General features: G+C 46.0%; 2 protein-coding genes across 2 annotated transcripts; one reads left to right on the top strand and one right to left on the bottom strand.

Annotated features, from left to right (window-relative positions):
- The first annotated feature begins 60,636 nt into the window (after positions 1–60,636).
- On the top strand, positions 60,637–62,854 carry FZD9 (frizzled class receptor 9). The gene is given in 2 exon segments (XM_044000073.1): positions 60,637–62,139; positions 62,141–62,854. Coding segments are annotated over 2 exon segments (1,815 nt in total). The 3' UTR covers positions 62,453–62,854.
- Positions 62,855–66,333: 3,479 nt separating this feature from the next.
- On the bottom strand, positions 66,334–134,935 carry BAZ1B (bromodomain adjacent to zinc finger domain 1B). The gene is given in 32 exon segments (XM_044000516.1): positions 66,334–68,486; positions 68,644–68,747; positions 69,738–69,883; positions 71,983–72,098; positions 72,724–72,871; positions 74,279–74,426; positions 78,458–78,640; positions 80,997–81,168; positions 82,043–82,076; positions 82,079–82,127; positions 82,129–82,141; positions 82,551–82,656; positions 84,492–84,513; positions 84,515–84,580; positions 84,582–84,626; positions 84,887–85,029; positions 87,040–87,126; positions 87,129–87,267; positions 87,269–87,321; positions 87,324–87,944; positions 87,947–88,178; positions 88,180–88,214; positions 88,217–88,249; positions 88,252–88,293; positions 88,296–88,332; positions 88,334–88,741; positions 106,780–106,977; positions 113,608–113,729; positions 115,836–116,037; positions 116,309–116,453; positions 126,689–126,805; positions 134,303–134,935. Coding segments are annotated over 32 exon segments (4,434 nt in total). The 5' UTR covers positions 134,410–134,935; the 3' UTR covers positions 66,334–68,125.
- Positions 134,936–141,925: the final 6,990 nt, after the last annotated feature.

The raw sequence follows: 141,925 nt of genomic DNA, 5'->3' as shown, positions 1-141,925 counted from the left end.
GATGCCAAGATCATCCCCTGCATCCCAGGCCTACCACCAGGTGTCCTGACTTTTGTCCTGCCACTGGACCGTGATGACTCTGGAAGAGAGTGAAGCTGGAGACTGTGCAGCTCACCCTCGCTGAAATCCAATTCACTGACAAGTCAAGACATCAGCCTGTGATCAGAAACGAAGGACAAACAGCAGCACTTTTGGAGGGCCTTCATGTGACCCAGACTATATAGCTGCCCCTAAGCTGAGAAGGGCAGTGATGTTTATTGGATGCTTATAAAGGACCTTGTCCATCTGGACTCATGCAGCCTCGGTCTTAAAGTTTGCTTTCCTTTGGATAAACAAGTTAATTTCCTGTGAAGAAGCTCTGTGCCATCGAGATCACACCCTAGGGCAGCTAGGTGGCACAGTGGATAGAGCACTGGCCCTGGAGTCAGGAGGACCTGAGTTTAAATATGACCTCAGACACTTAATACTTACTAGCTGTGTGACCCTGGGCAAGTCACTTAACCCCAATTGCCACACACACACACACACACACACAAAAGAGATCACACCCTTGCCTTAGACCACCTGTCATGCAGATGCGGACCACGATTCATAATGGAAACTCATCAACAAGCGTTTATTAAGTACCTACTGTGTGCCAGGCACTGGGCTTGGTGCAAAGAATCAGGCCATCCCTACCCTCAAGGAGTTTGCCTTCTAGTGAATTCTTTTAGTGAGGCAATTGGGGTTAAGTGACTTGCCCAGGGTCACACAGCTAGTAAGTGTTAAGTGTCTGAGGTCATATTTAAACTCAGGTCCTCCTGACTCCAGGGCCGGTGCTCTATCCACCATGCCACCTAGCTGCCCCTCTAGTGAATTCTTACTATGGTGAATCAGTGTAGCATCAGCTCCTCATGTGAAGGATCTGACCAACCACTGTCAGGTAGAATAATGGAATGGAAAGAACTCTAGACCGGGAATTGAAGAACCCTGCTTTGATGTCTTTCTCTGCTGTCCATTACCTGGTGACCTTGACAAAGTCACTGCCCTCCTTTGGGTCTTGGTTTCCTCATCTTTAAATTAAGGGATTGGACTAAATGGTCTCTAAGCTTTCTCATAGCTCTGTATCTTCTAAAACCACGAAGATGTAATAGTAACAAAGTGGTGATAAAGATTAGATGAGATAATGTGTTTTGCCACCAAAAATTCAAGTCAATTCAACAAATATTTATTGAGCACCTGCTATATCAAAGGTGAGAATGTTTGTAATAATGTGATTGGGATGTCCACTTATTGGTCAGTGACAAGGATCTCAGGTTAAGGTACCAACAACTAAGTTATTTTATTTTTTTTTTTTGGTGAGGCAATTGGGGTTAAGTGACTTGCCCAGGGTCACAAGGCCAGTAAGTGTTAAGTGTCTGAGGCAGGATCTGAACTCAGGTCCTCCTGACTCCAGGGCCAGTGCTTTATCCACTGTGCCACCTAGCTGCCCTTACATAGGTATTTTTAAAAGGAAAATTGGTGGGGGCAGCTAGGTGGCGCAGTGGATAAAGCACCAGCCCTGAATTCAGGAAGACCTGAGTTAAAATGTGACCTCAGACAGTTGATCCGTACTAGCTGTGTGACCTTGGGCAAGTCACTTAGCCCTCATTGCTCCGCCCCCCCCCAAAGTAATAAACATTTTTTTTTTCAGTTTTGGGTTTCAATTTTTATCCATCCTTCCCCTCCCCCCTCCCCCAGGCCACAAGCAGATATAACTTATACATGCTCATTTATGTAAAACATTACCATATTAGTCATTTTGTATAAGAAAACTTGAATAAAAGAAAAAAATGAAAGAAAATGAAAAATAGCATGCTCCCATCTATGTTCAATCCTATCAGTTCTTTCTTTGGAGGTGGATAGTATGTTTCATCAATAGTCCTTTGGGATTGCCTTGGATAATTGTATTGTTGAGAATAGTTAAGTCTTTCACAGTTCTTCATCAAACAATATCACTGTCTCTGTGCACAATGTTCTCTCAGTTCTGCTCTCTTCACTATACATCCGTTCATACAAGTCTTTCCAGGCCTTTCTGAAATCATCCTGCTTGTCATTTCTTCTAGCACAATAATATTCCATCACATACCACAGCTTGTTTAGCCATTCCCCAATGAATAGACATTCCTTTGATTTCCAATTCTTAGCCACCACAAAAAAGAGCCGCTAGAGATATGTTTGTACAAATAGGTCTTTTTCTCTTTTGGGGATGTCTAAGTTCTTCTTGCTGTAGCCCACCACCCACCTAAGTAGGCATCCCATCCACAGCACCCTCCACAAGTGCTTGAAGATGAGCTCACTTACTCTCAAGCTCTGTCATTTCTACTTTTGGGTAGTTCTCATTATCCAATTGAAAACCTTTCTCCCTCTCACTTAATCTCCTTCTCCTTGGAAGCTAAGCAAAACTAACCTGATCCACTTCCAACCACTAGGCCTTAACTCTTGTGTCTTCCATCTTCAGGCCAGATGTTCATAAGAACTTCTTTAACATTCCTGTTTTCTGTCCCTTCTCCCTCCTTTGGATTTGCTCTATCAGTGTTGTTCCTCAAAGTGGTGCCTGGACATGAATATGCTAACTCACTTGTTACACAGTGTAATGACCTCCCTCATTGTGGATGCTTCAGGTCCACTACTACCACTTTTTGCACATGAACTGCTCTTCAGCTACCTCTTACATCCTGTGTTTGTCTTACTGATTTCCATTAGACCCAACTATAGATTTTATGCTTATCTCTACTCTAATTTTATTAATAGCAGCCCATTATTTTAGCAGGTTAAGATCATCTTTTTTAATTTCTTTTTTTTTTGGTTTGGTTTTTTTTGTTTGTTTTTTGTTTTGTTTTTGTTTTTGCAGCACAGTGAGGGTTAAGTGACTTGCCTAGGGAAGTGTCTGAGGCTGGATTTGAACTCAGGTCCTCCTGAATCCAAGGCCAGTGTTTTATCCACTGCATCACCTAGCTGCCCTTTTTTTTTTTAATTTCAATATTTCATTTTTCCTCAATTACATGTAAAAACAATTTTGACCTTCATTTTTAAAAATTGGATTTCTAAATTCTCTCCTAGCCTCCTTCCCCTCTCCCATCCTGCAGAAGGCAAGCAATTTGAATGTATTTCCCTACTAGTTATGTTGTTAAAGAAAACGGAAACAAAAAGACAACAAGAAAAATAAAGTTAAAAACCATCATGCTTTGATCTGCATTCTGGATGGCATTTCCCATCAAAGGTCCATCAGAATTGTCTTGGATGTTTGTATTGCTGGAAATGGCTAAATCATTCATAATTGATCATTGTATAATATTGCTATTATTATGTACAATGTTGTATTTCTGGGCACATCCTTTTGCATCAGTTCATATAAGTTTTTCCAGGTTTTTTCTGAAAGCATCCTGCTCAGAATTTCTTATAGCTCTATAGTATTCCATCACAATCATATACCACAACCTGGTCAGCCATTCCTTAGTTGATGGGCAGCCCCTCCATTTCCAATTCTTTGCTACTAGAAAAAAAAAAGCTGCTATAAACATTCTTCTACATATAGGTCTTTTTCCTTTTTGTTTTTTACCTCTTTAGGATACAGACCCAGTAGTGGTATTGCTGGGTCAAAGGAAATGCATGGTTTATAACCCTTTGGCCATGGTTCCAAATTGCTCTCCAGAAGGGTTAAATCAGTTCACAATTCCACCAACAGGGCATTAGTGTTTCATTTTTTCCACATGCCCTCCCTCCAACATTTGTCGTTTCCCTGTTCTGACATATTAGCCAGTCTGATAAATATAAGGTGATACCCCAGAGTTGTTTTAGTTTGTATTTTTCTAATCGATACTGATTTAAAACATTTTATATGACTATAGATAGCTTTGATTTCTTCATCTGAAAACTGCCTATTTAAAGCCTTTGGCCATTCATCAATTGGGGAATTACTTCTGTTATTATAAATTTGACTCAATTCTCTATGTATTTGGGAGATGAGGTCTGAGAGTCTCCAAGTATGCCATCATATCATCTGCAAAGAATGATAGTTTGCTTTCCTCATTGCCTATTCCTTCTCTTTTTTTTCTTCTCATTGCTATAGCTAGCATTTCTAGTACAGTATTAAATAATAGTGGTGATAATAGGCATCCTTGCTTTATACTCTGATCAGTCCTGTTATAGATAATACTTGCAAGTGGTTTTAGATAAATACTACTTATCATTTTAAGACAAACTCTATTTATTCCTATACTTTCTAGAGTTTTTAATAGGAATGAATGTTGTATTTTGTCAAAAGCTTTTTCTACATCTAATGAGATAATCATGATTTTTGCTGGTATTATTATTGATATGGTCAATTATGCTGATACTTTTCCTAATATTGAATAAACCCTGCATTCCTGGGATAAATCTCACCTGTTCATAGTGTGTGATATTTGTGATAGATTGTTTCAGTCTTCTTGCTAGTATGTCATTTAAAATTTTTGCATCATTATTCATTATGGAAATTGGTCTATTCTATCTCTGTTTTTGCTCTTCCTAGTTTAGGACTCAGCACCATATTTGTGTCATAAAAGAAATTTGGTAGGACACACTTGCCCGTTTTTCCAAATAATTTACATAGCATTGGAATGAATTTTTCTTTAACTGTTAAGTAGAATTTACTTTTGAATCCATCTGGTCCTAGGGTTTTTTTCTTAGCTCATTGATGACTTGTTCAATTTCTTTTTCAAAAATAAGGCTAACAGGGGCAGCTAGGTGGCACAGTGGATAAAGCACCGGCCCTGGATTCAGGAGTTCCTAAGTTCAAATCCGGCCTCAGACACTTGACACTTACTAACTGTGTGGCCCTGAGCAAGTCACTTAACCCCCATTGCCCCGCCAAAAAAAATAATTAATTAATTAAAAATAAGGCTAAGTATTCTGCTTCCTCTTCTCCTAAATAATTGCCTTAATTTTCTCTTCATTAATAAATACATCAGGGGGCAGCTAGGTGGCACAGTGGATAGAGCACCAGCCCTGGAGTCAGGAGGACCTGAGTTCAAATCCAGCCTCAGACACTTAATACTTACTAGCTGTGTGACCCTGGGCAAGTCACTTAACTCCAATTGCCTCACCCCCCAAAAATAAATAAATACATACATACATACATTAGGGGCAGCTAAGTGGCATAGTAGATAGAGAACCGGCCCTGGAGTCAGGAGGACCTGAGTTCAAATCTGGCCTCAGACACTTAACACTTACTAGCTGTGTAACCCTGGGCAAGTCATTTAACCCCAATTGCCTCACCAAAAAAAAAAAAAAGAAAGAAAAATTTTAAATATATAAATGCATAATTTTCATTTTTATAGTGGTAATTTGGTTTTTTGAAATTCATTTTAATCACTAGCTTATCTATTTTTTGTTGAGGATTTTTTCCCCATAAAACTGGCTCCTAGTTTTATTTATTGGTTTAATGGCTTTCTTACTTTCTTTTTCTTTCTTTCTTTCTTTTTGTTTTTTGGTGGGACAATGAGGGTTAAGTGACTTGCTCAGGGTCACACAGCTAATAAGTGTCAAGTGTCTGAGATTGGATTTGAACTCAGGTCCTCCTGAATCCAAGACTGGTGCTTTATCCACTGTGCCACATAGCTGCCCCTTGGCTTTCTTACTTTCAGTTTTATTGATCTCTGCTTTGGTTTTAAGAATTTCCAATTTGGTGTTTAATTGGGGATTTTTCTCTTAGGTTTTGTTAGTTGTGTACCCAGTTTATTGATCTGTTCAGTTCTAAATGTAAACACTTAGAAATAGAAATTCTCCTCTAAGTACTTTGACTACATCCCAAAATTTTGGTATGTTTCTCATTGTTTTCATTCTCTAATGGAATTATTGATTATTTCTATTTGATTCTAATTATTTTGATTGTTCTTTGACCTATTCATTCTTCAAAATTAGATTATTTAGTTTCCAGTTGATTTATGATCTGTGTTTCCACAGCTCTTGGTTAAGTGTTATTTTTATTACATTATGATTTGAAAAATTTGAAAAGGATGCATTTAATATTTCTACTTTTCTGCATTCGGTTGCAAGGTTTTTATACCTAATACATGGTCAGTTTTTGTGTAGGTGTCATGTACTGCTGAGGAAAAGGTATATTCCTTTCTATTCCCATTCAATTTCCTCCAGAGGTCTCTCATATCTAACTTTTCTAAAATTCTATTCATCTCCTTTAACATTTTAAAAATTATTTTTAGGTAGATTTATCTAGTTCTGAGAAGGAAAAGTTGCTGTGTGACCCTGGGCAAGTCACTTAACCACCATTGCCTCACCAAAAAAAACCAAACCAAACTGTTTAGTACTGATGTTATTTCATTGTCTGTGGTACCTTTTAGCAAGATGTAGTTTCCTTGCTTATTTATCTCTTTTAATTAGATCTATTTTTGCTTTTGCTTTCTCTGAGATCACGATTGATGCCCCCGCTTTAAAAAAAAAACCACAAACTTTAGCTAAAGCGTAATAGATTCTACTCTGCCCCCTCCCCTTACTTTTACTCTGTGTGTCTCTATGATTCGCTTGTTTCATGTAAATAACATATTGTAGGATTCTGGTTTTTAATCTACTCTGCTGTCCATTTCTGTTTTATGGGTAAGTTCATCCCATTCACATTCAGAGTTCTGATTACTAACTTGTATTTCCATCCATCCCATTTTCTCCTGTTTATCTCTCTCCCTCTCCCCACTTTGACCCTGTTCCTCCTCAAAACTGTTTTCCTTCTGGCCATCACTTCACCAAATCTGCCCTTCCTTCTTTTATCCTCCTCCTCTCCTACTTCCCTGTAGGGTAAACATTTCTCTACCCAACCAACTGTCTGTTATTCCCTCTTTCAGCCAACTCCAATGAGAGTTAGGTTCAATCTTTGCTCACCCACCTCCACTTCCTCACCAAGGTAAAAGCTCCTTCACGCCTCTTTTATGTAAGATAATTTACCCCATTCTAACTTTCCCTTCCCCTTTCTCCTACTGCATCCCTCTTAGGAGTTACATGTATCATCTTCTCATGTAGGAATGTAAACATTTTAACCTTATTGAACCCCGTATGATTTCTCTTTCTTCTTTACCTTTTTATTCTTTTCTTCAGTCTTGTATTTGAAAATCATATTTTTTATTCAGCCCTGGTATTTTCATTAGGAATGCCCTTTTTTTTTTTTTTTAAGTGAGGCAATTGGGGTTAAGTGACTTGCCCAGGGTCACACAGCTAGTAAGTGTTAAGTGCCTGAGGTCGGATTTGAACTCAGGTATTCCTGAATCCAGGGCCGGTGCTCTATCCACTGCACCACCTCGCTGCCCCTTTAAATGCCCTTTTTTATTCCTATGAAGGATTATACTGAGTTTTTCTGGGTAGGTAATTCTTAGTTGTAATACTAGCTCCTTTACCCTCCAGAATATCCCATTCCAAGCTGCTAAATCTTGTGTTATCCTGACTGTGGCTCCACAATATTTGAATTGTTCCTTTCTGGCGGCTTGTCGTGTTTTTTCCTGACCTGGTAGCTCTGGAATTTGGCTGTAATATTCTGAGAGTTTTCATTTGGGGATCTCTTTCAGGAGGTGATTGGTGGATTCTTTCTATTTCTTCTTTGTCCTCTGGTTCTTTCTAGGATATTAGGGCAGTTTTCCTTGATAATTTCTTGAAATATGACGTCTAGGCTCTTTTTTTTTTGTCATGGCTTTCAGGAAATTCAATAATTCTTCAATTTTCTTTCCTCAATCTCCACATAGGTTGTGATATAATAAAAAACTGAATGCATGTTTGAAAAAGTAGTTTGTGAACCAAATGTTGGAAACTGAGACATTTTTCACATAGAAATAGCCCACAGAACATAAAACCCATGATGTCTATCAGCCTGGTAGTGCTGTTTTTCAGCTCGGAGCCTGGCACTGTGCCTCTTACATGGAAGCTGCTACACAAATATTTGTTGGATAGAGCTGAATGTTTCCCATCAGCTCTTTCAGAGAACAGGGAGTGGAGACTTGTTTGCCTGGAATAGATCGGGGTCCTCCTGTGCCCTGCTATGAGGCTCCCAGCAAGAAGAGAACAGTGATACCAGGAGCATGTCTTCTCTCCTCTTGGCCACATGGTGAGAGGGGGAACCAGGCTCAAGAAGAAGCCTGGCCCTGGCCTCTGCCTCCCTGGCTGTGCATGTGGTGAGGAAAGACACCCCACGGCAGGCACTGGGACAAGCACCGGGGGCCCTCAGGAATCTGGACGGTCGCAGTGACAGTGCGGCAGAGTGGGTGGAGTGCTGGACTTGGAGATGGGAGACACACTCACCTTGGACTCTTGCTGAGTGAACAGGGGGCACTCTCAGAGCCTGAGTTTCCTTCTATAAAACTGGGGTGATGATAATTGTGAAACCCAAGCAGACTCTGAGGATCCCTGCCCTAACTCCCACTGGGATCAAGGGACATGCCTGAGGTTTGGGTTGTCTTTCTATCGCCATCGGTTTGTTCCCAATATCAATTCAAAAGTATTGTTTGTATCTCCCCGTGTTACTGAAAACTAATCGACATCAGCTACTCTTAGAAAGGAAAGTTTACTGAAAGGGTAGGGCGAGAACCAGAGTACAAAAGCGCCCCCCTTCCCCATACTAGAGATACACTTTCCCCTAGATCCCTCAGGCTTTGGAGAGGTGGGGCTCAGAGCTACATTCCTGCAACGCACCTATCTCACTGCGATCACCCCAAATGGGAGGAGTCACGCCTCAACTCGACATGTGCCATCTCAGCTCTCAGGTTGATGGCCTGGGTCTGGCTCAAGCAGACCACTCCCTGGGGCTCTGCTGGCATACCAGGCTCCAGCTGTGGCATGAACCCCCATCACTGCCCGCCTTGGGCCTCTGGCCTAGGGAAGAACCTGAAAAGGGGCAGCCCTGGCCCAGAGCCAGGCTGGCCTGAGAGGCTTTGCTCTCATGGGGAGAAGGGGAAGAGTCTGCCTTTCACCTAGGGCCAGCACAGGATCAAGGAGCAGATTTCTCCTCTGTCATTTTCTGGGCACTCTTAGTTCCAGCCCATCGGCCAACCAAAGGGCCTTTTCTTCACCCTGAAATGAGCAAACAGAAGACACTATACATGCTCTGGAGTCGAGAGCCAGGCCTCCCTGCCCCTCCTAATTGTAGCCTCTGAGAAACCGGCCCACCGTGAGAGTGCTCCCAGGGTGGGGCCCTCGTGCCCAGTCCCCACCAGTGTCAGGTCCTTCATTCCCCATGAGGTGTATGTGGCACATTGTGCTCATAGTGGCTGAGGGCACTGAGCCCACATTGACTCTGCTCATGTGTCTCCAAGGTGAGACTCAAACCCAGGTCTTGGCCTGACTCTGCCCTCTCTGTCCTGTTCTTGGGTGCTGGTGGTGTTCATTAATTAGCTGCCTCTCTGGGGGACACCCATCACCAGAATTTCCCTTCCCCACATCTAAGGGGAACGTCACAGCATTCAGAGCTCACAGAGGCCAACCTCCCTGTTAACAGAGGACACAGGAGCTAGAGTTGGAATTCAGGTTCTCAACACTCCAAGTCCAGTCCATCAGCAAGCATTTATTAAGCACCTACTGTATATGCAGTATAATACTCCAGGGAGCCTTGGCCTTGTAAAGATACCAATGAAACTTTCTGTCTTCAAGGAGGTGTACACGTTGGAGATGGACACGTAGGAGTACACATAGAACATTTGTCTGAACTCAGGGTCCTTTATTTTCCATGTGCTTATTTCTATCAGAAAAGTCTGTGTGTGGGAAACAGCATTTTCTGCTGGATTTGGAAGGAGACAAGAGCTTAGCGCCGAAGGCGAGGAGGAGTGTGCAGTTGTGACAAGGGGAGACAAAAGGCCACAGGAGGGACAGTGAGAAATCTTGTTTTGCCGGACCTTAGCACTCACAATGGAGAGTCCACTGCCCTAAGACCTTTGGGACACCCTAGGTCCTAGGCCCAGGATGGCTGTTGGGCAGGCACAGGCTGGGAAGAGCTTGGTAAACCCACTGGAGGCCTTGGTGTTTGACCTCAGAGGGAATGGGTGGGTGGGGTGACACGACACTGTCAGTGCTTAGCACAAGAAGTCTGTTTAATTGGGCTTAGTCACTCATACCAAAGGGTGGTCTAAAAGTATGTTAGGTCCAGGATGTCAGAATAAGGTCAGTGAGCCAAGCCCCAGTCGTACTTAGCAATCAGCAATATTTTCCTCTCTACCTGAGTCTCCCCAGGTGTAAAATTGGGTGCATCTGTACCTCACACTGACTGTCCCTCTCTTTCCCCCACGGCATATCCAGGCTTCATTGTGCCCAGCCTGGTCAGGGTTGGCAGAGGACCAGACTCTCCAAGATGGCACCACAAGGGTGGAGGAGGGCAAAGAGAGCCCATGTCCCCTGGTAGAGAAGGAAGGAGGCCGTGCCCAGGTTTCTCTGAGCTCAAAGCACCTACAGTTTCACACCCGACTCCTCCCGGGGTTTAAGGCCGGGAACATTCCTGGTGGCCGCTCTGGTTTCCAGCTTGGTACAGAGCCGGCCAGGGCTAGGCAGCCTGAGTGTTCAGGGGCTTCAGGGAGCCAGGGCAGGCTCCCCAGTCTGTGTGACCACTGCCTGACGTTGTGACCAGGCCTGTCTGTGCAGGTGCTGTCGCTGTCCTGGCTTTTGAGGGGCTGGGGTGGCACCCTAACCTCTGCCACTGCCCAGCGAAGCACTTTCCCTATTTCTACCCCTGGGAGGCAAAAGGGGGAGGGTTGTTGTTATTTGGGGGGGGGGTTTCTTTAATGGAAATTGTTCTTGGCCTTTCTCTCAACACCCTCCCCCAGCCCCTGAAGCACTTGTGTAAATAGTTAGACATGGAGTTGGCTGTGTGTGCTTACAGAGATTTTGCTGTTTTAAAGGAGAGAATTAAGTTCAGAATGTTGTTGTTGTGAAGAAATTTTTTAAAAAATTTCCTGTCCTTGGGAATCAGTCCCAGCAAAACCTGGTGCCAGTTCGTTGTGCAAGGAAGATTAAGCTTACCAAGTGAGTGGGCGGGATGAAGGGGCAGCCCTTTGCCAAGGCGGATTAGCTCACCGGGGCAAGAGCCGGGCCCAGTTTTAAACCTAACAGCAGCTCCTTTCTCTTAATAATGGAAGGGAGTGGGTTAAAGCCAAGGCAGAATGGGCCGTCCTTTGTGGCCAGAACTTTCCAGCCCACCCTCATCAGTGGCCAGTCTCAGCCCACTCGATGGGTGGTGCTCAGGCCTCTGTTTCAGGGGTGCCAGGTCACTGAGGCCTCTGTCCCTAAGGTGTAGATGTCCCTGGCAGGCTCAAAGCAAGGGGTGGGGGGAGTTCATCTGTAAAGGGAGATGAGTAAGATCTGAATAGGAAGAAGGCACCACTGGGCAACGGGGAGAGCCCCAGGCCAGCCAGAGCTGAGGGTGCTTGGAGGGCCAACCAGAAGAAAGAATGACCCAAGTACATGTCATGGGGCTGGGGGGTGGGGGCTCGTGCAGTTGCTGCATTCCCACAGTCCTCCCCTGAGAGCAGTGGGATGTACACAGAGCCCCGTGGGCTGTGCTTGGCTAACCTAGAAAAGGTTTTCCATGGGAAGGGAGAATAACGTCCGTCACAAAAATAGCCAAAGGCGTCTCCTCTGCCCACCCGCCTGATTCGGGACCGCAGCAACAAGAAATGGCCCTCGCGGCTGTGCCCCCTTCGCACTGGACGTCGGGGTGCCAGGCTGATAAGGGAACAGTGGGCCCCATTGTGTCCGTCTCGGCCCCAGGTCCCCTTTCAGTGATCCCTCTTTTCTCACCCGGCCAGCCTCATCCCATGACCAATGCCAACACTGAGTGTGTGGTAGAAGGGCCGAAGATAGCGATCGGACATTGGAGCCCAGCCTAGGCGAGGCTGCAGAGACCTGGGACGGCTCTTTTCAGCCTTCCTTTCACAGCCCGGCAGCAGAAAGGGAGGCTGAGGCTTTGTTGGCCATCCCCAGGGAGAGGCTGGCTCTGAGGGCCTCCAGTGAGTGCCTTGAGGGTGCTTCTGGCTGTGACTGGCCAGAAACATCCTGTTTCTAGAGCCCCAGAGCCTTTGCTGTTTCCCTCCTCTCAGGCCACAGCTTTCCACAGTGGAAGTAAAATGGCCCACCAAGGCCCAAGCTTCCTGATCGGTTACATAGAGGTCATGGGAAAGCGAGCTGCCCAGGCCTGCCCACGTGGCCACGGTATTTGTGGGCCATGCATCCTTGCCATTGACAGCCAATGAGCCCTTTCCTCAACTCTCCCGTCTCTGCAGGCCAGGGGTATCGGTGGAAACTGGCTCACTACTTGTGCGTTTTCCAAGGAAAGCCCGTGAGCGGTTTGGCCAAAGACCCTCCGATTGAGACGATGCCGTTAGTTTCTCAACCCACTTCTATCCTCGTAGATGTGAGGAAGGCTAAAGAGCAATTACTGGCCCTCTCTGACCCACAGAGAAACTCAAGACGTGAGGACGATGGGGTGACAGCCAAGCAGAAAGCGTGAAGACAGCCATGTCGTGGCTGGACTTCATCTCTCCTCCACAGCACCACAGTGCTCAGCACACAATCGGAGCCCTTGCAGCTGGCCACGGGCTAAAAAGTGGCACAGCTCTGGCCGGGCTTGGTGAAACGAGTGGACACTAGATGGCGACAGCTTCCCAGTTGGTCCCAGATTGGGGTGGAACTGTCCCCCACGTTGGCTGGGTCTCCTGTGCTACGTGCCTGGATCGAACCCTGGCATGGTTTTCTCTGCTGGGCTGGTGACCGTCTTGGGACGAGGCTGCCACCAGAGAGCTACTGTCAGTCAGCAGATCCAAGAAGCCAACCGTGTCCCAGGCCCTTGAGAGGTGACGGGGATGCAGGGGCAAAAGTGAAATACCGACTGTAGGGAGCAAACAGAAATAAAGGCAAAGTGTGTACAGTGTAAACTTGGGGGGGTGGGGTCAGGGAAGGCCTCCTGATGTTCAAGGACACCAGGGCTCTCAGGAGGTACTGTTGAGGAGGGAGGCTTCATTCACTCCATGCATTCCTCCTCACAGTAAGAGCTTGCATTCATGTAGCATTGTGAGGTTTGTAAAGCACCTCACAGGACAGCCCTGGCAGCAAGGGACTGTTATCCCCATTTCACAGACAAGGAAGTGAGACAAACAGGTGAAGTGACTTGCCCTGGGTCACACAGCCAGTATCTTAGGACTTGAACTCGGGTCTTCCTGATTCCAGGTCTGTTGCCCTATCCACTGTGCCACCCAGCTGCCTCCTTGTGTTCAGTTAAGGTTTGGAGCTCAAAGGGATCTTCAGTGTTACCCTTTTACAGAGGCATAGACAAGCCCAGAGGCTTATCCCACAGACTGTGAGGAGCCAGGCTGGGACCTCATAAAGGGCCTCTGACTTCTACACCAGCCTTCAGCATATTGGGCACACCAGCCATAATTCCCATTTGGCTCCTGCATTCTAGTGGAAGTGTGTTCTCAGAGTTCTTAACTCTTCCAACCAAATGATGAAGTTGCATTTCAAAGATGTCAGGGTCAGGAAATCACTAGGTCCTCAGCTTGCTGTCTCTGGTCAGCTTCTTCCCATCCCCCGATGCCCAGGGCTGATGAGAGTTCTCTGAGTTCTCCATCCCCCGACCTGCCCACAAGACCTGCGAGGGCAGAGTCTAATAAAATCAACTCCAAGCTCCACCCATCGCCAGCGAGCTGCTGGGGACCTGCTGCTGCTCTTTCCAGAAAGAGAGTTTTTTTAAAAATAAGATATTCTTTCATTGAAGTCTGACAGGCCAGGCATCATGATTTAATTACTTAATCCGATGGAGTGTGGGGAGGGAACACCACAGGACCAGGAGAAAATGGCCTGTGGAGCAGCCAGTAGGAAGAGAGGAGATCCTGGGCCAATACAGAAGGGTGCTGCAGGGGGACCCCGCCCTAGAAGTTCTGGTTTGGAGTCTGGGTTCCCTACAAATGCCTCCTTTGGACAGTCCCCCTGCCCCGCCCCTCCACGTGTGCCCAGAGGTGCCAGGGGCTCTACTTGGGAGAGTGATTAGGGGTGTCTTGAGCTGTAGCTCCCTGGCTCTCAGCCCCTGGGGTATTCAGTGTGGGGCCCTGCCGAGGATTTACTGCAAGCCATTTCCGAAAATCAGTCTTTGCCCCCACCTGTGAGGGGCTCCTGCTCTGTTCTCTGCATCTGTGAAACTTCTCTTAAATTTTCCCTCACTGATCAGTTGGTCGGTGGCTGTTTTGAACTCAGGTCCTCCTGAATCCAGGGCTGGTGCTCTATCCACCGCGCCACCTAGCTGCCCCAAAAGAGGGTTTTCTGAAGTAGATGGTCCCCAGCAGGGCTTTCTGCTCTACGTTGACCTTACCCATGGTCTAGCTGACCCCTGCGGCACTTTGGACTGGGCCGGACCTTTCAGGGAGCCGTTGTCTCCTTATCTCAGAGCAGTCAAGAACACTGCCCATCACTTCCCGAGGAGTTGGAGGGAGGGCTTTATATCCGTAGGACATTCTTCAGTCTGAGAGGGAATTGACCAGTGGACAGACCAGGGCAAGGATGGATTCCCGCACCTGACAAGCGAGTGAGGTGTCGGTGATCAGGGGAGTAAGGAATGCCCAGGTGCCGCCATCAGCAGGCTGGTGACCTCTCTTCTCCTTCACACAGACCACCTCAGCCCCTGGTGCCAGGCTGAGGTAGCAATTAAAAAACCTCGGGCGTTCGTTTGCCCTGTGTGAGACCCTACTACAGATGCCATGGTGGAGCCCATGCAGAATGATTAATAGGCATTTACTGTCGAGTAGGGAAGATAAGACTCACAGGTGTGACACGGGAAAGAGCAGTTTTAGGAAGTGTGCCAAGTAAGCCAAAGAAGACAACAGAGAGAGAGCTGTGAGCGCAGGATGAGGGAGAGCCTGAGGGGGCCGCCCCCTGCCCTTGCCACGTCTGTGAATCCCTGGCCTGGCCCCTATTTCATGAGTCACTCAGGCCTTCACTCCCACCCCAGCCCTCCTCCACCCTCCCAGAGATCTTCCTCCCTGCTTCCCACCGGAATAAGAGCTCCCTGAGAGGCGGACTCTCTTTGGTTTGTATTTGTATACCAGCAGCTGATGCGTCAAAGCTCACTCTATATAGTGAAGTGGGTGCAGCATATGAAGGAAGGCCTGTGCATGAGGAAGACCAGTGGCTTAGATGGGAGGGATTAGGGGTGAGCCACGGATGATGATTTGGGAGGAATTGTGTCCTGGCATCTGGACCTGAGGAGGAGAGAGAGAGGTGTCCAAGAGCCCAAGGCCACACGAGGGGCAAGCAACAGAGGAGGGATTTAAACCCAACTCTCTATCCGTAGTGGCACCACTTAGCGGACCCGAGTTCAAATCCTACTTCAGGCACTTACTAGCTTTCTGACCAATGTATAATTGAGGTCATGTTGCTTACCTTCTCCATGGAGAAAGGGAGTGAGAGAACTTAGCACTCAAAAAAAAATTTTAAATAATAAATTTTTGATTAAAAAAAATTGCTGTGGGACCCTGGGCAGGTCACTTAACTTGTCTGCCTCAGTTTCCTCATGTCTAAAATGGGGATAATAATATCACCTATCTCATTAAGATAATATTTGTAAAGGGCTTAGTACAGAGCCTAGCACATAGTAGGTACTTTAAAAATGCTTATTTCTTTCCATCTGACTCCAAATCCAAAGCTTTTAAAATATATATATATTATCTTGGAGCAGCTACGTGGTGCAGTGGATAAAGCACCTCCTGGAGTCAGGAGGACCTGAGTTCAAATCCTACCTCAGACACTGGACACTTACTAGCTGTGTGACCTGGGGCAAGTCACTTAATCCTCATTGCCCCAAACCAAAAAACAACAACAAAAACAACAAGAAGGTATGTGGAAGATGAATCTACTCTGGTTAAACTAGAGTGTCTCCCTGGAGGCAGGAAGACCAGCTCCTATAGTAAGTGGTCTGGGCCCCAAGTAACCAGGATGATGGTTGTCAGGTTGGAAAGGAGGGTGACAGGCCCCCTCCACCCTGCCCTGTTCAGCCCCCATCTGGAGCACTGTATTCAGTTCTGGATGGCATGTTTTAGGGAAGCATGAGCAAGAGGTGGGGGGCCAGGCGGGTAACGCCGGAGCAAGTGTGTCTGCTGACCAGTGGAAGCTGCGAAGAGGTCAACATCAGGAGCAAAAGCCAAGCAGCCTCGAGGGGGCAGCTGGCTCCCCTGTGGGGGGCCTGCACACCCAGTCTGGCCAGCACCCTGTCTGGTGGAGCGTCCAATGGCTCTTGTCTAGCTGAGGGTTTTCCTAGGAGACCCTTGAAGGCCCTTCCAGATTCTGAAATCTGCCTGGGAAGGATGGGATTTGAGATCTGGGCCTTTAAGCAACAGGCCAGGCCCCAGGCCGGGTGTGCATGGACATTCTGAAGCACTTTCCCCTGTATTCTCTTCCATTAACAGCCCCGTGTGATGGGTTATATTTGTATACCAGCAGCTGATGCGTCAAAGCTCACTCTATATAGTGAAGTGGGTGCAGCATATGAAGGAAGGCCTGTACATGACAGATGACAAGGGGGTGCAGGAGGGTGAAATCCTTTGCTTGGGATTCGTGCCAGACAGCTGAGGAAATGGAGGGAATTGAGCCTGGCTTTTGATACCCCGGGACCCTATACTGGCTGTCAGAGGTGGCTCGTGCCTGGAATCAAACAGAGCTAGGGGAGGTTTGGCTTTTTTCTCCCTACTGTGGTCTACATCAGGTCAGTCTGTGCCCTTGAGGGGACAAGTCCTGACACCTTTAGAACTATGTCCCTCAAGGGGGCAGCTAGATGGCACAGTAGATAAAGCACCAGCCCTGGATTCAGGAAGACCTGAGTTCAAATCTGGCCTCAGATACTTGACACTTACTAGCTGTGTGACGCTGGGCAAGTCACTTAACCCCTGTTGCCCCACAAAAAAAAACAACCAAAAACTATGTCCCTCTTTTCCTTTCATAACAAATGTCTATAATCAGGGCAGGTGAGCAGTAGAAGTTTTATGAGTACAATTCTCAATTTACTTTAGCAACTCTGAGTTGCTATAATAAGATGCAAGTTTGAAAAATCCTTGGTCAAATTATAATACAGTGATGATATCTTCCTGACTATTTTCTTTTCTTTCTTTTTTTTTTCAGGGCAATGAGGGTTAAGTGACTTGCCCAGGGTCACACAGCTAGTAAGTGTCAAGTGTCTGAGATCAGATTTGAACTCAGGTCCTCCTGAATCCAAGGCCAATACTCTATCCACTGTGCCACCTAGCTGCCCCTTGATATCTTCCTAAAGAGGGAATCAGAAAAAGTAATAAGATAAAGATAAAATATAAAAGATTTCTAGTTAAATGGAATAGCAAATTTTGAGAAAGCCCCGGGATTAGACTACTTTCTCTAAGAATATATACACACATGTATGTGTGTATACATATATATGCACGTCCGTATCTATGCATATGTGTATACATGTGTATACACATGTATACACATATACGTACATGTGTGTACGTGTGTGTGCGTGTGTGTATGTGGTTGGCTTCCAAATGTACGGAAATTCAGGCTTTTAATAAATTCTCAAAATTGGATTAAGGATTTTACATATAAAATTATATTGGTAATTATTTTAAAAGTGAAATTATTTTCCCATTGTTAAAGTATGTAATGATTGGAATGACGCCACCTGCTGGAGATTTACTGTAGGAAAGTTCCACCATGAGAAGAAGGCCTCTGAGGGCAAGGCCATGCAGCTTTTCTTTGGTGTCAGGAAGTAACATTTGCTTGTGGGAGGAAGAGGGGGCGAGGCTGGCTCTCTCGCTCTTTTCCTCAGGACTCAGGTGGAGAAGGGGGCTAGAAATGCGCTCTCCCTTTAATAGATAGATGAATCTAGGCCTTTCTCTCTCTCTTCACCAAATTCCTATTCTCCTTAATAAATGCTTAAAGTCTAACTCTTGCTAAAGCTTATAATTTATTGGCGACCCCTCATTAGATATTTTAGACAGACTAGCTAGAATTTTAGCCCCTTACAAGTATCTGATAATTTTAAAAGACAGAAGAGGTCATTTTACCGATAGACCCTCAGGAAATTTTTTTAAAGATTCTTTTATCGGGTACAAGGTTTAGATAAAGATAAACACAGCAAGTGATAGATAAAAATTGAAATTCTTTGGTTTCAAGATTGGAGAACCAAATTTAAGAGATTGTACTAAATTGCATTAAATCTTATTACTAGCAGATTTTATCAGAATTATTTAGGAACCTCTACAAGTGATGTAGAAGCAGAGAAACAGCCCCTGGCCAGGCTGTCCCAAGAACGAGGCCTATTCCAGAACATGCAAGAGAAGCTATCCAGGACCCAGCTGATTATAAGAGACATCTGGGACTCAAGATGTGCTTGATTAAATGGACATTGGTGGGCAGCTAGGTGGTGCAGTGGATAAAGCACTGGCCCTGGATTTAGGAGGACCTGAGTTCAAATGTGACCTAAGACACTTGACACTAGCTGTGTGGCCCTGGACAAGTCACTTAACCCTCATTGCCCGCCAAAAAAAAAAAAAATTTAAATGGACATTGGGAGTGGGTTATGAGGTTACAAGGAGACTTAGTTACTCTTGATCATTATTGTCTTGTTTTGGTCTTTTGTTTCATGATGTTTAGGGTTTCTTGGTTGCCTTGATGACATGTAAATCTGCCTTTTCAAAATTAATCCATTGTGAGCCCTCCAAGTAGTTTGATTTGTAATCTGACACATAATTCTGATTAGGAATATATGAAGAAAAACTTACAGGTTTGGCTTATGGCTGAGTGATTCATGGGGGATTGGGCTTCCAACTCAGAAATCAAAAGGGGGCATTGAGAGAACTGATGGATTGGAGCAGCAAGTGGCTAATTGTAGGGATTGAGTGAACCACACTGTGACTCAGTTCTGGAGCTAGCTTAGTTTCTATTCAATTGTGGGTCTGGTCCAATTTCTGTCTTCTGAGGAAATTGTATTAAATTATAGGAATTGGGAGAAAAAACCTTGTTGCGTTGTTCGAACCGAGCCCTTTGTGGCTGGACCACCTCTGCCTGCTACTTAGAGACCCTTAACTAAGGACCCTGGTTATGCTGAGCAGAAACGGTCAGATCTGAAGATTGATGCGAGCAGTTTTCTTCATTATACATCTCAAGTTACCTGTTTGACTTACCTGAAAACTAGCCTGTGTCCCCTTGATTACCCACAGACACTTGTGGGGCATTGGATGCCTCTTCTTCTGAATTCAGGGAATTGCATCTGTTTTTTCTCCCCCTTGCAACTTGTAAAGTCCCTAACTTTCATCCAATCGGATTGCCTAATGTTGTATTATTTCCTTTTCATTAATTGGCCTTCTTTGATTAATTGTTGTTTTTTGTTTTTTGTTTTTTGGGGTTAAGTGACTTGCCCAGGGTCACACAGCTAGTAAATTGTCAAGTGTCTGAGGCTGGATTTGAACTCAGGTCTTCCTGACTCCAGGGCTGGTGCTCTATCCACTGCGCCACCTAGCTGCCCCTGATTAATTGTTTTTAACGTATAAACATCTGTCCCCACCTGTATTTGAGGTGCAGGCCAACGCTGAGCCGCTCTGGTTCTGGTTTGTTGGACAATTACCATGCATTGTTTAATAAATAGATCTGCTCAGACCTTTATTTCCTGAGTCGTTTTCTCTTTCACCCACCCCAAATCTAAGCCTGGAACTCAATTATCCCACCTCCCAAAGACTTTGTTCTATTTTATTTTATTTATTTATTCATTCATTCATTCATTTATTTTTGTGAGGCAATTGAGGTTAAGTGACTTGCCCAGGGTCACACAACTATTAAGTGTTAAGTGTCTGAGACTGGATTTGAACTCAGGTCCTCCTGAATCCAGGGCTAGTACTATATCCACTGCGCCACCTAGCTGCCCCCACCCCCCAAAGACTTTGAACCAGAAATGATCTCTGGGGCCATCCAGTCCAACCTCTTCCTTTTACAAATGAGGAAACTGAGGCGCAGAGGTAGGCCTGATGCAAGGTCACACAGGCAGATGGGGGCAGAGGGATTCTACACTGAACCCGCATCTTCTGATGCCAAATACAACCCTGTTTTCACCAGATGGAAAGGGCAGGGCAGACTTTCCCAGAAAGGAATGGAATCATGGCCTGGGGTGGGGGCAACCTGTCCCACGGGAAAGGGGGGAGCAGGGAGAGAAAAGACAGCCACAGCGGCCTGGTCCTTAAGCCCTCCCTCTGGGGGCCTTTGGCCACAGTGAAGGCAGCAGAAGGCGCCCCCATCTGGGGTTCCACCCATCTCCCCCCATCTTTCACCACCCCGAGGCTGCTGGTGGGGAAGCGGGTGGGAGCGAGCCTCGGCCTCTGGATTTCCGTTGCCATTTTCGGGGAGTCAGCAGAGCGGAAACAGCATCCAGGCGCCAGGACCAGGGCTGCCGTGAAGCCCAGGCCTGGCACCTCCAGGTCTGCTGTTTGCTTCCCATGTTCTGACCTCCCCCCCACGTTTGTGTTGGCAGCAGCCCGCGGAGGAGAGCAGAGCCAAGCTGAGCTGAGCAGGCCAGATTTAATTGGCCGCTGCCTCTGTGGCCTGGGTGTTATGAAAGGCTTTCTGTGTGTCTCGCAGAGCTAGCCTGACTCTGTTTTCATACCGAATATAATATTCACTTCATTTTTAACAGAATAGAGGTTCTTTGGTCTTTTTTCGAAACCCTCCTTCCAAATATACACACATATTACACACGCACATTTTTAAAGGCCCTTCATGCGGCTGCATTATGAAGGTTGGAATTGTCCTGGTGAAGGCAAGTAAGAAACCTGATGCTGGATGTGATTTAGACAGAAATTCCTTTCTTTGCCTGTGTCCGGGCACCAGGCTGAGGTGCAGAGAGTGGGGCCACAGGCAGGGAAAGGTCTCCCCACATTGTCACTGGGCTGGGGTTTTCTGGGGGTTCTTTGTTTTTAACCTGAGCCCCCACAGAGCAGGATTTGGAATGGGGGAGGAACGCGCAGCTTGTGAAGGGCAGCCTGGGATAGGTCGGGCTGGGCTGGGGGTCCCCATGGGAGCGCCACCAGCTCCGGCTTCACTTCTCAGCTCCCAGGGCTCTCTGGGGCTGCTGCTAGTTAACAAGTGAGCAAGTGGGTCCCTTCACAGAGCCCAAGCTATGCTCCATCTTGTGCTTGTTGCAGTGGAAGAGCCTGGACCAAGATCTCTGATTTCGTTGGCGTATGGGAATTCTTGAGGTGGACATTCCCGGTAGGGACCTTAGAGTTCAACTCCAAAGGCTGGGAAAAGTCAAACAGCTTCCTCAGGGTCTCTCGGGGCTGGAATTGGAACAAAGGTGGGACCGGCCGCCTTGACTGGGGCAGGCTCCCCTGCCCTAGAGGCTGAATGGGAATGCATTGGGAAGCTGGCAGCTTTGCCCCTTACTCCCTGGGTGACCCCTGGCAAGTTCTGTCCCTTTGCTGGGTCCTTTTCCTTCTCAGGACGACTAGGGATGACCTCTGAGGTCTCCTCCCGGTCTGTGATTCTAGGATTCAGACTCTGCTGAGCTCCCCTGAGGAGGCAAATTTTGCAGGGGGTGTCACCCAGGCTCACTGCCTCCACTTCCTCTCCTCACCCCTCTGCCCTGTGCAGTCCAGCTTCCAGCTTTACCCCTCAGCCAAAACTGCCAAATCTGAAGACCATCTCCCAGCCCTCATCCTTCTAAACTGATCCAGAGACTCCCCCTTTCTTCTGGGACACTCATTTCCATGACCCCTCTGGGGTCATTTCCTACCATTCTGAACACTCCTGTGGTCTCCTTTGCTGACTCATTATCCAGCTCAAGTCCCCGTTCTAAGCTTCTGCCCTGCCCTGCCCTACCTGAACTCTCTTGCTTAATTCAGCAGTAACATGGGTTTAATTATCACTGCCTCTGGGGGCAGCTCGGTGGCACAGTGGATAAAGCATCGGCCCTGGATTCAGGAGGACCTGAGTTCAAATGCAGCCTTAGATACTTGACACTTTCTTGCTATGTGACCCTGGGCAAGTCACTTAACCCTCATTGCTCTGAGGAAAGAAAAGAAAAGAAATTATCACTGCCTCTATGTCAGTGACTCCTCGATATGTATCCAGCCCCAGACTTTTCCCCAGACTTTCATCACCAATTATCTATTGGACATCTCAAGCTGGCTGCTGTCCCAGAGACATCTCAAGCTCAATGTGACCAAAACCAGACTCATCTTACTTCCCCTCATGCAAACTTCCCCATTTCAGTCAAAGATGTGCACGTCCTCAACCTTGGCCTCATCCTGGGTTCCTTACAGTTCCTGCATCTATCCGGTCAGTTGTCCAGTCTGGCCATTTCTACCTCCACATCTCTCACGTCCAGCCCCTTTCTAGTGACACGACCTCATCAGTCCTTGGACACCCCCAGTCACTGCTCTGTCTGCCCTGTCCTACATGCCCAACATGGACCTGAACAGGCATCCCTTCTGTGACATTCCATGCACGTGGACACCTTGGCTAGAAAGCCCCCAATGACAGGGACCCCATCGCCTCTCAAGGCAAGTTGCTCCACTTTGGACAGCTCTAGTTGTTCACTGGGTCTTCTTTACATCGAGGCTGATTTGCATCCTGGTTTTCATCATTGCTACTTAGCTCTGTCCGCTGGGGCTAAGCAGAGCACGCCTGGGCCTTCCTCTAAATGATGACCTACCACCCCCATGAAGACCATTGCCTGTTCCCTTTGGGCCCCTTGGCCAAGCATCCCCACAAGTATGGTCTTCTGTCTCCTTCCCATCTTGTCATCTCTCCTCTGGTTGTCTTCCGGCTGACTGACATGCTTCCTAAAATAACAGCAGTGAACAGGACTGAACAAAACGCCCCAGATGTCATCTTCTTGACATGATACTTCAGTGGGTCTCAATGTGATCTCGGTGATGTAGTTACTCCCTTCATGGGTGCAGGTAGCGACCCATTCACACCTTCTCATCCTGTGTGACTCTTGGATGCCCTCCCATCATCCTCTAAATGTCATCTAGCAAAGGCACTGGGTTTTCTTCTACGTCCCGTGATATTTCATGGGGTTCAATCAAGCACTCGGTCTGTTGACTGGCTCTGAGAGCTATTGAACCTAGGTGACTCATCTTCCAATCAAATACCCACAGAAAATGCTGTTCCTGGCATGGATGCCGTCATGGCCAATGTGCGTGACTCTGCACCGCCCTCTGGCATGCCCACAGCAGTGGCTGTTGATGGGAGATGAGGCGACTTCTCAGACCGCCATGCCTCACTCTGACTCGCACTGAGCAGCCACTCTAAGGCCTTGGCATAGCTTGATGGGAGTTGTGGAACCCAGCTCCCCTACCTTGTACTGCTGTAGGGTTTAATCCCCGCTCCATTTCACCCTAATTATACCTGGTGCATGGTTCTAATTTCTGGAGAGATTGTTGGACCCTGTGTCAACCCATGCATCAGCTCTCTCTCCTGACCCCATGTCCTCTTCACATTTGAGAAGCACGCTTTCTGGGCCTTCAGTCAGGGGCCAGGAAACAGCACAAAAGTCCTCAGAGTACACTCGTATAAGAAGAGGCGGCTTTCCTAGACATGCAATTCTGTTGTTCAGTCGTTTTCAGTAGTGTCCTATCTCTGGGATCACATTTGGGGTTTTCTTGGCAAAGATATTAGAGTGTTTTGAAATTTCCTTCTCCAGCTCATTTTACAGATGAGGAAATTGAGGCAAATGAGGTTAAGTGACTCGCCCAGGGTCACCCAGCGAATAAGTGTCTGAGGCCAGATTTGAACTCAAGAAGAGGAGTCTTCATGATTCCAGGACCAGCGCTGTATCCACTTCATCACCCAGCTGTCTCCACAATGCACTTTAATGCCTATTTATTATGAGGAAGAGAAAGGGGAGTTTTCTAAGGAGACCAGTGGGGATGCACAGAGAACTCACTGAGCAGCTTAGACTTCCAAAAGAACCAGACAGCAGATGGAAGCAAAAGCAGGCCACAGAGGAGGAATACAAAAGCTTGAGGAAGTCCTGTGTTGAGAGCCAGTAGGGTCAAAGCTCAGAGTGAGCCGCATCTGGTAAGAGAAGCCAAGGAAAACCAGATGCAGGGGCTGTTGTTTTTTCAAACTCCAAAGGAGAAAGGGGAAGGGTCCAAGAAGGGACGGGGCCCTGGCTTAGAGTAGACAGGGCAATGACAATCAGTAACAGAGAGAAGGTGGGACTGCTCAACTCTGACTCTGCATTGCTTTTCTCTGCCAAAGAGGAAAATCCTCAACCTTTGTACTGGAAACGATGGAACCAAAATGGCTACCCTGAAATTGATAACCAAGATAAAAAAAAAAACACGTGCCCTTTGACCCAGGTCAACTCCATCCTGGACTGCTCCAATGACTGGCCAACGTGATTGGCTGAACCACTGTCAGTGAGCTCTGAAAGAAGCAGAAGTTCAAGAGAGGGACCGCAGGATTGGAGAAGGGATAATGCTGCCCTACTTTTCGGAGAATTAGAAGGATTGAGTCTGTAAAGATGAGTCAGTGTACTTGACTTCCATTGCTGGACAAATTCAAAAACATGCTCTTAAAGGGGTGGTGAGTGAACATCTAGAAAAGGAAGCAGTGATGAAGAGTGAGTCATGCTGCCCAGTCTTCTTTCCTTTTATAGACTGACAGCTAGGTGATTCAGTAGTTAATCTATCGTGAGCAAGGTTTTGGACAATATATTTCATGTTCTTCTGGTGGACGAGATGGCGAGAAGCCTACATTCGTTTAGCTGGATTTAAATCTAGTTCCATGATCAGACCTTAGAAGTAGTTATTAATGAATGGCTCATTGTCAGCTTAGAAGGAGGTCATAGCTGTGTGACTCTGGACAAGTCACTTAACCCTCACTGCCCCACACACAAAAAAAGGAGGTCATATGAGGAGTCCCCCAAGGATTTGTATTTGTCCTTGAGCTGGACAACATTTTCATCAATTAATTGAATATCAAATAAATGACATAAAATGAGGAGAAATAACAAAGACATTGGATGACAGTAGAATTCAGAAATCTTAAGCTATAAAAGTGAGTTGACTAATAAGATGAAATTTAATATTTAAATATAAATGTGTGATACATATAATATTGAATGTATAATAACATTGAATTATACATATATAATTTAATAGGAATCCTTCTAAAGTCTTACTGTTGGATTAAAAGAATCAAATTCCTAACTACTAAATGCAAGCAAAACTAGACAATAATAGGTTTGAAGGCAATGTGGGGGTTTTAATGGGCTAACCCTGTGATGTCACATCCAGGAAAGTTAATGCAATCTTACACTACCTTAAGAAAGACGCGATGTCTAGGAATAAAGAGTTGATGATCCTGCTGTGCTTTGCACTGATCAGACCACATGTAAAGTATTGGGTTCAGTGCTGGGCACTCACCCAAGGATTTTTGGAGGGGGGGCGGCAATGAGGGCTAAGTGACTTGCCCACGGTCACACAGCTAGTAAGTGTCAAGTGTCTGAGGCCAGATTTGAATTCAGGTCCTCTTGAATCCAGGGCCGGTGCTTTATCCACTGTCCCACCTAGCTGCCCCTCACCCAAGGATCACTGACCTTGCTAAACAGTGTCCGGAGAAGGGTAGCTAGAGCGGGGAAGAGTCTTAAAACCATGTCATGGGGATGGGTCAAAGGAAATAAGATTGTTTAACTTGAGGGGAAGACTCAAGAAAGCCCATGACAGCCATTTTCAAGTAATGGCGGTACTGTCCCATGGAAGAAGAAGTGTTAGGAAGTAGAATGGGCTGAAGATGGCAGGACCCTCCTCCAGGCCCAAGGTTCTCGACGGGAGCCTTAGCCTGGCCCGAGGGGTAGTGGGACCCACCTACCTTTGGGCCGTTGGAATCCCAAGCTCGCTAGCGGCCACTTGCTAGATCACCTGACAGTTCCTCACCTGTTAGCGGGCCCAGGTTACCACTGAATGGCTGACACAGGGTCATTTGGAAATGGAGGAGATCGGGGAAGTCACGCTGCTTTAGTGTGGTGTGCCCAGGACGACACGATCTCCATAACTGAGGATGAAGCAGCTCGTCCTGATGCCAATCGAAACCTCCGCTCCTGAAGGACCAGTATGTCATCACCCTCCGTCACTTGGCACCCAGCTGCCGAATCTAGCACATTAGTCTCCTTCCGCCATCTTAGGCCAAGAGGTTTACCCTTACCTGCAGTTGGTACTAATCCAGGCTATAGCACTGCTGTGTCTGTTGAGACCTCTGCCACAGCAGCCACCATCAAAGCTGCCCTTTGTGGGCCCCTCACTGCCTCTTGTGCAGGCACCAGCTTCACCAAGATCTGCCACTGAGCCCACTGCCATCCCATCTGTCAGGTTTTCCATCTTCCATGGGTGCCATCTTCAGGCTGTTGGCACGACTGAGTGCTGAAATGGGATCCTGAAACAACAGCTTTGCCATCGTGCCCCTTGGCCCTTGTGGTTGGATAATGCCCCGCCTCCCAGAAGCTGTGTCTTTGACAAACAATGCCATCTAATCATGGAGAATGTACAGATTAACTATTAGTACTAACAGCTGGGCAATCAGGAATGGCTTCCAGGAGGAGGTGACACTTTAACTGAGCTTTGCAGGGGTTCAAAGATAATGTGAAATCAGCCTGAAGAAGTAGGCTGCAGTTGGGTGATGAAGGGCTTTGAATGCCAAATTAACGGGGCCGCATCTTATCCTGGAGACAGTGGGGGACCACTGGCACTTCCTGAGGGACACGGACGTCCCTGTGCTTTAGGGGTATCCCTTCAGCCCAACCCTCTTTACCAAGGGAACAGCGGAGCCAATGTGGCCAAGGTCGCACAGGTGCTAAGTAGCCCGGCAGGCCTTGGACAGCAAGGCCTCTGCCTTGGAACCCAGGGTTCTGTCCCCATGCTGCTCTCCATGGGAACCAAAGGGAGGTGCCCTGACACTGTCCCTGGAATCTCTCCCAGCGCTGGCTTCATGGTCATGGCCGAGAATGCCGGGTGCCGGGAGACCCCTCCCAGCTGGCTTCCAGAAAGCACCGAGAGGGCCCAGAGAGGAGTGGGGGAGGGAAGCCGGTGGACCGCAGCTGGGAGAGGAAGATGTCATCATGCCCCAAACAGGCCACTTTCTCACCAAGTCATTTTTTCCAGGGACAGCTGGAAATCTGGCTGGACTGAAGGGAGAGGGAGGAGAATATGTGGAGGATGCTTTGACCCCACCCTGCCTTCTAAACAGCAGCACCCCTGGCCTTTCCGCTATCAGTGTCAGGGAAGGGAGAGGTCCTAGGGTCTCCTGGGAGGCGCTAGATGCGGAGCTGTGGCTGAGGCCACGTCTAGGCTTCTGTCCTGTGATATCTGATCTCTCCAAGGTTGTCTTTCCAGGCTCGACTGTTTTCATGTGAAGCGGCCCTCATGATCCCCTTCCCCCCTCCAAAATCCACAGACTTGTGCCTTCCATTCCCCAGCTGTCAGACACAATCAGATGATCACAGGATCCTGCCATGGATCTATGAAACTAGGCTAGGACTTCCCTGCCCTGACCCGTACCCCACGCCTCCCCTGTTCCCCTCCACCCCTGGGTGTTTGTGGAAAAGCCTGAGGTCAGGAGACATGGTCAGCCATCTCTCAGCCCCGCCCCCCCCCCCCCGTCTGCATTTCCCAGCTGCACCTTGGGGAGCAAAGGTTGGTACTGGCTGCCCAGGACATGGGGTGGAGGTGGGGTGGGGGGGTGTTGTGAGCAATCCCCTCTGCATGCGTCAAGCTGCCCAGGGTGGGGAGAGGGAGATGGAAACTATTCTCCCTCGGTCTTAGGGGGGAGGGGAGGGGAAGGAACATGGAGAAGTGGCCATGATGGATGGGGAGGTGGGGGGAAGCGTGAGTTCAAACTGCTCCATACATAAGCGGGCACGGGATGCCACAAGGCTATTTTTACCCCTGCCAAGGAAATAATGTGATTTATGTGAGGCCCTATCTGCTCCCCGGCCCCTCCTCACAGCCCACCCCAAAGGCTGTGTTATAAATATAGCCGGGCCATTGGCCTGGAGAGAAATGCACATGGCGGCCTGAGGGAGGGGCTTCAGAAGCTTTCCTTATCCTCTGGAACCTTCCCAGTGTTCCCCCTCCCTCTTCTATCTCAGGGCTGCAAGGCAGGGGGTAGAACAGGGGAGCTAATGAGCCAGGAAAAAGGGAATCCCACGGATTTTCCTATGAAACAATGGGTCCAAGGGCTGTGTGTGTGTGTATATGAGGGTGCATGAATGTGTATGTGTGAGTGTGTGAGTGTGTGTGAATGTGTATGAATATGTGTGTGAGAGAGAGTATGTATGTGTGTGCACATGTGTGTGAATGTATATGTATGAGTGTGTGTGCATGTGGGGGTAGGTGTGTATTGTATGAGTGTGTGTATGAGTGTATGTGAGTGTGTATGAATGTGTGAATGTGTATGTATACATATGTGTATGTATATGTGTGTGAATGTGTAAGTGTGAGAGTGTACATGTATGTGTGTACATGTGTATGTAGGAGTATATGTGTGTGAGTGTGAGAGAGTGTATGTGTATGTATGTACATGTGTGTGAATGTGTATGTGTGTGTATATGTGTATGCATGTGTGTGTGTGTGTGTGTGTGTGTGTGTGTGTGCAAAGGAGGAGAGGAGGCTGCTGGGAAGACGGGCCAGCAGGAAGAGAGGCAGGGTGGGGATGAGGAATGTGAACCGGCGGCAAGAGATGAAAGCAGCAGCTGCTACTGGTCAAGGGGCAGTGGGTTCTTGATCCTTGCCAGGGCTTCAGTCGGAAATGTGGAATCCCTGGGACTCCCAGCCTGCAATGCTGGGCCCCCTAACCTGGCTGGGGGCATCTGGAGAATGTGCTCAGTTGAAGCTCTCTTTGCCCTCCCTCCTCCACCCTGCCCCCCACTAGACTGTCTCCTTCTGGAGGGCAAAAACGAGGTCTTTTTCCACTTGGATTTTTCTGCGTGTCCAGCCCAGGGCCGGACTCACAGGAGGCATTTGGGAAATGGTTAAGTAAGAGTTGAGATAACGAAGGCTCAGGAGAAATCCCCACCAATTGAACTGTGTCCTCATTGTAGTGCCCCAGATTCAGAGCTGAAGGGACAGGTGGGGTCCTCTCATCTACTCCCACCCCTACCCTGAGACCCAGAGAAGGGAAATGGACCAGCCCAGGGTCACTCAGGTAGTAAATGGCTTGGGATCCAGCCCTGTCCCCTGCCCTGGTAGTGCCCCATTGGCATGGAACCTGTGGCTCTGACCACACCAGGCTTGGCCCAGACCAAGCCAGCATCTCTAGGGAGCATCTTTAGTCTTCAAGGACTCCCTCCAGGTGTGGATGACTCCTTTCCCAGAAGCTCTCCCTCCTAGGAAGACGCCCACAGGTACGCTGGACTTCGGAGCTACCTTCATGACCACCACCACGGATGTTTCTCCAAGGGGCTTTCCCTCGTGTTCTTCCTTCTCTAGCTTTTGCAAACATTGGCCCAGACCAAGCCAGCATCTCTAGGGAGCATCTTTAGTCTTCAAGGACTCCCTCCAGGTGTGGATGACTCCTTTCCCAGAAGCTCTCCCTCCTAGGAAGACGCCCACAGGTACGCTGGACTTCGGAGCTACCTTCATGACCACCACCACGGATGTTTCTCCAAGGGGCTTTCCCTCGTGTTCTTCCTTCTCTAGCTTTTGCAAACATTTGGCGCTCTGATGCTGCATCCATTGCCTGCTCTCTTTGCAGCAGCAGAGATCACCAGGGATCCAGCCCCTTCCTCCTCTTACAGGTGAAGAAACTGAGACCCAGAGAGGGGAAGGTGAAGCCCACAAGGTCACAAAGGCAGACCCCAAGTCTGGCGGGTTTCCCACTGTGGCGCCAACCTCAAACACTACTTGATTCAGATTCATTTCAACAAGACACTTTTTGTTTTGGTTTTTTGTTTTGCAGGGCAATGAGGGTTAAGTGACTTGCCCAGGGTCACACAGCTAGTAAGTGTCAAGTGTCTGAGGTCGGATTTGAACTCAGGTACTCCTGAATCCAGGGCCAGTGCTTTATCCACTGCTCCACCTAGCTGTCCCCAATAGATGCTTTTTCAAAAGAAAGAACAAACTTAAATAGATTTATCTCATCTGATCCTCATAACAGCCCTATGAGGTAAACAATTTGTAAAGAATTCAGCACAACGCCTGGATCACAGTAGTTACCTAATCAATGCTTGTTCTCGCCTTCCTTCTCCCCTTCCCTGTGAAATAGGTACTATTCTTATTTCACTGATGAGAAAACTGAGGCAGACAGAGAGAAAATGACTTGATCCCTCTCACACAGCTAGTAAGTGTGTGAAGCCAGATTTGAACTCGGGTCTTTTTGGTTCTATGTCCTCCATACCACAGAGGGGCCTTAGAGGTCATCTAATCCAACCTCCCTCATTTTACGGATGAGGAAACTGAGGCCCAAAGAATCTCAGTGACTCGATGTAGGCCGCACAAGTAGCACGAGTCAGAGCTCCAGCTTGTTTCTCCTCACCCTCAGAACCTTAGGGGCTGAGTGTTGGCAATAGATGGCAGAGATGGAAGCCCATTGAGTGGGAGCTTAGTGTCCTGGGGAAGGGCCCAGTGCAGATAGCAGGACCAGAGCTCACCGCAGGGGCTCCGTAGGGGAAGGGGAATTCTAAGAATGGAAACCTCCAAAGGCCTTCTGCTGCCCCGTGTTCTGGGCAGGGACCCAGAGTTCAGTACAAGGTGTTATTCTTTTGATCGTGGGAAATGCCATCTCAGCACGACCACTCTTTCCTCCTTCAGGGTCTCCAGGGCTTTGGTTGGAAAAGGATCCCTCTTTTGCAACTGATCCTCTTCCTGAATAACAAGACTGCCGGTGCTTCCTATTATCCCAGGCTGGCGTGGGCCTCCTCCCCTCCCTGGGAGCTCAGGGCTTCCCTCAGCACCTCGTCTTGCCTGCTCAGGACCTGTAAGGTGGCCCAGGCTTGTGGGTTGAAGTCAGCCGAATTCTCTAGAGGCCCCCCTCTTCCCCACTCCATTGTACCCTAGGACTGATACCACAGGGCAGAGAAAGAGTAAAGAAGACATAGCCCCTACTCTCAGGGGACTTCCAGGTCAAACATCTAGTGTTGGGAGGGACTTCGGTCGATATTCAGGACAACCTCATTCTTATTTACAAGTGAGGAAACTGAGGCTCAGGGAGAGGGTGACTGGCCTAGAGAGAGCACAATAGACTGAAGGAAGGCAGGGACAGAGCTGAAGAGGCATCTCCCAGGATGATTTCATGAAGGGGAACATGGGAAATAAGGCCCCCCAAAAGTACGTCATAACCGGACAATGGAGAGTCTTGAGTGTCGGGCTAAGGGATTCAGAGTTGATGTGTTCTCTTCCCACCTCGGATTTTCCTAGTTTACTCCTCAGCCCCTCTGCTTGGCTCCATCTCATTTTGTCTCAGATTAGCTGTGCCTGTGTAAATATAACTGGAGACATGCATAATTCTACCAATGACCCACATGCAAGAAGGAGGGAGCATATTTGGAAGGTATAATTGGGAAAGAAGGTGGGTTTGGTTGTGTATCGAGAGTGAGGGCTAGCAAGCAAATGGACAGCCAGCAGGCTCTGCCCTGCAGCGCGCTGAAGGATTTATGGGAGGAGATGGACAAGAACTTCACAGGTGGAGAAGGTATTATTGGGCTCTGGCATGTACCAAGAGAGAGAATTCCCACCCCCAGCCCTGGAGCGCTGGGTTTATGTGAACTGGGCTTGATCTTGGGATACCACCCAATAATCCCTTTAGCATTTGACCCCACCTCGGGTTTCTCCTGGGAAAATCAGAATTTGCTTTTGTCTAGGTCTCCACAAAACAGAAACAAACAGAGACAGAATTCATGAACCCCTTGGCAAGCCAGGTGAAGTACATGGACTGCTTCTCAAGAAATAATGCATAAAATAAAATACACAGAATTCCAAAGGAAACCAATTACATTGAAATGTAGTTATCAAAATATTGAAAAAAACAAATTCATCACCCCCAATTTAAGAACCCTTGGAATACAGGGGTGGGCTTTACTTCAGCCAACAGAAAGTCCAAAGGACACACACGTGAACTCATCAACAGTCATGACAACATGCTAACTCTTCTTCCCTCCCAAGCAGATCTCTGTCTGCCACAGGAGCACACAGAGTTCTTTAGACTTGTAATAGCCCTGGAAAGAAAAATAACTCCGGACCTACAAAGAACTGACCCCTCCCCAAACCCAAACCCAAACCTGCGCATTCCATACAACTCACAGTATCTGCTGGGGAGGGCAAGGTCTGAGTTTACTCCTCCCTGCTCCATACCTCTGCCTCCTATTTGTCCAAGATCTCCCTCCCTGTTTTGGCTCTGTAGCTGACTGCTGCTATCATTGTGGCCACGAGCTTTGGGGTGGGAATGAAGGTGAGGGAGGGTGTCCACCACCTTAGGACCTGAATCCACTCTCCATAATTAGCCCCTCTCACCCCTGCATTCTCGCTAGCAGCTATACTTTCTTTGATTCTAACTCTTTATTTCTCTTTCTTTCTTTCTTTTTTTTTTTTTTGCATTTCAATATTTTACCAGTAACAACTCCCCCATCTTGTAACTCATTCAGATAGATAGATAGATGATGGATGGATGGATGGATGGATTGATATGAATATGGAAATGGATATGGATATGGATATATGTGTGTATGTGTATGTATATATATGAGTCACAAAGTGGAGGAGTTGTTACTGTTTTATATAATACATGTATATATGTATTGTGTATGTGTATATCTGTATATATGTACACATATAAATTATGTGTCTATATATACACATATGTGTGTATATTAGATATGAACGACATATCATGTATATAAAACAAAGAAAATAGTTGAGCAAAATCAATGTGCCTTCACTATATGCAACATCCCACACCCATAATCCATCAATTCTCTGCCATGAGAGAAAGAAAATAAGCTTCATCAACTTCCAGCCTTCCATTAAAAGACCAAGTCTAAGGGAATATATAGCTCAGCTGTTAACTTCATTGGCAATGAGGTGTCAGCTAAGCAATAAGAGACCTTGGACTTCCTCATCAAGGTGGGACTAACCTAGTTGCATCCAGGACAAGGTGAGCTCACAGCCTGTCAAAGAGCTGGCCCAGGAGGATGGAGGGAAATAGTTATGATGATTGACTATAATGGTAAAACCTATGGTACCTACTTTGCTAGGCTATTGGGAAGAAAATTCTTTGTCAAGTTTAAGGTACTACATAAAAGTTATGATGAACAGGATGCTATCAGGAAAAACCTGGAAAGACCTACATGAACTGAAGCAGAGAGAAATGTACTGTGTACAAAAGAACAGCAATAGTGTAAGATTGGTCTGCTGGGAAGCACATGGTTATTTTCAGCAAGGCAAATATCCAATATAACCCTCAAGGACTTATGAAAATGGCAGCCCATCTACAGAGAAAGAACAGATGGTATCTGAAAACAGATTGAAACACATTTTTTTTGACAGTTCCTTAATCTGAAGTTTTGTTTTTATTTGTTTTCTCTCACAACCAAGCTAATGTGGGGATGTTTTCCATGACTACTCATGTATAACTTATATTGAATTGCTTGAGTTCTTGGGGGTGGGGGTTGGGAAGGGAGGGAGGAAGAGAAGTTAGAACACAAAGTTTTAAAAAATTGATGTCAAAATTTGTTTTTACATGTAATTTGGAAAATAAAATTCTAAATAGAACCCCCCCCCAAAAAAAGAGCTGGCCCAGGCAAGGGGATTTCACACCCTGTTAAGTAGATGTCTCTGAGCCAAAAGGAAGCCCCCTCATGGGTGGCTGGCACTTTGGCCCTTCATAACAGTTGTTTCCCACCTGGAAATTTATATATAGTTATAATCCTCTATAAAATTATTGACTGTGTACATGTTGTACCTGCCCCACCCCCTCTAGAACAGAAGCTCCTTGAAGGCAGACACTGTGACATTTAAAAAATATCTGGGGCAGCTAGGTGGCACAGTGGGTAGAGCACCGGCCCTGGATTCAGGAGGATCTGAGTTCAAATCCGGCCCCAGACACTTGACACTTACTAGCTGTGTGACCCTTGGCAAGTCACATAACCCCCATTGCCCTGCAAAAAAAAAAAAAAAATCTGTATCCCTAGCGCCCAGCGCCGTGTCTCATACACGTCAAGCTCTTGATAAATTGCACTGAATCAAGTCAGCTTTGCTGAGAGTGAGGAACCGCTGGAGGCTTCGAACTGAGTTCTAGGAAGGTTAATGTAGCAGCAGCAAGCAGTATGATTTTGGAGGGATGGGAGAGCGACTTAGGAGAACACAGCCGCAATAACCCAGGGCCAACGTGACTGCGGAAAGGGAGAGGAGACACAGTGCGAGGGGAGAAATTGACAAGGAGGCATCAGTGGGGGTGGCTAGGTGGCACAGTGGATAGAGCACTGGCTCTGGAGTCAGGAGGACCTGAGGTCAAATCCAGCCTTGGACACTTAACACTGACTAGCTGTGTGACCCTGGGCAAGTCACTTAACCCCAAGTGCCTCACTAAAGAAGAAGAAGAAGAAGAAGAAGAAGAAGAAGAAGAAGAAGAAGAAGAAGAAGAAGAAGAAGAAGAAGAAGAAGAAGGAGAAGGAGAAGGAGAAGGAGAAGGAGAAGGAGAAGGAGAAGGAGAAGGAGAAGGAGAAGGAGAAGGAGAAGGAGAAGGAGAAGGAGAAGGAGAAGGAGAAGGAGAAGGAGAAGGAGAAGGAGAAGGAGAAGAAGAAGAAGAAGAAAGAGGGAGATGAGGAGAATGGTGGCCCGGACTATTCCCTGCCTGTGTGACCCTAACCTTCTGGGCCTTCATTTCTCCATCTGTTAAATGGGAGAGTTGAACCAGGTGGTCCTTCGAGCTCTGAGTACTCCATCTAAACCATGGCACCACATCCCTTTTTTAGTTCCACCAGCAGAATGTAAGCTCACAGATGGTAAATACTGTTTTTCATTGTCTTTGTCACCCCAGCAGTGTCGGGCTTAATAAATGCTTGTAGGGTTGAATTGAATTTAGACTAGAAAGGAAGGCCTGGTGTGGTGGAGAGCTTTAGAACCAGGAAGACTTGGCTACCAGGCCATCTTCAGACCCATCCTGGCTGTCTGACCCTGGGTATGGGGGCTCTAGACTCTCTAAGATCCCAAATTTCAGAGAAGATTCATTGGTGGAGGGATTTTCTTCCTCTGGGAGTTCCCTATGCTAATGATATCACAGGCCCAAGTCAGGTCCTTAAGCCCCCAGTGACAAACTCAACCACATCTACCGTTCTCTGCAAGGTCATATCTTGACTTAAAAAAAAAAATGGAGCAGCTAGGTGGCACAGTGGATAGAGCACTAGCCCTAGAGTCAGGAGGACCTGGGTTCAAATCCGGCCTCAGACACTTAACACTTACTAGCTGTGTGACCCTAGGCAAGTCACTTAACCCCAACTGCCTCACCAAAAAACCAAACAACACATTATCTACATTCTTTTATGTTTTTGTTCATTTTGATAACTCTTTTCCAATGAGATTTCAATCTGGTTTTGCTGAGGGGAATGCCTTGGACTGATAGTTGCATGGAACAGTAAATACATCTCACCTTTGCCACAGCAGGTGTTTAGGAAAACGTCCCTTAGATTGAAGTTGAAATCACAATTTTAAAGAAATGCCACCTCCCAGAAGCCTTCCCAGACTAACTCTGCCCAGTTCTCCAAACTCACTAATGCCATCGAGGAGGTAGCTGAGACCATGGGAAGAGCATGGATACCAGAGACCAGAGAGCCCATCTCTGCATGCCAACTACTTCTGTGACTTTGGGCAGCTCACTGAACCTGCCCGGGCCTCAGTGGAAGGGGTGGGACAAGATGGCCTCTGAACCAGAGCACCCTTGGTGGCCATCGTCCTCACACCAGGCAGAGTGGTTGTATTGGGAGGGGTCCCCCCCCCCCAAGGCAGGGGCCTCACCCATTCTCCCCTGGTAGCCAGAGAGGGCCCGTGCATACTGATAAGTGCAATATAAATGTGATGCCACAGGGGCAGGGAGGAGGTACTGGAGGCTGGGGCTGATGTCCTTGACCTGGAGCTTGGGGGAAAGAGGCTATGGTGGACAGATCCCAGGCAGAGGAGGCCTCGCCTGGGTAGAAACAGCCTCCCCCATCCTCCTCCCCCTACCCGGCCCAATACAGGGTGTCACCCCACCCCAGGGGAGAGTCCCCTTGGAGGGCAGCCCTGCCAGCCTAGGGCCAGGCCAGAAGTCGAGGGCCCCAAGCCCATGGACATGATTCACCCCCACGGACATCACTTCACCAGGCAATGGGCATCAAGGACCGGGACGGGGACGGGGGCAGGACTCAGAGAGAAGGACTGTCTCCCACCACCCCATTCCACGGAGGCTATAGGAGAGAGAGCCCCCTAATACTCCCCACTCACACCCACACCCACACTCCCACCCCCAGGCCCCAACTTGACTGTATTTGTTTATTTACTTTGGAAAAGGCCCGAAGCCCAGGCAGGAAATGGAACTGATTCCATGAGGCTGCTGGTCGGGGCTGGGGAACAAGGAGACGCATTGTGCCGGCCCTGGCCCTCCCTCCACCCTGGGCCTGCCTGCGGGAGCCCCACCGAGAGGGAATCAGTGCAGGGGGATCGGCTCAGGGGCCGGCGGGAAGAAGGGGAAAGTGGGCTGGGTTGGGCTGGGCTGGGGCTGGGGGGATGGAGGGGGAGGGGGCCAGGATGAGGGGCTGCCAGTGATCAGAGCCAGCCTGGGCAGAGGAGGAGAGTGGAGGGGGAGGCCATATGAAAGGCCTTCTGTCTGTCCTGAGTTATGGGACCAGCACCAGTTTTCCAGCATCTCCTCCCGGCCCCCTCCCAGCCCAAGGTAGCAGCAGCAGATGAGTCTGGGCATCCCAGTCTGGAGAGAAGGGGAGAGGCTTGGTGTGGAGTGAGCACCAGCTCTGGGGACCTGGGTTCAAATCCCGGCACTGCTACCTGCCACCTGTGTCCCCTTCAGGCTCTGCTCTATCACAGGCCCAGCTCAGACCAGCTGATTGACCAAGCAGCCTTCTCTAAAGTCCCTTGGGATTCTGGCCCTATGGGCAAACCAGCTCTGCCACCACACCTGGAGATGGAGGGGTCCCCTCTTCATTCCCCTGTGGCTCCACCTGAACCAACATTCGACTCCTTGGCCACACTCCTCGGTTCGGATTGCCTCCCCCATGTGGGAGTTCTTAACTGAGTCTGTGATCTTGGTTGTTTTATTTTTTTAAATATATATTCTGATAACTGTATTTCGATACAATTGGTTTCCTTTGTCATCCTAAGTATTTTATTTTATGCATTTAAAAACCTTATTCTGGGGGCAGCTAGATGGTGCAGTGGATAAAGCACTGGCCTTGGATTCAGGAGGACCTGAGTTCAAATCCAGCCTCAGACACTTGACACTGGCTGTGTGACCCTGGGCAAGTCACTTAACCCTCATTGCCCTGCCAAAAAAAAAAAGTAACATAAAAACCTTATTCTGGGACAGCTAGGTAGTACAGCAGATAGAGCACCAGCCCTGGAGTCAAAGAGTCAAGGGGACTTGAGTTCAAATCCAGTCTCAGACACTTATTAGCTCTGTGACCCTGGGCAAATCACTTAACTCTGCCTCCCAAAAAACCCCCCAAACCAACCAAACAAACAAAAAACCCACCTTATTCTGAGAAGGGGTTAGTAGGCTTCACCAGGCCATGACACAAAAAAAGGCCCCAAACTCCTGCCCCCTATTAGATGTAAAGTCCTTTTACATTTATATTACCGGTGCTTTTTCATTCATTCATTCATTCATTCATTCATTCATTCATTCATTCATTCATTCATTCATTCACTCTGAACCACTATCCGAATAGAAATTCCCTTCTACAATATTCCTACCAAATGACAGTAGAGAATGACACAAACAAGGAAACACTGTGTATGGTTCAGTGGAAAGAATTATGGATTCTGATTCAAAAGACCTGTGTTCAAATCCTGCTCTGTTGTGAGGCCTGGGCCAAATCACTTGCCTGATCTTCTCTGGGCCTCATCTGTAAAATGGGAGAAGGGGACCACTGAGCTGCCCATGGCCCTTTCCAGGTCCAGGGCCATGAACCCTTCTGTCATTTCCTCTCCTCTCTAAGATAGGTAGAATCATATCTCATCCCAAGAGCTGAGAAAAGACCAATCTTTCCTCCTACAAACTTGTTTTTGGCTAATTTTGCTGGTAATCACCAGTGATTAGCATGCTCTCCAGGGTGTCCAGGTTTGGTCTGCATGCCAGTCAACTCACCTCACACAGAGAGGAGCTCATCTGCCAGAGGACTAACTGACCCCTGATTCAAGAAGTGGATTGAGTTCTGATCCCGGCCACCCACCCAGTGATAATCTCAGGCACAGACTCATCTTCTAAACTGGGCTGCAGACACACCTGTAACCCTGATTATTCCCTAGGAAGAGCCTTGCCCTTAACCTCAGTTTGGCCTCCAACCCTAGCTGCATATTGAGCCTATCGACCTTGACCACAGACTGACCCACTTACCCTGATTGCAGTCTGATTCCTTGGCAAAGCCAGTTCTCTTTAAGACCATGGATCAAAGGGGCAGCTAGGTGGTGCGGTTCATAGAGCACCGGCCCTGGAGTCAGGAGGACCTGAGTTCAAATACGATCTCAGACACTTGACACTTACTAGCTATGTGACCCTGAGCGAGTCACCTAGCACTGATTGCCTCACCAAAAAAACAAGACCATTGATCAAAAGGAGGATTAGCAAAGAGTCTTTCTAGCTGTGTACGCTGCCCATCTCTATTGATGGAAATTCAGCCAATAATGAAATATTAATAACTTCTTAGAGCCTGAAAATTGTTTTTTGTAGGGAAGAAACACATCATTAAGCTTATAAACTGGGCTTATTGACCCAAACATCTGCCCCCACGTTTCTCTTCTCTCCCAGATTCCAATGAAAATGGAATAAAAACATTCCTTGATTTGGGAGTCAGGAGACCTGGGAATTCTAGAACCATCTCTACCTGCCACATGCTACATGAATGACTTTCAGCAAGTTCGTTCCCCTTTCTACAACTGGGTTTTATCTTCTCTAAAGGGAAACTTGGACAAGATGGTCCCCCTGAAACTCTGGCGTGCTATAAAAATATGAAAGGAGTGTTTTACAGGGTTTAATCCAGCCTCACAGGTGAAAATTTGTTTACATAGAAGATAAATTGTGGACATACAACTCACTTTCCAAAAGAACTCTCCACAATGCTACGATAATAACAACTTCCTTTGTTCTATATTACCCCTTTCCAGGCCACTACTCTAATCTGCCCCGGAGGATCTTCTGAGAGGCTGAGCTTCTGAAACTGTTGCTTATGAACCCCCACTGGTGTGTTTCCCTTTAACAAAAAGCCAGCAGACTTAATTAGTATTTAGTAGAAGTATTTATTAAGATGGTCCGGTAAGAAGAGTTGGTACAAAATAATGGATTCCTTCTCAAAAGTCTGAGTCACACTCTCCACAAACACATGGTCCATGAGAAGACTGGATTCAGTGTGAAGACAGCGAGCCACAAACATAAGATATACATGTGGCAAAGAGGCAATTCACAGCTCCTGGAGCTTTCTATTTTGGAAGTCATTTCCTGGGTCCCTATCTATATTCTTCATCGCTGTAAGTGGTGATTTTCCCTGAAGTTACCTCTCTCCACGAGTGATTTTCTTTCCAAATCTCTTTTCCTCAGTGTGTCACTGTGCTCTTAGCTAAATTTTTTGTCTTCTACTTTTCCAATCCTTTTTATCCCGTGTTGATAAACTGTCTGCTACTGGTTCACTCTCTTTGTTGGTGTGATCACTGAGAGAGAGACACAGAGAGAGAGAGAGACAGAGAGAGAGAGAGACAGAGAGAGAGAGAGACAGAGACAGACAGAGAGAGAGAGAGAGAGAGACAGAGAGAGACAGAGAGAGAGACAGAGAGAGAGAGAGAGAGAGAGAGAGAGAGAGAGAGAGAGAGAGAGAGAGAGAGAGATCACTCTTCCCTCTAAGAATGATTCTCTTTCATGGGCTTGGATCCAGTGAGAATCCTCCAAACTGAAATTCTCTACCACTGAACTAGTTGAGTGCTTGAATGTCCCCCTCTGCTAAAATTCTTCTAGCTATTTAAAACCCCCAAAGGCATGGTTAATTTGTTTGGTTAGCCAATTAGCTGTTCCCTTTTTGACCCAATTAAAGAGGTTCACACCTCATAAAAAAATAACAGAGTGTAGACCATTTTGTTTACACATTTAAAACTCAAAAACACCCTTATAGTGATTACTAGAGATGGGGGCACCAAACTTCCTCCCTTACAGTTAAAATACTATTGATTTGACAAGATTTTACAGACAGTGTAGTGTAGTGGATAGCAAACGGGCCTCAAAGCCAGAAGGGACTGGGTTCAAGTCCTACTTCTTGACACATGTTGGCTATGTGACCCTGGGAAAGTCACTTAATGTTTCAGTGCTCTAGGCACGTCTCTAAGAGTATAAAAATTGCAGAGAAGGTGCTACCCTGCACTGACGAAGGACTTTCCTCATCTGGGAATTCCCTATGCCAATGAAATCACAGGTCCAGTTCCTATCCTTGACAGAGGAAAAACATTTTTTTGACATTCATTTTTTTTAAATTTTTTGAGTTCCAAGTTCTCTCCCTCCCTACAGCCTCTCTCCCACCCATTGAAAAGGAAAGCAATGTGATCTATATTATATATTCTAAGTCATTCAAAATGCTTTTCCTTATTTGCCAGGTTGCAACAAATAAAAAGTAAGAAAAATAAAGAAAGCAGAAAAAATGCTTCAGTCTGTACTCAGAGCTCATCAGTTCCCTCTCTAGAGGCAGATAACATTTTTCATCATGGATCCTTTGGAATCGTCTTGTATCATTGCCTTGATCAGAGTAGCTAAGTCTTTCACAAGTGATCGTTTTTGGTTTTGTTTTTGTTTTTGAGAGGCAATGGGGGTTAAGTGACTTGCCCAGGGGCACACAGCTAGTAAGTGTCAAGTGTCTGAGGCTGGATTTGAACTCAGGTCCTCCTGAATCCAGGGCTGGTGCTTTATCCACTGCAGCACCACTTAGCTGCCCCACAAGTGATCATTATTACAATATTGCTGTCTCTGTGCACAAAGTTCTCTTGGTTCTCCTCATCATCTCCACATCAGTTCATATGAGTCTTTCCAAGCCTTCCTGAAATTGTCCTGCTTGTCCTTTCTTATAGCACAATAACATACCATTACAATCATATACCATGAGGGCAGATAGATGGCGCAGTGGATAGAGCACCGGCCCTGGATTCAGGAGGGCCTGAGTTCAAATTTGATCTCAGACACTTGACACTTACTAGATGTGTGACCCCCGGGCAAGTCACTTAACCCTCATTGCCCTGCAAAACAAAACAAAACAAAACAAAACAAAACAATCATATACCACAGCTTGTTTAGCTGTTCTCCAATTGATGGGCAAACCCTCCATTTCCAGTTCTTAGCCACTACAAAAAGAGCTGCCATAAGTATTTTTGTACATATAGGTCCTTTCCCTTTTTCTTTGATCTCTTTGGTATACAGACCTGGTAGTGGTATTGCTGGGTCAGAAGATATATACAGTTTTTAAAGCCCTTTGACATAGTTCCAAACTGTTTTCCAGAATGGTCAGACCAATTCCCAGCTCCACCAACAATGCATTAGCATCCCTGCTTTTCCACATCCCCTCCATCATTTGTCGTTTTTCTTTTCTACCATGTTAGCCAATCTGGTAGGTGTAAGGTAGACCCCCAATGTTGTTTTAATTGGTATTTCTCTAATTATTAGAGATTTGGAGCATTTTTATATAACTATTGAGATCTTTGATTTCTTCTTCTGAATATTACCTGTTCATATCTTTTGACCATCTGAGGAAGAACTTATAAGAAGCGAATATGCCATGTAAAGTGAGGTTCCCCTGAATTCTTTTCATCCAAGGTTCATAGACTGATTCTTTTAGTTCCAGAATCACAGAATCTTTGAGCTGGAAAGAACTTTAGAGACTCTCTCTTCCCTAATCTAGGCCTGCATGGGAACTCCCCACCCCTATCACATGGCCTACAAATAGTCGCCTCACCTCCACTGGAGGGCCCCAAATAAGGAGCAGCCCACTGTCTCCCACGAAAGCCTATTTCACTTTGGGACAGCTCTAATTACTGGGAAGTTTTTCCTTTCAACCAGCTTAAATATGTCTTTCTGAAATTTCCACTCATTGCTTCTCGTTCTACTTTCTTCTGCCAAGCAAAACATGACAGCCCTTCGAATATATGAAGATGAATATCGTGTTCTGGCCTAAGTCTTCTCTCCAGGCTAAGCATCCACGATTCCCTCAATGGCCACATCTATAATTCCCTCATTCTCCTGGGGATCCTTCCCAAGCAACGCTGCAGCTTTTCAATGTCCTTCCTAAATGTGGAACCCAGAGCTGGACTCAGTAGTCCAGATCTGACCTGACCAGGGCAGAGGACACAGGGTACCTGACTTGGCCCTCCTTTGTTCAGGATGCTACAGGATGAACCTTTCAGTGCAGCCTAAAATCAAGTTAGTTATCTCAGTGATGTCAGTTATTCTTCTGCTTCTGCTCACTTCACTCTGCATCAGTTCATAAAGGTCTCCCCAATGTTTCTCTGAAAACATCCCTTTTGCCACTGGTAGCATTCCATTCATACACCATAATTTGCTCAGTTGTTCCCCTATTGATGGGCACCCCCTTACTTTCCAGCTTTTTGCTCCTACCAAAGGAGTTGTTATACATATACAAGGGGTATTCCTAGTGTAGGCACAGCTCCAAATTGTTCTGCAGACCGCCTCAGCCTACAATGCATTCATATTTTCCCACGGCTTCTCCGGCATTTGTCATTTTCCTTTTTTTTAATCTTTTTTTTTTTTTTTTAGTGAGGCAATTGGGGGTTAAGTGACTTGCCCAGGGTCACACAGCTAGTCAGTGTTAAGTGTCCGAGGCTGGATTTGAACTCAGGTCCTCCTGACTCCAGGGCCGGTGCTCTATCCACTGCACCACCTAGCTGCCCCCTCCTTTTTTTTATCAACTTTGCCAATCTTATGGGTATGCAGTAGAACCCTGGAGTTGCTTTAATTTACATTTACATGTAATTATTAATTAGTTGTGATTTGGAACATTTTTTCATATAGCTATTGACCACTGAAAATTGCCTTTTCATCTTCCTTGACCATTTAATCAATTGAGAAATGACTCTCATTCTAAGAAATGAAAATCAATTCCTTATATATTTTGGAACTGAGATTAGGAAGTCTTGTTGCAAAGGTTTCCCCCCCCCTGTAACTATTTGCTTTCTGATCTTAGCTTCATTGTTTGTTTGTGTGTGTGTGTGTGTGTACAAACTTTTAAATTTTGTGTGATCAAAATTGTCCATTTTATAATAAATGTTCGAGAAGCTGTGAAAAAATTGGAACACTAATGCATTGTTGGTGGATCTGTGAACTGATCCAACCATTCTGGAGAGCAATTTGAACTATGCCCAAAGGGCTATGGGACTGTTTGTACCCTTTGACCCAGTGATACCACTGCTGGATCTGTACCCAAAGAGATCATAGAGGAGGAAAAAGGATCCACGTGTACAAAAATATTTATAGCAGCTCTCTTTGTGGTGGCAAGAACTGGAAATTGAGGGAATGCCCTTCAATTGGGGAATGGCTAAATAAGTTGTGGTATATGAATATAATGGAATACTATTGTGCTGTAAGAAACAATTAAAAGGAGGAGTTCAGAGAAACCTGGAAGGACTTACATGAACTGATGCTTACTGAGAGGAGCAGAACAAGGAGAACATTGTACACAGTAAAAGCAGGAGTATGTGATGAACAATGGTGATAGACTTGGCTCTTCTCAGCAGTTCAAAGATCCAAAACAATTTCAAAGAACTCATGATAGAAAATGTTCTCAACATCCAGAAAAAAAGAACTGTGGATTATGAATGCAGATTGAACCATATTGTTTCTACTTCTGGAACTTTTAAAAAATTTCCTTCTTTTTTGAAGTTTTTCCCTTGTGCTCTGATTCTTCTTTCACAATATGACTAATGAAGAAATATGTTTAATGTGATTGTACATGTATAAATTATATCAGATTGCTTTCTGTCTTGGGGAGGAGAGAGGGAAGGGAGGGTGGGAGAAAAATTTGGAACTGAAAATCCTATGAAAACAAATGTTGAAAATTATCCTTACATATAACTGGAAAATAATAAAATATGTTTATTTTTTAAAAAAAGAAAAAAATTGTCCATTTTATCTTCTGTGATCCTTTCTAGTGTTGGCCATGAACTCTTCCCTTGTCTGTTGATATTACAGGCAATTCCTTCCCTTGCTCCTCTAATTTTTTTTTTTGGTGGGGCAATGAGGGTTAAGTGACTTGCCCAGGGTCACACAGCTAGTAAGTGTTAAGTGTCTGAGGCCGGATTTGAACTCATGTCCTTCTGAATCCAGGGCCGGTGCTCTATCCACTGCGCCATTGAGCTGCCCCTTGCTCCTCTAATTTTTTAATGATATGACCTCTTACATCTAAGTCAGGTATCCTTTTGGAGAATATTTTTGGTGTATGGTATAGGATATTAATCTAACCTTAATCTTTAACAGACAACTTTCAAATTTGGGGTCTTTGGATTTTGAATAACAACACCAGACTACTGAATTCATTTGTTGCATATACCTAAAGTGTTCCACTGATATGACCTTTGTATTTCTTTTGTTGTTTGGTAATTTTCAGTTGTATCCAATTCTTTGTGACCCCATTTGGGGTTTTCTTGGCAAAGATACAGGAGTGGTTTGCCATTCCCTTCTCCCGCTCATTTTACAGATGAGGAAACTGAGGCAGCAAGCAAGGTGAAGTGACTTGCCCAGGGTCACACAGCTATCCCATCATTCACCAGTGCCTCTAATACCCTAATGCATAGCACATCTGAACCAAGTGAAGGTGGCAAGGTGCTCTCTTACTATTTATCTTCTTGTATATCTTGGGGTTTAATTCACCAGTTACTATTTTATTCTGTCCTTTCCAACACAAAAGTCCTTCTCCTTGGAAGAGGAAAAAAAAGAAGAGTAAACACCGAGTAGTTGTGTGTGTCTTCTTTCTCTCAGTCCTCTTTTTCTTCTTCATTTAAATCCCTAAACTCCCCCCACCAAGTATCTCTGTATACGAAGTAGAACACAAAAGTAGAATTATCCATGAAACTCTAAAACTCTATCCTGCTTGCTTTTTTTAAAAGACATGTAACAAATTCAATGCATTGCTTTCAAAACTCTCCTGATTGTTGGCGCTTCTTTCTGAACTATCTTCTGGACTTTGTGCACTTTTTAAAAAGTATTTCAATGTCCCTCCTCTTTTTCCTCCTTTTTGGGGGGGAGGGGAGTGGAGACATCATCATCATTTCCTTCTGTCTCTCCCATGCCCACCCCAAATTAAAAGCAAAAAAAAAATAGCCCTTATGACAAATACGCACAAAGAAGAAAAATAAATCCACCCAGTGACCATCATGTCTCCTTCCACCCTTGAGACCATCCTCTCTTGCTCCATTTACTCTTGTCCTGTCTATCTTAAACAATAGCACCATCCTTCTGACGTCCCTCTAGCTCACAACATAGCTAGGAGAAGTCTCCTTGTTGTCATTATAACTCATTACCAGCCTCGGCTCATTCTGGGCTTTGGTGCCCCTAACTGGATTCTGACAGTAAGTATCATGCCATTCTTTTGTATTCATTCTTACTCTTATTGGCTCTTGTCTGCTGGATGAGGGAATGTGAAGTAGTCAATAGAAAACTGGCCTTGGAGGCAGAAAGACTTGAGTTCAAATCCCACCTCAGTGGGCAAGTCGCTTCCCCTCTGTGAAGTCCCCTCATCTGTGGGGGAAAAAACACGAGCGATCTGGGCTCAAAGCCCTCTAAGGTCAGCTCCAGTGATTGCTTTATGATCCTGAGTGTGTGTTTTAATTCTAAGTTAATTGATGAGTCCCGACGCCTCCATACTGGTCTCTTTAGACAATGTTCCCTTTTCTTCTGTCTGTGTGATTAGAATTTCAGTCCACAAGGATGGGGGTGAAGTTGAGGACCAGATGGCAAGGGCACTCTCCTGACCACAGGGACGTCTTCCCTCCAAGTCAAAGGAGTATCTCACCCCTCCTACTGTACCCTTGGCATTTCATTGGCAGAGTTCATGGCACCACAGTGTCTGGGATCTTCATAAGGGGATCTGTGAACTGCTGGAAGCCTCACCCTGAAAGAGTCCAGGGTCTGCAGCATCAGCATGGCAGATTGCCTTATCTCAGCCCAACAAGCGAACCTGGCCCCACTTTTCCCCTTCCCCTCTTTCCTCCTTTTCTTCCTTATTGAATTTTTATCAGCATCTTTTGGGAACACAAAACTTTTATTTCTCAATATAACGCTATCCTCCCACCACCACCCCAACCCCGTCCCTCTCCAACAAGCTAACTTTTGTAAATAAGATGGAAAAAAAGGCAGAAAACAAATGAGCAGGGGCAGCTAGGTGGCACAGTAGATAGAGCACCAGCCCTGGAGTCAGGAGGACCTGAGTTCAAATCTGACCTCAGACACTTGACACTTACTAGCTGTGTGACCCTGGGCAAGTCACTTAACCCCAATTGCCTCACCAAAAAGAAAAAGAAAACGAATGAGCAGGTTCACAAGCAACACCTCCTCAGCCATGTGGGACAGGATATGCAATATTCCATGCCCAGAGCATCCAGTTTCTGCAAAGGAGGCAGGGAGGCAAGGAGGATGGGAGAGAGAACAAGGTGGAAGGGGAGGAGAGGATGTAGATAGAGAAAGCAGCTATGGAGCATTCACTCTGTGGCAAGCACGGTGTTAAACACTGGGGACGCAAATACAAACTGGAATAAAGACAGTCCCTGCCCTCAGGGGGTTTCCAATCTAATGGGGGAGGACAACCCATTGAGATGGTTAGGAAGTGGGATTCTCAGCTGAGTCTCCAGCCAAACCAAATACAGATATGCAATAGGAAGAACACTGAATTTGGAGCCTCGGGACCTGGGTTTGAATGTTGACCCTGCATTGCCTTTTGGGTTTTGTTTTTTTTTTTTTCTAAAGACCAGGGCTTCCTATCTTGGCCAGGCTGGACATGCAGCTGCCCCCCATAGGCCATTCACACTTGGATCGGCGCAGGAGTTTTGCCCTGTTCAGACAGTCTGGCCATCTTGTCATCCCTCACTGGCCTGTACCTGCCAGAGCCCACTTGAAATTAGATAACATAAATTTGTTGTGAAGCCAGACAGCTAAGCTGCATGATATCCTCTAACAGTGTCATAAGAAGACATGAGGAAAGTGGATGATGGATATAACCCAGGGTTTAGGCTTGGCAGAGTGCCAATGGCAGAAAGAGAAGGAGGGAGCTAGGTGGTGCAGTGGATAGAGCACTGGCCCTGGATTCAGGAGGACCTGAGTTCAAATCCAGCCTGAGACATTTGACCCCTACTAGCTGTGTGACCCTGGGAAAGTCATTTAACCCCAATTGCCTCCCCCGCCAAAAAAAAAGAAAAGAAAAGAAAAACAAGAAGGAGAAGGGGGCAGGAAATCCCACCATGAGCTAGCTTCTTCTAGGATCAAGACTGCAAGGGGCAAAAAGTGAGAGCAGAGCAGGAAAGAGCAGGGAAGGATAGACTTGTGTTGAGGAGGAAGAATAGGGTCAGGGAGACAGCCTAGTACAGTAGAAAGAGCATTGACTCTGGATCTGAGTTCAAATTCTGCCTCTGATGTTTCTTGTCTGAACTCTAAGCAGGTCACAACTTCCATGGGCCTCAGTTTCCTCATCTGTAAAATGAGGAGGTTGGACAAGCTGGTCTCTGGGGTCCCTTCCAGCTCTAGACCCATGATTACATATACTCTGAAAAACTTCAGACCTCTGATCATTATAGGTCCCAATCAGGACTACAGAGGGTTAGCGGTGACTCTCAACAGAGGCATGGGAGTGTATTGATGCAACATGAGACATACTTTTTTTTTTTTTTTGGTGAGGCAATTGGGGTTAAGTGACTTGCCCAGGGTCACACAGCTAGTAAGTGTTAAGTGTCTGAGGCCGGATTTGAACTCAGGTCCTCCTGACTCCAGGGCCGGTGCTCTATCCACTGTGCCACCTAGCCGCCCCCTGAGACATACTTTTTCAGACATGGCCAATGTGTTCATTTATTTTCTTGATTTGTACTGGATTTTATTTCAGGGGGTGGGAAGGGGAGAATCATTGGACAGTGATCATGATGTGAACAGAAAGGAGAATCCATCCATTTAAAAAGAAAAAAAAAGAGAGGTTTCTTAAGGCTTCTTGAGATGAGGAAAAAGGAGGTTGTGGTGGAAAAGAGGAATTTAAGAGTCCTGGGTCATGGACCTGGTTAAGATAGAATTAAAATACTAGGTAGTACAATGGATAAAGCACCGGCCCTGGAGTCAGGAGGACCTGAGTTCAAATCTGGCCTCAGACACTTGACCTTTACTAGCTGTGTGACCCTGGCCAAGTCACTTAACCCTCATTGCCCTGCAAAAAAAAAAAAAAAAAGAAAAAAGAAAAGAATAAATCATGCCACGTTAAGCTCAGCATCTCCTTTGACAGTGGTACTTGACGAGTAGATTAGGGAAAAGTCATGAATAGAGTATATTTGGATTCCAGCAAGGCATTCACAACATCTGTGATGTTAGTAGACAAAATGAAGAGATGTGACTTGGATACTAATATGGTCTGGGGATGTGAGAACTCATTGTCTGACTGGACCCAATGAGTAGTGATGAATGGATGATTGTTGATCTGGAGGGAAGTCTCTATTGAAATATTTCAGGATTCTTTCCACATGGAAACCCAGAATCACGGAGTCTAGAACTAGGAGAGATGGATGCTCGCTTTCTGCAAGCCCAATGATGTGTGGTCTTTGGTTTCACTCAAAGAAGTGTCTTTTCCGGAGAGAGACAGCCCTGGTCAGAGATCAGTGCTGGATGGGATAGATTTTAGACAACCAGAAAACTGACCCAACCCCAACTGTGTGGATCGGTCAGACAGACTTACACTCTAAGAATGCATTGCCCTCGGGGCCGGTCTCCCTCCCAGCCCCTGGGAATCAGCCAGTCCTGTTTCTACCCGGGAGAAGTCATTCAGGGACAGCAAGATTTACAGAGCCTCTAACAAATGCTGATAGAATGGACCTGAGTTCATGGGTTAAAAGCATTTGAAAGTCTCTGCTTGGGGCTGGTCTGGGTGCCTGAGCAGCTTGAGGATGCCACGGGGTTATTCATCACCATCCCTGGAGGCTCGATCCAACGGCCCCCAAGCCTCGCCTGGTGCCTCCCTTCTCTTCCCAGGCACCATAAGGAGGGTGCCCAGAAGAGGAAACCAGAGCCACGATGAGGGGGTAGTGGCTTTCCTGGTTCCCTGCCATCCCACATTCTCTTTTCACCACTGCCTGCTAGTCCCTAGGGTTCTTCATGACAGCTCAGATGTCACCTTGTAAAGGAAGGCATCCCTTCCCCTTCCCGTGCTGGTGCTCTCCCCCTTCCAGTATTTTGTACATATACACAAGAGGGTCATAGAGGCAGGGAAACCAGCCTCGGAGACAGGAAGACCTGGGCACAGTCACTGCCTCTGATGCATACCGGCTGCTCCCCTGGATGGATCACGCCAGCTCTCGGGCCTCCAAACAGCTCTCCAAAGCTGTGCTGTAGAGAAGGGGCCAACTCGCTTTGGGAGGTGGAGTTTCCCTTACCCCAGTGAAATCTCGGGGGCAGCCTCTATGTCAAACCCCGTATTCCAAGTTTACTTACATATTGACGCATGCATTGTCTTTTTTTTTAATTATTATTTAATGAGGCAATTGGGGTTAAGTGACTTGCCCAGGGTCACACAGCTAGTTAAGTATTAAGTGTCTGAGGTCAAATTTGAATTCAGGTCCTCCTGAATCCAGGACCGGTGCTCTATCTACTGCGCCACCTAGCTGCCCCATGCATTGTCTTTTCTGATAGAGTGTAAGCCCTTTGAGGGCAGGAACTGTTCCATTTTTGACTTTTTTATTCCCAGTGCCTAGCACATTGGTTGGCACATAGTAGGCACTTGATAAATGCTTATTGATTGATGATGGAGGGATAAGTGGATAAATAGGCAGGCAGGCAGACAGACAGACAGACAGACATGTTTTCTCCCACATTAAATATAAGGTCCTTGGAGGCGAGGATTGTTTGGCTTTTGTCTGTATCCCCATCACTTCACAGAGTGACTTACACATAGTAGGTGCTTAGTAAATGTTGATTGATTGATAGAATGAGTTATCCATTAAACAAATAATTTCGAAGTGGCATGTACCAAGCGGTGAGAGTGCAAAGATTGGTGCTGCACCAACATTGACTAAGTCCCTGCTGGAATGCAAGGCAGATTTCCTACTCAAGTTATCAAGATGACCACGGGCTCTATGTCTGAGATCTTACCAGGCTGGGAGAGCTTGGAGTCCAGACCGGACAGTCAGTCATCAGATTATAATAAGCTTCTGCCTTTGGAAATGGGTTTCAGAGTGCTGGAATTTTGGGCCACAAAATTCCTTGAAAACCTTCTATTAAGTCATAGAGAAGTTACACTCTGCATTTTTGGGAAGACATCCATGAAGTCACAGGTTGTATCAATACTGAAGAAGTATTTGAAAGTGTGGTAGAGTAGTTAGAGTATTGGGTTTGGAGAAAAGCAGACCTGAGTTCAAATCCTGCCCCTGATACTTCCTGGCTGTATAATTTATGGGGCAGGTAGACAAATCCCCTAGCCTCTGTGTACCTCTCCAAGACTCACTGCCTGAGTCATCCGCGGTTTGGCATCTTCCTCAATGTAGGGGCTTATGGTACATTAGAGTGCCCCCAGATATAGAAGGGAGGGTATGGTGAGATAAATGGCGTGACCCAGCAAGAGTCCAATGTGGGGTGGGAGAGAACATTTCCCGGGGGGTGGAGGGTGGGAGGGGAGATGAGAGAAGACTTCACTGAAGAGGCTGAACAGCAGAGAACTCTGGCCAGCCTGCTGCTCCCAGAACTTGGCCTTCCATCTCCTACCTCCACACTTTTGCCTCTCACTGTCCTCTCCTTAGGCCCGAAATGCTTTCCTTTCTCTTAGAATTCCAGTTTCCTTCGAGGCTTAGCTCCAGAACCACCTCCTACAGGAAGCCTTCCCTGATCTTCTGAGTTGTTCATGCTCCCTCCCTTCTCATCAGATTTCCACACGTATACTCTGTATGTGATGGGTTCTTCCCAGTATAATGTAAGCCCCTTGAGGACAGGGTTTGGTTTGTATTCTGTCTTTATACCTCCAGTGCCTAGCACAGTGCTTTACATGCTTGTACATTGTAGGCTCAATAAACATCTGTGGTCTGGAACAGGATGGGATGCTGAAAGGTGGCAAAGGAGTGGGTCCAGGTGTGATGATTCTCCAGAGGAAATGACCAGTTGGGGACAATGTATTGAGAATGACACATACGGACCCTTCCCTCAAGGAGCTTGTAAAATAGAGAGGAGGAGAGGGGGGAGGAGGAAGAAGAGAAACATTTATAGGGCACTTTTCCCTACAACACCCCCAGGAAGTGGTGCTATTAATATTCCCATTTTACAGAGGAGCAAACTGATGTAGCCAGAGGTGAAGTGACTTGCCCAGAGAGCACATGCCTGTCTTCCTGGCTCCATCACGCTAACCACTGTGCTTCCTGGTATGAGAGGTTAAGTCTTAGACGTGCCTAGAGTCACCCAGTTCCAAAGGGAGTGACTGAGGAAGGACTAATACACCCAAACAAGTCTAAGATGAGGCCGAGGGGCCTAAGGACAAAGGAGGCCCAAGAAGGCTGAGGGAGAGCACTGGCATCTGGGGAAACTTAAGGGGGCTTCCTGGAGAAGTTGGCCTTGAAGGGAGAGGACCTCCCCCAGGCCTACCCCGAGGGCTGGGTGAGGGCCAGGCAGGCAAGGGAAGAGATTCCCCCCCACACACCTTGGGCCCTCTTGGCCTCTGCAAACAAGGCCCCAAATGCTGGGGGAGGGCTCAGGGGCGGCCAAGAGTAAAAGGGTGACATCTAAAAGTGAAACTCAATTCGAGCCCTACCTTGGCTTCTGCTCTAGACTTGAGCCCCCATGGGAGCAGGGGGGAGGCTGGGCCTTGTGTGGGGGCTCAGACCAACCAAGGAGCTTGGGGGACAAGAGGGGGGATGTGGCCAGGCCCGTTAGTCCAATAAGATCAGTGTGAATCAAGGCAGGATCAGTGGTTCAATGTCTGATTAGGCCACAGAGTGTCATAGGAAGAGACTCCTCCTGCCTTCTCACCCTCTCACCCTGGCCATAGGGGCAGAGACTGACCTCTAACCCTGGTCACAGACTGACCTTTAACCCCAAACACAGGATGACACCCCTCCCTCCATGGCCAGCCAGCTGTTTCAAAAGCGCATGCCTTAGATCAACCTCACTCAGGGTTGGAGAGAGTGTGAATGAATGCACCCAAGCCACCCCTGCTAATAAAGGAAGGCTTAGCTCACATCCCTGCTGATGGAGACCTTGATTAGGTCCCTGGTCTTCAGGGTCCTCCCTGTGGGCAGGGTGTGGTGGGGTGGGGCAGGGTGCTGGGCTGGGCGAGGACTCCCCGCTTCTGCTCCTTGCCGCTGCCTGAGTTATTTTGTTTTCCCGCCGCACAGCTGAATTTTCCTTCGAGTTGGATAAATAAATCGCGGGTTCCAAAGTCAACGAAACAAGAGCCCCTGGCACAGCAGCCACAAAGCGGCTTTCAGGAGCGGGAGCCTCAGCCCCCCAGCCCTGGGCTGGGGGTGCCGGGGCCTGGGTCTTGGAGCGGGTTTGCTGGCTGTGGCCCCCACCCAACCAAGGGTTCCTTCCTTCTGCTGGGCCCTACACCCGGGGGGCCTCCTTCCTGCTTGTCCCACTGACCCAGCCAGACTTTCCCTCCTCATCCACCCAACCATCTGCCCACCTCACCTGTGCCCATGAGAGCAGCTCCAACCACCCAGACATTCACCGGATAGCAAACCTGGGCTGGAAGGTGAGTGAGACACCATCCGGTCCAAGGGCATCATTTACAGAAAAGGAAACTGAGGCCCAGAGGTGAAGGGATTCCTTGCTCAAGGTCACAGAGATAGTATTAGGGGGGAGATGTGAGCCTGAGTTCACAGCCATTTCTTTCCCATGTACCCGGCTGCAACACACAAGCACACACACATCTCCCCACACACCAAGGCTGATTGATCAGTGTCTCTTTGGTCCCTGCCCTGGGCCCAGCCCCTGGGAAGCCAAAGCTAAAGAACTAACCACTCATGGGTTGTTGGGGTTTTTTTTTTTTTGTCTTTTATTTTTTGTTTTTGTTCGGTTTTGGTGAGGTAATCGGGGTTAAGTGACTTGCCCAGGGTCACACAGCTAGTAAGTGTCCAGTATCTGAGGCCAGATTTGAACTTGGGTCCTTCTGAATCCAGGGCCAGTGTTTTATCCACTGCACCACCTAGCTCTAACCACTCATAAAGAGGCAACTCTTCCCTGACAGAGTGGACACACATACTCTGATATCAGTGGGACTGACCATTTAGGGCAATAAGCTGGGGCTTCCCCATGGAGGGGAGGATACTGGGAAAGGGGGCCATGGAATACCAGAGAAAGCATTAGCCTTGCAGTCAGGAGACTTGGGGTGCTGCAGTGGACAGAGCACCAGGCCTGGAGTCAGGAAAACCTCTGTTCAAATTCAGCCTCAGACACTAGCTGTGTGACCCTGGACAACTCACTTCACCCTGTTTGCCTCAGTTTCCTTATCTGTAAGATGGGCTGGAGAATGAAATGGCAGACCACTCCAGTATCTCTGCCAAGAAGATCCCAGGTGGAATCACACTCAGTCAACCATGGAAATTTGGTTTTCTCCAGGGTCCCGGCTCCAGTGCCCCAAAGGGGCACATCAGATGACTTGGGTTCACATCCTGCCTTATTACAGGTGTGACCTCGGCCCCTTCTCTGCAATAAGATGATGGGGGTGGACGTGGTGGCTTCCAAAGTCTTCCCCAGCTCTCTGACCCGTGGTGCTGTGCTATGAAGATTGGTCAGCCTGGGTAACTTCTCTTGTGAAAACTCCTTCCAAGGTTGTTGAGTATAGTTTGTCTGGGTGGGGTTGCCTGGAAACACTCAGGGTCACACAGACAGTACAAGTCAGAGGCCACTCAAACCCAGGTCTTCCTGACTCTGAGAGTCGGCCTTCAACAGACTCCCTCTCACTACAAACTACTCTCATCCATCAATCAATGTTTGCCAACGTCTAATTTGTACAGGGCCCCATACCCAGTGCTGGGGGGTCTGAGCGTCCCAGCTCAGGGTCTTAGTTCTGAGAAAAACCCTCAGGGGTTTTCTTGTCCTTAAAAAGTTCAGGCAGAGAAAGCCCTTCTACACCCACAGCCCCCAGAGCCAACCAGGTGGAGCAGAATAAGGAGGGAGTGTGGTGAGATGGTGGCGATGGAGGGACGCACTGAGATTTGGGAGGACCCAAGTTCAAATCCTGCCTCAGGCAGGAGGGAGTTGGATGAGAGAACAGGAGTTCTTAATCTTGTTTGTGTTGGGGACAGTCGGGCCAGGCCCCTTCTCAGAACCGTTTTCAGATGCATAAAATAAGATACATAGGTTTACAAAGAAGCCATTTATACTGAAATAGTTCCCAACATATTAAAGAAATAAGTTCATGGACCCCCTGATATCTATTCATGGGTCCCTTCTGTGGAAGGTCCATGTACCTCAGGTTAAGAACCTCTCAGCTAGATGGTATCTTGGGCCCTTTCATCTCTGACATTCTCTCCCCGCTCTTTTCTCTCTCTCCTCTCTCTTCTCTCCTCTCTCTCCCCTTTTCTCTCCTTTTCTCTCTCCTCCTTCTCCTCTCTCTCCTCTCTCCTTCTTCTCTCTCCTCTCTCCTTCTCTCTCTCTCTCCCCCTTTCTCTTCTCTCTTTCTCTCTCTTCCTCCCCCCTCTCTCTTTCCTCCCTCCCTCTCCTCCCCCCCCCCCAGGTTTGCAAATTTAATTTAAATTCAGGCCGATCCAGTGGGATGAGCCTCAGGACAGTTGGAAGGTTCACCAACACTTTCCCAGTACAGTTACAGGGAGGACACCAAAGGGCCTGAACCCCCAAACAGGACAGGCAATATTCTAACTGCTCCAGGTTTGGGCTGTAACCGTCTAGCAGGCCTGTTCCGAACCTTTGGCCTGACCGGGCGGAGCCAAGCTTTTGAACCACGAAAGATACACTTTCTATAAATCACACATGAGGAGAGAGGCTCGCTGGCATTCTCAAGGTCTCTAGCAGCGCCGAATCTGTGATGCTATGAGTCATGCCTGCCAGCAGTGTGGCTTCATGTCCAGCAGCCTCCAAGAGGGGAGAAGGAGGGAGGAGGGGGGGGGGAGGAGGGAGGAGGGAGGAGGAGGAGGGAAGAGGAAGGGGGAGGGGGAGGAGGGAGGAGGAGGGGGGAGGGAGGGGAAGGAGGGAGGACAAGGAGGGCATGTGAGCACCCCAGGTCATACCTTGTTGGGCACCTGGGAGTAAGCTGAATCTTGGGCAATACAGCTCCCCTAGGACCTGGAGCTGGTGGGGCAGGGAGCCGGGAGCCTAGGCTGGGAGGGAGGGGGAGCCATCTTGCTTTCCATCCTCCTCTCTCTCCACCCCCCTCCATAGTGTCCCTTTCAGCCAGAGCCACGGTCATTGTTCCCCCTTTGTGAAGAGAGGGAGCGAGGAACAAAGCCAGGGGAGAGCGGGAGAGCCGGCTCAGAGAGGCTCCTTTTCTCCTCTCCCTTGGAATTTGCATGGGTGAGGGGCCATCCCACCCCCCAGATCTCTTCCCTCCTCTTGTCTTTCCTGGGAGTGGGCTCAGCGCCATGGCAACAGGCCCCAGGCTCAGGGCTGGGGGCTGGCTCTGCTCTACCCCGTGGATAAAGGACCCAGCACCCCCTCCGCAGTCCCAGCAATGGTGCTTGCATCCAGGGGGAGACTCTGTTGAAGTTGGGGTTTGGAGTGGGGGACCTGAGCCCTTGGCCATTTGGTCCTGGTCTGCTGGAGGCCATCTCCAGGGGCCCAGGATAGACCACTCCACTCCATGTTCAGGAAAGCTCATGGGCTCCACCAGCCCATCAACAAATGCCTAGTGGGTGCCATGCATCGGATTACAGAGCAAGGGGGTCTTCATCCTTTCTGGTGAAGATTATAAGCCCCTTTGCTGAGGAACACTCTCAGATGTATAAAATACGTAGGCTTATGAAAGAAACCATTGACCAAGGAAGCATCAATGTCTTAGTTTCTATATTGGTTTTAATACATTGAAATATTGAAAAAAGTGATTAAAGTGTTAGAAGAAAAAAAAATTCCTGGTCACAGACCCCAGATTAAAAACAACCTGTCACAGAGGGTCAGAATCAGAAGGGATCATGGAAGCCAATCAGTGTAGACACCTTAGTCTACAGATGATGAATCTTGAGGCCCCAGAGGGGGATACCACTTGTCCAAAGTCACACAGCAAGTTATCATCAGAAGTAGGGAGTGAACCCTAATCTCCTGACATCCTTCTTCCCCCAGCATGACCACAGAGTTCTCTCCCGGGCTGTTTCTCTCAACTAAACAGAAAACAATGGCTTTTTTTTCCCCCCTGAAAAATAGTGTGGAAATGGATGTCATTCAGAACATGCATTATATCTTACTGGGACCTGGAGGATATTTAAGGTGAATCTTTTAAGAAAGCAAATAATTCCTTTTGCTCTATCTAGAGGCTTTTCTTGTGTGTGTGTGTGTGTGTGTGTGTGTGTGTGTGTGATCGTGAGTGTATGTGTATGTGAGCGTGAGTGTGTGTATGTGTGTGAGTGTAGGGGGAGGGAGTCTGTATCGAAGCCAGGAGTAGTCTTTGAGTCAGTGCCTACAACAATGATAATGAAAAGGCTACTAGCAAGAAGCCAGACTGTGAGCAACTGAAAAGCTAGAGAGGACTCAGAGAGAAAGCAGTTGATTAGCCCAGAGGCTGGGGGCTCTGCCTGATGTGATCAGCTGTTTTCCTCAACTGTTTATTTTTGTTCCAAGGAAAGGTTCGGTTCTAGAGGCGATGGGGGGGGGGTACAGAGATGGCGAATGTCCATAAATGGTTTTGTAAAAAACCAAAAGTTACCTATCACATCCATTTTAAAAAAGAAAACCCCAGTTTCTGGTTGTCCGTCAGTCGCTCCTTCTCTCCCAGGGTCAGGGGCTGGCTGGCTGCCTACAGACACTCTCTTCGCAAAGCAGTCGGCACAGATGAGCGCTTCATTAAAGGCTTCATCCTGGCTTTGGTGCTGCTGGGAGAGGGGGTAGGGATGGGAATGTGGGGGGCGGGGGAGGTGAGAATGGAGATAGGAGGGGTGGAGGGGGATGTGGTGAGGGACAGAGATGGGAAAGGCAAGGGTGGCATTGGTAGGATGGGGATAAGGGAACAAAGGAGGCAAAGATGGGAATGGTCAAGTTGGAATGGGGCTGAGCACGTGGCTGGAGAGATCATGGGGATGGGGCTGGGTAAGGTGAGGTCAAGGATTGGTAGGGATCAGTATGATGCAGGTGGAGATGGGAAAGATGGAGGGGGTGTGGAACTCCAGGGGTGGAGAATGATGGGGGCAGAGATTGGGGTTGGGGTGATAAGGATAGGAATAGAGAAGGTGAGGGTGGATATGATGGCAGTAGAGAATGCAAATGCTAGGATCATAGATTTAGAATCTAGGAGGGCACTTAGAACTCATCTAATCAGGGCAGCGAGGTGGCACAGTGGATAAAGCACCCTCCCTGGATTCAGGAGGACCTGAGTTCAAGTCTGACCTCAAACACTTGACACTTACTAGCTGTGTGACCCTGGGCAAGTCACTTAACCCTCATTACCCTGCCCCCCCCAAAAAAGAACTCATCTGATCTAGACTACGTTTTGTTTTGTTTTGTGGGGCAATGCTTTCATGTACACAGCTATGTCGCAAAAAGTTCATCACTTGAGGGTCGATTCAGGAGATGAAGGAGCCTCCTGGACTTAGCCAAGCTAAGGGGGAAGCAGGATAGGGAGTTTTCAAACATGGCTGAGGAGAGTGAAGAAAGAAGACCAATTCAATCTGTTAAACATTTATTAAATACCTTCTGTGTACCATGTCAGTCAACTAGCATTCATTAATTGCCTATTGTGTGCCAAGTACCGGGAATATACAAAAGCAAAAAATAGTCCCTGCTCTCAAGAAACAAGACCAGTGAAACAGGTGAAACCTCTAGGAGGTTACACTCTACTAGGGAAAGGAAAGGAGAAGAGAATAAGCATTTAGATAAGCACCTACTATGTGCCAGACCCTATCTAAAGTTCTTTTTGCAAATATTCTCTCATTTGATCCTCAAGACAATCATGGGAGGTAGGTGCTATTATTATCCCCATTGGACAGATGAGGAAACTGAGGCAAACAGAGGTGCAGTGACTTGCCCAGGGTCACACAGGTAGTCAGTGTCTGAGGCCGGGTTTGGATTCCCCAGTCCAGGACTTGCTCTCTCTGCTATGCCACCAGTTGCTTCTCCAGACACTGGGTAGGGGGAGGGCACCCACAGATTACACGATCATAGGCTCCAAGCTCTAGACCTGGAAGGGACTTCGGAAGCCATAGAGTTCACTCACTAGTTTTTACAGTGGAAGAAATTAAATACATTTCAAATACATGCAAAGAAACTTGGGGCAGAGGGGAACACTTCCAACCCAGAAGGCTCCCTAAAGACGGGGCAGAGTCTTGAAGGGATCTAGAAATTCCAAAGGAAGGAAGGAGAGCCTTCCAGGGATGAGGCCTGGCCTAGGCAAAGGTGTGGAGATGGGATATGGCAGGCTGCGTATGGAAAAGAGCAGTCAAAATAACAATATGTGCAGAGACTAACTGTGTTGTTATTGTTGACCCTGCGCACCATAGCAGGTCAAAACTGTCCATGGGGTTTTCTTGGCAAAGATACTGCACTACTTTGCCATTTCCTTCTCTAGTGGATTGAGGCAAACAGAGGTTAAAGGACTTGCAGAGGACAGGAAAGAGAAGGCGAGAGAGGGGAGGAGAGGGAAGTCCCTGGGAATTCCAGAACCAGAATCTTACAATATGATTATTTTGTGATCATTTAATAATAGCTAGTACATTGGATCCTCACAGCAATCCAGGGAGATTAGGTGCCATTGCCAATCCCATTTTGTAGATGAAGAAACTGAGACATAAAGAAATTAAGTAGGGGGGCGGCTAGATAGCACAGGGGATAAAGCACCGGCCCTGGATTCAGGAGTACCTGAGTTCAAATCCGGCCTCAGACACTTGACACTTACTAGCTGTGTGACCCTGGGCAAGTCACTTAACCCCCATTGCCCCGCAAAAAAAACAACAACAACAACAACAAAAAACCAAACAAACAAAAAAAGAAGAAATTAAGTAACTTGCCCAGTTATTAAGTGTCTGAAATAGGATTTGAAGTGAGCTCTTCCAGACTCCTGGTCCAGCACTCTATCCACTAAGAAACCTAGCTGCCCACTTAATTTCTCTAGGCCTTAGTTTCCTCCTCTGTAAAAGGAGAAGACAGTATCTGAGGTCTTTCGGGGTCTAGAACTATGATTGAATGAAATTGGGGAAAGAAGACACATGGATCTATCAGGACAGATGGACAGGCAGACAGAGTGAGACAGAGACAGAAGGAGACACGGAGACAGGCAGACACAGATAGAGACAGTGAGACACAGATATTGAGATAGAGGCAGAGGAAGACAGACACAGTGAGACAGAGATAGAGGGAGACACAGAAACAGGCTGAGAGACAGAAGGAAACAGAGACAGTGAGACAGACATCGAGACAGAGACAACGAGAGAGGCAGAGGGAGACACAGACAGAGGCAGTGAGACACAGACAGTGAGAGAGACACAGAGAGACCGGCAGACACAGAGATCGACACCCTCCCATCCTCCCCTTCCTCCCCTCGCCCCCTTCCCCGGCTTCTCCAAGTGCCAGCCTCAGCCCTCCACCAGGCGGTGCCCGAGCCGAGCCGGTGGTAGACGCGCGCGGCTCCTTTAAGCGCCCAGCCGAGGGAGGGTCCTGCGCCCCGGGCCCGCCCCGGGCCGGCCCCACCGCCCCGAGCCCCGCCCCCGAGGTGGTAGCGCCGGCCCGGAGGGGGCTCGGGAGGCTCCAGGCTCCCCAGCTCGGGCGGAGGTGGCGGCGGCGGCTGCGGCTCCGGCTCTGGCTCCGGCTCCGGCTGCGGCTCCGGTAGCTCCGGGCGCGGCGGCTCCGGAGCGAGCAGACGCAGACCCAGACCCGGCTCCAGACCCAGACCCGGAGCCAGACGCGGACCCGGAGAGGAGAGGAGCGGGGCGGGGAGGTCCGGGCGGTCCGGGCGGTCCGGTCGGTCCGGTCGGGCGGCGGCGGCAGAGCCATGGGCGGCCCCGCTCGCGGAGCTCCGGGGGCGCAGTGAGCCGCGCGCGTCCCGCGCCCCCGCCGCGCGCCCTCCTCCGGGGCGCCCTCCTCGGGGCGCCCCCCGGCATGGCCCCCGGGCCGGCGCGGGCCGCGCTGCTGTGGCCGCTGCTGGTGGCCGGCGCAGCGGCAGCCGCGCTGGAGCTGGGGCCGGACGAGGCGGAGCGCGAGCGGGGCCGGGGCTGGGCGCGCTGCCAGGCCGTGGCCATCCCCATGTGCCGCGGCATCGGCTACAACCTGACCCGCATGCCCAACCTGCTGGGCCACGAGACGCAGGCCGAGGCGGCGGCCAAGCTGCACGAGTTCGCGCCGCTCGTGGAGTACGGCTGCCACGCGCACCTGCGCTTCTTCCTGTGCTCGCTCTACGCGCCCATGTGCACAGACCAGGTGTCGACGCCCATCCCCGCCTGCCGGCCCATGTGCGAGCAGGCCCGCCGCCGCTGCGCGCCCGTCATGGAGCAGTTCAGCTTCCCGTGGCCCGACGCCCTGGACTGCGCGCGCCTGCCCACGCCCAACGACCCCCACGCGCTGTGCATGGAGGCGCCCGAGAACGCCACGGCTGGCCCCGCGCCCGCCGCCCCGGGGGGCGCCGCCTCGGGCGGCCACCAGGGCCACCAGGGCCTGGGCATGCTGCCCGTGGCGCCTCGGCCCCCGCGCCCCCCGCCGGGCCCGGGCCCCGGCCCCCCAGCCTGCGAGAACCCGGACAAGTTCCAGTACGTGGAGAAGAGCCGCGCGTGTGCGCCCCGCTGCGCGCCGGGGGTGGAGGTCTTCTGGTCCCGGCGTGACAAGGACTTCGCCCTGGTGTGGATGGCCGTGTGGTCGGCGCTCTGCTTCTTCTCCACCGCCTTCACCGTGCTCACCTTCCTGCTGGACCCCCACCGCTTCCAGTACCCCGAGAGGCCCATCATCTTCCTCTCCATGTGCTACAACGTGTACTCGCTGGCCTTCCTCATCCGCGCCGTGGCCGGGGCGCAGAGCGTGGCCTGCGACCAGGAGGCCGGGGCCCTCTACGTGATCCAGGAGGGCTTGGAGAACACGGGCTGCACGCTCGTCTTCCTCCTGCTCTACTACTTCGGCATGGCCAGCTCGCTCTGGTGGGTCGTGCTCACGCTTACCTGGTTCCTGGCGGCCGGGAAGAAGTGGGGCCACGAGGCCATAGAGGCCCACGGGGGCTACTTCCACATGGCGGCCTGGGGACTACCGGCCCTCAAGACCATCGTTATCCTCACCCTGCGCAAGGTGGCCGGGGACGAGCTGACAGGGCTCTGCTACGTGGGCAGCATGGACGCCAGCGCGCTCACGGGCTTTGTGCTGGTGCCCCTCTCCTGCTACCTGGTGCTGGGGACCAGCTTCCTGCTCACCGGCTTCGTGGCTCTCTTCCATATCCGGAAGATCATGAAGACGGGAGGCACCAACACGGAGAAGCTGGAGAAGCTGATGGTGAAGATCGGCGTCTTCTCCATCCTCTACACGGTGCCGGCCACCTGCGTCATCGTCTGCTATGTCTACGAGAGGCTGAACATGGACTATTGGCGCCTGCGGGCCACGGAGCAGCCGTGCGCTGCGGCCGCCGTCCCCGGGGGGGCGCCGGGACTGCTCCCTGCGCGGGGGCTCGGTGCCCACTGTGGCTGTCTTCATGCTGAAAATCTTTATGTCCCTCGTGGTGGGCATTACTAGTGGCGTCTGGGTCTGGAGTTCGAAGACCTTCCAGACTTGGCAGAGCCTGTGCCACCGGAAACTGGCAGGGGTTGGCCGAGCCAGAGGCAAGGGGTGTGGGGGGCCGGCGGGCTGTGGCCGCGGGGCCCACTGCCACTACAAGGCCCCAGCCGTGGTCCTGCACATGACCAAGGCAGACCCGTATCTGGAGAACCCCACGCACCTCTAGGGTCCCTGGAGAGGGGGCTTTAGGGCTCTCCTCCCCCACACACCCTTTTAGGCCTCCATCCACCCCCGCCCCCTCGAGCTGGGACACAGGCGCACACGCTGCCTTCTGGGACAGCTGAAGCAGCCACCCAGCTGTCAAGGTCGGCAGAGCCGAGGGCAGCCTGGAAGGAGAGAGGGGGGCTGGTTGAGGAGCAAGGAGAGGACACTCCCAGCAGCTTCCTAGGCCCCAGTGGGCTCTGCACCCCATGGGAGCAAACTAGAGGGGACAGAACTGCATGTGTCCCCAGACCCGAAGCTCCTGAAGAAGTGTGGATTGAGGGGAGGGGGAGGGGAGGGCAGAAGGCCATGATCCAGGCCGAAGTTTATTTAATGATGTAATTTATTGTGAAGTTCCTTTGGAAGCATCGACTGGAATAAACCCCCCTCACCCCACCCTGTGTGGCACCCCTTGCCTGCCTGAGTCTGCCGGGAGGAGGTGAAGGGGGGGACAAGGTTTGAAGAGGGGGCAGATATTGTGGAGGGGCTGAGGGCCTCGCTCTAGTTCCTGGATTGGTGGGGGTGGGGCTGGGGACGAAGCCTTTCTGCTGAGACAGCTGGGTTTCTCATGGGCTTTGGGGGCTGGGTTTTTCCCCTTCCTCACCCGGGCCTGTGCATGCTGGGGGCCTGACCCAAGGGCTCATCTGTCCCACAGACATCGTCCCATGACTGAGACCTGAGACAGGTGTGTCAGAGAGTGTGCCCTGGGGGTGGCTGGCCCTAGAGCCCCTTCCCCAGACACTCGGCTCCCCCCGATTTGTCACCATTTAAAGCGCTTTCCCTTCTCCCTCCCTCCCTCCCTTTCTGGTCTGGAGTTGGGATGGATGAAAGTCTGACTCGGGATGCTGGCCTGGCCCTGACTCCCCGCCAAGGCTCTAGGATTCCCACATGTCTAAGGCAGGACAGACTGGGGAAGGAGATCCGGTCCAGTCACACCAGTGTCCCCTTAAGCGCCCCCTCCCTGGGCACTAGAACATCAGTGTCCTCCAGACTCTGTCTTCTCTCCTGTCCGTGCCTCTGAGGAGGTGAGAGCCAGTGCGGCCTGTGCACAGCCCTTCACGGGGCACAGTGGGGTTACACGGAAGCCGCCTTCCTGGGGTCACGAGGCGACGGGCGAAGAAGTATGACAAGTCGCCAGTCTGGCTCCCGCCTCCATCAGGGACCTCAATGGGCTTTGGTCTTGGAGTTAGAAGACCTGGCTTTGCCTCTGAGCTTGGCCACGTTAACAATGGCCTCCTAAGTTACTTCTCTCTCAGGAAATTGAACAGGATGGTCATCGATGTCCTTCCCGGGTTGGCTGTTGGGTATTCTAAGAGCCAATAAGAAATGAGAAGGGAGCGGGTGGGGGAGGGGAAAGGGAAGCTTGACAGTGTGTGTGTGTGTGTGTGTGTGTGTGTGTGTGTGTGTGTGTGTGTGTGTAATACAGTGTGTCCTGCTGCAAGTCAAAACCTACGACCCCTGCCCCATTGAAGTAATAGCAGGTCACAAGGCTGCCCTATGAAGACCCCAAGGAAAGGAAGATGCAGGGGAACTGGAGGCCAGCGAAGAGCCTGACACTAGAGAATATTCTGCCCATGAGAAGCTGGGGGCGGGGCTGTTCTCTGGGGGTCCTGTCTCTGCTGAACCTCGCAAGGCAGTAAAATCTACCCCCTCTAGCCTGGGCTCAAGCTCATCTCCCCTAAGGTTATAAGGCAAAAATAGCAGTCAGCACTAGGTGCCTTCCTGAGTGGCAGAGGCCAGCATGAGGATCCTGTGTCCAGTCATACCCAGATAGTGCCCCTCAGTGTTTTCTGACCCCCTTCCCAAGGGTAGATTTCTGGGCTCTCATCACCCCAATTCAGGAAGGAGGCATGGTAATGGCAAAATGGAGCCTTGAGGATGCCCTGCGTTCTTAGGGAGATGGGCTAGGTTAGCAGGACTTCGTCTGCCTTTCTCTACCCCCACTTCCCCCCAGCCCCACTCAGACGCACCATTTGGAAAAGGCTTGACTCCGGGTGGAGGAGAAAGGAAATGCACCTCCATCTGAATCCCAAGGCCAGGAAGGGGGGAGATGGGAGAGAGCCTAATGTAGTAGAGAAAGACTCCCACGGGGAGGGGGCCCCTACCTCCAGTGTTCAAATGAGTTCAGGGGTGTGTGCGTGCGCACATGTGCATAAACACAGATTTGGGTCACCATGCATGCTCGTGCATGGAAAGGGCTCGGCTCGGGCTGAGTGGGCTCTTCCTCCTCCCTTCTCTCCCTTCCCTTGATGTGATAAGGTGTCCCCCTCCAGTCTTTTTTGGTGCCTTGACCCTCACAGTCAGTATTTGTTCCAGGGAGACAACTCAAAGTTCATAGGTCTGCGGCCATGCTTTTTTGATAAGGATGGAGAGGGATGGTAACGGTCAGTGGAACCCCTGGAATCCAGACAGACTGGCCACAGGGTCAGGTCAGCAGCGCAGGACCCACCTTTGGAAAAGTAGAACCCCAAAGATGGCTCTAACCTCACTTTCTGGGAGTCACCATCCTGAAATGGAGGTCTGTGTTGGGAACCTGTTACCTGAGGGGTGGGAAGTTCTAGTTTGCAGTCCCTTTTCCCAGGATCCCACAGTGCCCCAGCTTGTGCCTGCTGGTTGAGCGTCTAAACAAACCTCTAGAATGGTGGGGGGGGGGGGCGCATTCTCATCTAGCTGTCCCATTGCAGGCATGAAGTTGCTTGGGAAGGTCCCTTTCTACTCTCCAGGTGGCTTCCGAAGGTTATATCCAGCTCTGATCCTACCGATGCTCACAATAATCTGTGAGGAATTAGCTGTGGGGGAGGGAGAGTGGAAACCTGGGAAGCATTCCAGCCCCCCCCCCCATCCCCAGGTATCTGATTCGAGCACCATCTCCCTCAGTGCAAAGGAATAAAGCCTACATCCTCTTTATGGACTGAACTCATTAGAGATGGACAGGGACACCCTGCCCAGCCCTCTGGGGGATACTTTGAGGGCTCCCCCTAACCAGCATTAAGTGGGTACTACTGAAAGCAAAAGTCAGTCAGGAGCATAGCCGACCACCCGTGAAGTGGGAACTGGGCCAGGGCAGGATCACACTGCCTAACCTCATTAGCAGAGCTCGGACCAGCCTTTCTAGGGAGTCCAGAAAGACCATATTCCTGCACAGGGCAGGTCTGGGGAGGATTTTAGTGGAGCCGTATACAACAGGCCCCAAGGCCCAAGGCCGCAGACCCTGACCAATCCAAGGCTAGAGTTTGTCCGTGTTCATTTGCTCTTGGCCTCAGCTCAGGCTCAGTACAGGTTTGAGTACCTTAACAGGGTCCACACTTTTCCCAACTGGTAGGAAGCAGGGGGTGCTCCCTCATCTCTGGAGAAATAGCTCCTCCTCCCAAGGTCACTTTCCTTATTCGCCAACCTCCAAATGGTCAGTGTCTAGCTCCAGGGAATGTAAACTTCTATTTGGAGGAATCACCTGACCCAAGAAAACATTCCCAGGGACACCTGCAAAGCCAGAGTTCACCTACTTCCCAATTTTACACAATGTCTGAAGTTTGAGTTTTGTTTAAAAAGAAAAAAACATCAGGACATTCCAGTTAATAGCATAATTTATGAGCACCTAAACAAGACATCAGAGACGCACCCGGGAAGGAAGGAGATGCAGAGCAGCCCACAAGCCTGACCTGTGGCTAAAATAGAAGACATCACCTCGCCAGGCAAGCCAAATGTGACACTGGAGGAACTGCAGGTCAGCCTGTGCCGCCTTCACAGCAGTCTGGGCCAAGGTGGACAGAGCGAGGGCCAGCCACCCGTGACACAAAGACCCTCATGTCTCCAGATTCTTTTTTTAAACAAACACGAGTACGTACATAACGTTTATTGTTTGAAATTTCAATTTATTACAAGCCTGGTCTCTGGCAGGCCCTTTTGCTCCTGAATGACAATTTTTAAAAACAAAAACAAAGAGGAAAAGGAACATACAATTCAGACGTCACTGAAGTAACATCGGATGCTCAATAGTTAACAAGAATTGGGCCTGTGGGGAGGGAGGACAAGGCTGTGGATGTCACCACTGGCTCCAGTTCTAGACAAGAACGTGGGAGCAGCGATCCACTTCAGCCACCTCCTTTTCTGCCCCCGAAATAAGATATATAGGGACACACACCTTGCAGTTTGGTAGTAAAGATTTTATTCTCAAATCCTAGGAGTTACATCACTTTTGCAGGTTTATTTAAATAGGTACACGAGAGCTGTTTGACTCGGTTTCCAAATTCAAACTTGATAAAAAAATTGAACCCTGTTCTGTATTTTTTTTTTATCAAAGTTGGCCATAAAAGGGAATCAGGACTACAAAGTTTTGCCTAAGTACAACTAGGGCTAAAGACTCATGGAGGAAAGAGCTCTCCATCTGGGGGCCACTGACACCTTCAGATTCTCCCAGCTGGAGTCTAGGGCCTCCTCACTTGGCCAGAGGAAGGAGCTTGAGAAGAGAGCGGCATTGCTGTCAGGGAGCCAAGACTACAGACCCCCTCACCGGCCTAGAGTGGAGACCCCCCCCTTCTGGCTTTCAATGAGCTGGGGGGTGGGGTGGGGGACGCAAGGAGACAAGGATTAAGCAAACACAGCTTTCATATAAATTGTCCTGTACATGTGCCAAAGCAAGACGACAGAATTATTTTACAAGGTGTCCTTTATACAATATCACTGCTGAAACAAGCAACTTTCAATAACTAGAAAAATCAATTTTTAAAAAAGTTACACGTTCAAATTCTTCCTGCTTTTGTTCTGCTCCCCAAACCTTGTCTGGCTGAGAGATGGGCTGGGGGCCAACATCCCTCCTCAGGCCAGATTCATCCAAGGAAAGGACTGGCTGCATGATTAGAAGCCAGCTAAGGGAACAGGAACCTCCAGTCTTTTGGGTAGTGAAGTGCCTCAATTGCATGGGGGGTGGAGGGATGAAGGGAACATCCCCTCGGGCCCACCAAGATCACTTCAAAGCCAAATTGTCTCATGATGCTGGTGAAAAATGAACTGACCTCTTAACAGGGGGATGTACCCACTTCTACTGGGGGCAGGAGGAAGAGATGGGGGAGAGGGGGTTCCAAAAAAATCAAGACCATATATAAATATATATATGTATGTATATATATATATATTTTAAAATCAACAGCCCATCGGCCTGGTTTCTCTTGGTCCTGTGGAGCAAAACAATCCCTCCCCGTGGTTAAGAGCGGGGGCTCGGCACTGCAGGCAGCCGCAGAAGGCATTGGAGCCCTCTATGGTAGCCCCCCGGGGGCTGTAAAGGAGGAGAGAACTCTCAGCAAGGAGGGGCAGGACTCGCAGGGAACACCTTGGCATTTCACTGACTTCCTAACAATCTCAACATGGCAGCAAGAGCGCCTGCCCCCATCCCCGTTCCACCCCTCTTGAGATCACTCTGGGCACAGAAGCCAACCTAGTACCAACATTGCCTAACAACATTTATTATATCGGAAGCAGGCGCTCAGTTCTCTCAGTCGTGTCGGCGAGGCCTAGGCAGCGAGGCGGGGCCTCAGAGAAGAGCCGCTCCCCCCCAGGGTTCTCCCTCCCTCTGAACTGCTCCCTGGGAGGCCCGCTCAGTCTTCTCCCCCACCGCCACCCAGACACTGTCCTTGGCCGCCTTTTATTTCTTCCTCTTCCGCCCCCTGGGATGTCCCAGCGGCTCTGGGTCACTGTCCCCTGCCTCCCCCTCCAAAGGCTGGTCCGGGAGCTTCTTGCGCTTCCTGCGCACGTAGGGGTGGCCCGGGAGGTGCTTGTGCACCAGGGCCACGAGGCACTGTTCCGTTTTCGCCAGGCAGGTCAGCACGTGGCTGCCATGGCAGTTGTATTGCTCCGCATTGGCAAACACCTGCTTCATGTCAGACAGGAATTCCTGCACTGAGCGGTAAGTGCCACACGAGCATTTATTCTTCATCGTCTGGAAGTCCATGGGGTGGCTGATGACCTCAAAGTAATCTTCTGCCTCCTCTGTGGTCACAGGCTCCCTGCAGGGAAAGGAAGGCCCGAGGGGGAAGTCAGCCACTGATGGCCAGGGACAAGCCCACTGTTGACAAGAACACCCCCCCACTGAGCTGGGGAAGGTCAAGGAGGGGCCCTCGGGGGCTCAGCCCAGTCTGGGTGTGAGGGGGGCAGGGCGCTGACCTGAAAGGCCAGCTGAATCGGAACTTGATGAGCTTGGCGAGGATCTCTTCACACTTCTGCAGCTCCAAGGTCTGCCTTCTTGAGCCTCTTTTGGTCTGAAGCACCTGTTCCCAAGCAGAGGAAAGAAGGTGATTCTAGTGAACCCCTAAGTGCCGCAGGAAGGGAATGGGGGAGGGAAGGAAGAACTGGGCCCAAAGGGACAGAGACGGGTCCATGCGCATGCACTCCTGCATCTCTGTCCTGCACTTCCTGGATGAAAACGGTGTGGAGTCTTCTTCCCTTTATGCTAACAGAGGCCATCAGAGGCCTTTTGTGGTAAACTAAGAAGAGAAATCCCTTTAGACATTCAAGCCAGCAGCATGGGCAGAGAAGGTTGGGGCAGAATGCTAGGGCAGGGACAAAGGAAAGCGTGCCCAGCCCCGCAGCACCACCCTGCTTGGCTCCAGCCCCATTTGCCTTTCCCCAAGTCGCTGTGCTGGGGTAAGAGCCAGCTCTGGGGAGGGCTCAATATGTCACTTAAAGCCATGACCAGCAACAGCCGACGGCCTGGGGACTTTGCCGTCACAGAGAAAAACCCAAGGAGAGCTAAAGCTGTGCGGCTCCAGGTCTCAGGGTGAAACTGACCCTCGGGCCCAGCTGGACCTGTGGCAGGACTACGAGCAGGCGGCCCACAGGAGGAGCAGGCTCAGCCACACCCGAAGAACACTGTGAGTTCTGCCTGGGCAGGCACCCCCTCCCCCCAGCACGGAGGGCCCAGGGGCTGGGGAGGGGCCTCCCCAACAACTGTCAAAGACCAAGGCAGCAAGCGAGGTCCTGGCATTGCTGGCATTCTCACGGCCATGAGCCCCGGCCCCTCCGACCCCCTGGAGACAGAGGGAGACTATTTAAAAACAAGCTACAGACAACGTGTGAAAAGTGAATGCAGAGGGATGCCGGGCATAGCTGGGTCCCTGAAGGGCCTAACAGCCCAGCTGGCTTGGGCCCTGCTCTAAGCCCCCCCTCCCCCAATGAGGTGGAGGTGGAGGAGGGTAGGGAGGGGGAGGAGAAAGAGGAGGGGCGTCCCCACCTGTCGCCTGAAACCAATTCAACCTTACCAGCTCATCCACTTCTGCCTCTTCTACAGGCAGGGCCCTCTGCCGGGGTCTCCCGGGAGGATGTAACTTCTTGCCCGCACGACGGCCCGGCCTTGACCCGGACGAGATGCCACCGTGCTTGCCCCGGGCTGGCTTTCGGGGTCGTACTTTAAAAAAAAAAAGAGAGCAAAGTGTGGCTGCAGAAGAGAGAGGAAGGCAGTGACCACAACTTGAGAGGCCCAATCCTGGCAGGCCCCGCAGGCTCCCGGCCTCCGCTCCGCCCCCTCACCATCTCCCGGGTGGGATGTTCGAGCTTCCTTTTCTCTAGAAGGGAGATTCTCAGATACAAAACAAGCCCAAGAGAAAAGCAGAGACGGAATGCTGCCAAAGCCCTCCCACTGCGCCCCCCCCAAGTCAAACTCAAGATACTTAAGGGGAGCAGCCAGTGGAAGCCCGCAGGACGTGTCATCTGCTCACAATTCCCTTGGAAAGTAAAGAGCTGTCCTGAGGACCCTCTGGGCAGGTGCCAATGCACCCAGAATGCAACAGAATTTCCTTTCAAAGAAATACTGGCCAACAAAGTGCCGGCGAGGCGAGGAGAAGGTCCAGAGGCACAAGGCTGACCTACCTCCTGTGAGCTTTGCCCTCACTGGCCAGTCTGGGGGGTGGCTATCTCTGTGGCTGCTCCCTACACCACACAACAAAACCACAACTGTGGACTGTAGACCTCAAATGGATAGTGACCGGCCTGGCCCACAAGGCCACTGCTCCTGGCACTGTGTCCAATGATGCCCTCAGAAACAAATGCTCCACTAAGATTTAAGCTCTGGCCTTCTCCATTAAATCAAAGCTTTGCCACAATGATTTGTCCAGGCTCACATCCTGGATACTCAGCAGCTGAAATTTTGGACATGAGGTGGAGACCTGAGGCAGAGAGACTGGACTGACAACATTTCTATTGCATTTTTAGACCACAGCAGCCCTTCTTTTACTATTGTCAGAGCACTTAGCTTAGGGCTTGGCTACTCAAAGAAGTCAAGGATCCCAGTCCAAAGTGGTGGAGGAGTAAGTTACCCTAAGAGATTCCATCAACTGGTCAAACAGGTCAGTCCTCCAGGGGACTTATAGATTCATCCCAAATTGTCCCAGGCATCTTTGTGAATTCAAAGCCCAAAGGAGGAGCAACAGTGGAAGAAGACACCAAGATGATGTGGGAATCATCTGAGTTGGCTTCCTTAGCTGCCTGGCACTTGTAAAGGCCATGGTGGGCTATGGGGATTCAATAGCAGAAGCAGTTCCTAATGGTGGGCCCTGACAAGTGTGCAACTGACTTGGTGATGAGGGTGATTGTGGGGGCAGAGATGCTAACAATTCCACATAAATTTAACATCAGTGGCCAAGGCAAGCAGAATATTGGTCTGGAATGTGAGTGAGGCCCTTCAGAATCCACTCCCCACACCAAGAGCTGGATTCTTCATTCTCTTGGTAAAGGGAAAACATTTCTGGGGCTAGTGATTCTGTCAGAGACCAGACAGGAAGCACTAGCTTTTTACTTAAACTTTTTTTTGGGGGGGTGGGGGGGTGGGTGTCAGGGTTAAGTGACTTGCCCAGGGTCACACAGCTAGTAAGTGTCAAGTGTCTGAGGCCGGATTTGAAATCAGGTCCTCCTGAATCCAAGGCCAGTGCTCTATCCACTGAGACACCTAGCTGCCCCTTTACTTAAACTTTTACTCTACCTTCCTCTATTCAGGCTACCCCTGAACCTCATGGGGAAAGAAGACAGGGCAAACAGAGTCAATGTGGTGGTTTGATGTCATCTGGACAAGCCAATATAGGGGCAAACTTCTTTTTAAACTGTCTGGACCAAAAGGATTTGACACTGAGCACCCGTACAGCACTCAGCCCTAGAAAAAGGCAGCCATGATAAAGCAGCCCAACTGCCTTCCCTGCCCACCACCTCCAGACAAGCAGCACACACAAAAGGCACACTCAGCACTCCATGGCCACTGGTGGAGGGGCTACAGTAAAACATCCATCACAAAGTAGGGAGCCTTTGTGCCCCACCTGAGGCCTCCCAATCCTGCCAGCCTGTCTCTGACTATGACGCCCAAGGGAGCTGGGAGGGGCGTCATCTGTAGCCCAAGTACAGAGGGACAAGCTTCCTGACTCTGGGCAGAAGATTAATGACGATTTTCGGCTATGGGGAGTTTTGAGTTTACATTAAACACATCAAGTCCAGGTTCAGTCATGCGGCTCAAACACTTACGTCGAACTCCAGCCACTTCATAATCTTCCTCCTCTTCCTCCTCCTCTTCCTCCTCCTCCTCTTCTGAATCCCCTTCCTCTCCATCGTCCTCATCATCTGAATCTTCAGTGTAATTCCTTTTTGGGGAGGAAAGGGACAGAAGGAGATTGACTTAGATACTCAATGAGTCCCAAAAGGAGGACACAGGCCATAGCAGCCAATATATGGATATGTGTTTGTCTAGTCATAAGTGAGAACTGAATTGGACCCAGGATGGCCGGCCAGACATGACACAAACTAAAGCCCAGAGACAGAATGGCCAGCTCAGCATTTTAAGGGTGAACACCAGGAGGACCAGAGGAAGCCGACAGGTGTTGTTTCTCATGATGGCTCCATTCCAGGAGGTAAAAGACAGCTTGCAGGTGACCAAAACATCAAAGCAAGTACAATTCCACCTCCACCAGCTGGCTAAAGGCCTAACCTTTGGGGAACAGGACGGCTTTTCCCTTTTGTTCTCCAACTGTAACCGAGATGGAGCAGGATATAACTTTATGGGGAGAGGCGGGCGAGATCACACGGCTCTGCCCTCGACCTCTCCCACAACCCCTTCAGTAAGAGCCACACTGAGTATGAGCAACAATGGCATCAAATCCACCAGGAAAGACAATCACTAAAATGGAAAGTTGTTGGTGCAAGCTTGGGTCTATCTGCCAGGCCAGCAAGTAAAAAGAGTCTCCCCAAGTTCACGCTGTGCTCACTCACCTGCCCCTGCAGCTTCGTCGACCAGTAGCAGGCTGGCAGGCTGGGCACTGCCACTCTCCATCTGGAATCTCATACAGTGCCGGTCTCAGACAAAACAGGTGGAAGGCTTTATTGCACTCATCACATAGGATCAGCTTGTCATCTTCACCTGCACAACCCCGACCCCCAAACAAAAAAACAAATCATCCCAGAGCCACATTGTCTGGTAGCATGGCAACAGACATTCAGTCTCCATGAGGGGCTCAAGGGAGCTACTCAGGAAGATCCCCTGGGGCCAAAACATTCTACTAGCTGACTGGGCAGGGCCCTATAGCTCAGCTATTTCTACGATATGGCAAACTCCTCAGAGTTTGGGCTAAAACACCCTGGCATGCTGGAGGATTCCACCAAGACTCATTTTAACTCAAGTCCTAGGTCCTTTTTTTTTTCCAGTCATATACAAATCCCTGCCATAGGACAGACCTTCTGAGAGAGAAAGATGAAAGAACCAGGTGTTAATCTTCCCAGTTTGTAAATGGGACAATGAAGGGAGATGGGCCCCAAACCTGTACGATGAACTGGTCTTAAGAGTGGTTTGGGGGCAGCTAGGTGGCACAGTGGATAAAATACTGGCCGTGGATTCAGGAGGACATGAGTTCAAATCCGGCCTCAGATGCTTGACACTAGCTGTGTGACCCTGGGCAAGTCACTTAACCCTCATTGCCCTGCCAAAAAAAAAAAAAAGAGTGGTCTGAACTGACCCGAGGCCACTCAGGGACCAGGTGACAGGCAGCTCCTCGAAGCTTAACTTGCCCTTGGGAAGGTTCCTTTGGACCCAGGAGAGCAGAGATGACTTCTAACTCAGAAAGGAGCTGCTCAAAGCGACCAGGCTGTGCCCCTGGACTTTTCTCCCCAAATCCTGTGGCTCCCTCCCTCTACCAGATGCAACTTCCTGCCTCTCTGCAGGAACCTCATTTGCTGTGGGAGATGTCTCCAGAATTACTGATCCCAGGCTGCTGTGGGGAACTTCTCCCAAAATGCCTTTCCAAAGACTTCCAGGGGGAGAGCTGCAATCAGACCTGGTGTGAACAAGAATGTGGTTCTTTGCCTCATGATTTAGCCAAAGACTCCCCTGGGAGGAATACACTTTCTGGGCACACACTGGAGGTTTAATCATTCATGTGACCAAAGATTCAGGTTTTTCTCCTTCAAACATATGCAGGTTCTCAACGAAGTGAACAATGCTGGTATTAAACCACTGAAACACCTCATATGGCCCTGTCATGATAAGGGAAACAAGTTCTGGATTTCAACCCACAGGAAACAGGGGTTCAACCTCCAGCTATTTGAATACCCTGCCTGTGTGACCCTGGCTGGGGTGTGTGTGTGTGTGTGTGTGTGTGTCGAGAAAGGCATGATGACAATGATGACAATGACGACTACAACTACGACAAATTGTGAAATTTGGTAGATGGTTCCTGTGAGGAGGGTACAGAAAGGCTTAGCAATGAAAACCTGCCCATCCCCGTGCTCTCCTTGCCCGGCAGCACAGCTTCAATGGGACGTGCTGTCATACCTTTCTTTCGACACACTTTGCACCTGGCATTCTCTGCAGACATGTCCCACTTGATGCAGGCGTCGAGCATCCCCAGAAGTACATGCATTCGAGAGAAGGTCTGGGCTTCTCGGATGGCTATCTTCCATTTTTCCAAGGCTGAAGCCACCTACAGAGAAAACAAAGGGGCCTGAGGACTATAGATGGGACCCTTAGTTGGAATTTTGAGTGGTGTAATTAGTGACTAACCTCTGCACAGAAATGAAGCAGAAAATAAAACCCAAGGAGATGACTATAGCTACTTCACCTTTCCTGGTGTGCTTTAAACAAACACACTACCCCAGGTGGTATATAAGAAAGGCAACATCTTGAGCAGAGTACCAGGAGCTGTCGCACAAGAGGGAGGGTGGGGCCTCATGCCAGTCCTGTGTGGCTGTCTCTACTTGGGGGACACAAGGAGCCCAGAGCTATTCCTTATAGAGAGCACACACTTTTGTCCACTTTCTTTTTCTACTCACTCAGTCCTATCTAAAGAGCCAGGTAACATTTTTGCCGCAATATTTTTATCTGCATCGAATTAAGACTAAGACAAACAGAAGGAAAGCTCCTTAGTGCCATGGTCCATCTCCTCTGGGGCTTGGCCAGTGCTACTCAGAATGGATGGCTGCCTCCTCTCCAGCTGCCTTGAAGGTCCGAGCCACGACCACTTCTGTGGGAATGTTCCTCTTCAAAGTGCTTATGGGCTGTGTTCACCAGGTCAGGGACAAGCTCCCTTGGCCTCCCGCCCCTGGTGCCCCATCTTGGTTCTGTACCCACCTCCCCACCCCCAATGCCAGCATCAGTGCTTTCCTCTCCAAAATTGGAAGGATTATTCTCATGGAGTTAAAACCCGCTTCCCCCCCTTTCAATCTTCCTCCCTCATTTTAAGGTAATAACTTGTGCCAGTGCCTATACCACACTGCCCAATTACCATGTATAATCTTTGTACATAGCTCCCCCCAAAAAATGTAAGCTCTTTTTGGGAAGGGATTGCTTCACTTGTGTTTTTGCACCCCCCCCAGGTAATTTAGCATAAATACCCAGAACAAAGTAGGCACTTTAATAAAACACACCATATACCCTCAAATAAATGCTTCTTGGAGAAGACTCTGTGAATGACAGATCTCTTTGCCGCAGCATAAATAAAAGCAGTAGATGCCTGTTCACAAACTGTGATTGGGGGTGGGGATACTGAGCTGAGCCCTCAGGACAATGAGGAAGATCCTGCATGGACTGATTCAGAGCCAAGTGATCATCACTAGGAGAGGGCAGAGAGCAACAGTAAAAAGAGGACACCCCCTGGCATCCAAACTGGACACCACTGACTGACCCTGGGCAAAGGCAGCTCTATTTTAAGTGGGATGGCCCTCCCCCCGTCATGGAAGACACTCTAGAGGCCAATTATCCTGCAGGCTGCAGACCTTAAATAGAGCTGTCAGGAGCTGGGGCGGGTCAGCAAGCTCTAACCCGGGATGCCAAGAGCCTATGGATGTGTGTGTACACATGTGCATGTGTCCCCCACACACACCACCACCACACAGAGAAGGAGACCAAGCTGTATGTACAAAAAAGCAGGTACAACTGGGCCATGCCCTCCCTTATTTATTTGGGGGTGGGGGGGCGCACCTCTGAAATAGTCACCATGTCTGTATCACAACCCTCAATTGAGAGACAGGGAGCCCCACTGAGGTCCAGGGTAGATCAAACATGTGCTCTCTCTGTGACCCCACAGGACCCAGGAGAAAGGGCAACTGAGTGCCATTCCTGCAGGGCGCTCCACACTTGACAGAGTAAACATGGTCTGCAGTGCCCTCAGCGGAACAAAGGCAGGTACTGCACACACTTCCTCTGCATCTGTCAGCAGAACAGCTGCATATTATGCTTAGACTCATGAGCCTTGGTATATTTCCTGGGAAGAGGAGGACCGTGCAGTGCCGGACCTAAATCAGGAAAAGCCTGGGGGAAAGTCTGTGTGGTCCCCCTCTAATGTGGGACGTTTCTGGAGGAGGCCAGCCAGCTGGGAAGATGGGGGAGGGTGCTTTCTTTGGCTTTAGGGGCACCTGGGTGGGGATGAGTCATCTGCTCAAGATCACACCCAGTGAGGGAGTCAGTGCCGGCGGTAAGTGGGATCTGGACTCTATCAGTGGTTCTGACTGTCCTAAATCAGAGGTTTGGTCAGCTTGCAGGCTGGCCTGAACCAGATTAAAAGGAATTGGGAGACCGTGTTTAACAAAATTTAATTTAAAATAACAGCTACAGGCGCTAGGTGGCGCAGTGGATGGAGCACTGGCCCTGGAGTCAGGAGTTACCTGAGTTCAGATCCAGCCTCAGACACTTAACACACACTTACTAGCTGTGTGACCCTAGGGCAAGTCACTTAACTCCAATTGCCTCACTAAAAAAAAACAAAAACAGAAAAACCCAGCTACTATCAGTTTGAGGTTTTCCAGGTCAATATGCGGGGTTTGACGCCACTGGACCTACAATCCACTTTAAGCACACACTGGTTTTTGCACGTGACCGTCTGCTCCTAGATGGAGTCAACAGGGAAGGGAAGAAGAGGTACCCAAGTTATCTGGTGGGGAGTAGCAGAGCACCGCCGAAGGCACTGGTGACAACTTGAAGTTTTCCAAGTGTCCCATTCTTCTGCTAAGGTATTATGGATGTTGGCCCCGAGGGATAAGCCTGGGAGGACTGCCCCCCCAATCTTCCCCTGAGGCCAAAACGTAGGCACTGAGTCTTATATGACAGAGAATTCTCCAGTCATTGCTCTGGTGTCACATGCAGGAAAGAGAGACCTGCTCCGGGAGTGCTGGAGGAGGACCTGGAGAGCAAGGACTCTGGGCTTCATGCTGGCCGGGCAAGAGTCTGAGGAAGGAATTCTAGGAAGCCGGCGTTTGCCTCATGACTTCTGCGATTCTCCTGGAAAAGGCTCCAACTTATCCCGATAGGGCGGGGGGAGTGCTCCCTCAGTCAGGGGAGCAGATCACCAGGTGCAGAGACTGTTACCAACACCACCACATTGACAAACAGCCACATAACTGAGATGGCGGCATGACGACTGTTTCCAGGATATAGCCCAGAAAACGGAGGCCCAAACAATTCAAAGATAAAAATGCTAGTCTTGAAAGGCCAGTCTGAGGGCAGGGGCAGGGAACAGGTGTTTAAAAGAAGCCAATGATGAGAAATGCAAAGGATGCCCAAGCCTAGTCCGAGCCCATCTAGGAAGAGGGGCTGCCAATCCTTCTCTTTGGCCTACATGGCGCGCTGCATACTGGCCGTCATGAAAGTATTAAGCTAAGAAAACAGCATCAACTCCTCAATGGGATTTGGTTCGGCCCATTTCTTCCACCTTGAAAACAGGCCCTTGTACGTTTTGTCCGAGATTCTGGAGAGAACTTTTTGATTTGATACTTTGACCTCCCCTAATAAATCTCTAAGCCGTTGTTCTGCATTTCATCCTGCCGGCTGGAAAACTCTTCCTCAGATTTCCTGCTGTCATCTACAACTGGACCCCTCTGCTCCCACACCACACTTCTCTCTCCGTTGATGGGACATTCTTCACCCTGCTCCCCTGCTACCACTGAGCTGACAGGTCCTGTCTGTAATCTATGCCTTCTCCACCGCAAGCACGGCCGCCACCCTCATCCGGGTCCTTGTTATCTCTGAACCCTCCTACAGAAGGCTCTGGAAAGGCCAAAAGGAAAGTGAATAACCAAGAATCGGCTGCATGGAGCCCCCTGGGAGCCCTCCTGTGCCTCCTGGTGACATGTGGGAAATCGAAATAATTTGTAGTGGAGAGAGGGGACAGTTTGCCATTCTACATTCCACTGGACAGTGCCCTTCTTTGAAACAAGTGGAAGCTTTCCCGCTGTGTAAAGAAAGGCGGGGGTGCTCAGCCCCACCTGGACATCTTTCATGTACCCCCCCCCATTTGGGTGGCTGGTGTTAGAGAAGGAGAAGCAAGAGGGAAGAACACTGAGAGGGAATGATGGGAGAGTGGCCAAGGAAAGACAAAGGACAAGGAAGAAGAAGATGGGGGAAACGGCAAAGGATCTGAGGTGAGACAGAGGCGGGGGGGCCCTGACCCTAGAGCAGGTGGGCAACATGCAAGAGACATCAAACTGCAACTGGCTCCTGTCTGAAGCCGAGGGCCAATACCTTCGCTTCTTCTGCCATTTTCTTTTCTTCATCTACTTCCTCAGTCTTTGCTATGGAATCTTCTTGGTGTTTCCTTCTCTTTTGTTTTGGAGCCATGAAACCTTGAAGAAATTTCTTGATGACACTGGCCTGAAGGGAAATCACACACTCCCCAAAGTCCTTTAGACTCTCCAGGGAGAAGACCTGTAGAGAACCACAGAAAGCCAGGATGAACAAGAGTAAGGCACCACGTTATTCTCCATGGGGTAGGTTCTGTTTAAATGTTCTAGATGCCCTCATGGAAAGTCAGTTTCCCAGGAAGGCTGTGTCTCCTACACTGGAAAACCAAGAGCAGCCTGACTATTGCCGATGCCCTGTTCAATTCACCCACAAGATATAGAAACCCCCAACTCATATTCAATCCGGAGGGATTTAGATAAAAGCAAATTCTTTTTTTTCCCCTGACAAAAGCATATTCTTAAGCAAGTTTTGCTAATGGTGCTATATAAAACAGGAATCTCAGTAACACCCCAAGTATCTGAGCAGATTCAAGAGAACAGACAATTCCCACTTCTAAGAACTCAGTTTCTGACTGAAGGGAAGACTACAAAGGACCCAAAACATGAACTGGTCTATTCTAGTGCACCTGCTGAAGTCCTCTTTGCAAGGGGACACACGACCCAGGGTTTCCTCGTTCAGACCAGCTCCAGCCTGGTACAACTGGCTTGGGATACACAAGCAAAGCCCATTTTTCCTTCTTCCCATTCAGCAGCTCCGGGAAGTCCCCTCTGAGGAAAGCCCAGTGGAGCTCTAGCTTAAGGCATTTGGGGAATATGAAGTACACAAACTCAAGTTTACAAGTAAACAAGTCTCTAGGGTTCCACTGAGCTTTGACCGAGACTGACCACACCTGTCACTTCTGGCCTCTAAGGCAGCAACTTCAATTTCACCTCAGAATCGGTTTAAGTATGAAAATAACGTCCATTCCAACACAACTTCGCCAATGGCTGGCTGTATGAGGTGGTCAGACAAATGCAGGATACCCCAGTGCCACTAGGAAATGCTAAGCTAAAGTGTGGTGATGGCAGGTGATTGGAAATATGCAAGGTCACAACAATTCTGGGTACTGCCTCATACCCTACTGAATTGGATAATCGGACAGCAGAGGAAAATGACAAAATGTTGTAGGGGATATGGGGAAAATGGAAACATGAATGCACTCTTGGTGAAGTTGTAAAACTGATCTAAACATTCTGTAGAGCAATTTGGAGCTATGGCCAAAGGGCTATAAAACATGCATACTCTTTGACTAGTGACACCACTACTAGTAGTTGATATACAAAAAGAGATAAAAAACAAAAAGTGACTTTGAAATTGGGAGATGCCAACAACTGGGGAATGTTAAAACAAATTATGGGATGAAATTATGGCATTCTTTTTTTTTTTTTTAAAGTGAGGCAATGGGGGTTAAGCGACTTGCCCAGGGTCACACAGCTAGTAAGTGTCAAGTGTCTGAGGCCGGATTTGAACTCAGGTCCTCCCGACTCCAGGGCTGGTGCTCCATCCACTGTGCCACCTAGCTGCCCCATATCATTTCTTTATAACACAATAGTGTTCCATCACAATTTCAGGGGAGTCAGGAGTACTGAGTTCAAATCCGGCCTCAGACACTTGACACTTACTAGCTGTGTGACCCTGGGCAAGGTCGCTTAACCCTCATTGCCCTACCAAAAAAAAAAAGAAAGAAAGAAAGAAAGAAAAACCTGGAAACACTTACATGAGCTGATTGCAAATGAAATGTACTGTATACAAAGTAACAGCAATATTGTAGGTGTTTAGCTGTGAATGACTTAGCTATTTTCAGCAACTACAATGATCCACGACAACTCTGAAAGGACTTATGAAAAATTTGATCCAGCTCCAGAGAAAGAACTGAGGGTGTCTGATACAGTTTGAAGCATAATTTTTTTTTAGTTCCTTTTCTTAAGTTTTTTTTTTGATCTGTTTTCTTCACAACCTAATATGGAAATGTTTTAGCATGACTGCAACATGTATACTTGTATTGAATTGCTTGTGTTCTTAAGGGGGGTTGGGAAGGGAAGGATGAAGAGAATTTGGAACACAAAGTTTTAAAAATCGACATTAAAAATTGTTTTTTACATATAATTTAGGGAAAAATTTAAATTCTAAATAAACGGGGGAAAATTTTTTTTAAAAAAGGTAGAAAGGGGCAGCTAGGTAGTGTAGTGGATAAAGCACTGGCCTGATTCAGGAGGACTGAGTTCAAATCCAGCCTCAGACACTTGACACTTACTAGCTGTGTGACCCTGGGCAAGTCACTTAACCCTCATTGCCCCACCAAAAATTAAAAAAAAAAAAAAGGTAGAAAACTCCCAGGGCAGATCACTTGTATACATTATCAGAAAAATAATAATGATGATGATAATAATAATAACCCCCCCCCTCCAATAAAGAAAATGATGGGGAAAAAAAGAAAAAGCAAGGAAATTCCAAGCCAGATTTTTCCTTCCAAAGGGAAAGCGTATTGCAATGCTCTCACCCTGGCTTCAAACTCAGATGTCTCCTCAACATAACCAAGGCCCCCCTTTTTGCAATCGAGTTGCCACCTCATGAGGTCGCTGCGTAGGAAGTTGAGGAGTTCCTGGTTGCCATCACAGGATTTCAGGCCAGGTTCTGTTTTCCTGGCCAGGTGGATAGAATGGGTGATGTCCCTGGTATCTGGAAAATGGAAAAAAGAACCATGGCAAAAACCTGAGAGTATTTATTAGAACAGCAAACCTACCCTGTGTCCAGGTAAGAGCTGGTAAAGATGCAGCCTTTCCCAAGTGAGCTCGCTGAACGCTTTCTGATAATGCTACGTGCTGGCTATCTTCCCATCTATCTGTATTAGAGAAGGAAATTACTGTGTATCCAGCTGTGATATCATCTCTAATCAGCAAAGTGCCATATTTAATCTGAGACTGCTAAAGCGGTATGGTGGTACAGATTAAGTCCCACTGAAGGCCTTAAAATGTGGTATGAGGTTTGAGGGATGGAACAGGAGCCCCTGTGCACCAGGGATCAAAGCTTAGTTAACCATGAAAATCAAGAGCAACCAGAAACTGGGGGGAAAGGGCCCACTTCAGGCTAGACAAGTGTGTGATGTACTTTATCACTATAAAATACATATATACACATACATACATACATGTATATGGATGGAAAGCCTTTATCAGCAAAGAAGTCCTATCTTTCTACATCCTCAGAAGATTCTTGTGCTTTAGAGACAAATGCTACTATGGACAGGGTGCAAAGTTGACTCCAACAACAAAATGGGCACCAACATTCATTTTGTTGGTGACTAGAATTTCCTACCCGTAAGAACCATTCTGAAGAAAGGCTCTTGTTTAAGCTACCTCTGGCATGTATGGTGGAGCTCTGAGTCTGGCATTCAATGTTTAACAAGTGTTCAGAACATAGGATCCAAGACACATTTATAAAAAGCCAAGACAGTCTAGAAACAGCTATAGAAAATCAATAGCCAAGGAGCTAAATGAAATGCAAGAAAGCTTTGTGGCATTGTGTTTATGGGCTGTCTGTCTTAACCTCTTCTGCAGTCTCTCCTTCAGCTGGCTTTCCTTATTCCCTGAGGGTGGAGGCAGTTCAGCAATTCATCTAGTTCCTTTTGGCCTATCACATAAAAACCTGTAGGGACAGACAAGACCAGAGTCTGGAAAAGAGGGCAGCACCAGCGAGGGGGGCAAGAACCACAAACCCAGGACCAATCAGTGAGCAGTTGCCCATTACGTCCAAGCAAAGGCTGATTCCACCCAGGTCTCACTAATTCTTTAGGGACAACAATGGAAATCCCATTCCACACTCCACTCTCTCTCCTGGACTTCTTAGAGCAAACCCACTGCTGTTTTTAGCAACGTTTGGATATAATGTCCTAGCTAATTCTGAAGATTGGATAAGCAATCCTCTATCCCCAGAGCATGCTGCCTCCTTCAGCCATCCAGATGACAACCTAGGCACAGGGGCCATCAATGACTTCATTTTTCATGAAAAGAGGAAGGAGCAAAGGAGCAGTGCCCAACACTGGCCATCACGTTACCACAAGTTCTGTCCTTGCTTGGGTACAGTGCTCTCGACGGAACCTTCTGTTGCACAGCCGGGGTGGGGGGTCACGCCTGCATTCTTCCCTAGGCTTGTTTTTTTACCTAAGAAAAATGTTATACGTATTAGATCAAATAACGTCAACTCTTCTCACACTGCTCTTTTGTAGAATGGCTCAAAGCCAAGCCAGCATGCCTTTTCCCCCAATCAGAGACAATGCTCTATTACTGAAGAATATTTCTATGCCTGAACCTGTGGAACAGAGTAACGACACTGAAAGAACACTGCATTTTTAAGAAAGAAAACCATAGAGGGTCAGGGCATTTCCTCATCTCGCACAAACAGGGACCATTATCCAAACTTGTACATCTGCCTGACATGGACAGTGCTGTGCCCACAGGGAAACTCTCAATAAGTGAGTGGTCCCTGGCAGCCAGACACCATAGCGGTGCTCTGCATCAGGAAGGGTCTATGGAATGCTTCTATTTGGATCAGCGTGGAACTGGAATTGGATTGCTCATGTGGCCAAGAGCAAGAAGGGGACGGTGGGTGGGATCGGAATGTCTGTAGGCAGGTACCCCCCCAAATCGAGGAGCAGTTTGAAGAGAACAAAGGGGAAAAGTAAAGACGTCGTCGTCTCGCTAATTCAGAAGTCTGAGAATGAGAACTTCTAGGTTCCTTATTCAGGAGCTGAGGTGAGAAAAGACGATAGAAGGACGACGGGATTTCGAGATGTGCTATGGGTGAAGAAAAGAGAGCCTCAATACAGTCCACTTTCTCACTATTACAATATTCAGATTACAAGAAAGAAAAACCTCTCACTCAACAAGGGTGTGCATTTCTAGTAAAGGAAGTTTTAAACAATCTCCAGAACCGTGGTTAAATCTTTAGAGGATTCTGGTCCCAAAGCAGCTCATTTTCCTTTCTGATACTTGAATAATTTGGGGGTTGAGTTCTCTCCATCTTCACACATCCTATCCTGGCCCACAGAAGTCCCCAAGGCTAACGATTTTTTGATTTTGCCTCTACATGTCACCTCTTAGAAAATGGTGGCTGGTCATCTCCTCTGGGACTTTCACAATTCTTTTAAAAAGAAACTAGTTTCGGGCAGCTAGGTGGCACAGTGGTTAAAAACACCGGCCCTGCTGGATTCAGGAGGACCTCAGTTCAAATCCAGCCTCAAACACTTGACGCTTACTAGCTATGTGACCCTGGGCAAATCACCTAATTTAACCCTCATTGCTCCCCCCCTCCCAAAAAAAAGAAAAGAAAAAAAGAAAAGAAAGAAATTAGTTTTGCCCCCAAAGTGCCACCATATACATGACTTATTTCACCTTGGAAACACCTGGGTGACAACTCAGTATCTTATTAACTGGATTATTCTAGTGTTCAATCATGTAGAGCTAGAACAAAAATCCTAACTCGATTCCTCCTTGTACCATAACATGATGCCTCTTATTCCTAAAAGAACTGAAAGGGCCTTCAGGGACTGCTAACCCAAATTCCCTTATCTTAGAGGCACAAGTTGAGACATTGCACTAGGAGTCCACAGAGCTGGGTTCAAGGTCTGCTTCTGGTGACAAAGTCATGTGACCCTCGAGCAAATCCACCTCATCGTTAGCCTTTAGTTACATCCTCTGAAAAAAGACAGACTACAAGCACTGGAATCTCAGATCACACTGGAAGAGGATCCGCTTCTGTACTAGCCAGGCCACCCAACTGAGGAGAATCAGATGCAAGGTGTTAGGAAACTAATCATTGTCATGAACATCAAAGGCAAAAGATCAGCTGCCAAAACCTTCCAACAGATCAGAGAACACGGAGGGCTAGGACTTAGACAAAGAGGGAAAGGGGGACATTCTCCAAAGGCAACAACAATCATGTTAGAGGGGGCCCTCGTTATTACTCAGCCTAAGCCAGGAGTAAAGCAGACACTTACTTCGGGGATTGCAATCTTCATCAGGACAGTTCTGAGCGTTCTTTTCGAGGCGGGGTGAATCTGTAGTCTATGCTATCGTGTACCCAGCCCCTTCTCGATGAATAATCCAGGAACTTCATCTGAAAATAGCAGTACCTGACAATCAAGGTAGAAAACAGGAACTATTAAGAGATCATGTGAAAAGGTTCCTAGGACTTGACTTCATTCTATCTACCCGAACCCCAGATTACTGATAAATGTATTAAGAGCATTAGAATTGTTCTTAAAAGATTTGCATTTTTGAAGGCCCCACATTTCCACTCAACCTCTCTTGAACAAAGAGGCTGATTTCAAAAACAAAACAAAACAAAATCCATTTCAGCACTCCTAACTACTGTGAAGGCTGCCGTGCCAGCCCACCTGTTGTGGTTCGGTCCGTGCCAATGGGAGGTCCTACGCATGACCAGCTTGGCCTTGGCGATTCCCTCCTGGAAGGTCTTCTCAGCAGCCGCTTTGTGCTTCCGGATTCTCTCCTCTTCAGCTTCTCGCTCTAATTTGACTATTAAGAGGTGAAAGGGGGTTATCTAGCTTTCTTTTGTTTGGGAATTATCCTAGCATGTAGCAAAAAAAAACCAACACCAACAATTTCTAACACTTCTAGGAACAAGTCTGTGCTGAATTCCTCTCTCCAGAAATTTAACCAGCATGAGGCCCATTTCTAAAGAATATCCCAAATACATCACACAAGGCTCTTCTGCCTATGGGGACAGCAGGAATCTCCAAGGTTCTCTGGCTGGAAAAGCCACCAGGTCAAATTAGACAGGCTTTCATCCTATGAAAACTTCATTGGCTTTTTTTTTTAAACCAGAAGCAAACTCAGTTTACTGGCCCTGAGCACCAGGATTTAGGTACACAGTTTGATGCTTGTACGGGGTCAGCACATCTTGGGCAAGCTGGGTTAGTTGTTAGTAGTGGGACAAGGCAAGCCTAAGACAAACAGCGATCCTGAAAGTAAAAATAACTAACAATTATTGATTCTAACAAACTGAATTAAATCTGTCATTGGATTAGTCTATCCAGTATCTGTTAATACCAGTAAATTAAGGACCCCAAGCCAATCGTTTCCATAAAAGAAAACAATCCCCAATGAATTTTAAATCTTTTCTGTTACCTTTAAACTTGAACCTTAGAATATGGAAATGAAGTCTATTGGTGATAGCAATACACCTGGTTCAAATCACATCTTAGAGTAAAAGAAAATAGTAAAGATTTGATAAAATGAGTAGACTCCAAGGATGACTTGACAATAAGTGATGACAAATCTCTTCTTCTGTTAAAAAAGAAAACAGGGGCAGCTAGGTGGCGCATTGGATAGAGCACCGGCCCTTGGAGTCAGGAGTACCTGAGTTCAAATCCGCCTCAGACACTTAACACACACTTACTAGCTGTGTGACCCCTGGGCAAGTCACTTAACCCCAATTGCCCTCACTAAAAAAAAAAAAAAAGAAAGAAAACAGAAGAAACCCAACAAGACAAATATGATGAGTGTCCTAAAGGCTACGGTTTCTAGACTGAACCAAATAATACATGTGGAATCATTTGAGCAAAGCAAGGTGGACGGAAAGCTAAAGAATGACTCAGCTTGAGGAGAGGCAGGAGCACCAGCATCTTAGAACTGACATGGGTCAGGAAAAAAAGAGACTAAAGACAATATCCTGTTTTGCACCAGACAACTGGGTTCTAATTCCGGTTCTGTATTAACTTTCACATGCACCAAGGCCCATCAGTTCTGTGTCTTGGGTTTTTTCCATATTCATTATTTGCAAATTCTCAGATTACTGCTTAGGAAAAATACTATAGTTCATTCCCTCCTGTCCCTGCAGGGAAATCAGAACACTAAATGAGTGGTACCTCTATACTTTGACGCCAAGATTTCTCAAAGCAGAGAATTCTGACTTCATTGCAGGACCAAAAGGGAAAAGTTGAGGGAAGACACTACTTCAAACCGCTTAAGTAGAAATGACATACATAAAGTTATTGGAAGAGTAAAAACTTAACCATGTCCTTGCTAGTGTATGTTCCTCCATATCTACTGCTTTTTCAAGAAAATAAGTATTAAAAAAAAAAAAGAATTGTTTTTCTCACGCTGGTATGTCTTGTGCAACACAAAGTCTTTCTAGGCATTAACATCAGTACCCTCAATTCCTTACTTAGGACAATAAATGGAAGTTGCTTAATTTCAAAGCTACAGAACTTGAATGACATAGAGCCTAAAACAATGTAAACAATGGACATGTTTGTCGACTTACTGTATCTATACAACATAGGAGGACCAGCTAGCCCCTCTCAGGGACACCAGTAGAATCAGGCTATTTCATTTAAGGGTCTTGGAAATATTCTGCAAAGCGTAAAAGATGCCTTTTCACTGGAGGGGACCTGTTGTTAACCAACGCTAGTCAATGCCTCACGTCATGATAGGACGCTGATTGCAATGTTTTGAATAAATAAGCAAAGGAGGCCAAGGGGCCCACTTCTGAGCACAGACAGGGCCAGAAGGGCCAAACGTTACCTCGAAGCTGACGCTCCTGAAGCTCTCGCTCCTTCTTGGCCTGGATGGCCAGCAGCCGCCTGCTCTTCACAGCACTGATCATGTCTCCGCCTCCGCCTCCACCGGGGGCTCTATCTTGGCCACATCTTTTTTTCGCTCAGATCTGGCTAGTCCGCTCTCTTCCTTCCCGTTCTCTCTGTTTTTTGGCTTCCATCTCTTTCGCTTCTGCTTCTCAGCACGTCTCTTGTCCATTCTCCTCCTTCAGGCCAGCAAGTCGCTCCTTCCACAGCTCTGCTGACATTGCTGCTTAGCCTCATGTGGTTCCTGCACAGAGTAGGTCATGAGGATCCGGTGGCAGAGGGCAGCTAGGATCTGCAGCTTTTCCTCTGATGTTAGCTCAAAGAACTCAGAGGTCTCGAGCTTCTCCAGAAACTCATCCTGGACCTCATTGTCCTCAAAGACGGCTGTCTCTTTGTTTTCATCAACTGTGTCCGAGCCCTCACTCTCCTCAGGCACGTCCGTTTTGCGCAAACAGAGACGAACGAGCTCAGAAACAGAGTGCAGTGTCAGGGGGATCTCAGAGAGCTTCATCCCCAGCTCCCCATAGTCCTCAGCAATCTCGTCCTGGAGCAGGGTTTGTAGAAGGATGACCAGCACTCTGTTGAGGTACAAGAAGCCTCCCTTGTCAGCACTCAAGGCCTCCATGAGGGACACTGCAGTGATGGGGTACTGGGCATCAGGCAGAAGCAGCCCAGAGTAACAGCTCAAGAATTCAACCACCATAGCAACATCCCCAAAGAGGGTGTTGGGGAGCCCTTCGGGGGTATCTACCAGCCGGAAAGAGGGCAGGCTCTTGCCTGTCAGCTCTTGGTCTTCATAGCGCCTCTGCTTCTCCAGTCTCTCCAACATTTCTTTCTCTTTCCTTCCTTGGCTTTCTCTTTGAGCTTCTCCTTCAAACTCTCTCGTTTCTTTTTCAAATACTCCTTCCGCTGCTCTTCAGACATCGAGGCCCATTTCTTCTTGTGCTCCAGAAGCTCATAGCGCTTCTGAACCAAAACTCGGAGCTCTTCAGGAAGGCGGGCCCGATCGTCGCTGGAGAGCAAACGGGCCGTTTTGGAGATGACGCAGGACAGGGCACTCTTCTTGTCTTCCCTGTCTTTTGTTCTCCTTGTAGTAGGCAATGAGGTGGAGGGCGCAGGAGGGAGGTGCTTGTGTGGCTTACTGGAAGCCCTGGTGTGCCCCCAGAGCTCCGAGGAGTCCGAGTCATTTTCTGGTACCCTTGGCCATGTCCAGGAGGGTCATCTGCTTCATTTTGGGTTTTGGGCGTCTTCATGCCCTTTTTGGGGGACTTGGATTTTCCTGGAGATTTCTGTCCATTTAAAATGCCTTTGCTCCTACCCTTTGTTTTCAAGGGTTTGTCCCCATTCTTCCCTAACTTTTTGGAGATGGGACCCTTTTTAGGAATGTGAAATGTGGTATTTAATTTCCCAGGAGACATAATCTTCATCATCTCCTCCAGCTGTTCCTCAGGGGACTTGGAATTCTTTGAGTTCTTCACTTTTAGGGGGGAGCCATTCAAGGATTTCTTTAGGTGAACATGACACCATAATGTGGGATTCAGCACCTGGTTCACTGAAGAGCTCTCAGTCTTGAGCTTCTTAGAGGGCTTCCTATCAGGAGATGCAATATTCTTCCTCTTTGTAGAAGGATTAAGAGTCATGTACTGGAATTAAAGAAGAGAAATGAAATTAATCCAAAGAAAAGCAATGGTGACCATGCAATGTATCCTTTTCATTAACTATAAGATGTGGTCAAATTATTTCACTTGAGAGATAGCAAAGCCCCGATAAAGTAAAGCACAAATGTGGGGCAGCTAGGTGGCACGGTGAATAGAGCACTGGCCCTGGATTCAGGGTGACCTGAGTTTAAATCCAGCCTCAGACCCTTGACACTTACTAGCTGTGTGACCCTGGGCAAGCCACTTAACCCTCACTGCCCCACAAAAAAACAAACAAAAACAAAACAAAACAAAACACAACTTTAGAGCACCATGCAAATGATGGTCACTCTATTAATTATACTCTCTTCCATAAGTACTAAAAGATGAAATGGACTACCACTTGAGAGGCCACTGTGCTCTGTCAGAGCAAGACAAAGAAACTGGAGTCAGGAGGTGTGAGGGCTGTTCTTGGCTAACTGTGTGGCTGTGGGGCGTGGAGTTCAGTTCATGACCTCTACCTTTCATACTCTTAAAATTCCATGGTATAATTTCTTCTTTATTCCCACAGACCCCACAGAATATCTAAGAACCCTCAGTACCATTACCTGATAGGAAGGACCACCCTTCCCTATACATACCTCAAACTAAATGAGGATCACATAGGAACTATAGCAGCCCAGTGACCTTCGCCACCCCGAGGCAAGGGATATGGGTGCTTATCTTTGTCTTGCCAGCAGCAGATAAAATACCAGCCCTGAGGTTGGAAAAACCTGAGTTCAAATGTGATCTCAGACACTTATTAGCTGTGTGACCCTGGGCAAGTCAAACATCCCAGGCCCTCACCAGTCGTCCTGATGTATATCTTACTACTGTACCCAGATGGCTCTGGAGGAGAGAGTCAGGTTGATGGCTTTGCACAGTCTCTCTAAATTCAATTCAGGGCAAGTCATGACACCATCTCCTTAGATCATGGTCCTCTTGGAGAATGAAGGACAAACAACAAAGCAAGGGGGTCATTTTGCACCTTAGTTACTAGTCACTTAGTTCTAATGTAAGAGATACAATCAGACTTGAAAATTATGTCATGCTCTAGAGATTTACAGTAACATTAATATTTGACACACATAAACATTGAAGAAATTTAAGAATGACTACATTTTAAAAATTATGCTTTAAACCCCATCTGATAAAGAGAAGACTTTGTATGAGAGACAGCAAGAGAGGAGAGAGAAACATCTCATATTAAGATCAACACACCAAAATTTAACTGACATCACTAAATTGACTTGAATAATCCTATGGAGAACCGAAGTTAAATGGACAGTTTTGATTATTTAAAATTTTAAAGGTTTTTCAAAAGAAGGATCAATACAACTAAAATTAGGAGAAGCAGAGGTAATTTGGGGGGGGGGGGGGAGGGGGCAGCATGATTCTCTGATTAAGTTCATGTCCAAGAAATAAGGAACCAATTCAAATGTATAAAAACAAACACCATTTCCCAACTGGTAAAAGGCAAAGGATATAAAAATGGGAAGTTATCCAATGGAAGAAATCCAAGCTCTTCATAATCCTATCTGTAGCAGCACTTTTATGGGTGGCAAAGAACTAGAAACTAAAGAAATACCCATCGCGTAGGCACTGGTTGAACAAATTATGATACACGAAAGTAACAAAATACTATTGTGCTGTAAGAAATGAAAGGGATGGCTTCATAGAGACTTGGGAAACTTGTGTGAACTGATGCACTATGAAGTGAGCAGAACCAGAACAATTCATACAACAACATGAGGGCAAACAACTTGGAAAGTTTTAAGAACTCTGATCAACACAATGACCAACCATGATTGCAGAGGATTCATATGAAACCTGCTTCTCACCCTGGGAATGGCCAGGCTGTGGGGAAGAATACTTTTAATTGTAAAAAATAACAACCACCAATTATCCTTGTACCTATATTTATTTGTGATCCATACAGTCTCTTTTGGTAGAGTTCCCTATGTTGTCCTAGAACATCTTCTTTGGTTTCAAGGGGATTTCCTAAAGGCTGACAAGCAGCTCAATGTTTACAGCATTGGGCCTGAAATGAGGAACACAATCTGGCCTCAGACACATACTGGCTATGTGACCCTAGAGGTAAGTCACTTAACATGTCTGCCTCAGTTTCCTCAACTGCAAAATGCAGATAAAATCTACCTCCCAGGGTTCTTGTATGGTTCAAATGAAATAACATTTGTAAAGCACTTAGCAGTGTCTGACAGATAGTAGGTGCTTAATACATGTTTGTTTCCTTCCTTTTAATAGTAGACTATACCTTAGATACTATTTTGGAACCTCCTTTCATATGGTTGTTAATAATGTATATGCTTTCTTTGGAGAACTGTTTATACAACCAAATCTTCTACTTATCTAAAGGGAAATAATGGGCTTCTCAAACATATTTGGTAACTGTTTATAATTTATAAACAAAGGTTTTCTCCAGTCACCACTTCCTTTCTTCTCCTAGATGTATTAATTTTGTTTGTATAAAAACATTCTGCATTTCACACAATCAGAATTATCTAATTCATCTTTTGTAACTCCTTTTAAATTTTTATCCCTTTATTTGGTGAAATACTCATCTTTAACTTTTAGCAGTAAAAAATATGGCCTGAATCATTTTTATTTTTTTAATGGTATGATCTTTAATAATCACATCACATATTCATTTGGCATTTATTATTGAACATGGTATAACACAGGGTTTTCTTAATTTGGGATCAATGGATAGATTCGAGGCGGTCTGTTTACTTGCATAGGAAAAAAATTATAACCCTATTTTTTTGGTAACTCTATGTATTTTGTTTTATACATTTAGAACATCATTATTAGAAAGGGTTATAACAGACAAAAAAGGTTAAGAATCCCTGGGGTAAGGAGTTGTCTAAACTTAATTTCTGCTGGTATCTCAGTTTTTCAGCAATTCTTAGCAAATAGTTCTTTCATAAGTAATTTGTCTTTGAAGTTAACACCAAGTTACTGAACTTCTGATTCTTCCTTGTCTATTCTTTATTCTGAACTTTATTTCCATTTTAATTCTACATCTTTCCCTGAAATTAATTTTCTACTTTAACTTAGCTCTTAACACAGTAGGAACTTAATAAATGCTTATTCCCTTCCCTTCCTCTAACCTCTCCCAAACACAAAGGTTTGGGAAGACACTTCTGTCCACTCCCCTATGCAGGGGTGGGAGATCCACAGGTATAGAACGTGTTTTCAGATTTTTGTTTTCTTTATTTTTTCCTTTTAAAAAATATTCTTTGTCATATAGGAAGGCTTTCAGGGAAGGAAAGAAGCTTCAGGAAGAAATTTGGATGATATAAAACCAAAGATGTCAATAGTATATATATTTTTTTAATTCAAGGAGATTCCTTTTTTTGTGAAACAAAACCTGCAATAAAGGTCTTTTTCTAGCAGAGTTTCAGTATATTTGGAGATGGAATTCCCAATTTCAGGCTATGATTTGAGGTTTTCCAATAATCTGTCCTCCTTTGATTCTTGACATGACAGAAGGTCAGAGGACATGGGCTGAGTTATCCAGAGTGCTCCCTAACAAAACAAGCCCTGGTAGTTAATGGAACTGGCCTTATGGAAAGTCATCATACTTCTCACAAACAGTGAAATCTCACCATAATTCTCCCAGGTAGGGAAGGGGCTGGATGGCTGTGAAGGGTTTGTGAACCAAATAGTAAACAGTATTCTAATTTTATATGGGGACTTGAGGCTCAAGTGAAATCAAGTGTCTTGTCCCCCACATTACTAATATCAGAACCCAAAGGGAATTTAATTTACTGTTGGTGGTTACAGTTCGTTTGTTTGTTTTTAAATCAGGAGGCAATCAGAGTTAAGTGACTTGCACAAAAGCTAGGAAACGTCTGAGGCTGGATTTGAATTCAAGGTTCTCCTGACTCCAGGACCAGTGCTCTATCTACTGTACCACCTAGCTGCCCCAGGGAATTTAATTTATATTCAACCATCTAGGACAAAGTATTATTTATCACTATCAGAAAGTTAAGTGTAGCATTTAGTTTTAACTTAAAACTGATCTTATGTTTTCTATATTCCTTCTAATTTTAAGGCAAAGTACATTTCTAACACTCAGCTATCCAACAAGGGAAAAACCAGATGAGATAATGATTTGGCAGGAATATTGCAGGATTTCTGAACTGTGTGAGGCTAGATGATCTTATGTCTCTTCTAGTGTTCAGATTCTATAAATACACTAATTATAAAGAAAACATTCAATAATCTCTATTTGCCTCACATTTGCAGAAATCATTTAAAATGCTATAAAGGTGGAATAATTTTTAAAAAGGTACAATCATTATTCAAAACCCATGACTGCCGAGTACAGCATAGCAGTTCTCTATTTACAAAGAGAGTTGCTATACATTTACAACAATTCAAAATATAAACTAATCTACCAGTAAATATTTGTGATCAAAACAGGAATCAAGGGTACTACATGGGGGGGGGGGGGGATCCAAACCAGTTGAAAAAGACAGTTATACTGATCAAGAAATCCTTAATATAAAAAAGTAAACTTCAGAAATGTAACTGAGAAATTTCTGCCTGAACTGATATTGCATATTATTTCAAGTCCAACTAGCTATATAGATTGGAGCAAAAACCTCTAGAGTAAAATCTAGACATAGTAACTTGTTATGGGGCAGAGGGGAGGGGAGGGTGTTTCTTGTCACTATGATCACCTTAATGTGATTTTCCTGGTGGGCTTTGTCTTTTCTATAAGCATTTATGAATAAAGTACTTAAAACTCAATTACCATATAACATCTGCTATGTCTCTAGAAGGATCATAATATTGTTCACCTATCAGCATCAAAAAATGAACTTATTAGCAGTTATGTTATATGTTTGTGATGGAATAATATTGTGTTGTAAGAAATGACAAGGATGGGTTGGCTTCAGAAAAACATGGCCAAGACCTACCTGAACCAATGCAAAGTGAAGCGAGAAGCACCAGAAGAATACTGTACACAATAACAATAATGTAACAAAGATGAATTGTGAAAGACTTAGTGACTTTGATCAATACAATGATCCACCAACTCCAAAAGACTCATGATATAAATGCTATAAACTTTGAGACAGAACTGATTTCAAAAAAATTATTTTTTGATGTTTTTGTTTTGTTTTGTTTTGTGTGGAAGGTAGAAATGTGCATGACTGTATAAAGGGTATCCTATTCATATTTCTTGCTTTCTTAATGGATGGGGGACAGAGTAGAGAGAACGGAACGGAAAATAAAATTTTAAATTAAAAAACCAAACACAAAAACAAAGGATATGAACAAGTAGTTCAAGAGAAGCAAAGCAAGTTACTAACAAATAATATGGGGAAAATGTTCTGAATCACTAATATTAAGAGAAAAGCAAACAATGGAACAAATGGAACAAAAAGCTAATAAACTGGAGAAACCACGCACCTTCCCAATCTAGTCATGAACACAATGCTTACCACGAAGCAAATTCTAAATCAATAGGTGTGCTCACTAAAGGAATTTTTAAAAATCACAGTAAAGTACCCAGTTAGTGGGTGAAACAAAGTTCATCACCAATTAGGAAGCAACCATGTAAATGAGGAAGTCCTCTGGAATGCAAACCTATGGGGGCATAGCATTTAAGGCACATTATCCACTCCTCATCTCCAAAGTTCTCTGCTCCTAATTAATGGCACCAGGATTCACTGAGTCAGCCACACTCAAACCCCAGTTCATTCTTTTTCTAATTAATCTAAGTTGTATACATTCAACAAGTGTCTTAACTCAATCCCTCTACTTTCCATTTTCCATAACCTATTCTAAACATTCACCACTTGAATGATTATGCAACAAGCTCCTGAGGTCTCTAGTCTCTCTACTTCCCTTCTAATCCACCCTGTGAAAGTATTGCCAAATCAATCTTCTAGCACTACTCCATTAAACAAGCACCTTCATTGAGCCCACAGGATAAAAAAGTATTCCTGACATTGACCCCCAGTGCCTTGCCCCGCTCCCATCCTTTCCCTAAGAAACTTCAACCACAACCACCAGTCCTTTCTGAAGCTGGCAGATACTTCACTGTGCTGCCCTGCACTACTATGGACTGCCCCCCACCTCATGCCACTGTACATGCCAACTCTCCTTCCTTGGAAGATCCGCTCAGTTAGTACTATACTATCTAACACTAATACAGGCTTTCAAGTTAGCAAGGAGCTTTTCTTCTAATTTTTAAAAGATTCTATTCAATCTTTAATATTCAGATCATGTAAAAATCTTGAACTTATTATAGAATATAGTCTAAGATATTGGTCTAAGCTTAATTTCTGCCAGCTTCCTTTCCAGTTTTCCTAGCAGTGGCTGAGGGGGACAAATTAGAAACATGAAAATATGACTGGAAAGAGGATGCCAAAGGAAGATAGGAAGAAGGCACAATGACAACTCCATTTCTACTTTCATTTTCTCCAAGAAAACTGATCTTTTAACTGGGAAAGAACAAAAATGGTTAACAGGAAATTGAGGGGACAGCTAGGTGGCAAAGTGAATAAAGCACCGGCCCTGGATTCAGGAGGCTGAGTTCAGATCCGACCTCAGACAGTTGAGGCTAGCTGTGTGACCCTGGGCAAGCCACTTAACCCTCACTGTCCCGCAAAAAACAAAACAGGAAATTGAAATTCAAAATGGATAGGCCCTCAATATTAAAGGTCACACTATTTTTAAAAAACAACAACAACAGAAAAGGATAAGATCTTATACTTCTGACAGCTGTGGGCAGGAAAATTCTTAATCAAATAAGGGTTGAAGGAAATTACAAAAGATAAAATAATACATTTTAATTGCATGAAATTGAAAAGTTTTTGCACAACCAAAATTAATACAACTAGGATAAGATGGAAGAGTATTGGGGGGCAGGGAGGAGATTACTTGTAGCAAATTTTATAAGACCAAAACCCATTTCCAAATAGATAAATGGTAAAAGGATATGGACTGGGGCAGCTAGGTGGCGCAGTGGATAGAGCACTGGCCCTGGATTCAGGAGGACCTGAGTTCAAATCTGGCCTCAGACACTTAACACTGACTAGCTGTGTGACCCTGGGCAAGTCACTTAACCCCAACTGCCCAGGGAAAAAAAAAGGACATGGACCATTCTCCAAAGAATTGCAAAACTATTAACAACCACGATAGAAAGCTCCAGATCTCTAAGAAAACTAAAAATCAAAACCTGTCAGAAGGGCAGCTTACTGAGAGGGGATAAACAGGGGAAAACACAGGTAAAAGAGTAAAGTAAGAAGATATCAAAACAAATTTTAAGAAAAAATAAAGTTAGAGAAATGTTTTACCTGGATCTCCTCTGAGCTACACAACAAGCCCACTGGAATTAAGTAATATCGGTATTATTATTTTTTGTTTTAGAGATGAAGAAACTAAGTCACCGCGCAGTGAAACGGCGTGCCCGTGGTTACAGAGAGAAATTAATCAGAGATAGGACTTCACTCACCCCCCCCCCCCCAATTAGGCCAGGCCATCTCTCAAGACAGGCTACCAAAGGATTATCCAGGAGAGGAAACAATCACTCCATCCTGAGAAGCTTCAGGAAAAAACAAGAGCTCTGTTCTCCTCTGTACAAGTTTTACAAAAATGAACCACTATCTTCAAAAATACTTTATCCAGGGGCAGCTAGGGGGCACAGTGGATAGAGCACCAGCCCTGGAGTCAGGAGTACCTGAGTTCAAATCCAGCCTCAGACACTTAACACTTACTAGCTGTGACTCTGGGCAAGTCACTTAACCCCCACTGCCTTGCAAAAAAAACCCCAAAAAAACCACTCAAAAAACTCCCCCCAAAAACAAAAAATACTTTATCCTAAAAGGCAGCTAGTAGATAGTTCATCAGGCCTGGAGTCAGGAAGACTCCTCTTCATGAGTTAAATAAAATCTGGCCTCAGACACTTACCAATTGTGTGACCCTGAGCAAGTCACTCCGCCCTATTTGCCTCAGTTTCCTCACCTATAAAATGAGCTGGAGTAGGAAATAGCAAATCATTTCTGTATCTTTGCCAAGAAGACCCCAAATGGGGTCACAAAGGGTCAGACACGACAAACAACTGCAACAACAACAAAAGTAAAGGATCAGAGGGCTTGGAATGATACTCCAAAGGGGAAAGGAGCTGGAATTACAACCCCAAATCAATAACCCAGCAAAACTAAGAATAATCCTTCATGTAGAAAAATGGCTATTCAGCAAAATAGAGGACTTCCAGGCATTGCTCATGAAAAGAACAGAACTGAATAGAAAAGCTGACATGCCAACAAGAGAGTGGAGTGAAACATAAAAAGGTCAACAGGAAAGAGTAATCATAAGGAACTCAAAATTAAACTGATGACATTCCTGCATGGGAAGATGATACATGTAACACCTAAGAACTTTATCATTATTGGAACACTTAGAAGGAGTCTACATAGACAGAGGGCAGGGATGTGAGTCAATAATGGGGGGATGATCTCCCAAAAAAGAATAGAAGAGTGAGGAAGAGGAATGCAGTTGGACAAGGGGAAAGGAAGAGGCAAATGGGGAAAGTTTTCTCACTTAAAAGAGGTGAACAAGGAAGAACTTTTCTAGTGGAGAGAAATTGGGGGTAGGGGGATGCTTAAACCTTACTCTCATTGGAATTGGTTCAAAGAGGGAAGAAAATATATAAATGATAAGATATATTATTAATTTAATCATATAATTAATGTGTAGATATGTAATTAACCACTGTATATTTGATATCATCTTATTTCATACACATATGCTGAACTCAAAATATCTTTTTTACCCAACAGAGAAATAAGAGGGGAAGGGAATAAGATTGGGGGGGGGGGGGGGAGAATGATAAAAGGAGGTAGGATAAGGGGAAGCAGAGGTCAGAAGCAAAACAGACCTTTGAAGAGGGGCAAGAGAAAGAGAAAGATGGAAGAAAATAGGATAGAGGTGGGGGCAGCTAGGCAGCACAGTGGATAGAGCACCGGCCCTGGATTCAGAAGGACCTGAGTTCAAATCCGCCCTCTGAAACTTGACATTTACTGTGTGACCCTGGGCAAGTCACTTAACCCCAACTGCCTCACCAAAAAAAGAAAAAGAAAGAAAAAAAAAGAAAATAGGATAGAGGGAAATGCATAGTTAGTGATCATCCATGAATGTGAATGGGTTGAGCTAATTCATAAAATAGAAGCAGATAACAGAATGGATTAGAAATCAGAATCTAACATTATGTTGTATACAAGAGACATATTTCAAACAGAAAGACTAAAGGGCCAGGGCAGAATCTATTATGCTTTAGCTGAAGTAACTTTAAAAAGCAGGAGTAAGCAGTACTTGGAGTAAGCTCCAAGAAAGCAAAAGCAAAAATAGACCTAATTAAAAAGAGATGATCAGGAAAACTACATTTTACCAAAAGGAATCATAAAGAATGAAGAATATCAAAGAATTTCATAGCAAGTGTCTCTGATAAAGGCTTAATTTCTCAAATATATAGAGGACTGAGTCAAATTTGTAAAAACACAAGCTAGTACCCAATGATAAGTGGTGAAAGAATAGGAACTACCAGTTTTCAGAAGAAATCAAACCTATCAATAGGCATGTGAAAAAAATGCTCTAAATCACTACTGATTAGAGAAAGGAAAATTATGACAAAGCCAAAATACCATTTCATACCTATTAGAAATGACCAATGTGGGGCAGCTAGGTGGCACAGTGGGTAAAGCACCAGCCCTGGATTCAGGAGTACCTGAGTTCAAATCCGGCCTCAGACACTTGACACTTACTAGCTGTGTGACCCTGGGCAAGTCACTTAACCCCAATTGCCTCACTAAAAAAAAAAAAAAAGAAAGAAAGAAAGAAAAAAAAAAGCAACGAGCAATGTTTTTAGGGGATGCGCTAATGAAGTGATCCAATCATTCTGGGAAACAATCTAGAACTAAAGCTGCACATACCCATTGACCCACCAATACCACCACTAAGGTCTGTACTTCAGAGATAAAAGGAAAAGGACCAATATGTACAAAAATATTTATAGCAGCTCTTTTGGTGGTGGCAAAGAATTGAAAACTGAGGGCATGCTCATCAACCGGAGAACGTCTGAACAAGCTGAGATATATGATTGTGATGGAATACTATTGTGCTGTAAGAAATGAGGAATAGGATGCTTTCAGAAAAACCTGGGAAGACTTACATGAATTGATGATGCAAAGTGAGAGAAATAGGGGTATCGTTGTGCACAGTAATAGTAATGTAATGATGATCAATTGTGAAAGCCTTGGCTACTCTGACCAATACAATGATCCAAAACAATTCCAAAGACTTCATGATGAGAAAGTGCCACCCTCCTCCAGAGAGAGAACCGATGAACTCTGATTGCAAATTCAAGTATAATTTAAAAATTTTTTTTAGTGATACATCTAATATGAAAGTTTTGCATGATTTCACATATATAACTGATATATTGTTTGACTTCTCAGTGGGTGGGGGAGGAAAGAGACTGGAACTCAAAATTTAAAAAGAAAAATATGTTAAAAATAAGTAATAAATTAAAGGGAAAAAATAAGCCTTTTCTGCCCCTACAAATTGATATAGCTGATAAATTTCTCCAAGTTGGTACTGGGTTCTTCCAAGTCCAGGTTTTCATTCTAGCCAAGCTTAAAATGCTTCTGAGTTTGCTCCAAGGATACTAAAACTGCCGGAACAGTTTGGCTTTGAGGGTGAGCAAGATTGTCCAGTAACCCCTTTCATATAGAAGGTGTGATTTTTTGAAGCCACACCATATATTTTTAAAAAGCAAAGAAATGGACTCACCCAACCCCCTCCCAAATGACCGGCTCCCTGGGTGAGCAGGGTCCTTCAGCAGCTGGATCATCTCAGCATGGGGCATGCTGGGCAGTCACAGCCGAGTGGGAGCCGGCATGGCTGGACTCAGGGGTATCTGAAAAAGTATAAAACCACCCCCCCACTTAGCATAATCAACTCATTGGGAGAGGTGGGGGAAGGGAATTCCTAATTGCCTATCTCACTCCCCAGAGAAATCAGTCTAACCAAACCAATCCTCAAGCCTCCTACCTCTCCACCATTCTCCCCTCTCAGCCAGACTTCTCTTCAATGAGAAAATTAAGGCCAACGGCCTGAACTCCCTTGTCTCCTTTTATCTTCACTTCAAAAGACCAGAAAGCATCTCCCACTCTCTGCTCTTTTTCCTCACACTGTCTCTTGAAAAGGAGGCTCTTTGGGGCAGCTAGGTGGCGCAGTGGTTAGAGCACCGGCCCTGGAGTCAGGAGTACCTGAGTTCAAATCCGGCCTCAGACACTTAACACTTACTAGCTGTGTGCCCCTGGGCAAGTCACTTAACCCCAACTGCCTCACTTAAAAAGAAAAAAAAAAAGAAAAGGAGGCTCTTCAATTTACATGCGCCCTTGATTCTAAGCCTCCAGTCTTCATCAGCAGACTAACCTCCATCATCCTCTCTAACCTTCAACCTTTTCTTAATGGATCCTTCTATTACTGTCTTCAAACACCTGGAAATCTCTGCCTTTCTCAAAAACAAACAAAACCCACCAAACCACCTACCATCCCCTCAAGTCACCATCCTCTATCTAACTAGCTCCACTTCCTCTCACTCACTCCTCAGCCCTTTGCAATCTAGATTCTTCCATCCTCTCCAAAGCGCCCGAGCTCTCTCCATCGCCAGTATCCCACGGATTGAATTCGCACTCTCCACAGATGACTCACACATTTACCAATGGCCTAGTGGACATTTTCCATTGGATGTCCTGGAGACTTTTTCAAACTAAACATGTTGAAATGATTTCCCCCAAAACCTAACCCTATTCCAAACTCCTCCCTCTATCAAAGGTGCCACAATTCTTCCAGTCTCCCAGGTTTGGGACTCTAGGAGTGATTTCTGATGCCTCACTCATTCATGGCATGGAGATGACTGGTTACTGAACCTTGCCATTTCTAACACCCATAATACCTTTCACATCCAATTCCTTCTCTCTACTCACAGGGCCTGGCCCATAACCTGAGTTCAGGCCCTCATCATGTCTTAAAACCATTCACTACCAGGTCTCCCTGTCATGAATCTCTCAGAGGAGACCACGTCTCTCCCCTCCTGAAAGTTCAGTAACTTTCTCCACTGCATGTAGCAAACACAAGCTCCCCCGTTTAGCTTTTCATTCTCTGCACAGCCTGGCCCCGATTATCTTTCCAAAGTCACTGCACAATCCCCAGACTGCCTGGACTTTCTATTCCTCACACACAGCACTCCTCTCCCTGCTTTTGCTCTGATCCCCAGTCTGTGGAAGCCCCTCCCTCCTCCCATGAAGCACTGTTTTGTTCTATTTGTTCTCCATAGATGTTTCCATAGTATTTGTCATTATGAGGAAAACTCTGAGAAGAGGAACTGCCTCACTCCTTTTCTTTGTAGCCCAAGCACCTGACACAACTGATATACTCATGCCTGATACACAGCAGGTATTTAATAAATATGGTCATTCATTAATAGCTGTCATTTAAACAAGAACCTTCCCTGATGGGTAATGACCAAGAGATATGTTTTAGCAACCTGGGGGACATTAACAGTAAGAAGACTCCTACTACCACCACCCACCATCACCACCATTTGCTTCAGACTAGTATGTGTCCTTAATAAATGAATAAATCAACAAAATTATTGGTTGTAATGATTTATATATGATTTGGGGGGGGGTGAGGCAATTGGGGTTAAGTGACTTGCTCAGGGTCACAGAGCTAGTAAGTGTCAAGTATCTGAGGTCAGATTTGAACTCAGGTCCTCCTGACTCCAGGGCCGGTGCTCTATCCACTGCTGCCACCCAGCTATCCCTATATATGAAATTTAACTGAATGGCTGGTGACAGTATGCTAAATAAAACTCAAGAGCACTACCTAGTCATGCTTGGTATTCTGGACTCGAGTGCCGCACTAGCCACTGGCACTGGAACCTGTAAAATGGCAATGACGATGATGCTTTCTCCGCACAGGAGAAGTTCCATGGACCACTCTAAGCTCCCCCTGTGTCACTCTTGTTTGCTTTATAGGAATGTTTCAAGAATGAATGAATGAAGCAGAAAAAAAATGTTTTAGAATAAAAGGGCATGAGAGGGGAAACTGGAACTGTTATAATTAATTGAACAAGTGCCACTTACCTGGTCTCTAACACAAACATTCAAGAAACGAAATAGTTTATTAAAAGAAAAATCCCAGGCCAAGGCATATATTGGCCTATAGTATATATTGTTGTTTTCTTGTATCTAGGTCTCCCCAATCCAACAATGTTATTAGCAGGGAGATGAGAAACATCTTTTATTTGTTAAATGAGGATGCCAAGCCAGTATAAATTATGGGACAGGAACTAGTAATTCACATCTAAATAATTAACAGTGGTGTTATAACTCTAAACACCATCCTGTCTTTGGATGTGAAGAAAGGACAGACTTGAGGACAAACTCAGGTTGAGATATTCAAGCTCCATTTGTTCCAGCACTAAAATAACCCAAAGGAACAAAACATAGAGGGACTGGCTTCCACTTCCACTTCACTGGATCCCCACTGTCCACAAAATACTGAATGGCGGATGGAATGGTTCCTGCCCAGTGCAGCTGATCATCTAGACATGAAGACTCACACATACTGACTGCTCTGTCATCTTCCAGCCCAGCCCAAACATCAGACAGACCAAAGGACACCTTCCTGCCAATATCATCTCTGCCACAGAATCTCCTACAAGTCATGAGAAAAACAATCTGACAACACTAAGAAAACCATGACATGAAGCGCACGCCTCAACCCCACCCCCAAACTGGAAAGAAAGCAATGGGAGCACTCCCCGTGTAAGGGGAAAGGTGATGGGACTGCAGGAGCTCCACCCTAGGAAAGGCGAAGACCCCTGAGGTGGAGGATCTGGGAAGCCGCCACTGAAAAGACAAGCCCAAAGCCAGGTTCTGAAGAAAGGGATTTCCCAAGTCAGATATGAGAAAGGAACGGAATCTGGACAGGGGGACTGAGAACAGGACGTAACAAGGAACCAGCTCCGGCAGAATCCATAGAAAGTACCATGCAAGAAAGGGCAGAGAGGGCAGAAGGAAGCCAAGTTGTAGAGGGCTCATCGTGAGGGCAAACTAGAACCACTGACCCCCTGGGCGGGGCAGTAATGGGTTCCCCTGCACACTTAGGAAGATTATTTTGGTAAATAAATAAATGTTGGAGTTGAGGAGAAAGTGATAAGGGTCTCAAAGGACTAAACACTTGTCTTTGAAATGCTACTTATCTGTGGTATTCGAACAAGTTAACTGCCTCCTACATTAACTGCCACCCCAAAATGTTTTTAAATAACACTTCCATCAGTGGACAAGGTGATTCTAGACCCTTCATCTATGATGTCTGGGTCAAAGAGAAAGAGTCAGAACTTCCATGCTGCTCACAAAAGTCAAAGGGGCATCTGGACTCAAGAAGAGCGATGGACTGAAGTGGTGAGGATCCAGCATTTTATAAAGGGAGGAAGAAGCATGTGGCTCTGGGCTTGGAAATTCAAACCCTCTACAAGCAAAGTTTCGAAGAAAAACATAACTTGGGCACGAGTTGAACTAAAATTCCTGGGAGAGATACAGAATTAAAAAAAGAATTTTTTTTAACGAAATCAAAGAGCTAAAGGGGAAAAAATGGAAAAGAAACAGGAGCTATGGAAGAAAAAACTGAAAGGAGAATTAACAACTAGGTATATGAGGTACAAGACAATGTCCAAGCAACAAACTAAAAACTAGAATGGATCATATAGAAGCTAAATCAAAAGACTGAAAAAAGTAGAAGAAAATGCAAGGTTATCTCATAACAAAAACAAGTGACCTGAAAAATAGATCAAGGAGAAAAAAAAATTTTAAATCATTGGAATACCTTAAGAAACCACCCTAGTTCAAGAAATCTAAAAAGCCGTCCAGATCTCTTAAAACCAGAGGACACCTCATTGTCCCGCAAAAACAAACAAACAAATAAATAAAAGCCAGAGCACAAAGTGGAATGAATCCATCAGTCACCTTCTGAAAGAAATCTCAAAATAAAAATTCCCAGCAACATTATAGCCAAAATCCCAAACTTCCAAGTTAAAGAAAAAGTACTGGCAGCAGACAGAAACAACAAATTCAAGTACTGAAGAGCCACAGTGAGGATGATCACACATGATTTAGCAGCCACAAGTAGAAAGTAGCAGAGAACTTAATATTCAATACTCCAGAAGGTAAAACTTAACCCAGAAAACTTGAAAATGAAAGAGAGGCCTTCTAAGCATTCCTTTTTGTTTTTGTTTTTTGGTGAGGCAAATGGGGTTAAGTGACTTGCCCAGGGTCACACAGCTAGTATCAAGTGTCTGAGGCCAGATTTGAACTCAGGTCTTTCTGAATTCAGGGCCAGTGCTCTATCCATTGTGCCACTTAGCTGCCCCTCGTTCTAAGCATTCCTGATGAAAGACCAGACCTGCCTGGAGATTCTGAAGTGCAAACACAGCAATCAAGAGAAACATAAAAAGGTAAACAAGAACAATTATTCACTGCTTCCATTCTAATAGGGGAGGGAGATGAAACTTGTCCCCTCTGAACTCGTCCTCATCAGGAATCAAAGGGCCTGGGAATGGTTCAGTTATGTCTTGATGGTCTAAAAAGACTTGGAAGGGTTACAGAGGAAGAGGAATAAGACACTAGGGGAAAGTATCTCATAATATGTAAAGAAGTCTAGACAGCCAAGGAGGAAAGAGGGAGAACATGGGAGGAACCTGAAGCTGGAAACTCACTCTCATCTGAACTGCTTGATCAAAGGAGCCTAGACTCCATACACACGTGCATACCTATTCCATATGTGCCTATGCTCATGTGTGCACATAGAGTACATTTCAATCAATAGGAAAATAGAAAGGAAAGTGAGATGTGAGAAACAATTACAACCAATATCTTGGGGAGAATCCAGTGACTCTTCCTTTCTCTCTTAGTCCTTTAGTCAACCCCCCTCCAAGGTCAAGTTCTCCTTGAAAATGGGGCTCATATAGGTCTGAGGAGTCTTGGATAGAGATCTGTTGTACCCCCCATCAGCTTGGGGAAGGTCTGCATTCTTTCTCTGATGCCTTCTTCTTCTTTTGCTTTTTTTGCAGGGCAATGAGGGTTAAGTGACTTGCCCAGAGTCACACAGCTATTAAGTGTCAAGTGTCTGAGGCCGGATTTAAACTCAGGTCCTCCTGAATCCAGGGCCAGTGCTTTATTTATCCACTGTGCCACCTAGCTGGCCCCTCTGAGGCCTTCTTTTTACCAAGATTTGAGTCAGTATCCTCAGACTTCTTTTTAATATAACACACCTGCAATCATGTCAACCAATTAGAACTGACTGCTACAGATGGACCTCCTACAGTTAAGAAAGGCATATAAACTGCATGACCCCACTGCCATTAGGGCTCTTTGGTCTGAGAGACAGTCATAGACTAGGCTTTTATTAATAACCTGCCAGCCTATTAATAAAATGATTAAATTACCCAGAAACGACCTCTCTCAAATTTTTAATCATCACACACACAAGGGAGGAATAAGAGGGAGTAAGGTGGAGATCAGTTCTAAACAAAACAAACTAAGGTTATACAAATGTTTGTAGCAGATCATTTTGCTGTGGCAAAGAACTAGAAACTGAGCGGCTGCACATCCCCTGGAAAACAGGTGATCAAGTAAATGATTGTAAAGGAACACTACCATCCTGTAAGAAATGAAGATGATGAAGGAGATGGCTCCAGAGAAACCTGGGAAGGCTTATACAAACTGATGCAAAGCGAAGTAAGAAGAAACCAGGAGAATAATTTATATAACAATATTATAAGACAAATGATTGAGCCAAGTGATGATCACCTGTCCTTTCAAGAGCACTCAGGATGAAAACAGGCTACAAGACTTCTGACAGAGAAGTGACGGCCTCGGGATGTACATATTTATTTTGGACATGCATGGCCAAGGTGGGAATTGGTATTCTGTGGCTATAAACGGTTGTACCAGGGGTTTTGTTTCTCTTTCTCAACTGGGATGATAAAGTTGATCTTTAGTTTAAAAAAAAAAATTTAAAGGAAAATGCTATGATGAAAATGGGAGGAGTGCAGGTTGTGGTTTTTTAAACTCAACTTTGATGGAGTTAAGAGGTAAAAATGATAAATCACCACCATGCTGTGGAAAGATTCCAGACCGATAGTCAGAAAACTCCCTACTTACTCATTTGTTTGTGACCACAAGCTGTTAATATCTTTTTTCATGCCTGTTTTCCCAACTGTCACATGACTATAACTAACAGAATGTGTTAAGAATTAAATGAACTGCCCTGTGAAGGAACCTCAAATTCTAGAAAGCATTAGCATTTTCCACTAGGCTACCATAAATACTCACCCTCTCTTGGGTAAGGACTGTCCATAAGCAATTTTATTTGATTCAGAGAATCAGTATTTCAAAACCAAGAAGCACAAATTGAAAACAGAAGCCATCCAATAAATGTATGCTAAACATGTTGAACAAATCACAACGCGTAAATTTATATCTAGAAAAGCTTTTTAAAAAATCCATTGATGACTCCAAGGAAGATTAAACTTAGTACAAAGATGTTGAAGCGCGGTTACTGAAGCAGTTTGAAATCCAGTGAATATATGCTTTAAACTTTCTTTGGTCTGGGCAAATATTCACACACGCTGGTACTTATACAAAATACAAGTCATAATGAATAATTAATGATGTTTCATCAGAAAAACACACAAACAAACAGCTCCCTGCCCTCAGCCCTAGAGTACCAAATGCAAGTTCTCCAGGAGATCTCTTCTCCCAGTAGGGTGTGATGAGTAACAAAATTTCTGCTGCCTGAATGTAACCCTTACTACAGCACTGCTCCTGTCGCTCCCACCGCCCTCCTGAGAACTTGACCTAATGCTTTGTGTTTTAGCAATCAAGAGCCCTTACCTTGTATGGGTCAAGTAAGAAGTCATTGAACTTGCTCGGCAGGGCATGTTTCTTTACCAATTCATCCTCCACTACCCAAGGTGCGTTTTCACCTGTGCCAGCACGGAGAGCGTTGTGGCGAATAAAGTACCGCAAAATCTCTTTGTTGGGCGGCCGCTCCGTGCGAATCAAGCTGTCTGCGGGGACATTGCTGATGATCTAGGAAGTCAAACAAAATTTGTTACTGGGGCATAAACAAAATCACCAAATAGAGTAAAAGGAACATAAGGTTTTTTAAAAAGAAAATAATTGGGGGGCAGCTAAGTGGTCCAGTGGATAAAGCACTGGCCCTGGATTCAGGACGACCTGAGTTCAAATCCAACCTCAGATATTTGACACTTACAAAGCTGTGTGACCCTGGGCAAGTCACTTAACCCTCATTGTCCTGCCAAAAACAAAAAAAGAAAAGAATTCCCATTTCAGGATTCTGAGACAGTTTGCTCTCAAGTACTTCTCAAAGGTTCTTAACTATGTAAAGGGTCTCAAACATTATCCAGTCATACATATCTTTACCCTAACTCCTGGGCACAGCCCCCTACCCTGACAAGTAATCATCCATTATCTGTGGTAAACAACTCACTAGCTAGGCAATGTCTGGTCCTGTTTCAAACAGTTCAAAATACTGGAAATATTTCCTTGTACTAAGATCTAGGACCACTTCCCTATACCTTCTCGCCTATAATACTACTTTATCTAATCTCTGGAGCTATACAAAAATAAATATTCCTTCCATGAAAATCCTTCACATAGCAACCATGTTCCTAATTTTCCCTAGAATTCGTTATTTTCCCAATTGACCCTAATATCTTATGTAGAACAATGCTATCAACTGACAAGAAGAACAACCTGTCAAAGTTTAAGGATAAAATGCCACTTTAAAAGGAATTCTCGGGGGCAGCTAGATGGCACAGAGGATAAAGCACCGGCCCTGGATTCAGGAGGACCTGAGTTCAAATCCAGCCTCAGATACTTGGCAGTTACTAGCTGTGTGACCCTGGGCAAGTCACTTAACCCTCATTGCCCTGCCAAAAAAAAAAAGGAATTCTTTGGAGCCCAGAAAACTTCCTTCTCCACTACAGGGCCTGTATACTTAAAAACTACAGAAAATTTCCAGAGCTCAAATATCAGCCCCATTTTACTCTTTGTAGTAATAAGAAAATAAAATTTGAACTAAAGTGATTCACAATACAAATCTGTAATTTGATGAAAGCTATGCTATTTAAGTTCTACTTCCTCTTCCCAAGTATTGTAGGACAATGGCTACCCTGATGCAACATGGCCCAAAGGGTAAGCTTCCAGTGGTGGGACTAGAGAAGAATCTTACCAACCTAAAGGCAGGACTGGATCAAACGATTTGTTATGGTTCCTTTTAGCTCTAACATTTATTATGCTAGCAGAGAAAGGGGGATGTATAAGCAAGTCAGGAATTGGGTCGTTTGGTTCATCTGTGTTCAATAAATCCCTCAGCAATATGAGAATTGTCATCTTGGGCCTTGCACAAGTTATGTTCTATTTTGACTTGCCCCATTTTAATTAAGGATTATTTTTTCAGGATTGTCAAAGATAACTCTTTAGTGCTGAAGTTGAGAAGTAATTTCTTTTCCACCATAGTGAAAGCCATGATGAAAAAATATCTGTTGGGTCATTGTGGTGTACTGGATAGAGCATTGGCCATGGAGTCAGGAGAACCTGAGTTCAATCTGGCTTCAGACACAAGTTCTGTAACCCAGGGCAAGTCAACTTAATCCTGATTGGCTCCAAAAAGGGAAAAAAAAATCTGTTCTATTAATACAAAAAATAATTTGAAAATATATGTGTGCATTACTTACACACACACTCTCTCTCTCTCTCTCTCTCTCTCTCACTCTTTTTCCCTGGTTCTGGTTACTTTACAATTGTTGAAACTTCCCATACTTGTTTGGCTTCATTACAGTCAACATTTCTTACAGGATGGATTTGTGGTACTGATACTACTAAAAAGACTCATAATCAAGTAAAGATTGTTTTTCTCTTTATACCTATATATTGCCAGTATTCAAAACACAGTAGATTCTTACTAGTCACTGATCGGTTTACCTGGAGCACTTTGTCATTTCATTGCTTGAAGTATGTACTTTTTTAGCTACTTTCTCTGCATCTTTCCAAATTGTCCTGAAGAATGGTCAGACCAGTTCACAAATCAACCACTTCTGCATTTGTCTTCTCACAACACTAATTAGTTCCATCTTTTGTTATCTTTGCCAATTTGATGAGGCAGAAGTAAAACCTCCGAAGGTTTAATTTGTATTTCTCTTATTGCTAGTGTGATTTTTTTGGTGTATTCTTTCAGTGTGTTAGTAATTGAGAAACTTTCTGAGAACTGTTCACATCCTTTGACCACTTATATATTTGTTATGAACTAATATATTTTTAGATGTATTTGATATAAAGATCTCTTTCCACAGCTAACCTATTTGATTCTTCTTAAGCCCTTCACTAATTTTGTTCGTGTAGCTTTTAAAATCTTTTAAGTGAACTTGTCCAATTTATTTTTCATAATCTTTATCCCTTTATTATGAATTTATTGGGGCAGCGGCAGAGTGGATAGAGCACCAGCCCTGGATTCAGGAGGACCTGAGTTCAAATCCGGCCTCAGACACTTGACACTTACTAGCTGTGTGACCCTGGGCAAGTCACTTAACCCCAATTGCCTCCCCCTCCCCCAAAATAAATAAATATTATGAATTTATTTCATTAGCTATGTAAATTGCCTGATTTCATTTTTTTAAAAATAGTGTGACCTTTTGTTATCTTGGTTGGATTGAGTTTATTGTGGTATATAGTAGAGACTGTTAATCTAGACCTAATTTTCTACCAGATCGCTTTCCAGTTTTCCTAGCCAATTCTGTCAAATAGGGAATTCTTTCCCAGGTCATTATGCAAAGTGATTCTGATTTTTCCCTTTCTAATCTGTTGTAATGATCTACTTTTTAATTGTATAAACTAGTAATACCCAATAGTTTAGATGACTGTTTTATAAAGCACTTTATGTGGGGGCAGCTAGGTGGTGCAGTGGGTAAAGCACTGGCTCTGGATTCAGGAGGACCAGAGTTCAAATCTAGGCACTTGACACTAGCTGTGTAACTCTGGGCAAATAACCTAACCCTCATTGCCCTGAAAAGAAAAAGAAAAAAGGTAATTTATGCTCTAGAAGAACTCTCTTCTTCCTTTTATTCCTACTTTTGGGGATTGTTTTTCTTAGTAGCTTAGTTTTTGTTGTTGTTTCTCTAAGTAAGTTTTACTCCTTTTTAGCTCTGTAAAGCACCTTCTTCATAGTCTAATCAATAGAGCACTAAATGTTTATATTTATTTTGGTAGTATTGTCATGACCCAGGCCTGAGCAATGAATATCTTTCAGTCACTTAAGCTGTTTTATTTCTTTAAGAAGCATTTTGTAACTATAGAACTATTGAATATACTTTGGTAGAGATATACATTTGATTATTATAATAGTTAATATTTTATTTTTATAATGTATAATTTTTAATGTTTTTATTCCTTACTAGATTTAGTATTGCAATAGAAAAATGCCATGCATTTGTGGATTTATTTTGTATTCTGCTACATTACTGAAACTATTAAATGTTTCAATTAGTTTTTTTTTTCTAATTCCCCAAGTACATTGAGATTAGCATTTTCAACATAGTTAAATTTTACTAAACTTTTAATCTATAAAATGGATGATTTTGATTACATTAAAGTTCTTGTACAAACAGAAGCAATGCAGCCAAAATTAGAAGGGAGGCAGAAAACCGGGAAACAATTTTTACAGTCAGTGTTTCTGATAAAAGCCTCATTTCTAAAATACAGAGAGAACTAAATCATTCCCCAATTGAGAAATGGTCAAAGGATATGAATAGTTTTCAAATGAAGAAATCAAAGCTATCTATTGCCTTATGAAAAAATGCTCTAGGTGGCAGCTGCTGTTGGTAGGCGCTTGCGTGCTTCCTCTTTGCTGGGCCCTACGGGAGGCAGTGGCAGCTGTGAGACTGGGGCCTAGGGCTGAGCCTGGCTGGACACACAGCCTCTGGGCTGGAATGAGCTGCGGCTTCGCAAACTCAGGGCAGCACTGGCTGAGCCACAGCCAGCACAACGGTAGCAGTTGGACTGACGATTGCTGCTGCAGGATTTGCAGGCCGATATGTCTTGTAAACAATGAAGCGTATGGAGCCTCAAGTGAAGCAAGCTATTTGAAGTCTGCCCAAATGTGCCTTCAGTAGTGGCTATTAAAGAGGCGGATTTGAACCCAAAATGACAAAGCGAGAAGGAAAAAAAAGAAAAAAAAAAGTAATAAGCTGAATGTACAAATTTTTTAAAAAAGTAAATACTGGGGCAGCTAGGTGGCGCTGGCCCTGGTTTCAGGAGGACCTGAGTTCAAATCCAGCCTCAGACACTTGACACTAGCGGTGTGACCCTGGGCAAGTCACTTAACCCTCACTGCCCTGCAAAAACTAATTAATTAATTAATTGGATTTTTTTAGAAAGAAAAAGAAAAAGGTAAACCATGTCCCTTACCCAGGCTACTTCTGGCTATCTCCTGTTCCTTTCCTTCCATGTCTTTCTTCTACCACTGAGACCTTGTCTCTTCCAATGACAAAATCCCAAAAGACTCACCAATTCTCGAGCGTCCTCTGAAAAACAGCTGACCTTGGACTAAGAGCTGAAGGCAGAGCTCTAGTAACTGGTCTCTCATGTTCCATCTCTTCCCTACTCAGAGGTACCATAAGTGCTAAAGAATTCCTCTTGATAAATAGCTCTCCTTATGTCCCTCCTAAAAACATCCTGAATAAACAATGTAAACTGTCATTCATGGCCCTCTTACAACCACATAGTTGGAGCATGCCCTTTTGCTCCTCCCTTACTTTCTTCACTCCTACAAAATGAATTTACTAAAGTTCCCTGAATCCCACCCCCCACTTTCTCCTCCTTAAATCTGCTCACACTGACCCCTGTGCCAGGTATATGCCTTCTTTCTCCATTTCTCTTGGTTGAGCTTCTACCCATTCTGAGGGCTGTCTAGAGTCAGGATGAACTGAGTTCAAATCCAGACTCTGAAAATTAGTCGCTCTGTGACTCTGGGCAAGTCACTTCATCTCAACTTTCCTCATCTGTAAAAATCAGAATAGCACCTCCCTCCCCAGGGTTGTTGGGAAGCTTTAAAAAGATAATATGTATTCAGCCCTTAGCACTATAAAATGTTATTATTCTCAGCTCAACATGACACCTCTCCCAGGAAGCCTTACTCTCTCATCACCTAAAAAGTTTTAATTCAGGGGCAGCTAGGTGGCGCAGTGGATAGAGCACTGGCCCTGGAGTCAGGAGGACCTGAGTTCAAATCCAGCCTCAGACACTTGATACTTACTAGCTGTGTGACCCTAGGCAAGTCACTTAACACCAACTGCCCCCCCACCCAGTTGTAATTCTTTCTCTTCTCATCACATTCTCATTATCTGCCCATCAGCTGACTCCACTGGCCAGAAGGTCACTTGGTGGCAGGCAGCCTGTCTTCCTTCTCGGCTCACTAAGGTCATGCCTGCAGTGTTTTCCACAAACTGTGTTGAATTATTTCAACTCTGTCCAGGCAAAGACTTACAATGCAGGTCCTTACCATGTGTCACCCCCTTCACTTTCTGGATGGGGAAACTAAGGCTCAGAGGGGAAACCTGCTTTCTCAAAGTCATGTGGTACTAAGCGGCAAAGCTAGGATTCTAACCCAGCTGATTCTTGGTTTTTGTTTTTTGCTGGGCAACTGGGGTTAAATGACTTGCCCAGGGTCACACAGCTAGTAAGTGTTAAGTGCCTGAGGCCAGGTTTGAACTCAGGTCCTCCTGAATCCAGGGCCAGTGCTCTATCTACTGCGCCACCTAGCTGCCCCTAAACCCAGCTGATTCTTGGAGGCAGGGATGGTTTATTTTTGTATACCCAATGCCCTGTACAAATTGGGGTATGATGTTTACTGATTAAAAACAATTTTAGGGGGCAGCTACTAGGTGGTACAGTGGAAAAAGCACTGGCCCTGGATTCAGAAGGACCTGAGTTCAAATCCAACCTCAGATACTTGATACTTACTAGCTGTGTGACCCTGGGAAAGTCACTTAACCCCCAATGCCCCACAAAAAAACCCAAAAAACAGTTTTAAAATCTGGGAAGGGCTGTTTTATTGCTTCAGGGGCAGTCAGAAGAGAAGGGAAAGCACATTCCATTCTGCGATGCCTTCCCTATGAAAGGAGAGTACGGGGTGGTGGGGGGAATGGAAAGGGAAGCAAGGAGAATAACTGCTGGGTCCTGTGGAAGAAAGGGACTCATCCTCAGTATCCATAAAAGGGCTATGCACACCTGAGATACCCTGTCATACATACACAGAGCTATGCAGTTCCTCATCCCCGTAAAGCCCCAAATCTAGTTGCTAACACCCCTAGCACCACCCCAGGCAATGGGCACAACCACTACTGGCTGAGAATTGGAGAAACCTTCCTTTCTGGTAGGTCACGGGGAGCTGGGAGGAAAGGCAGTCTCTGGATCATGCAGCAGGAAACGATTTACAAAAACTTGGTTTAACACAATGCCTCTGCCTTTCTCAAAGCTATGATTTAGTTCCATTAAAGGCCCACAGTAATCATTCATTCACTAAAAAAGTGGATTCAGGAGGACCTGAGTTCAAATCCAGCCTTGGACACCTGACACTTACTAGCTTCCTTAACCTTTTTATTTTCTGATACTCTTGGGAAGGAAGGTGAAGTGCAAACATACCTTCTCTTCATTTTGCAGTTTGACATCATATTTGTGAGGCAGAAATTTTGGAGGGGCCCATTTCTTTTCCCCTTTCTTTAAGGAGGTAGGAAGTTTTCTAGGAGACCTGCGTGCTCTGTCACCTGGATAAAGAAAAACGAGTTAGAGAATAGAACAATAACTATAATCAGATTGCTTTCTGTCTTGGGGAGGAAGGGAGAAAAATTTGCAGCTAAAAATCTTATAAAAACAAATGTTGAAAACTATCTTTACATGTAACTTGAAAATAATTAAGTACTTTTATGAATTAAAAAAAAAGGAACAATTGCTCTCAGGTCAGAAAAATCACACCACTCTGTTGATCCTAGACTACTAGACTATGATCCAACTATTTTCCCCCTGAAGAATTTAAGGGATTTTAAAGTATTCATTCCTTGACTGCTATTCCTGTGATAAAAATGCTTCTTAAATTTAAGCATAGGGGTAGCTAGGTGGCACAGTGGATAGAACACAGACTCTGGAGTCAGGAGTACTTGAGTTCAAATCCGGCCTCAGACACTTAACACTTACTAGCTGTGTGACCCTGGGCAAGTCACTTAACCCCAATTGCCTCACCAAAAAAAATAAAATAAAATAAAAAAAAATTAAGCACAAATTAATTGTGCTCTTAAATTTAAGGCACAAAACACCATTTTTAATTTGCCAAACCTAAAGGAGAACCAAAGCTACATAAAACCTACATCATGTAATAGTTATCATTACTATGATATGGTTCACGTGTAAATCAGTATGTTATTGTCACAGGACAATTCTAATCATCCACTTAAGACAGAACTAAGTTATTTAATTTCATAAGAAGAAATATTAAGACTCTGAGGGCTCGTTAATACTTATATGAAAATGGCAAAAAAAAAAAAATTGAATTAGCAATTTGAAGTAAAGCCTTTATTAGAAAAGGTGTAGGGGCAGCTAGGTGGTGCAGTGGATAAAGCACCAACCCTGGATTCAGGAGGACCCGAGTTCAAATCTGACCTCAGACACTTGACACTAACTATGTGACCCTGGGCAAGTCACTTAACCCCAATTGCCTCACCAAAAAAAAAAAAAAAAAGGGTGTAGAGAAAAAAACCACAAAAGTATGAGAACTCCCTAAACTTGGGGACATTATAGCATTTTTAATATTCTGAAAGATCCCACATAAAAGGGACCAAGCAAATCAAACAGAACAGCTGGTGATAACTTTTTAACTATTCAAGTCACCATACCGAAGAGTTAAAGATCTTAGGTTATTTACCTCATTCAACTTACTAATCTTGGTGTTGTTTTATTTTTAATGTCTGTCAATTAAAAAAAAATAAGATTGGAGCCTAAATTAAAATATTTTTTAAAAATAAAATAAATAAAAGGGACCAAAAAGGATCTCAAGTTGCTCACGGAACAGGGCAATTCAAGTTTGTGTCATGATGTGTATATTATTCAAAGAAAAGAATTTTAAAACATAAAAGCTGAAGTATATTTTATGGTGGTGTTCTTTTTTTTTTTTTTTTTTTTAGTGAGGCAATTGGGGTTAAGTGACTTGCCCAGGGTCACACAGCTAGTAAGTGTTAAGTGTCTAAGGCCGGATTTGAACTCAGGTACTCCTGAATCCAGGGCCGGTGCTTTACCACTGTGCCATCTAGCTGCCCCCAGTGGTGTTCTTTTAAGCAAAGGCTACTTCTAGATTCCAAACCTATTTTAAAAAATACTTTTCCAGTAGAAAAATTAAAGGTAGTGTTGGATATTTCACCCAAATAAAAACACTCATACCATTGTTAAACTAGTGTTCTGATAGTAGAATAAGGGGAGGAGGGGAAATAGTTCCTTCCTCCGATCTTGACTGACAACCACGACCCCAATTACTCTGAAACAGGAACTGAATCAAAGCCACCAAAAGGGCTTCCCTGAGGAGGTCACATGATTCTTTAATGACAGTCTCCTTTTCTTCAGGGCCCTCTTAGCAACTGAGAGTCCCCCACACCGTCTTCAAAGAAACAGGAGAAATGGCCACCTGAAATGGATGCGCCTAAAAGGACTTCAGGGCTGCCTCCTTGTCTAACTGCCCCAGCAAGGCTTTGGTGTTGGTTCCTTACTGTTTTATGAACTCATCACACAGAAGTTAAATGCCTGAAGAGTAACATCAGTATCTGAGTAGCACCAAATGAACTGGCCTTTGATTCTGAACCATTGATGAAAACTAACACTATACGTACTGATACTATCTCTCCTGCCTTCATCCTCTTTTATGACCGGATCCTTCTTCTGATGATCCTGGGCCACCTGACTAGAGTTCTCTTTGTCACTTGATGGAGAATCACAGGCACCATCCGATTTCTTCTCAGAAGTCTCCTCCTCCACCTTCTCCAAAGGATGAATTTTCACAATCTTTACCTTGAGCATTTTTTCCTTTCCAACCTATGAAAAGAAAAACAAAACAAACAAACAAAAAAAACAAGAAGGGTTTGGTAAATAAGAAACACAGCTTATTACTTCATTAAGTCATAGTATATGAAGCTAGAAGATGCCTTAGATTTTAGTTATAGAAACAGGCTTTAAATTGCATCTCTTCTGTTTAAGCCCCCCAGCAGCCTTTTCCCATACAGATCCAATGTGGGCCCTTTATAGACACGTCCTACCTGGATACTAGAGGTCAATTCAGCAGCTCCACAGCCCAGGAGGCACTCACCTCAAAGTCACACTCTTCCCCCACAGCATACTTGGTCATGATCTCAAGCCAGGCAGTATCGACCAACTTCTCTAAGGAGATGGTGTTGTGGTGGACCATCTCCAGCACAAGCTTCTCATACCAGGCAGGGAACTCCTCCTTCAAGCTAAGCAAAGATGTCACCAATTACTAAGAAGGAAAATTCAAAACAGCTGGCAACTTTGGCCATTTGGTCAAGGTAATGCTATTGGCTAGCACTCAACGAGTTAGCCCTATGGTCTAAAACTGGTCCCCAGCCAGAAGTATCCTTTGCTACTTAAAAATTAACAACCATGAGGCAGCTAGGTGGCGCAGTGGATCAATCATAGGCCCTGGATTCAGGAGGACCTGAGTTCAAATCCAGCCTCAGACACTTGGCACTTACTAGCTGTGTGACCCTGGGCAAGTCACTTAACGCCCCCATTGCCCCACAAGAAAAAAAAAAAAAAGGCGAGGTCACAGAAATTAACAACCCAAAGTCATTATTCTTCACAGCCAAGTAAAAGGACACACAAAATTAGAAAGGACAAGTTAGAAAAAGAAACATCATAACGACAAAAAAATGGCAGTAGGGAAAGTGACACAAAAATTCTAGAAATAAATCAACTATTCCAAAAGGACAACAATCTGAAAACATGAAGTGGATGGTCCAACAACAGCAAGCCAAGCCAAAAGAGTCCTTTTTTGGGACACTTGAATCCTACTGCACTCAAGTTTTATTACCTCTGTGGGTCTGGGGAAACCTAGGATCCATGGCCCCATCCCTACCCTGAATGGACTGCTCTCTTCCCTAGGGTCTGATAGAAGTTAGGTTTTCAGCCTAGGATGAGAAGAGAGGTCTAACTCTGACCAGTCCAATCCCCATTCAAGCCTACAAGCTCAGGCCAGGAAGAAGCCTTAAAATAAATAACAGAAGCTAAAAATTGTGAATTTGAGCCATCAACAAAGATAAAATTATGTTCAATAGAGAAAATTAAAATCTAACAGTTTCTTTAAAGTTAATGGAACACTTCACATACACTAAAACCTACTTAAAAGGGGAAGAGAACAGTATACATACTATGTAGAAAAATAAAAATCTTTCTATAACAAGAAACGATTTAATGGCTAAAATTTAGAAGTTCTGGCATTTAAAGGGTTATACCCAAACTATCCAGAACAATTTAAGGAATTCTGATACCTTATAGTTTTACCAAATGTGATTCAGGCTCTCTAGACTTGTATGGGAGGTTCTGCAGGAAGATGAAGAGAAGGACTTGAGCTGAAAGAGAATAAATCTGAATGCCAACAAGGGATCTTGGAGAGAGAGGCTTGAGACCAAGAATCAAGAAGGGCAACTACCAAAAGAGAAGATCTTTGGCAAAGACAAAGATGGAGGATAAAGAGAGAGGGAAAAGAAGGTGGGGGTGATTTTCAAGGTATTTATTAACAGGGCTAATAAAGACAGTGACACCTCTGATTGCTAACGATCCCATCAAAGCAGTTTGCAATAGCATCTACCATGGATGGCCCAGGAAAAACAAGGTCTCAGGGTCACTTTCAGCAAGTAAAGAGGACTGTTGCCAGGGACATGCTCAGCCTGGCAGCTAATATCCTTTTAGGGCTGAATAGTATCTAACTCACAGTAGGTGCTTCTTGAGAAATGCTTGATTAGAAAAGGCAAAAAAGCTCAAGGAACAGCTCTTTATACTCAGCATTATCAAGAAGAATGAAGCTTTCCTTAAAAATAAGTTAAATAAATAAAAGATTCATGCTTTAAATCTGACACTTCTGTTGTGTTGATTAGTTATGGAAACTGTTTTTCCTTTGCCTTTTTCAATTCAAAGGGTGGTTCATGCAAATGATGTAAAAACAAGAGGGATGAACAACAACAAAAGTTGAAATGTAAGGGGGCTTTGATGTAAAAACAAAAGTCAAAGGAAGCAGAGGAGAATCTCGACCATGATGACAGAATGGGAAGAAGGACAATGACTATACCTTAGAAGCTAAGAAAAAAATGAGGTCCTTTTCAAAATATGATGTGAACCCTTAAGGTCTATCAGATCATAGATGATGCAGAGAAGGTCAGAAAAACTGAGACTCCATGCAAAATCACATTAAAATAGCTATTTGTTATCCTCATAATAATGGAGAGGTCCCCAGAATGGTCAAACCAGATGATTATGACCTATTTCTTAGGGATACCTAAAAACCAATGACATTGCCAGGAAAAACTTAAAAGTATTGATAAAGCTTTTGAAATCTGGGATAAGAAAATTAAGGTCTTAGCGGCATATATGGTGTTTTCAACACTGCAGTCCATTAAAGACAAGGCTGTCAAAAGAAAACATTTTTGGAAGTAAAATATTAGTTAAAAAGAGTATGCAGCTGGATTAAACACCAGCCCTGGATTCAGGAGCACCTGAGTTCAAATCCGGCCTCAGCCACTTGACACTTACCAGCTGTGTGACCCTGGGCAAGTCACTTAACCCTCATTGGCCCAACCAAAAAAAAAAAAAAAGGTTAGGGGGTGTAGAATAAAATACAAGAGTTCCTGTCCAGGGAAGCCGTAAATATGATGAGATAGGAAGATTTCGTCTGTCTAGGATCTGATAAATCTAATCAAGGGGGCTTTAAAACCAAGGATTGTGGAGGGAAAAAGTGTGTATTTATTTCACCAAAGTAGGAAACAAAATCTAAAAAAGAAATTGGTAATAAAATCTTTGGTTTCATTTATCTACAAAGATGTAGAATATGATAAGCTAACAAGTAACAAAGCAAAAGGCAGCAAACTTGACCCCACAGGTACAACTAAAGACTTGGCAGGATGGTGCTAATTAAGAAAATTCCTTCCTTATTCAAAAGATACAATAACTAATGGGGCAGTGTCATAATTACAATATACTCAAATGATGGAGAATTTCTTTTTTGACAAGAACTGCTGGGGAAAATGGAGAGCAGAATGTTAGAAAAATGTTTAATCAGATCAACATCTTACACAACAAGCAGCAATAAACTCAAAATGCACATGTGACCTGAACAGAAAAGATCTCGCCTTGAGCAAGCTAGCAGATCAGGTAGTGTTCCACAGAAAGGAGGGATTGGAGTGGGAGGTGGGGGAACACTCACACTGAAACACAATCACAACAAGATCAAGAACAGATGATCTTCATCATTTGAAATCAAAAGGCTTTTACAAAATGGAAGCAGTTGAGAATATCTGCATACCTTTCAGCCAAGGTATATTGAACACACACGGATAAGAGCAAGAAGAGACATTCCCCAATGAATAAGTAAACAAAGAACACATTTCTAGAAAGAAGAAAAACTTGTATCAATTAACTGCCGGTAGGTGTCGAAGTGGATAAAGCACCAGCCCTGGATTAAGGAGGACCTGAGCTCAAATACGGCCTCAGACACTTGACACTTACTAGCTGTGTGACCCTGGGCAAGTCACTTAACCCATCTCACTGCCCTGACAAAAAACAATTAACTGCTTCAAATGACTAATGCCAATTACAACTCTGGTTTTACCTCACTCAAGAAATTACAAATGAATCTAGCAAATGATGGGAGTCAACATAGAAGGAGACAAGTAAAGAAGAACATACCAATGCTGTTGGTGAATCTTTGAACTGATCCAACCCTTCTGGAATGGGATTTGGAATTCTGTTAAGTAAATGATTATTGCAATGTTCATACTGAGCCTACTAGTCTCAGACTACAAGAGAAGTCAAAGAAAAAGTCCATCATATATCAACATTTTTATAGCGTCAATATTTGTAGTAGCAAATGGAAACAAACTTGATGCCAAGTGACTGGGGAATGGGGAGACAAATTGTGTGTGAACCTAACAGAACTGTACCATAAGAGATAACAACTAGGAAGATTACAGATGCAAAATGAAGTACGGAGAAACAACAGATACACAGTAACTACCATAGAAGTAGAAAGAACAACTGAAATGAGTGTTTGCTGGCCCCACACCCTTGGAATTGTCAAAGATGACCAAAAAACGACAGCTGTCAATGCCGGAAGGGTTGTGGAATGACAGGCACACTAATACATTGTTAGTGTAGCTGTGAAATAGAATAACCATTTTGGAATTAAGCAAATAAAGTGACTAATATCTATATCTTTTGAAGCAGAGACTCACATTTGTGGTTTTATAATACAACGAACCTATCCCTAAGAACAAAATCTCCATATGGACCAAAATATTTATAGAGCACTTTTTGTGACAGCAAAGAACTGGAAACAAAGTAGATGCCACGGACTGAGGAATGGATAAACAAACTGTGGTATGTGAATGTATTAGCAAATTACTGTGTTAAAATAAATGATTTGTGTGATAAAGAGAAAAGCATGGAAAGATCTATATGACTACAACAATGGAAATGGAAAGAATCATACACCCCAAAAACAGCAAAGGTAAATATAACAAAATTCTAAAGATCAAAAAGGACTCAAATGAAGACATGAAAAGATACCCTCAACCCATCTCTTCCTGGAGATGAGAGAGTCCACAGGTGTCACACATTGCACATGCTTTTGGACTCTCGATGTTATTGTTCAGTTGTGATTTCCCCCCAGAGTCCCCCCTTTTAAAAAATTATTATCTGTTATATGAGATGGCTGAAGGTGGAGGGGGGAGGAAACTAGGGATAACTATGATGAATAGAAGACACTAATAAAAACTTAAATTTTTTTTTTTTAAAAAGGGCAGCTAGATGGCGCAGTGGTTAAAGCACCGGCCCTGGATTCAGGAGTACCTGAGTTCAAATCCGGCCTCAGACACTTGACACTTACTAGCTGTGTGACCCTGGGCAAGTCACTTAACCCCCATTGCCTTAAAAAAAAAAAGTGTCTTAAGGGGGGCAGCTAGGTGGCACAGTGGATAAAGCACCAGCCCTGGATTCAGGAGGACCTGAGTTCAAATCTGGCCTCAGACACTTGACACTTACTAGCTGTGACCCTGGACAAGTCACTTAACTCCAACTGCCACACACAAGGGGGGGGGGAGAGGGAGAAGGTCTTGAGATATTTTGGGGGGGGGGGTTGAGGCAATTGGGGTTAAGTGATTTGCCCAGGATCACACAGCTAGTAAGTTGTCAAGTGTCTGAGGCCGAACTTGAACTCAGGTCCTCCTGACTCCAGGGCCAGTGCTCTATCCACTGTGCCAACTAGCTGCCCCAAATGTTTAATTTAGACATAAACCTTTTCTTTTTCTTTTCTTTTTTTTTTGTGGGGCAATGAGGGTTAAGTGTCTTGCACAGGGTCACACAGCTAATAAGTATCAAGTGTCTGAGGCCGGATTTGAACTCAGGTCCTCCTGAATCCAGGGCTGGTGCTTTATCCATTACACCACCTAGCTGCCCTTAAGATTTTTAATGAACTTCAAGCTCAAAATATTAAGTGCACCAAGATAGTAAATAAAGTTAATACCATCTTTTGGACCACATTAAAAGACTCAACACCAAAAGAGCTAACAGTCCCACTGTACTGGCCAGAATATATTTGGCTTATGGCTCATTTTGAATGTCATATTTTAGGAAGGATGTTGACAACTGGAAAATGTCCATGAAGACAGAACTAAGAATAGTGGACAGCCTCAGTTCATGTCAAAATGAGGCTCAGTTGAAAGAACTAGTGCTGTTTCTTTAGGATGAAGCCTAGAAAAGGCTCATGGGAGATTAGAGTAACTACCTTGAAATCTGTAGGACTATTATATCATATTGAAGACTTATTCTCGATGGCTCCAGGAGACAGAATTAGCTATGTGAAGAGGTGGCCAAAGAGTAAACTGTATGCTTGATCCTGGCTCCACCACTTAATGCCTCACTAGCTACTGGACAACTGGCCAATCACCTCTTCCCCTCTTTTCTGAAACAGTTTCCTGCCCTATAAAATGAAGGGCTAGACTACATGACCTTCAAGACCTTCCAGCTCTAAATAAATGATCCTATCAGAGTGGAGAATTCCCAGGTTCCATTTCTCACCCCCACCCTTCCCATTTCAACCTTTAAGCAAAAGCTAGCTAACCACTGGCTAGGGATGTGGGATTCATGTTTAGGCCCATTTGGGCATGGTAGCTTCTGAGATGCATCTAACTCATCTTCTGTGATAGATATAAACTTCAAGAAACTGAAGCCACTGAAGAAAATCTCTAAGACAAGGGAAACATGAAAAACAGAAATATATATACAATAGTTAGAATAAAGTCATTTTACTCATAAAATTGTAGTAATTGACATATTTAGAAATCATAAAGCTCAGAAAAACATGGAAAAGGAATTCAAAGCATTCCAAGTTGGGTTTTGTTCCTGACTTATATTTATAAACTATAGGTCCAGGAGATGAGCATAATCTATCTTTGTCCAATTAAGTATCTTTGTCAGCTTTCAATGTAACTCATTTTCCCCCTCAAGTTAGATATCTATGTTTACAAAAACATTAACCAACCTCATTCCAGACATTCAGATAGTAATAATCACACATAGGAAAACTGTTAATACCTCTTATCAACAATCAAACAAGGCAACCCAATCATTTGGAAACTGACAACAGCTGTGTTCTGACACGACACCTGAGCAAACCCAAAATGTCTAGCTCTGTTGGTGGCTCTGCTTCTCCAGGTGACAAAGGAAGATGACTGCATTTGGAGGCAGAAGCACTGGGTCTGAATCCTTTAGAACCACTGACCTATATAATCTTTTTTTTTTTAAGTGAGGCAATTGGGGTTAAGTGACTTGCCCAGAGTCACACAGCTAGTAAGTATTGTGTCTGAGGCCGGATTTGAACTCAGGTACTCCTGACTCCAGGGCCAGTGCTCTATCCACTGTGCCACCTAGCTGCCCCCGACCTATATAATCTTAAATAAGTAATTTGCTAAGTAACCTATAAGGTTCCTTCCAACTCTACTCTGATCATCTATAATCCTCTGAAAAAGAAAAATTTAGTTGCTGAAAGGTGGCTCCTTCTGACCCTAATATTAGGGCACATTTTTATTTTTATTTTTTTGGGGGGGCAATTGGGGTTAAGTGACTTGCCCAGGGTCACACAGCTAGTAAGTGTCAAGTGTCTGAGGCTGGATTTGAACTCAGGTCCTCCTGACTCCAGGGCTGGTGCTCTACCCACTGCACCACCTAGCCGCCCCGAGGGCACATTTTAAAATTTAATCAGACATTTTGAGAGTACACTTCTGTCATAAAGAACTAAGACTATTCATTATCATTTATTGTCCACATGATGGTTTGAACCCAGAAAAAACTAAATATAAAAACCAAATGGCGTATAATGAAGTTTTGTTTTGTTTTTTAAAAGCTAATGGGGGGGCAGCTAGGTGGCGCAGTGGATAGAGCAACGGCCCTGGAGTCAGGAGGACCTGAGTTCAAATCCGGCCTCAGACACTTAACACTTACTAGCTGTGTGACCCTGGGCAAGTCACTTAACCCCAACTGCCTCACCCCCCAAAAAAATATTTAATATATCAGAGTCATTATTTTATTTGATCAAACAATCACTTATCTCCCACTTCAAAGATGAAGAAACTAAGGTTCTTTGCTCAGATCAGGGACTACTAGCTGCAATGAAGCCAAGTCAGGAGACATTCTAGACAACTGACCTAAGCCAGGGAAAAGGGCCTGTACTTTAGCGTGTATACTATCTATCCAATGACCCAAAAAGAGAAGTAAGTAGAAGTGTGTAAGTGGAATCACTTCCCTTCCAAAACCCTTAAGAGGGTGTCCTTCAAGATGCTGTCTGTCGATCTCAGGATGTAATTTCCCTTTAATTATATTCTTTTTGCTTCAGATTCCAAGTATCTTCTCAGGAAAGGCAATCAAAATTTTAGAGCCGGAAAGGATCAGAAAGACGATTTCTTCTAATTCATTTTAAGAGGAAAACCCAAAATCCCCACATTCTTCTCTTGGTACTCTGTGATTTTTTTGCAAGTGACAGAGAGTCAGTGTAGTACAGTAGTCAGGTACAGACTGAGGTTCAAGCTGGGATGCAAACAGGCTGTGTGTGGCCACAGGCAGAGATGGCAGCCCTCAGTGCCCGCCCCAGCCAGATAAAACTAGGTGCCCATCCGCACGGGAAGGAGTTTTCTCCCAGGAAGTTCTTCCAAGACAAAGGAAAATAATGCTGTTTTATATGATGAATGACAAGAAGCACAGGGGAAACTTAAATGAACTAATATAAAGTAAGCAAAGCCAGGAAAACAGAATAAGTCATGTGTGCAAGAGAAACAGATAAATCACAATAATCAAAACTGAATGTTGTTCAAGCATATTGACCAAGGTCTATCCCAAAGACTGCTGAAAAAGGCCCCAACCCCCTACCTTCCTTGCAGAACTGAGGGATATATGGGTGTGGAAACACTGCAACCAGGCCGCCCCTGTTGGATACTATCAATTTGTTGATCAGTTCTACTTAACTTTTTCCCTCTCTTATTTTTGTTATAAGGGATGGATATGAGATGAGAGTGAGGAGGAATACATCAGAACATGTAGGTGATGTCAAAGTACAAGATAAAAAATGATAGCAACAGCTAAAGGATTACTGCAGTCATTCTTGAGTTTATAGTCTAATGATTCTGTTCCATAGCACCTTACTTTATGAGGAATATCAACAATATTGGGGGGGGGGGTGTAATGATTGGGTTCCTGACTGGATGGTGGTGGCGGCAGAGGACTTCACAGGAAATTTGAGGAAAGATAGGAATGCCAGGCTGTTGGAATTCTGTTCTCAATCTTTTTCTTTCTATTTTCCAATAAACCCTTAAAAACCTAAACTCGTTTTATCAGTGGTTTTAGTCGGTTTCCCCCAAAACTGGGGGAACAGATTAGGATCCACATTTAGAATCTTAAATTACACAGGGGGCAGCTAGGTGTTGCAGTGGATAAAGCACCAGCTCTGGATTCAGGAGGACCTGAGTTCAAATTCGGCCGCAGATACTTGACACTAGCTGTGTGACCCTGGGCAAGTCACTTAACCCTCACTGCCCCACAAAAACAAAGGAACAATATGAGCCTTTTGCATTTGTCTTATACTGAAGCACTCTCCTGGACACCGAGTGGAACAAATACCAACCAACTCACCTTCAAAGGCCCCTGGTTCAAACCTTGGATACTTCCTAGCTATATGTGTTCAAGCTGGCCTCCCTAAGTCTGTTTTCTCACTTGTGGGATATTAATTATACTAACTACTCTCACAAAAGTATCTTGCAGTAAGATGTATTTTGTAAACTGTAAGTGCTACAGAATGCCAAATTACCACCCTATCTTACAAATAAGGCAACTGAAGGCCAGAGAAGCAGAACACTATACTGCCTTACGTGGAGCTCACATTCCTAAAAATGACATTTTAAAAGAAAATTAAGTTCAGGGACTCTTTGACTTATGAACATCTCTGTACCTAGCAATGACTGGCCAGCACTGTATGAGGGATAGAAAAGGGCTACCCACGTAGCCTGAGAATCAAATAGTGAATATTCCTGCTTTCCCATTTTGCTGAGTACCTTCCTATAGAAACAAATGTTACAAATGATGGTTAAGTTCCTAGGCTAACCCCCTCAAATATTATACACATAACAGAGCCAAAATGTAAACATCTGTAACACTGTTGCCACGATCCAACAAATCTGAAGAACAAAACAGCTGATCCATAGGCACACTTTCCTAATAAGCCATTTTCAGTTGCATATTTTTCTTATATGCTGAAAAAACAACAGTAAAAGAAAAAAAAGTGTGACCTATCTGCAGACCAGTACGGTCAACCTGCCCAACAGTATTCACATGGCTCAAACTCATATCTGGCTGAAATTTGAAAAGATTTGAAGCATTATTAAAATTTAAGGATATCAAGACACAAGAATCCTCCTTAACTTTCAACCAAGAGTTCTTAATCTGGGGTTGATGGACCTCCAAGACTCAATGGATAGATTTCAGGGAACTCTGTGAACTTGAATAGGGAGGGGAAAAAAAGGACATCTTTATTTTCACTATTCTCTAAAAGAAGTTTATATAGCATTTCCTTCAATTATGAAGACAGACAACAAACCATTATTCTAAGATTATTCTAATTAGTCCATAGGCTTCACCAGACAGCCAAGGACTCGAAAAAGGTGAAGAAGCCCTGCTCTCTAATGTATTTAAGTACATTAAGTACCCCCTCCCCCCAAGTAGACCACCTTTTCCTGGGTGGTCCTTACCACTGTAAATATAGAGAACAAGCTTTAGCCAGTGGGAGCCTAAGCTCACCTCAACCTGGAGGAGCCTCACCAAGGTACACAAATCACCTGGACTTTCAAATGGCGAAAAGTATTTATAAGATTAGTGTCGCACCCCCACCCCCACCCCCATGCTGCCCAGTGCTACTTACAGCTCAGCAACTTCCTGCTCTTCCTCCCAAGCCTCCTTGTGAGTCAGCTGGCTGCTCCCCGTGCTCTTACAGGTCCAAATACGTTCACTGTATCTTTCCAGGCGGGCCTCATACTCTCTGAGGTGGCCAGAGTTCAGGAAAATGACATTCAAATAATGGAGGGGGGATATACCCCTTCTTGCCATAATCACAAGACTCAGAGAGTCTAGTGCATCCAGAGTCAAATACACCCAACTAAAGGGGCACCAGGGCCTTGAATAAGTACAGAATAAGTAAAGGCACAAAGTCACTATTTTTTAAAAGTAATAAACATTTTTATTTATCATTCTGAGTTCCAATTTTTACCTTCCCTCCCTCCCCTACCCGCTCACTGAAGCAGTAAGCAATCAGATATGGGTTATACATGTACAATTACGTAAAACAAATTAGACATTTTGCACAAGAAAACTTGAATAAAAGAAAAAATGAAAGAAAGTGGAAAATAGCATGCTTCAGTCTGTGTTCCATCAATATCGATTCTTTCTTTGGAAGTAGATAGGATGTTTCATCGATAGTCCTTTGGGATTGTCTTGGATCTTTGCATTGTTGAGAATAGTTAAGTCATTCACAGTTCATCAAACAGTACTGCTGTCTCTACACAATGTTCTGGTTCTGCTTACTTCCCTACACATCAGTTCATAGGAGACTTTCCAGGCCTTTCTGAAATCATCCTGCTTGTCATTTACAAAGTCACTATTAAATAAAAGGCCTTAATCCATAAGCAAAGAGTTAGTACTTTACTTAAGCAATCGTGGCAGAGCACACCACACAGAATCAAGCTGGAGTGTCTCAGGAAGATCTTGGTTCGAGTCCTAACCCTGGGCACGGAATTTCAGTTTAATGCCCTAAGCAGCTCCAAGCTGCAGAGCAAAAGTCTTATCTGGATTGGTAGGAGGAGTTGCCTCATGCAGAGCTCTGGTCTAGAAAAATATCTCTACTTCATGCAGGCAGAAGTCACTCAAAACCCACAATGAAAGATACAAGTTGTTGTTCTCCCTGCCCCCAGGAGATGCTTTCACAGGAGCACATCAGGAAACACCCATTAGAGCTAGAAGGCCAGCAGCAGCTGGAGGCCAAAGCTGAGCCTCAGGGAGAAAAGCAGGGGGAAGGAACCCAATGGGGACAAGAGGACAGCCTAAGCAACTCTGATTTAAGGAGAGGAGCCAGCCAGGAGGCGAGGAGAAAGGCCTAAGAGAAACCAGGCCATGGTTCTAATGGCTAATAGGCTAATGAGATCCAGGTCCTTATTCCAAGGGAGCAGGAGAGTGGAAAGGAGGCCAGATCTGAAGGGGGAGGGGGAAGAGGAAAAGGAAGTGGGGTTTGAATTCTGGTGCCATTTATTACCTCATGACCTTGGATCTGTAGGATGAGAGGCGGGGCCCAGATGGTCCTTCTTGTTCTGTATCTATAATCAATACTAACTCAGTTGACTTTGGGGAAATCATTTAATCTCCTTGGGCCTCAATTCCTCAACAATAAACTAAGGAGTTCAGACCAGATGACCTCCTCTCTGAGGTCTCATCTCTGACTCTGAACTAGCTAAAGGAGGGGGAAAGGGACTATTTGAAATGTAAAATAAATTTAAATGAGAAACTTGCCATGAGATGAGTTAATACGATCCAAAGAATCTTACTTGAAAGGAAGATTAAAAAGTGTCTCTCTCTCTCTTCAGAGCAGTTAAATGATCTCGAGAAAACCAATTCATAATAATGCCTCTCATTCTTTTTCTGGTCTTCAATAAAAGAACACTGACAAGACCACTTCGGCAGCCACTATTTAGAAGCTACGGAGAAAAAACACATCAGTTTGATGGTTCCACACCATCTTTTTTTAAACTCCTTCTATGCTACCCCAACGGTAATTCACTGTCATCAGGCATGTGCAAATTATGAGTTGTCCAAGGTGGGTAACTCACATACTACAGCAACATAAAGTGACACCACAGCCACAGTCCTCTGCCCACCTCAGTATCTTCCAAGTGGTGGCTTTAATGATGGTGGACACCTCTCTCTCTGTGCCATTACCAGAATGTAAATATAGCCTTCCAGCCATCAGCTCACTTGATTATACAGAGTTATAATCAGGAGAACCCAGGAACAATATGGACAAATCAAACCTACCAACAGAATCCAAAAACTATGATGACTCAACAGTTTCTACTTATTCCCTGATCTTTCTGAATAATTAGTAACATTTTTATTTTCCTACCACCCTCTGATGTTGGTACTGATAAACAACTATCTCAAAGGTAGTTAGAAAAAAAACCCAAAGGACAGAAGCACTATGAGCCTCACTTCCATACTGGGCAAGACCTGCTGTCAGCAAACCAAGGCCGGGTCCAGGCTCCAACACCTACTAAGCTATGTGATCATGGTAACTCTCAACTTCTTCAGAATGAATAATAATGGTTGGTGAAGGACCATATTGACAAGTGGCAGTCATAAAGAAAAGAACAAGAAAACATATTTTAAAAATACTATGTACATAAGCACACATGTATAACCCATATCTGATTGCTTACCACCTAGGGGGAGGGGAAGGAAGATTAAAAATTGGAACTCAAAACTATAAAATAAAAATGTTTATTATTTTAAAGAAATACTGTGGATGTACAGTGAAGTGAGCAAACCCAAGAGAACATTGTGCAGAGACAGCAATACTGTTTGATAAAGAACTGTGAGAGACTTAACTATTCCCAATACAATGAATCCAAGACAGTCCCATCGAACTACTGATGAAACATACCATCCACCTCCAAAGAAAGAACTGATATTGATTGAACAGACTGAAACATGCTATTTTTCACTTTCTTTCATTTTTCTTTTAATCACGTTTTCTTGTACAAAATCACAAATATGGTAATATTTTACATAATTGCACATGTATAACGCATATCTTGATTGTTTGCCGCCTCTGGGAAAGAGGGATAAAAATTGGAACCCCAAACCATAAATGAAAACGTTTATTATGAAATTTTAAAAAAATACTATGTACAGTGAAATCACCAAATTACATCAAGTTTTTCTAGGTAGTAAAATGGCCAAGTCAACAGGGAAGATAGTCCTGGCAGAAGTAGTGGGTGAATTATTTGGGCAGTATATGATAATCCAATTAGGAAAGAATAAGTATAGTGAGCAGACCTTGGAGGCAGAAGGTGCTGGGTTCCAGTTCCACCTCTGACCCATATGGACTAATGACTCAGTGCCCCCAGGCACTCCAAAGCTGTAAGAACCATAACTTGTTTAATAGTGACTGTTCTGTGCTGGTAGAAGGAATTTCTTCACTGGGAATTCCTTACACCAATGAAATGACAGGTTAGAACAAAATTTAAAAGTCCGACTTTTCTTTTTTAGGATCATTAAAGAAATCTAAAAACCCTTGTTACATTCCCTGGAAAAGGTTGGGAGGACAAAAGATAAACATTAGAAACAAAGTAAGTGCAAGGTAGGAAACAAGGCAATTCTGATTATAACTAAACAGAGACAACAAAACTCAGAAGGGGAAGGGAGGTAGTAAACAAAGATAAGCTTTCTCAAGTCTAAAAAGATCAAAAGTCTCTGAGGGAATGGGACCTGAAATCTAGAAAATCACAAGGACTATTATGGGTTGACTGAATACAGGCTGGTTCAGATGCTCAAAGACTGGAAGAACAAGGAGGTCCTTCTTGAAGTGAATTTTGTCAAAGTTTTCCTCTTCACATGACAGTAAATCCTTATTTCAAAAGGCTAAAAATGTAGATTTTACATGTTCACAGGTGACAACTCCCTTAGTAAAATGAATGGGGAGGGGGGTGAGAAGGTCTTGAGAGTATCTTTTGAAGATTGTTAGAAAACAATCACATATTCCCATAAATTGCCAAATTGGAATTAACTTATTCTAGTAATTCCTTTACAGAACTGCATATTACCTGGCATGGAAGAGTTGGACACAACTTGAACCACAAAATAATGAACATCTTCATCAAATGTTTAAAAAACAACAACAAAAAAAAACAGGAGAAAAAAAGAACACAGAAAGCATTGCTGCTCTTCAGGGGAATGCATTCTTTCTGTAGGAAGTGATGCTCCTGAGTCTAGAAAGAAGCCAGGGATTCTAGAATGAGTTGAGCGGAGAGTAGCCCAAGCAAAGGCCTAAAGAGAGGAGATGGAACTGAGCATAAAGGCAATTAGGCCAGTGTAGTTGAAATGCAGTTAGTAGCAACAAACCTGGAGAGGGAGGCTGGGCGGCCTACAAAAGCCAGCTGGTCCAAACCCTATTTGGTAGCTTAGTCTCCATCAACTCAGCATTAAATAAAAACCGATCATTATTCCAAAAGTTTGGAACAGGGGCAAACAAACTCTGCTACATCCTGTCTCAACACTGATAGGTTACTTCCAACTTTTCAGTTTACATATCACTTTCAAAAATGTTCCAGGAAAACAAGAAAAATGAAAATGAAAGAAAAATGTTGTTTTGGAGGAAACTGAAGCAGCTATTTCCAAAGTCTTTTTCAGATTTCAGGTTTCTCAAAATAAATCTACCTTTCCAAAAACCAGTCACAGCAACTACAATGTGAAGTTCCCTTGTTTCAGTGACTCCTCTATAGGTAGTAACAAAATATTACAGCAATGCCCTGGGCCTTTGATAACTACAAATGAGAAACACATTTAAATACAGGAAGATTTTTAAGTGCATCTATGCTAAGAAAGGTCAAGGTTGACTCTCCTGCTACTGGAGGGTGGTGGGGGGGGGGGGGGCTTTGTTCTCCTTAGCCTTGTAATGTGACTCTGGACTTCTTTCAGAGGAACAGTTGATGGGAAGGGGAGGGAAGGGGGAAGAGGTGTGTAAAGGAAAGAGGCAATAAGAGCCCCTTATCCTCAGTCAGGAAAGCCGAAACTGACATTTCCTATAGCACCAGAAAAGTAGGAAAAATAAATGGTGCTACATTATTAACGGTGAGAAAAATAAAAGAACTACCAGTTTGTTTTTTTATTCTTCTGTGTTCTCACTAAACCAGTTAGCCATTAAAACATGTAAAAACTAACAGCTCTCGCATAATCTTATACTTAAAAAAAATAAATTAAAATATTAAAGTCAGAAGGCATTACAGCTCAGCATTCCATCTGTCCAATGCAATTCTGTCTGTAACTGCAACTTAACTCCATCTACAGCTGCCCAGCTTTCATCAAGACAAACCCTGGGTCACATTCTTGCCCAGCACAACTACATATTAACATTCAAACAGTCCTTGCTCCTTGTGCTTCCTATAGTTCCCATACAGTTATAAAGTCCATGGTTTGCAAAGTGCTCCATACTTGAATGCTTACGTAGCATAGAAAAAAAACATCTACAAGTATGCAAAAAAGCAAAAACAAAAACCCAGAAAATTAATCTGACAGGCTTCTATAGCCCTTCCTGAAAAACTAAACTTTATATACAATGTTCAATGTGTCGTCAAATCCCAATCCATCATAATCAAATTCAGGACTGATTCTGACAGGGTTTTTACACTTCCCAACCTCAAGCCCCACACCTAGGCAGCTAATTTGGGTTAGATTTCATATACGTCACCATTACTGACATGTAAAGTCAGTTATATAACAAAAGAGCATTACTCACAACTATCTTTTGAATTTTAAATGGAGATGAAAGCTCTACATCTTTATATTTTAATACTATACCACCAACAGCTTTAAATAAAATATTTTGGAACATTTTCTAGGTGGTATATACCTTTGCCAAAGGGCAAAGAAGCTAAAAAGAAAACTAAAGTAGCAAATCATATCAAAATCAGAATTTTAAATACTAAAGTAAATACATGTGTAATAGCTGTTACCCCTCCAAAGCACTTATTCACTTCCGGAAGACCACCAAAGGCTGAGAGACAGCCATACCAACCATACTCAGACCGTACAATTGCTTAAAACCTTCAGAAGGGCTTCCATTTGTAGCAATTCACAAGAGAGCAAATTTTCATCTATAAAAATGCAAGCCAATTAAAGGCTTCTTAAAATGAACGGTTATGAGAAATAATGTTGAGAAAATCATTTAACCTCCAGCACATTTTCCATTAAATACTTCTGGAGACTACGGTTTGTTTTTCAAACTGTTTCATCACCAACATCAACGGAAGAAAAATACTTAAGGTGAAGACCGCTTCATTTGTCTTTGTATCTCCTTCAAACACAGTAGGCACCCAAGATCTGAAGTGCTTAACAACCATTTCACGGAGTAATTAATGTTAAAGGGTCATGGCTGAGTTAGGTGAGGATGGCAACAGTGGACGTGGCCGAGTGCCCAAAGCTAAAAGAACCCGGTTAAATCCAGCTCCACAGGCCCGCCCCCCCACTTCACTGCCTCTGAAGCCTTTCCCACCTAACACTTGGAATAAAAGCCCACTTGCTAGATGAGGTGAGGGGCTCTCGATTCCTAGAGATGGACAACAATAACTGAACCCTACGACATTCCTGTCCACTTCACATACTGCTCAGAGGGCCGGGCATTTTAAAAAGACTAACAGGTTGGGGGGTGGGGAGGGTGGGTAGATTTCGTTAAGTTCTCCTGCAGACACTGGAACCGAGAGAAAAGCAATAAAAGGCGTATGGCTTAGAATGACAGCCCGTATCCAAGCAAGTTGGGCAGTGTCTAAAAGGCCCCTCGAATCCCTCGGACTATGAAAAATCACTAGCCAAGTCCTCCTCCGGTGCAATGCATGGATTCTCCTTCCACAATTAGCCCTCACCGCCAACAACTAGTTGAAAATGAACATTGAAAGTTGCAACATGCTCCCTGCCAAATAACTGGGCAGCGCTATTCCTTCCGTGACTCTTCTCATCCATTACTCCGACTTCACCTTTCTCAGTCCAGCTTCCGATCTTTTCCCTAAGTCCCTTTGTTTTGAGGTCGCACACTTCAGACGCGATCCCAAGGAAAAGGGCTCTAAGATTTCCCATCGGGGCCCGGGAGGAACGAGGTGCAGGAATCCCAGGACGACCCTTAAAGTCACCCCCCGACACCCAGAAATGCTTCCTGGCCGGCGCTCCCTTCCAGAGACACGCGCCCACTTCGGGCCCGGGGAAGGGGACATCAAGACTCCGGCCTTTTGTCTAAGCTGCTGGGGGAGAAGTGTCACGGGGGGAGGGGGCACCCCAAGCCCACCGAGCGAAGGCAAACTTGGAGTTGACTTGGAGGCCGTGAAAGAGAAAAAAGGAGCCGCCCCCACTTTCCAACTCCGAGCCGGGGGCTCTGACAACAATGGCCCAAGGCGAGGAGGTGGAGGAGGAAGCGGCTGCGAGGCCGCCGCGTGGTCCGCGGGCCCCCTCCCCGGGCCCCCGGCTCGTGGCCCGGGGCCTCGGCCGGCACGGCGCGCACCCCCGGGGAGGAAGGAACAAGCGAACCGGGCCCCAGGCTGCCCCCGGGCGCGCTCCACTCCTGCCAGGGTCCCGGCTCTTCCTCCGCCCCGCGAGGCGCCCCCCCCCCCCCGCGCCGGACCTGCCCGGGGCTCCCCCAGGGGGCCCGCCAGCCCTCCCCCCAGCCCGGCCCCAGGACCCGCTGACAGCCGCCCGCGCCGCCCTCGGGCTCGGCCCCAAAGGATACTCCCGGGTCCGGAAGGCCTCCTGCGTGTGCGGGATGACGAAGAGCGGCTCCTCTCCGGGCAGCGGCTTCACCAGCGGGAACGGCTTGCGGCCCAGCAGCGGCGCCATCGCGGCGGCGGGAGCCGGGCCCGGCCCGAGCCCGAGCCCGAGCCCGAGCCGGAGCGGGACCGAGGCCGGCCCGGAGGGGAGGGGGAGGAGGGAGAAGAGCGCAGGGAGAGGGAGGGGGGCGGCTGCTCCGCGAGCCCCGGCCGGCGCGCGACGCTAGGCCTAGCTCTCGGCCCGGAGCGAGCTGCTCTCGCGCGCTCTCCTGCGCGCGCTCGCTCTCCCTCCCTCCCTCCCTCCGGGGCGGGGGGAGGCGTGAGCCCCGATTCTCTTCGCTCTAGCCCCGCCGGCGCGGAGGCCGCTACGGGAAAGACCCTCGGGAGGGGGGTGAGAAGCCCTCCCCCACGCCGCTGCAGCCGTCGTCGTCGCCGCCGCCGCCGCACTTCCCCTTGGGTTTGCCGGTCTCTCGCGGAGCACTGCCCAAAGCCCCGGAATCCAGCCTTCGCCGCGACTCCTCGGCAGCCCCGGAGGAAATTATTGAAAAATGGCGGGAGATTGCCCTCCTCCCCCCGCCCGTCCGGCGCTCACACTAACTTGCTCCCCCGTGGCGCCTCTGGCGGCGGCCGCAATAGGCGGAGAGCCAGCCGGCGCTCGCGCTTGATTGGCTCACGCTGGCCGTCGCTCAGCCCCTGACGGCCCCGCCCCTCCTCGGCTCCTGCCGGGTAGTTGGGCTGAGGCGCAATAGAGGGCAGTGTGAAGAGGTGAAAGGTCAAGTTATGTAAGCGCGGGCCGTCGGCTCTCGGTTTTCCGGGGCAGGGAGCCCAGTGTGGGTGGGGAGGCAGTGGGTAACCAGCGGGGGTCGGGGGCTAAGTGAGGTGGAGGGGGATGGCGGAGGGGTCAAACCGAAGAATTCCCCTCCTTACGGACACTGCGCCATCTGTCACCGACGGCGACACCGACATCCGGGCACTGCGGTCCGTGCGCCGGAGGGGAGGGGGGCGGGGGCGCGCGCGTCCGGGGGCTTTGTCTTTCCTCCTGGGCCCCGCCCCCATCTTAAAGGGACCGCGCGCGGCGGGCGGCGCGGGGCCACACCCCAGGAGGGCGCCCGCGGCCAAGGCCAAGGTCCCAGAGGAGGTGGCGGGGCCCGAAGGGGCCCAGTACCCTCGGGCTCCAAAGGCCGTCTGCAGTAGCTCTCTGGGAGACTCCTGGGAGGGCAGGCGTTAAAAGGAACAAAGCCCGTTTTCGGCATCCTCCGAGTCGAAAGAGCCCCCGCTTTGTTATCCCAGCCCCCGAGGCACCCCCTGGGCCGCAGGACTGGGCCCCCAACCCCGCAACTCTCCCTCACCCCCAAAACGCGCTCTGCGGACGCGCTCGGAGGCCAGGGTCCCACTGAAGGGTCAGTGCGTCAGAGGAAGACGGAAGAGTGCTCTGGGGGACTGGAGGAAGCACCCCCAAAAGGATCGAGGACGCCCCGGGCCGGTGGGGGGCCCCAGTGCGCGCATTCTGCCCGTCTCCTCCCTTCCTGCGCCTGGGGCGGGGTGGGCATTTGGGTGTTTGGGAGATGAGCAGGGGCAGCCCCCCCCCAAGGTCTAGAGCCCCCCCCAGGCTCGATAACACTGTCCGTGACAACTCCCCCCCACCCCAGCTCCCAAAGTTTTGTTTTGTCGCCCTTCGGGATGGTTAACCAAGTAATACTTTGTTCTGCTACTGCCATGTCTCAGAGGACTTGGGTCAAGTCCGGAATCTGAGTCCTGTCCCCCGTGCCTTGCTAGTGGTCATCAGTAACAGGAAGTGAATGCTCGACGTGCCAACAGGCGGCAGGGCCCCAGTCCTCTGAATTTGGTGTTCCTCTTCCCCCCAGTATCCATAAATGCTCTGCACCTTCCGTGCAGGAGCCGTGGAAAGGGAATGATGACATGTACCTACTGTGCTATGCACTGCCTAAGCGCTTTAGAAAACATTTGAGCTTCACAATTCTGGGACTAAGGTGCTATTTTCCCCATTTTACAGATGAGGAAACTGAGGCAAACCGGTCAAGTAATTTGCCTAGGGTCACAATAGGTGTCTTAAGGCAATTTTGAACTCAAGCCTTCCTGACTCTCCAGGTCCAGCTCTTAATCCCCTGGACTACTAGATACCACACTAAACTAAAATGTTTGTCAATCTTTTTTTTTTTTTTTTGCTGGGCAATGAGGGTGAAGGTGACTTGCCCAGGGTCACACAGCTAGTGTTTAAGTGTCTGAGGTCCAATTTGAACTCAGATCCTCCTGAATCCAGAGCTGGTGCTTTATCTACTGCAACACCTAGCTGCCCCTGTCAGTTGTTTTTTAAGGCCCACCATCTCTTCCCACCCTCTCCAACTATTTGCAATGCCTTGCTACACTATATTTGAGGGAAGGATGTAAATGGTAAGGAAGAAGGAATAAGCAGATCTGAACCAACTTCTCAGAAAACTGAAGGCTTCTAGAAGAGCCTGTCTGTCACCATACGTGACCTATTCATTTTATTAGCCTAGTTGCAACTCTTAGCATCGTGGCAGGTCATTCTGGCTCCTCCTGAGAAAATGAGACTTGTACAGACTTTGATTTAAGAACATGCTGTCCTGGGGGGAGGGGGGGATGTTCTGGTTTTGTCTTTATTATAACTCCAATGGATAACAGAGTGCCTGGCATAGAGTCAATTCTTAATAAATGCTTGATTCTAGCTAATGAACTGGGTAAAGAAGAGCTCGTGTTTGTAGGCAGCCAGAACTACTAGCAACACACATCTGCAGGGGGACGATATCCAAAAATTCTCTCTTAAACCCTCTGAGGCTAATGCACAGCATAGAGAAGTCAAAATGTCCTCCTCTGCCACGCCCCCACCAGTGGCCTCTTGCCCTGACTAGCCCAGGTCCTCCCTAAGCAGCCCAGACCACCTTTGTTTAGGTCAAGTTTCCTTTATACCTAAATCTGTCTCTCTGCTGTGCCTCCTCTCCCTCCTACTTTTTTTGTTTGGTTTGGTTGGGTTGGGTTTTTTTTCGGGGCGATGAGGGTTAAGTGACTTGCCCAGGGTCACACAGCTAGTACGTGTCAAGTGTCTGAGGCCACATTTGAACTCAGGTCCTCCTGACTCCAGGGCAGTGCTCTATCTACTGTGCCACCAAGCTGTCCCCTCCCTCCTACTTTTAAGAGCCAACCTTAAGAGAACCAACTCCCTTCCCTGGGACAGCCTTTTAAATTCTAAGGTTGCTAGAATGTAATCTCCTTAAGGTCCAGGAGAGTTTGAATTCCAGTCTTCTTTTCTCCAGACTCAACTTCCTGGTGCTTTCAGTCAGCCAGCAACATCTTTTGCTGTTTTTATTGGAAGCACCTCAAAAGCAAAACAGAACCCAAACTATTAGGCTGAGGGACAAAAGAAAAGAGAATGTAAGTATGATTGATCACTTGTTTCAGCTTTTTTAAAGTTTCATAATGCTAAATAATCCAAACAATAGCTGACATTTATATAGGTTTTAAAGGTCAGCCTGTCAGTCATCATCATTCTGGCTCTTGGTCCCCTACTCTTTTTTACTATACTATACTTAGTCTTTTTTGGGGGGGGGGGAAGGACAATGATGGTAAAGTGACTTGCCCAAGTAAGTGGGCAAGTGTCTGAGGTTGGATTTGAACTCAGGTCGTCCTGATTTCCTGGGGCTGGTGCTTTATCCACTGTACCACTCAGCTGCCCCCAGTCATCATCTATAAGAGTTTTCAAAAAAAATAAAAATTTTTTAAAGAAACAAAAAGTTTTTCCCTTGTACCTGGCAGAGATCTAAACTGAGGATATAAAAAAACTGGGATTCTTTACCCCCAAGGGACAAATGTTCTATAATGGGGGGGGGTGAGAAAACCAGGAAAGAACCCTTGTACATATATAAGATGCATAAATGGAAGGCAATTTCTAAGGAAAGGCATCTGGGGGGACCAGGAAAAGCTAACTGTGGAAGGTGGGGTTTAAAGTGAGTCTTGAAGGCAGCCAGGAGGCAGAGGTGATAAGCCCCAGAGACAGCAGTACAAAGAGATAGAAGTGTCACATGAAGGAACACCCAGTAGGGCCCTTGTAACTAGATTGTAGGCAGTGTGAAAAGAAGTGTAAGCAAACTGGAAAGGGGCCTAGTGATTGTGAGAAAATAGATATTAATAATGGATTCGGGGGCAGCTCGGTGGCACAGTGGATGAGCACTGGCCCTGGATTCAGGAGAACATGAGTTCAAATCCTAGCCTCAGACACTTGACACTTACTAGCTGTGTGACCCCCTGGGAAGTCACTTAACCCTCTTATTGTCCCCACCAAAAAAAAAGGTTTCTTGGGGGCACCAGGGACCCAGTTCTAGCCTCCCCCCACATTACACCTTTGGAAAGTTCAGTCCAAGGGACTATCTAAACTCAGAGGGCCTAATTCTGTTCAGGGCCAGCCTAAGGCCAGTGAACTGCGGGATTAAATTCACCTTTTGCCACTCAAGGGAGCTCCCATAGACCTTATTGTCATAGTGGTGCGGCCCATTCTTAATAAGGACCCACTCTCGTCATGCCAACCCCTATGGAATTGGCATGATGCTAGCTATTTATATATAAATTTAGTAATATTTTAGAAAACCCTAGTCCCCCAATCATTTCATTAAACACGTGGTGATGGGCTAGAAAAGCCACATTGTTATTTGACCCTAGCGGTGATAGAGAGCAATTGGAGATTGAACGACCCGTAAGGAGGGTAATTCAGTTGTGAAAACTGAGTTTAGGAAAATCCCTGTCAGGGGCAGCTAGGTGGCACAGTGGATAAGCACCGGCCCTGGATTCAGAAGCACCTGAGCTTCAATTCCAACTCAGACACTTGACACTTACTAGCTGTGTGGACCCTGGGCAAGTCACCTTAACCCCTCATTGGCCTGCAAAAAAAAAAAAAAAACGGAAAATCACTGTCACCAGACTGAAAGATGGACTGAAGTGGGAAGATGAGGCCAAGGAGACGATGTGGGCTTTTCAGAGTTATTTTTGTATATTTTATTTATTGGATGAAGGATGATAAAAAAGTTCAATTTCTTCCCAGTGATTGAACTTTGCTGGTCATTAATGAATTTTATCAATTAGGTCATAGATTTAGTGTTAGAAGGAACCTATCCACTTCCCTTCATTTGTAACAGGTAAGGAAACAAGCCCAAAGAGGGTTTTCTTTTCCTAGGTTCTGAAAGCAGTCAGTTGCAGATGCCAAGATCCCTCCAGGCATAATTACCTATGTGAGTTTGGGGCTGCAACCCCAGGAGGGTGGCAGCAATAGATTAAAGCTAGGTTCTTCTGGTCTCCAGTCCCACTTCCCTTTGGTCTTTCCAGCATTGTTTTCTTCAGGTGTGGGCGGGGAAACTGCTTTTAGGGTCAATTTCTGGACCAAGATTCATCTTTACTTTGGGGGGAACAAAGCTTTCCTGATAGTTCTCTGACACTGAATCGAAGTAACTTTATTTTGTCTCCATAAGTTGTGATTTTTATGAGCTTGTGAAGGTGGTGATAATAGGGCAAGCCACCATTTTGATGGCTGTCCACTATTAAGTTCTGAGACCTTGGCCCAACACAGTTTACTCAGACCCTGATGGGTCCTCCATTCCCAGGCCAATGAATTGCCTGAGACTGACCAGACTTTGTCAATTCTAGCTTCTGATTATTTTGTAGCTCTCCCAAAGTCTCCTCCAGAGATTCCCAAACTTTGTGTACTTTTGCTTGTTATGTAAAATAACTTACCTTGTGAAACTGTGAGAAATTTACTCTTCCCTATGGCAATCTTATAGTTTTCTCTGTTCTGCTACCCCCTATAAGCCCTTCCCCAGTGCCCATCTTTGAGTATTCCTAGCATCTGCTTTGTGATGACTCCAAGTTATAACTCTTCTGCCCCAGTTAAAGACTTTAATTCTCTATATTGTTTCATTAATTTCAGGTTGACAGACTTAAGCTTCATGATTTTTAAAAAATAATTTTGTTCTTAATTTGGTGGGTGCTCCTTCTCTCTCTCTCTCTCTTTCTCTCTCTCTCTCTCTCTCTCTCTCTCTCTCTCAACAACCTATAACATGACCAGTGAGTCCACTAGTACTTATTGAGCTGCTGAGGTAGCTAGGTGGCTTTGTCATGGAGTCAGGAAGACCTTAATTCAAATTTGGCCTCAGACACTAGCCTTGTGACTCTGGCCAAGTAATTTAACCTGTTTACCTCAGTTTCCCCATCTCTAAAAGGAGGATAACACCTCTCCACGTGGTGGTGAGGCTAATTGCTATATAACATGCTTATTGTGTTATTCCATCCCCTTCCCTTTGGCCTGCCTGGCTGGTGCTAAACACTGGAATACAAAAAAGGAAAAAGACAGTCCTTGTTCTCAAGGAGCTTAGAGTTTAATAGGAAGCTTAAAGGGGTGTGGGCATGGGGAAGGTTCCCAGCCTCAGGGCCTGGTAGCTAAATCTGGAGTGCTGCCCAGCAATGGAGGTTTGGGAAGGAGCTTGCCATTTCTCCCCTCTCCAGGGCTTAGGGTACAGGTGAGGAGGTGATTTCCTGGTTGAACTCCCCTTAGAATTCGAGCTGAGGAGGACAGACATTTTTATTGGTCTCTGCCTTTGTATTCCCAGCAGGTATGTTTCCTGGTATGCAGTAGGTGTTTTAAATCAATGGGTGTTGAATTGAGCTGTTAATGCAGGAACATCTTGTCCCTAGGCTACCCTGCTATTTCTACTTGGCTCTCTTTAGCCTGGAGGATTGTAGGCCTTGGGGAGCTTTCCATAATCTGACCCTATTTCCCAGTCCTGGGACTAGGATCACTTTTAACTCCCCAAGAAGGCCCCAGACACCAGGCTCCTTCCAGTCTGGAGCACTTGATTTCATTCTGCCCACCATGTAGCAGGCAGTCAATTAGCATGTATTGGCCAGGCTCTATGCAATGTGCCAGTCAATGATAACATGAAAACAATTTTATACAAACAAGATCCATACAGGAGACATGGGAGGTGATCACTAGAGGGAAGGCACCAGTATTAGCTAGCCGGCCCTTCCCCCTCCCTTTTCAACCCTCCTCAAAGTCTAGTCCTTTAAGAGCCCCCTGTTGTCCACTCCTTTGGAAGTCTGGAGAGAAGGCCAGTACAAATTCACCCCGTTGGGAGATAGATTCTTCTTGTGTGATAGCACTGCCAAGTACTCATTGTAGAGACCAGTGCAGCTGAATACTCAATCAAGCACATGACCCCTGCCGTCATTCGACCTTCTCCAGTTACTTAATAGTTTACCTGGTGGCAAGTTGTGAGTTACTGAAGGGCAGGGACTGTGTCTCATGCTTCTTTGCATCGCATCGGGGATATGATCTAGCCTAGGGCTAGGCATCGTGGACCCCCTAATAAATGCTGACTAATGCAAGGTGAATGAATCATTCTGCAAAAAAGGATATGAAGACTAATCAGGTTATTCTGGCACTTAATTGGGCTGAGGCAGAGGGTTCTCTGGCCAGGTTACCTGGTGCCTGCTTATCTGTGGGATAAACAGATTCTTGATTGTGTTGGACCCCATGTGTCACTACTACAGTAAGAACTTTGGGA

The sequence above is a fragment of the Dromiciops gliroides genome, chromosome 4 (genome assembly GCF_019393635.1).
Source record: "Dromiciops gliroides isolate mDroGli1 chromosome 4, mDroGli1.pri, whole genome shotgun sequence".
Lineage (NCBI taxonomy): Eukaryota > Metazoa > Chordata > Mammalia > Microbiotheria > Microbiotheriidae > Dromiciops > Dromiciops gliroides.
The sequence above is the reverse complement of the archived record's forward strand: the minus strand, read 5'-3'. Positions and strand labels throughout refer to the sequence as shown.